This window comes from Jatropha curcas, chromosome 7, assembly GCF_041381405.1.
Source record: "Jatropha curcas cultivar XTBG-Jc1 chromosome 7, XTBG_Jcur_1.0, whole genome shotgun sequence".
NCBI lineage: Eukaryota > Viridiplantae > Streptophyta > Magnoliopsida > Malpighiales > Euphorbiaceae > Jatropha > Jatropha curcas.
The window spans coordinates 25,970,211-26,112,442 of record NC_143157.1 but is presented as its reverse complement, the minus strand read 5'-3'; the positions used below and the strand labels follow the sequence as shown (position 1 = coordinate 26,112,442).

Below are 142,232 nucleotides of genomic sequence, written 5' to 3'. Positions count from 1 at the left end.
GCCATACTCTGCAGGGCTTTAATGACTTCGGGAGATTGAGAAAGTTCCTCAATCCATTTTTTAAGATCTTTAGGAGGAGTGGTTTTAGTGTTTAAGGTTTTAAGGTCTTCAGAGTGCTCAGAAAGAGCTTTAGTTGGGGAGCCGGAATCGTGTTTAATTTCTTTCCCTTTATCCTTCTTTCTTCCCATGGTTCTGTAAGAATTCTCTAGTTAGAAAGTCTGGAATATTATTATCATTGCCTTTAATATATTCTATGTCAAATTCAAAAATACTTAAAAGTGCTTGCCATCTAGCAAAAATTTGTTTAGAGGCAAGGTTTTGGACATCTTTCTGTAGAACATCTTTTGCAGATTTACAATCAATACGAAGTAAAAATTTTTGATTTAAAAGATCAGATTGAAATTTATTTATACAAATAACAATACTTAAAATTTCTTTTTAATAGTAGAATAATTTAATTGAGTTGGAGTCCAATGACCTGAAGTATATTGGATTATCCTTTCTTTACCATTCACTTTTTGTTTTAAAATGCCTCCATAACCAATATTAGAAGCATCTGTTTCAACAATTTTAAAAGTATTAGGATCAGGAATATATAAGTAAGGAATTTCTTTTACCAAGGATTTGATCTTTTTTATTAATTGAGTATGCTGAGTTGTCCAAGGACCAGCATTTTTACAAAGTCTATTATGTAATGGTTTTATCATGCAATTTAAATTTGGATAAAAATCAATTACATAATTTAAACAACCAAGAAAACGTTGTAATTGGGGTTTATTAGTAATTTCATCAGGAAATTTTTCACCAAAAACAAGTGCTCTTTCTATAGGTTGAATTTTACCTTGTTCAATATAATGGCCTAAAAATCTAATTTTAGTTTTGAATAGATCCATCTTTGTTTTACTAAGTGCTAAACCATTTTGCCTAATTACCATACAAAAAGTTTTTAAGTGTTTAAAATGATCATCAATAGTTTGACTAAATATTAACACATCATCAATGTATACTATACAAAATTTACTATAGGGATTAAATATGTCATTCATGATCCTCTGAAATTCAGAAGGAGCATTTTTTAATCCAAAAGGCATTACATTCCATTCATATTGACCAAATGGAACTGTGAATGCTGTTTTATATCTGTCTTTAGGATCGATTTGAATCTGCCAATAACCAGATTTCATATCAAATTTACTAAAAATATTTGCATTGTATAATTTCTTTAATAGGTCTTTTTTATTAGGAATTGGATATCTGATCCATTTTAAAGCTGTATTTAATGGTTTATAATTTATTACTAGTCTTGGAACACCTCGTTCAATTTCAGCATTTTTATTGACATAAAAAGCTGCACATGACCAAGGACTTCTAGATTTACAAATTAATTTTTTATTGATTAAATCTTGAATTTCTATTTTACAATGCTCAATTAATTCAGGGTTCATCTGAATTGGTCGAGCTTTAGTTTTAATAGTTTTTTCATCAAAATCTTTTTCATATGGTAAATCTACCATGTGTTGTTTACGATCCCAAAATGCACTTGGATGGTCAGCACATAGTTCTTTTTCCATTAATGTTTGGAGATTTTGAATTTTATGTTTAACAAGATCTCTGCCTAATTGAGTTTGAATTCTATTTAAATGGATATTGTTATTTAAATCTTTTATATTTTCTTCTTTTGATTTTATTAAAGAATTGATTTCTAATATTTTAACTGAATGAGCTTTTAACAAATTTAATTGTTTTGTTTTAGGTTTTTCTGTAAATTCTAATCTAGCTCTACTATTTCTTATTTTGAATTTAATACAATCTTCTTTTACTGAATATGGTGTGATGAGATTTATAAATGGAGTACCTAATATTACCATATAATTTATTTGAGGAGATAGTAAAAATACTGTGTTTATTTCTAATTCTTGATTTATGATTATTGCATCTGTCTTTCCTATAATTTCAAGTTTAGATTTATTGGCTGTACTTAATTTTTCACTAGTTTTTAACCAATATCTTTTAGGAACTAGATCAGATTTTATACAGTTTAAATCTGCACCTGTGTCAAAGAGTGCAATTGCATTTATCACAAAATCATTTATTTGAATGTTTATTTTTACTAAATATTTTCGTGAAGTGATTTCTTGTAATAAATTGAGAAAATTACAATCTACATCTTCATCTAATTCATTTATTTTTAAATTAGTATCTGGTTCGTCTTCTTCTGAAGAAGAACTGGAAATAAGTTGAGATTCTAATATTTTTATTTTTTTAGAATTTTGTTGAAGTTGGGTTTTTAATTCTTTTACTTCATTTTTTAGCATCTTAATTTCTTTATATAATTCTTTAGTAGAGTTATCTATATCGACCTTTTTAGGTTGATTTTTATTTAAAATGGTAGTTAAATCATAAATATTAGACTGAATTTTAGGAGTAATATTTTTTACTTCATCTACGTCTTCAAAACTGTTTATTAGTTTTTTAAGAAGTTTAGCTTTAGTTTCTTGATCTTCAATATCATTAACTACTGTTAATAAATTGCTTTGATCTTTAGATAACATATTTAAAGAAAATTTTGATGAACTGGAAGAACTTGAAGTAGTTCCTAATTCATCAATTTGATTTTCACTTTCATTAGTCTCAGATTCCGAAGAATCCGAATCAATATAGAGTTCGTATATTTTACTTAAAACGTTTTCTTCCAAATTTAATTCATGTAATCTTTTATTAAATTTACAAAATTTAGATGTATGCCCTTTTTTACCACAATTGTAACAAGTTAAATTTTTATAAGAAGTTTTAGTGGTAGATCTAGAAGGTTGTTTATTTTTGTTTCTATAAGAAGATTTTGTCTTCTTTTTACTATAAAATTTATCTTGACTAGGTGTATATCTATATTGTTTTTTAGAGTATTTATTTCTATAATATTTTTTAGGTTTATTTGTTTTAGAACATTGACCATCACATCGTTGGTTTGATACGAAATTATAATCAAATTGCTTACAAAATGATCCTAATTCTTTTTTAGTTTTTTGCATTTCATATTTTATTTTTCTTTGAAGTTTTAGATCATGACATATTTGTAAACCTTCCTTTTGAATTATACTAATTAATTGTCCATAGGTTAACTTACTATAAGGTATAGGTTGACCATGTTGTTGTTTAATATGATTTCTAACTTTTTCTCCCAAGAAATAAGGTAACCCAGCTAAAAACTTTTCTTTCCAAAAGCTTTGATTAGAGTCTTCCCTTAACATTAATCTAGTGAGAAAAGTCGTTTTATAATTTTGAAAATCACCTAAATGTTTACATTTTAAATTACTAAGTAACTCGGCATTTTTATCTTTTAAGTGAGATGGATCTCCTATAAAATGAAGTGAAATGGTGAGAATTAAAGATGACACCGCATCTTGAATTACTTCACCATTTTCATCATATATAGGTTCACCTTCATCATTTATTTGAATTGAATTTAGAATTTCTAAATGTTGTTGGTCAGTGAGATGATAATCCCACCATCCTTTAAGTTGGCCGGTAAATCCAGCAATTAAGATTTCTGCTATAGCTTTGTCAGAAATGATTGACTGTGTTTTATAAGCATTTGCAGCCATTGTCATTTGTTGTAAAATACTTAAGATATTATATTCACTTAAACCATCTATGTTCCATTCATAGATTGTTGAAGCATTATATTTAAATTGAGATATAGTATTAGGTTTATCAACAATTCCTAAGTCTGGTGCTCTATTTACTATTTCTCTATGATGATTTATAGGATTGATTTCAAATTGTTGAATATTTTCTGAGTCAGGTTCACTAACATCAGAGTTGGTGTTTTCTTCAATTATATTTATGTTTCTTGATGCTGATGATTGAGGAGTATCCTGAGCTACATGTTGGGTAGTCGCAGATCGAACTTGAATTTTACTTAATTGACCTTTTAATTGATGTACAAATTCTTTTTGACTAGATTGAGAAATTTGATAAGGTTTAAACATATGAGTTTTTACCTTTTCTTTACCTTTCACATTCTCATTTACAATTGGTTTATCTTCTAATAAATTTTCTATTCGTTTTAATTGTGTATTTAAACAAATTAAACTGGCATTACTAAAATTATTTTGTTCAATTAATTTATTATTTGTATCATTTTCCCTTATATTTTTAAATGGAGCACAGACAATTTCATGATCTTGATGTTTTAATTTACTAATTGTTTTAGGTGGAAAATCACTTTTAATTGTTTGATCATTTACTATCCATTCTGGTCTTTTATCTCTTACAGTAATTGGATTTAAACTTTTATTAGAAAAATGTTCTTTAATAAATTTATACCAATCAAAGAATTTAATGTCAGTTTGAGTATTTAATTTATAATCTAAATATTCATATTTTAATTCGTCAAAAGTATATTGTTTTAATATCTGTTTCATTTTAAGTAAATTTTTAATTTTAGATATTTCTTTTATTAAACTTTTTTCTATATCTTCTTTATTAAGTACATTTAATTCCCTGTTGAGTTCACTAACATTTTCAGTTATGGCTGAAGCTGTTGGTGATACTGGAGATGTATTTACTAAATTTGATTGTTGATTAACATAATTATCTACAGGATTATAAACTGCCTGTGGTATAGAATTACTGTAATCAACACCTTTCATTTTTAAATTTGGAATATCAGAAGTAGAAAATCTTGGTTTTACTAATGTTTGAATTATTGGTTTAGGCTCAGTCTCTTTATACTTAGCATAAATAACAGAAGGTATGGATGAAGTAGGTTTATCATTTTCATCTGTAGTTACAGAGGAAGATGACTCTGCATACCTCATACTTTGACTTCTATTAAATTTTAAAGTTACTTTACCATCTTCAAATTGTTCAATTTTTTGCAAATTGATGTTTGGTTTTACTTTATCAATAACTGGAGGAGGTACAACCCCTTCTAAAATCCATTCATCTGGAAGTGTTATATCCTTCCATTGGATGGTTTTAGGAATTACTGTGTTGGTTTTAGTCAAATCTGTTTGAAGAAATCTTGTTTCACCGATTTTAGGTTGTAGTTTATATTTAGTACCAAAGGCTGAATTCATTGCCTTATAATGAATTTTATAAATTAACGCTATAGGAATTGATCCTTGTTTCATTTTATAATTATGAGTTTTAATTTCCAAAACTATACTTTCTAAAATATTTAAATCATTTAATGAGACAGTCATATCTGGATAGACCTCAAAGGAGATCGGTCCTTCACTTAAGCTAGTCTCAACTGATCCTAATAAAGAATCTTGAAAATTTAAAAATCTAGCGTCTCTTACTACTGCAAGAATACTAGTATTTAATCCTTCTCTGGTTAAAGGTTTTATTCCCACTTGAATTAATCCTATATGAATATATTTATACTTTTTACTTTTATGATGTTGCAAAGTTTTAGAAGATAAAAGAGTTATTCTTTCAAAAGGTTTACTTAATTGAAAATCTCTTTCTTCGGTTTTAATTACATAGTCAGTTTTAAATAAATTAAATTTATTTATTTTATAAATTTGTTCTTTATCAACTTTAGGTATTTCCCATTCATCAATTGCTTTACTAAAATCTTGTAAAATTAATTCATTTCTATTTATTACCCTTTTAATTTCTGAAGAATCTGAGTCATCAGATTTAATACTACTTACTGATCTACACAATAAAGGATCCATTTTAATATATCAAAGAAGTTTTGACGATCCGGTTATACCCTTCCAGGTTATACCCATTCGATGCCCCTTATGGGTCTTATACTACTTCTGGGTTCAGTAGGAATAGGGTTCAGTGGACAATGCCAACACAAAATTGATATACTTCAAATGAAAACTTTATTAATGTTAAACAATAAGAAGTTTTAAACCGTTTGGCTCTGATACCAACAAAAGATATAAGGATCGATTATCGATTTAATAATAACAAGTTCTTATTTAATTAGTCAACAACTTAACAAAACTTTAATTAGTCAACAAGTCAACAAATAATATAATGACTAATGACTACAACAAGTCTTTAAAGAAACAAAGAAGTATTTATTCAACACGTCTTTACAATTCATAAATATGAAGAGAAGAAAGACTATTACTAGGATTGATATAGATACATACACAAATATTTAAATATAGATTATAACTATTAACTAAAATGCTATGATTAATTGGATTTATATGAATACTTATATAATTCATTAAATATAAAATCAACATACAATTTAAACAATTTTTCTGATGTGGAAGATCAGACTAAGCTGCATCCACAGAGCATACTTATCACAAACAAAATCAATTTACCAAATAATTTTTTTTTTTTTTTTTTTTTTTTCAATCAACTCAACCAATTTTAATTAATTTATTTTAATTGAGGTTTAGGGTTCCTGCAACCTTAACCTGGGACTGGTTAAATTGCCAATAAATCTAATTAAATAAGAACTTGTTATTATTAAATCGATAATCGATCCTTATATCTTTTGTTGGTATCAGAGCCAAACGGTTTAAAACTTCTTATTGTTTAACATTAATAAAGTTTTCATTTGAAGTATATCAATTTTGTGTTGGCATTGTCCACTGAACCCTATTCCTACTGAACCCAGAAGTAGTATAAGACCCATAAGGGGCATCGAATGGGTATAACCTGGAAGGGTATAACCGGATCGTCAAAACTTCTTTGATATATTAAAATGGATCCTTTATTGTGTAGATCAGTAAGTAGTATTAAATCTGATGACTCAGATTCTTCAGAAATTAAAAGGGTAATAAATAGAAATGAATTAATTTTACAAGATTTTAGTAAAGCAATTGATGAATGGGAAATACCTAAAGTTGATAAAGAACAAATTTATAAAATAAATAAATTTAATTTATTTAAAACTGACTATGTAATTAAAACCGAAGAAAGAGATTTTCAATTAAGTAAACCTTTTGAAAGAATAACTCTTTTATCTTCTAAAACTTTGCAACATCATAAAAGTAAAAAGTATAAATATATTCATATAGGATTAATTCAAGTGGGAATAAAACCTTTAACCAGAGAAGGATTAAATACTAGTATTCTTGCAGTAGTAAGAGACGCTAGATTTTTAAATTTTCAAGATTCTTTATTAGGATCAGTTGAGACTAGCTTAAGTGAAGGACCGATCTCCTTTGAGGTCTATCCAGATATGACTGTCTCATTAAATGATTTAAATATTTTAGAAAGTATAATTTTGGAAATTAAAACTCATAATTATAAAATGAAACAAGGATCAATTCCTATAGCGTTAATTTATAAAATTCATTATAAGGCAATGAATTCAGCCTTTGGTACTAAATATAAACTACAACCTAAAATCGGTGAAACAAGATTTCTTCAAACAGATTTGACTAAAACCAACACAGTAATTCCTAAAACCATCCAATGGAAGGATATAACACTTCCAGATGAATGGATTTTAGAAGGGGTTGTACCTCCTCCAGTTATTGATAAAGTAAAACCAAACATCAATTTGCAAAAAATTGAACAATTTGAAGATGGTAAAGTAACTTTAAAATTTAATAGAAGTCAAAGTATGAGGTATGCAGAGTCATCTTCCTCTGTAACTACAGATGAAAATGATAAACCTACTTCATCCATACCTTCTGTTATTTATGCTAAGTATAAAGAGACTGAGCCTAAACCAATAATTCAAACATTAGTAAAACCAAGATTTTCTACTTCTGATATTCCAAATTTAAAAATGAAAGGTGTTGATTACAGTAATTCTATACCACAGGCAGTTTATAATCCTGTAGATAATTATGTTAATCAACAATCAAATTTAGTAAATACATCTCCAGTATCACCAACAGCTTCAGCCATAACTGAAAATGTTAGTGAACTCAACAGGGAATTAAATGTACTTAATAAAGAAGATATAGAAAAAAGTTTAATAAAAGAAATATCTAAAATTAAAAATTTACTTAAAATGAAACAGATATTAAAACAATATACTTTTGACGAATTAAAATATGAATATTTAGATTATAAATTAAATACTCAAACTGACATTAAATTCTTTGATTGGTATAAATTTATTAAAGAACATTTTTCTAATAAAAGTTTAAATCCAATTACTGTAAGAGATAAAAGACCAGAATGGATAGTAAATGATCAAACAATTAAAAGTGATTTTCCACCTAAAACAATTAGTAAATTAAAACATCAAGATCATGAAATTGTCTGTGCTCCATTTAAAAATATAAGGGAAAATGATACAAATAATAAATTAATTGAACAAAATAATTTTAGTAATGCCAGTTTAATTTGTTTAAATACACAATTAAAACGAATAGAAAATTTATTAGAAGATAAACCAATTGTAAATGAGAATGTGAAAGGTAAAGAAAAGGTAAAAACTCATATGTTTAAACCTTATCAAATTTCTCAATCTAGTCAAAAAGAATTTGTACATCAATTAAAAGATCAATTAAGTAAAATTCAAGTTCGATCTGCGACTACCCAACATGTAGCTCAGGATACTCCTCAATCATCAGCATCAAGAAACATAAATATAATTGAAGAAAACACCAACTCTGATGTTAGTGAACCTGACTCAGAAAATATTCAACAATTTGAAATCAATCCTATAAATCATCATAGAGAAATAGTAAATAGAGCACTAGACTTAGGAATTGTTGATAAACCTAATACTATATCTCAATTTAAATATAATGCTTCAACAATCTATGAATGGAACATAGATGGTTTAAGTGAATATAATATCTTAAGTATTTTACAACAAATGACAATGGCTGCAAATGCTTATAAAACACAGTCAATCATTTCTGACAAAGCTATAGCAGAAATCTTAATTGCTGGATTTACCGGCCAACTTAAAGGATGGTGGGATTATCATCTCACTGACCAACAACATTTAGAAATTCTAAATTCAATTCAAATAAATGATGAAGGTGAACCTATATATGATGAAAATGGTGAAGTAATTCAAGATGCGGTGTCATCTTTAATTCTCACCATTTCACTTCATTTTATAGGAGATCCATCTCACTTAAAAGATAAAAATGCCGAGTTACTTAGTAATTTAAAATGTAAACATTTAGGTGATTTTCAAAATTATAAAACGACTTTTCTCACTAGATTAATGTTAAGGGAAGACTCTAATCAAAGCTTTTGGAAAGAAAAGTTTTTAGCTGGGTTACCTTATTTCTTGGGAGAAAAAGTTAGAAATCATATTAAACAACAACATGGTCAACCTATACCTTATAGTAAGTTAACCTATGGACAATTAATTAGTATAATTCAAAAGGAAGGTTTACAAATATGTCATGATCTAAAACTTCAAAGAAAAATAAAATATGAAATGCAAAAAACTAAAAAAGAATTAGGATCATTTTGTAAGCAATTTGATTATAATTTCGTATCAAACCAACGATGTGATGGTCAATGTTCTAAAACAAATAAACCTAAAAAATATTATAGAAATAAATACTCTAAAAAACAATATAGATATACACCTAGTCAAGATAAATTTTATAGTAAAAAGAAGACAAAATCTTCTTATAGAAACAAAAATAAACAACCTTCTAGATCTACCACTAAAACTTCTTATAAAAATTTAACTTGTTACAATTGTGGTAAAAAAGGGCATACATCTAAATTTTGTAAATTTAATAAAAGATTACATGAATTAAATTTGGAAGAAAACGTTTTAAGTAAAATATACGAACTCTATATTGATTCGGATTCTTCGGAATCTGAGACTAATGAAAGTGAAAATCAAATTGATGAATTAGGAACTACTTCAAGTTCTTCCAGTTCATCAAAATTTTCTTTAAATATGTTATCTAAAGATCAAAGCAATTTATTAACAGTAGTTAATGATATTGAAGATCAAGAAACTAAAGCTAAACTTCTTAAAAAACTAATAAACAGTTTTGAAGACGTAGATGAAGTAAAAAATATTACTCCTAAAATTCAGTCTAATATTTATGATTTAACTACCATTTTAAATAAAAATCAACCTAAAAAGGTCGATATAGATAACTCTACTAAAGAATTATATAAAGAAATTAAGATGCTAAAAAATGAAGTAAAAGAATTAAAAACCCAACTTCAACAAAATTCTAAAAAAATAAAAATATTAGAATCTCAACTTATTTCCAGTTCTTCTTCAGAAGAAGACGAACCAGATACTAATTTAAAAATAAATGAATTAGATGAAGATGTAGATTGTAATTTTCTCAATTTATTACAAGAAATCACTTCACGAAAATATTTAGTAAAAATAAACATTCAAATAAATGATTTTGTGATAAATGCAATTGCACTCTTTGACACAGGTGCAGATTTAAACTGTATAAAATCTGATCTAGTTCCTAAAAGATATTGGTTAAAAACTAGTGAAAAATTAAGTACAGCCAATAAATCTAAACTTGAAATTATAGGAAAGACAGATGCAATAATCATAAATCAAGAATTAGAAATAAACACAGTATTTTTACTATCTCCTCAAATAAATTATATGGTAATATTAGGTACTCCATTTATAAATCTCATCACACCATATTCAGTAAAAGAAGATTGTATTAAATTCAAAATAAGAAATAGTAGAGCTAGATTAGAATTTACAGAAAAACCTAAAACAAAACAATTAAATTTGTTAAAAGCTCATTCAGTTAAAATATTAGAAATCAATTCTTTAATAAAATCAAAAGAAGAAAATATAAAAGATTTAAATAACAATATCCATTTAAATAGAATTCAAACTCAATTAGGCAGAGATCTTGTTAAACATAAAATTCAAAATCTCCAAACATTAATGGAAAAAGAACTATGTGCTGACCATCCAAGTGCATTTTGGGATCGTAAACAACACATGGTAGATTTACCATATGAAAAAGATTTTGATGAAAAAACTATTAAAACTAAAGCTCGACCAATTCAGATGAACCCTGAATTAATTGAGCATTGTAAAATAGAAATTCAAGATTTAATCAATAAAAAATTAATTTGTAAATCTAGAAGTCCTTGGTCATGTGCAGCTTTTTATGTCAATAAAAATGCTGAAATTGAACGAGGTGTTCCAAGACTAGTAATAAATTATAAACCATTAAATACAGCTTTAAAATGGATCAGATATCCAATTCCTAATAAAAAAGACCTATTAAAGAAATTATACAATGCAAATATTTTTAGTAAATTTGATATGAAATCTGGTTATTGGCAGATTCAAATCGATCCTAAAGACAGATATAAAACAGCATTCACAGTTCCATTTGGTCAATATGAATGGAATGTAATGCCTTTTGGATTAAAAAATGCTCCTTCTGAATTTCAGAGGATCATGAATGACATATTTAATCCCTATAGTAAATTTTGTATAGTATACATTGATGATGTGTTAATATTTAGTCAAACTATTGATGATCATTTTAAACACTTAAAAACTTTTTGTATGGTAATTAGGCAAAATGGTTTAGCACTTAGTAAAACAAAGATGGATCTATTCAAAACTAAAATTAGATTTTTAGGCCATTATATTGAACAAGGTAAAATTCAACCTATAGAAAGAGCACTTGTTTTTGGTGAAAAATTTCCTGATGAAATTACTAATAAACCCCAATTACAACGTTTTCTTGGTTGTTTAAATTATGTAATTGATTTTTATCCAAATTTAAATTGCATGATAAAACCATTACATAATAGACTTTGTAAAAATGCTGGTCCTTGGACAACTCAGCATACTCAATTAATAAAAAAGATCAAATCCTTGGTAAAAGAAATTCCTTACTTATATATTCCTGATCCTAATACTTTTAAAATTGTTGAAACAGATGCTTCTAATATTGGTTATGGAGGCATTTTAAAACAAAAAGTGAATGGTAAAGAAAGGATAATCCAATATACTTCAGGTCATTGGACTCCAACTCAATTAAATTATTCTACTATTAAAAAAGAAATTTTAAGTATTGTTATTTGTATAAATAAATTTCAATCTGATCTTTTAAATCAAAAATTTTTACTTCGTATTGATTGTAAATCTGCAAAAGATGTTCTACAGAAAGATGTCCAAAACCTTGCCTCTAAACAAATTTTTGCTAGATGGCAAGCACTTTTAAGTATTTTTGAATTTGACATAGAATATATTAAAGGCAATGATAATAATATTCCAGACTTTCTAACTAGAGAATTCTTACAGAACCATGGGAAGAAAGAAGGATAAAGGGAAAGAAATTAAACAAGATTCCGGCTCCCCAACTAAAGCTCTTTCTGAGCACTCTGAAGACCTTAAAACCTTAAACACTAAAACCACTCCTCCTAAAGATCTTAAAAAATGGATTGAGGAACTTTCTCAATCTCCCGAAGTCATTAAAGCCCTGCAGAGTATGGCATCCTCTTCCACAGAGGACCCAGGTATGTCTTCTAAATCTAAAGCGATCGTATCCGCTCATGATACGGCTACTCTGTCTCAAACGGTAGACAGTAAAGAGTTATCAAATCCGTTGATGGCTGTGGATTTGCCAAAAATCCAATATAAATCTACTGGTAGTATACATAAATGGTTTGATAAAAATTTATTTGATTTTGAAATCGAAGTTGAGGATGGATATAATCATACCAATCCTTGGCAAATTATAAAAAACTATTATCCTGAGAATTGGTTTTTTATGCCTACAGACTTATCAAAACCTCAGGCTTATTATAATAATATATTATTAGATACTGATTCAGTAAACATCAAACATACTTTTGATAAAAATGGAATAATTTCTTATTCTTCTATAAAAATAAAACGCGTCATCCATCCTAAGGATTGGCCCGTACCTTCTTTAGTAACACCAGTAAAATTTAAAGGATTACATAAATATAATATGAGTTATAATTATTTTGATTATAAAAAAGCATGGGATACGATATTTTGTCTTCAAAATCCCACCACTACTCATTCATGGTTAATATATTTTGATCAAAATATACGCACTGATTTAAAAATCCCAAATTGGTTTAAACGATGGTGGCAATTTAAGGGAATTTCAGAGGAAATCATTCCTCATGATATCCTTTATTTGTATCAGTTCTTTAAAACCCATTATAAACCCAAACCCGAAGAAGTCCATATTCCTTCCTTGATGTATTATTGTATGACCTTTTTCACTCCATGGGTATATCAATGGTATTTTGATTATCAGTATGTTCCAGGAAGTCAAATTCCTATGATAGTAAAAAGACATAAAATAAAATGGTGGGGATCATTCAAGAATTCCACCACTGAACATAAAATTAGTCAATGGATCCGCAATAAATTATCCAGCCCATCTAAACCAGCTTTAACCTATGCCCATACATTAGCTATTCAGGATAACCCCCAGTTTGGTATCCAAAAAGCCCAATGTCAGGCTCGGCTAGCTGCAGCTAAAACAGCAGAAGAATATAGATTGATCTGTCAAGAGATGTCTGAACAACTCTCAACCAGTTCAAATCAGCCCATAAAACCATCCACCAGTAAAGCCCACAGTGCATCCTCCAGTAAATCTTCAAACACTACACACCATAAAAGCAAGGGTAAAATCGTTTTACCATCATCCTCATCATCTAGTTCATCTAGTGATGAAAGTGATGATAGCGATATCATAAAAATCCGAAGCAAAGCAAGTCAAAAGCAAAAAGATAAAGACAAGAAAGGCAAAGCTAAAGGAAAAAGAAAAGAAAAAATAAAAAGAAAAGCAAAGAAAAAGGACATGTTAACTTCTTCCTCCTCATCATGTTCCGACACATTGTAAAAGAAGCATTTGCAACAGTAAAAGTTAAGTCACCAAGTCATTTTCAAATAGTAAAAGCCAAGGCATCTCCAACAGTAAAGGCCAAGGCATCTCCAACAGTAAAGGCCAAGGCATCTTCCTCAGCCAGTGGCAGACAAGGAACTATTCATTAATAGTAAAGATTCGCCAATTTTCCTATTAAAAGGGAGCCTCTCCCCTTGTGAAGGAATAAGTTTTAGTCTTTAGTTATTACCTAGAATCCCTCTCTCCTTCTATGCTCCTAGTTCGAGTTGTAAGAGTTCAAGTTGGAGAAAGTCTAAAGTAAAATTGTTGTAAGTTTTAAATCTTGTATTTGTATTTTGTAATTAAATAAAGTTTGTATTTTATCTTAAACTGCTACGAATATAAGTCCGTGTTTACGGCACCTTTCTCTTCTCCCTCCACACTCTGACTTAATTCTGAGGACAAATATCGGGTCCGTTCCATGGGGGGCTCTCACTTTGTGACCTTGTGACGAAGCAGAGGCTCTTACCCCCAGGTTACCCTATTCGACGTATGCAGCTCTGTGGCCAAGGACCCTCGTTTGGGTGGGGACGTCACTTAGCATTGCGCGTCAGCCCTTAAATGGGGTAGGTTGGGCGTGTCGTGAGGCACAAATCGATTCAGCCCGGAAAACAGAATTAAGTGGTACCGCAAGTTGTCACGATCCTGAGGTGCGGGTAACCAGTCCCCTCTCGCTTAGACCTTCGGACACCTAAGCAGCCGGATTTGCGGATTTGTTGGTATCAGAGCCAAACGGTTTAAAACTTCTTATTGTTTAACATTAATAAAGTTTTCATTTGAAGTATATCAATTTTGTGTTGGCATTGTCCACTGAACCCTATTCCTACTGAACCCAGAAGTAGTATAAGACCCATAAGGGGCATCGAATGGGTATAACCTGGAAGGGTATAACCGGATCGTCAAAACTTCTTTGATATATTAAAATGGATCCTTTATTGTGTAGATCAGTAAGTAGTATTAAATCTGATGACTCAGATTCTTCAGAAATTAAAAGGGTAATAAATAGAAATGAATTAATTTTACAAGATTTTAGTAAAGCAATTGATGAATGGGAAATACCTAAAGTTGATAAAGAACAAATTTATAAAATAAATAAATTTAATTTATTTAAAACTGACTATGTAATTAAAACCGAAGAAAGAGATTTTCAATTAAGTAAACCTTTTGAAAGAATAACTCTTTTATCTTCTAAAACTTTGCAACATCATAAAAGTAAAAAGTATAAATATATTCATATAGGATTAATTCAAGTGGGAATAAAACCTTTAACCAGAGAAGGATTAAATACTAGTATTCTTGCAGTAGTAAGAGACGCTAGATTTTTAAATTTTCAAGATTCTTTATTAGGATCAGTTGAGACTAGCTTAAGTGAAGGACCGATCTCCTTTGAGGTCTATCCAGATATGACTGTCTCATTAAATGATTTAAATATTTTAGAAAGTATAGTTTTGGAAATTAAAACTCATAATTATAAAATGAAACAAGGATCAATTCCTATAGCGTTAATTTATAAAATTCATTATAAGGCAATGAATTCAGCCTTTGGTACTAAATATAAACTACAACCTAAAATCGGTGAAACAAGATTTCTTCAAACAGATTTGACTAAAACCAACACAGTAATTCCTAAAACCATCCAATGGAAGGATATAACACTTCCAGATGAATGGATTTTAGAAGGGGTTGTACCTCCTCCAGTTATTGATAAAGTAAAACCAAACATCAATTTGCAAAAAATTGAACAATTTGAAGATGGTAAAGTAACTTTAAAATTTAATAGAAGTCAAAGTATGAGGTATGCAGAGTCATCTTCCTCTGTAACTACAGATGAAAATGATAAACCTACTTCATCCATACCTTCTGTTATTTATGCTAAGTATAAAGAGACTGAGCCTAAACCAATAATTCAAACATTAGTAAAACCAAGATTTTCTACTTCTGATATTCCAAATTTAAAAATGAAAGGTGTTGATTACAGTAATTCTATACCACAGGCAGTTTATAATCCTGTAGATAATTATGTTAATCAACAATCAAATTTAGTAAATACATCTCCAGTATCACCAACAGCTTCAGCCATAACTGAAAATGTTAGTGAACTCAACAGGGAATTAAATGTACTTAATAAAGAAGATATAGAAAAAAGTTTAATAAAAGAAATATCTAAAATTAAAAATTTACTTAAAATGAAACAGATATTAAAACAATATACTTTTGACGAATTAAAATATGAATATTTAGATTATAAATTAAATACTCAAACTGACATTAAATTCTTTGATTGGTATAAATTTATTAAAGAACATTTTTCTAATAAAAGTTTAAATCCAATTACTGTAAGAGATAAAAGACCAGAATGGATAGTAAATGATCAAACAATTAAAAGTGATTTTCCACCTAAAACAATTAGTAAATTAAAACATCAAGATCATGAAATTGTCTGTGCTCCATTTAAAAATATAAGGGAAAATGATACAAATAATAAATTAATTGAACAAAATAATTTTAGTAATGCCAGTTTAATTTGTTTAAATACACAATTAAAACGAATAGAAAATTTATTAGAAGATAAACCAATTGTAAATGAGAATGTGAAAGGTAAAGAAAAGGTAAAAACTCATATGTTTAAACCTTATCAAATTTCTCAATCTAGTCAAAAAGAATTTGTACATCAATTAAAAGATCAATTAAGTAAAATTCAAGTTCGATCTGCGACTACCCAACATGTAGCTCAGGATACTCCTCAATCATCAGCATCAAGAAACATAAATATAATTGAAGAAAACACCAACTCTGATGTTAGTGAACCTGACTCAGAAAATATTCAACAATTTGAAATCAATCCTATAAATCATCATAGAGAAATAGTAAATAGAGCACCAGACTTAGGAATTGTTGATAAACCTAATACTATATCTCAATTTAAATATAATGCTTCAACAATCTATGAATGGAACATAGATGGTTTAAGTGAATATAATATCTTAAGTATTTTACAACAAATGACAATGGCTGCAAATGCTTATAAAACACAGTCAATCATTTCTGACAAAGCTATAGCAGAAATCTTAATTGCTGGATTTACCGGCCAACTTAAAGGATGGTGGGATTATCATCTCACTGACCAACAACATTTAGAAATTCTAAATTCAATTCAAATAAATGATGAAGGTGAACCTATATATGATGAAAATGGTGAAGTAATTCAAGATGCGGTGTCATCTTTAATTCTCACCATTTCACTTCATTTTATAGGAGATCCATCTCACTTAAAAGATAAAAATGCCGAGTTACTTAGTAATTTAAAATGTAAACATTTAGGTGATTTTCAAAATTATAAAACGACTTTTCTCACTAGATTAATGTTAAGGGAAGACTCTAATCAAAGCTTTTGGAAAGAAAAGTTTTTAGCTGGGTTACCTTATTTCTTGGGAGAAAAAGTTAGAAATCATATTAAACAACAACATGGTCAACCTATACCTTATAGTAAGTTAACCTATGGACAATTAATTAGTATAATTCAAAAGGAAGGTTTACAAATATGTCATGATCTAAAACTTCAAAGAAAAATAAAATATGAAATGCAAAAAACTAAAAAGAATTAGGATCATTTTGTAAGCAATTTGATTATAATTTCGTATCAAACCAACGATGTGATGGTCAATGTTCTAAAACAAATAAACCTAAAAAATATTATAGAAATAAATACTCTAAAAAACAATATAGATATACACCTAGTCAAGATAAATTTTATAGTAAAAAGAAGACAAAATCTTCTTATAGAAACAAAAATAAACAACCTTCTAGATCTACCACTAAAACTTCTTATAAAAATTTAACTTGTTACAATTGTGGTAAAAAAGGGCATACATCTAAATTTTGTAAATTTAATAAAAGATTACATGAATTAAATTTGGAAGAAAACGTTTTAAGTAAAATATACGAACTCTATATTGATTCGGATTCTTCGGAATCTGAGACTAATGAAAGTGAAAATCAAATTGATGAATTAGGAACTACTTCAAGTTCTTCCAGTTCATCAAAATTTTCTTTAAATATGTTATCTAAAGATCAAAGCAATTTATTAACAGTAGTTAATGATATTGAAGATCAAGAAACTAAAGCTAAACTTCTTAAAAAACTAATAAACAGTTTTGAAGACGTAGATGAAGTAAAAAATATTACTCCTAAAATTCAGTCTAATATTTATGATTTAACTACCATTTTAAATAAAAATCAACCTAAAAAGGTCGATATAGATAACTCTACTAAAGAATTATATAAAGAAATTAAGATGCTAAAAAATGAAGTAAAAGAATTAAAAACCCAACTTCAACAAAATTCTAAAAAAATAAAAATATTAGAATCTCAACTTATTTCCAGTTCTTCTTCAGAAGAAGACGAACCAGATACTAATTTAAAAATAAATGAATTAGATGAAGATGTAGATTGTAATTTTCTCAATTTATTACAAGAAATCACTTCACGAAAATATTTAGTAAAAATAAACATTCAAATAAATGATTTTGTGATAAATGCAATTGCACTCTTTGACACAGGTGCAGATTTAAACTGTATAAAATCTGATCTAGTTCCTAAAAGATATTGGTTAAAAACTAGTGAAAAATTAAGTACAGCCAATAAATCTAAACTTGAAATTATAGGAAAGACAGATGCAATAATCATAAATCAAGAATTAGAAATAAACACAGTATTTTTACTATCTCCTCAAATAAATTATATGGTAATATTAGGTACTCCATTTATAAATCTCATCACACCATATTCAGTAAAAGAAGATTGTATTAAATTCAAAATAAGAAATAGTAGAGCTAGATTAGAATTTACAGAAAAACCTAAAACAAAACAATTAAATTTGTTAAAAGCTCATTCAGTTAAAATATTAGAAATCAATTCTTTAATAAAATCAAAAGAAGAAAATATAAAAGATTTAAATAACAATATCCATTTAAATAGAATTCAAACTCAATTAGGCAGAGATCTTGTTAAACATAAAATTCAAAATCTCCAAACATTAATGGAAAAAGAACTATGTGCTGACCATCCAAGTGCATTTTGGGATCGTAAACAACACATGGTAGATTTACCATATGAAAAAGATTTTGATGAAAAAACTATTAAAACTAAAGCTCGACCAATTCAGATGAACCCTGAATTAATTGAGCATTGTAAAATAGAAATTCAAGATTTAATCAATAAAAAATTAATTTGTAAATCTAGAAGTCCTTGGTCATGTGCAGCTTTTTATGTCAATAAAAATGCTGAAATTGAACGAGGTGTTCCAAGACTAGTAATAAATTATAAACCATTAAATACAGCTTTAAAATGGATCAGATATCCAATTCCTAATAAAAAAGACCTATTAAAGAAATTATACAATGCAAATATTTTTAGTAAATTTGATATGAAATCTGGTTATTGGCAGATTCAAATCGATCCTAAAGACAGATATAAAACAGCATTCACAGTTCCATTTGGTCAATATGAATGGAATGTAATGCCTTTTGGATTAAAAAATGCTCCTTCTGAATTTCAGAGGATCATGAATGACATATTTAATCCCTATAGTAAATTTTGTATAGTATACATTGATGATGTGTTAATATTTAGTCAAACTATTGATGATCATTTTAAACACTTAAAAACTTTTTGTATGGTAATTAGGCAAAATGGTTTAGCACTTAGTAAAACAAAGATGGATCTATTCAAAACTAAAATTAGATTTTTAGGCCATTATATTGAACAAGGTAAAATTCAACCTATAGAAAGAGCACTTGTTTTTGGTGAAAAATTTCCTGATGAAATTACTAATAAACCCCAATTACAACGTTTTCTTAGTTGTTTAAATTATGTAATTGATTTTTATCCAAATTTAAATTGCATGATAAAACCATTACATAATAGACTTTGTAAAAATGCTGGTCCTTGGACAACTCAGCATACTCAATTAATAAAAAAGATCAAATCCTTGGTAAAAGAAATTCCTTACTTATATATTCCTGATCCTAATACTTTTAAAATTGTTGAAACAGATGCTTCTAATATTGGTTATGGAGGCATTTTAAAACAAAAAGTGAATGGTAAAGAAAGGATAATCCAATATACTTCAGGTCATTGGACTCCAACTCAATTAAATTATTCTACTATTAAAAAAGAAATTTTAAGTATTGTTATTTGTATAAATAAATTTCAATCTGATCTTTTAAATCAAAAATTTTTACTTCGTATTGATTGTAAATCTGCAAAAGATGTTCTACAGAAAGATGTCCAAAACCTTGCCTCTAAACAAATTTTTGCTAGATGGCAAGCACTTTTAAGTATTTTTGAATTTGACATAGAATATATTAAAGGCAATGATAATAATATTCCAGACTTTCTAACTAGAGAATTCTTACAGAACCATGGGAAGAAAGAAGGATAAAGGGAAAGAAATTAAACAAGATTCCGGCTCCCCAACTAAAGCTCTTTCTGAGCACTCTGAAGACCTTAAAACCTTAAACACTAAAACCACTCCTCCTAAAGATCTTAAAAAATGGATTGAGGAACTTTCTCAATCTCCCGAAGTCATTAAAGCCCTGCAGAGTATGGCATCCTCTTCCACAGAGGACCCAGGTATGTCTTCTAAATCTAAAGCGATCGTATCCGCTCATGATACGGCTACTCTGTCTCAAACGGTAGACAGTAAAGAGTTATCAAATCCGTTGATGGCTGTGGATTTGCCAAAAATCCAATATAAATCTACTGGTAGTATACATAAATGGTTTGATAAAAATTTATTTGATTTTGAAATCGAAGTTGAGGATGGATATAATCATACCAATCCTTGGCAAATTATAAAAAACTATTATCCTGAGAATTGGTTTTTTATGCCTACAGACTTATCAAAACCTCAGGCTTATTATAATAATATATTATTAGATACTGATTCAGTAAACATCAAACATACTTTTGATAAAAATGGAATAATTTCTTATTCTTCTATAAAAATAAAACGCGTCATCCATCCTAAGGATTGGCCCGTACCTTCTTTAGTAACACCAGTAAAATTTAAAGGATTACATAAATATAATATGAGTTATAATTATTTTGATTATAAAAAAGCATGGGATACGATATTTTGTCTTCAAAATCCCACCACTACTCATTCATGGTTAATATATTTTGATCAAAATATACGCACTGATTTAAAAATCCCAAATTGGTTTAAACGATGGTGGCAATTTAAGGGAATTTCAGAGGAAATCATTCCTCATGATATCCTTTATTTGTATCAGTTCTTTAAAACCCATTATAAACCCAAACCCGAAGAAGTCCATATTCCTTCCTTGATGTATTATTGTATGACCTTTTTCACTCCATGGGTATATCAATGGTATTTTGATTATCAGTATGTTCCAGGAAGTCAAATTCCTATGATAGTAAAAAGACATAAAATAAAATGGTGGGGATCATTCAAGAATTCCACCACTGAACATAAAATTAGTCAATGGATCCGCAATAAATTATCCAGCCCATCTAAACCAGCTTTAACCTATGCCCATACATTAGCTATTCAGGATAACCCCCAGTTTGGTATCCAAAAAGCCCAATGTCAGGCTCGGCTAGCTGCAGCTAAAACAGCAGAAGAATATAGATTGATCTGTCAAGAGATGTCTGAACAACTCTCAACCAGTTCAAATCAGCCCATAAAACCATCCACCAGTAAAGCCCACAGTGCATCCTCCAGTAAATCTTCAAACACTACACACCATAAAAGCAAGGGTAAAATCGTTTTACCATCATCCTCATCATCTAGTTCATCTAGTGATGAAAGTGATGATAGCGATATCATAAAAATCCGAAGCAAAGCAAGTCAAAAGCAAAAAGATAAAGACAAGAAAGGCAAAGCTAAAGGAAAAAGAAAAGAAAAAATAAAAAGAAAAGCAAAGAAAAAGGACATGTTAACTTCTTCCTCCTCATCATGTTCCGACACATTGTAAAAGAAGCATTTGCAACAGTAAAAGTTAAGTCACCAAGTCATTTTCAAATAGTAAAAGCCAAGGCATCTCCAACAGTAAAGGCCAAGGCATCTCCAACAGTAAAGGCCAAGGCATCTTCCTCAGCCAGTGGCAGACAAGGAACTATTCATTAATAGTAAAGATTCGCCAATTTTCCTATTAAAAGGGAGCCTCTCCCCTTGTGAAGGCATAAGTTTTAGTCTTTAGTTATTACCTAGAATCCCTCTCTCCTTCTATGCTCCTAGTTCGAGTTGTAAGAGTTCAAGTTGGAGAAAGTCTAAAGTAAAATTGTTGTAAGTTTTAAATCTTGTATTTGTATTTTGTAATTAAATAAAGTTTGTATTTTATCTTAAACTGCTACGAATATAAGTCCGTGTTTACGGCACCTTTCTCTTCTCCCTCCACACTCTGACTTAATTCTGGGGATCCCAGGTTAAGGTTGCAGGAACCCTAAACCTCAATTAAAATAAATTAATTAAAATTGGTTGAGTTGATTGAAAAAAAAAAAAAAAAAAAAAAAAAATTATTTGGTAAATTGATTTTGTTTGTGATAAGTATGCTCTGTGGATGCAGCTTAGTCTGATCTTCCACATCAGAAAAATTGTTTAAATTGTATGTTGATTTTATATTTAATGAATTATATAAGTATTCATATAAATCCAATTAATCATAGCATTTTAGTTAATAGTTATAATCTATATTTAAATATTTGTGTATGTATCTATATCAATCCTAGTAATAGTCTTTCTTCTCTTCATATTTATGAATTGTAAAGACGTGTTGAATAAATACTTCTTTGTTTCTTTAAAGACTTGTTGTAGTCATTAGTCATTATATTATTTGTTGACTTGTTGACTAATTAAAGTTTTGTTAAGTTGTTGACTAATTAAATAAGAACTTGTCATTTAATGAATCAAATTAAAATATTTAATATATAAAAAATTATAAATTGAAATATTTAATAAGTCAAATTAAAAGTTGAACATATGATATCAGATTTTCATGAAAAATATAAAAGTGAATTATATACTAAATCGTATACTAATTAATAATTTAATTTTTTTAAAATACTGCGGTAAAAAGGTACTGTTACAATATTTACGAAAGATATTATGGTATATAGATATTTTTACAATGCCCTAATTTTTAAAATAATTATAAATTACTACAAAACCCTTGGTATAGAGATTATTACTTCCAATTTTGGAGAAATAATTTAGGGTTCTTAAATTATATCGAAATCGATACATAAGTGCTGCAACTTTTAAGATTAATTTCGAGATCCCTAATTTTTGTATCCGTTACAATTTTAGATCATTTTGATTACAAATTATGTTTTTTTGCCATTAATTGCCATAGAAAAATATAGACGAGTCTCTAAATTATATCAAAATTAATATGCAATCTTAATACTTTTAAAAAATAACTATTGCATTTCTAATTTTTTATGGTGAACAAAAATAAATTCCTAAATTCTTCAAGATATTCCAAAAAATGGTGAATAAAAATATGGTTATAAATGATGAAGAGCATCAATGGTTATAAACAGAAATCCCTACAATCTTTAAAAATACATCAAGAACATAATTTAATCTAAAGATTAGGGATGTAATAATGATCTTTTTTTTTTTTTTTTTTGGAAGTTGTACGATTTAAGGATAATAGAGATTCAATTCAATGTATTTTTCTTTTATATTTTGACCCAAAGCTTTTTTTTCACGGAATAAAAATTAAAAACTTCAAAGTTAATTCTTGAAATATCAGAACTTATGTGTTGATTTCAACATAGTTTATGGATTTAAAATTGGGATCTCTTAGTCTTAAAGCCTTTGAACCAATTTACAAAATTGATTACTTTAATAGCTGTTAGAGTAACGTATAAATAAAAAATATAACACTATATGAATGACAATATGTTGCGAAACATTGCATTTTATCTTAACTGTCTTAACTATTTACTACTTAGACTAATATTGCCAATAATCCTTCCTGATCTAATCTTTTTTTTTTTTTTTTTCTGAAAAAAAGGTATGAGAGTCTAATACTCTAATCCAAGTGTCCTTTTAATGGATAATCACGGCACTCATTAACTGCTTCTTAGTTCTTATTTTCATTTTTTTTATTTATGGGAAAGCGAATCACAAACGAACAGCTATAAAAATCGAAGCTCTCCACCTGGCATTTTCGATCCAATCAGTGAGATCACAAACAGTTGACAGATGAAAGGAGGAGCCAAAAGAGAATGACTAACACAGTTAGTCTTGTTTTTAAAAAGCAGCTTTCTTCGATGTATTAGTATTACTGCACTTTCCTTCTTTTATTTATGGCTCTGTCTAACGGCTTTATTGTCCTTTTCGTCGGTGGCTTTGTACCTCTTACGAGTCCAAATCGGTTGGCGCGCCGCGGGCGGTGAAAAAAAAAAATACAAAAAATTTAAAACCAGTAGTAATAAATTGTTTACTTTTTATTTGCTTGATGTTTTATTTTTATCTAAGTAATTATTCATTTTATAAATTCTTTACAGCTGTTGAAAGTATTATTGTTGATTCTATTATTAGGAAAATAAGAATACAATTGTTAAATTAATGGCAGTCGTCAAACTCAAATATTCCATGCTTAGCGATTTGGTTTTGGGAATCATCAATTTTTATTAGTTTAATATCCTTTTGCTTCTTCAAGGTCTTTGTGTTCTAGAATTTTTAATTTAATGTGTCAATAATTCTTTTACGGTACACATGATGTTCACATCCCTACCGGAAAATAATCTAACATCATCTAATTTTCATTTATAAATTGACGTATAAATAAAATTAATCCATATTGATGTTGTGAACAAAATTTATCTAGAATGCATGTAATTTGCAATGTTATTATAATCATATTATTTAAAAATAGTTAGTTTGTTTAATGTGTTATTTAAATAATCATTTATATGTAATTTAAAAAAAACTAAATTAAATAAATATTAAAATCCACTGATCTTTTATTTCATTTAAAAAAAAGAAACAGACCGTAAACTACAGCAGCCCGCAACTCATTAATTTTCTAGAACCGATTTATCTTTTTAAATCCTAAAGAAAAATCAAACTAAAAGTTAATAATTAATTAACAATTAAATTAACAAAATCCGGATCGCGTACAAACTGCAAACCAGCTAATCAACAATCCATTAGCATTAAGCACCCAACATCACATGTCTGTTTCTCTATTATCTCGTTAGAGAATAAAGAGAGAAAAGAAGTCACCGCTGCTATTTTGCTCTTCAGTTTTCTTTAAATAGTAATTCTACACCACCTGGCGATTGCAGAGACGGCGTTGCTTGCTGGCACTCAAGGGTCCAGGCGGCTGATCCTGTGCACGCCACGCCACAGCAACACCGCAACACCGCAATACCAGCAAATTTAAATTTTCAGATATTTTCTATTTTTAGGATTAACCAATCAAAATCGAGAAATCTAATATTTTTTGTTTCCCATTTTCTGATGATGCGGACTTCGAGAAATCCGATCCTTATTTACTGACTCGGCGTATTGCGGTCGATCTCTCATCCATGTAGAGCATTGAGAGGGAGTGGATCTTTGAAGGAAAGCAAGCTTTCAGTTTTGGGCTTTGTTGTTGTTGATAGTGAGGTTTACTTGAATTTTGGTACACACTGTAGTTTGTTGTTGTTTAGAGGCGAAGGGAGTTTGTGTTTGATTTTATCAGTTTTGAAGAAGAAGAAGATACTTGTAAGTATAATTTTGTAAGGGAAGTTATATAGAGTTGTAAAATTTGATTTTGTTTTAGAGATTAAGAGGAAGAGAAATCAGGAAGTATAGTTTTGTAAGGGAAGTTATATAGAGTTATAAAGTTTGAGTTTGTTTTAGAGATTAAGAGGAAGAGAAATCAGGAAGTAGTCAAGATGGTTACTACCAATTTGTTTCACTGTAGAAAGAATTCATGGCCGCCTGAGGAGTATGTCAGCAGAACTACTTTGCAACTAGTAAGCTCCCTCTTTCTCTCGGCCCTTTTCAGTTTTTGATTGCTCTGTTTGTTTGCTGAGAAAATTTACGAAGGGAAAAGAAAAAGAAAAAAATGTTGTACGGTTCGAAGATAAGATTATAAGTCGCATAACCAGATGCACGTTGAATTTTTTTTTTTTTTCAATATTCTGTCTTCTCTTATGTTCTTTCTTTTCTTTCTTTTTGTTTCCTTTATGAAGTCAAACCGACGATCCGTCTCTCCCCCGCTCATAAATTTATTTGACGTTGATCAACTTATCCTTGATTAATACTAACTTCTTGAATGGAAAATCATTATTTGGATAGGCTTATTAGATTAGATAGTTTCTTTATAGTTATGTAATTCTGAAATTTACTGAAGCGCATTGGTTATGTCTTGGCAAAATTCACCTGTTAATCTCGTAGATTGAGACATTTTTTTGTCCTGTGTGTGTTTCAAACGAAGTCTTTCAGATATAAAATATTTTCTGGTTGGTCAACTTCTTTCATGTCCTATTAGAGTATTTTTTTTCAAATGGATTGACATCATGAACTTCTCTTTGATTTTCCAAGTAAAAACTATCATAATTCTTAACTTGAAAGTCTAGAATTATAGTTAAAAAGCAATGGTACAGTATCTTGTTTGTGTTTGTTGGCTGGATCCCAATGCACTGCACAGTCTTAAACAGAATAGGGACGCTTGAAACAGATAAATTACTTGAGCACCCACTATGAAATATCGGATTGTTACTTGGTTAAGTTGGATAGCTGAATTGTTCTGTACCTCTTAAGTGGTATATTGCTTTTTTGCTTTGCAATATTGTACTGAACTTTGTTGCTGATACTGGAGAAAGTATTCACTCTTAACTGATTTTTCCTCTCATATTGCAGTTTGATTTTGATAGTGCTGCCCCACCACAACAGGCCTGGAGAAGGAGATTAAACAGCCATGCCAATATTCTCAAGGAATTCAGTGTTACATTCAAGGAAGCAATAAAAATGGTGGGATGGTCTTTTTAGTATGTTTGAAGTGGTTTTAGAGAAGTTCAGTTATTCCATGTTTTCAATGTACAGATTTCTCTTTCAATTGTTTCCTTCCTTGTTTCTCACTCTTTTTAGTTGGCTCTTGAAATCAAAATATTAGGTTCGACTGGGTATACGGCTGTGGTCCTATGTCAGGGAAGAGGCATCTTATGGAAGGGTAACTCTCAATTTTTTTTTTTTTTTACATGGAGATTGCCTCTCTCTCTCTCTCTCTCTCTCTCTCTCTCTATATATATATATATATATATATATATATATATATATATATATTTGGTATGCGTTGAAAATTAGCTGCATAATTAAAGTTGTACCTGCCTTGTTCTGTAGAAAGCACCGATAGATCCCTTCACGCCGGGAAGGTGCAAGCCATCAGCATCTCAAGGGGTCCCACTTGGAGGAATGGGGTATGTTAAGGGCAGATTTGATGCTTCAGTTCTTTTTACAATTTTCTTTAGTTTGTCTCTTAGATATTATTATTATTCTTCCCTTGAAATACAGAAGTGGAAGCATATCTAGAGGTTTCAGAGGTGAGTTCAGGCAGTGGCAAATTGTACCGGGTATATGTGATGCTTCACCTGTCATGGCCAATCAGTTCTCTGTAAAGCTCTGCACTTGAACGCCCATCTACTTGCTTTATGCTTTTCTGTTTATTGATGTGGTTATATCTGTTTGGGCAGTTATGTTATATATTATTTCTGAGTGTCGTTATTGAATGGACTGCGGGTTACTCATTGAAGTACTTACGTGGAATTTTGCATACAATAGGTCGCTGTACAGCACAGTAAATTTCTCCTCAGCAAAAATCAATTTTTCTTGCAGTCTATAATTTGTTCTGCAAATAGTATTTCTACGTATCTGTTTAGTGCCTTGTCATACCCCTTTTACTACATTGTGCTAATGAGTAACAGGGAGCACACCATTTCTTGCTACTTGGGAAGTAACTGGTCTTTACTTTACAAAGTCAAAATCTAATTTGTGACTTTCTATTACTCGTGACGATGCTTTAAAGAGTAGGAAGAACTTGGAACTATTATTGTTATGCTCTAGTCTAGTACATGTTGCAATTTCAGTAACCAGTACCCTGAAACACTTAGAATGGCTGGTTTTACAGCTGTCATGTATAATTAATGTCGAAAACTTCCAAGCTTGGAAAAGTGGTTGCCTTCCAGTAAAGATAATTGAACCAATATTTCTAGATTCTCTCACAAAATTGTTGTTCATGGGGCTGTTGGTGAGAATATATGGCAATCTATGCAATACATTGTAATAAATTATTTATTTTGCTCTTTGTCTCTGTAATGATGGTCCCCTTTATGAGAGTCTCCATCTCTCTTTCACCTGGTAGTGGATGATTTATGGCTTTGCATATTTGGAACTTGAATAGTTGAATTCACTCATGATAATCTGATTCTTCTTCTTCTTCTTCTTCTTCTTCTTGTTCTTCTTCTTACGGCAGATTTTTATATCTCGAGATGGAGGAAATAAGAAGTATGCTTCAGTTTTGGCTCCAGGGCAACATGAAGGTTTAGGGTAAGACGAAGATGTTGTGGATCTTCATGAAAAATTCATGTATTAATTGTGTTATATAATAGGGTGTTTACAGAACTATGTTTTTTGGAATTAAACTTCGAGAATTGGGTAGAGGAGATTCTTATCCTAAATTTGGTATAACTTTTCACAGCAAAGCTGGTGATCAGGGTATATCGTCATGGGGCTGGAATTTAAGTGGTCAGCATTCGACATATCATGCGCTATTTCCTAGGTCATGGACAATATATGATGGTATTCTTCTAGTTTATTATTTCTATTTTGCAATAAACTAATGCATTTCTTTAAGTATTCTTCTAATGCTGGTTTCTTGCCTTTCAGGTGAACCAGACCCTGAATTGAAAGTCTCTTGTAGACAAATATCGCCATTCATACCTCATAATTACAGAGACAGCAGTCTTCCTACTGCCGTTTTTGTCTATACAGTATGTTCTCTCAACTTCTAGCATCAGATTTGCATAAATGACATGAATCTTTGTAACATAAGGAAAGAGTTTCAAACTATTGATTTTTAAGCATCTAATCAGAAGTTATGCATAAGTTTAGGACTTGAACCCGATGCAAGGTATGCAGAAATGTTATTTTTACATCCCTATATTCTCTTGTTTTGATTTTTTTCTTTCCTTTGAAATGAAGATTTTTAATTTGAGTTATAGTACTGGTGGTTTGATAAAGTTTGGAGTAGGAGAAGCGGTTGTTTTGCTGTTGTTGTCACTTACTACTGCATTATATTCCCTGAGCAATTAATTTGATATATTTATTTATTTATTCACTCATCTGAGGTAGAATTACGAGTCCTGAAACTTTTTAAAAGATTTTTGTTGTTATTTTAGATAAGTTAAAGGCTAGGCTTAAACTTCCATGGGAACCTAAAAATCAGGAAGGATGAGATTTTGGTCTGGTACTAAAGTTTGGAAGTCTTTAGTTCTCAAGGTATAATAAATTAGGGAATTGATTGTTCTTATCTATGTCTACTGAACAAGTAAATGGTAAATTTGAGAATTGATTGTTCTAATTACTCTATACATTTATTGTAAATTTTATGTCATTACAACTCTTTGTTCATAGATTCATCCGGCTCTTATTCCAAATTTATGTTTTTTTTTTGCTAAATTCTTTTATAATGTAATCATGCAATTATATACATGCACATATATATTAAATTAAATTATATTGCATTGTATTATTTGTTTTAAGTTTCATTATTTAGGAAAATGCTGTAAATTAGTCATATCAAGTTGTCATATTATTATGATTTTTGTCATTCTAAATACTAATAGAAAAAATATATATGTGTGTGTGCGCGCATGCGCCTGTCTCTCTGTGTGTGTATCTGTATCTGTGTGTGCGCGCGCGCCGGTGTGTCGCGTGCGTGCAAAATTTTTTGGCAGGAAGCACTCAAAACATTTATTTTCTTCATTTTTTTTTTTTCATTCTTTTCTCGTCTTAGCTTTTGATTGTCAATTTCTGAACTAAATTGAACTATAAAATAAAAGGAACTCTTAACATTCTGATTTTCTCCTCAATTTGTAATAGAATTGAATTTAGTCCATTACATTTTTTATTAATTTAGTAATAATTGGCAAGGAGTTGAACCGTCTGATCATGCCTGCATCTTAGAATTGAGATGTTGTGATTGGGCTATCTGTTTCCTTAAACACGTGAATTTATGAAGTCATTCGGTTATCTATTTCCTTAAGCACATGAATTTATGAAGTCATTCTCACGAGACTGCAATATTTTTCTTTCTGCTGTAGTTGGTGAACACTGGGAAGGAAAGGGCGAAAGTTAGCCTTCTCTTTACATGGGCGGTGAGTTTTCTTTTCATTTAACCAATTTTATGCTCTGTCCATCTGTATATGTCACAGTTCATTGACTATTAAGTCAATGTATGATTTGTGCAGAATTCAATTGGAGGACTCTCACACTTGTCAGGAGATCATGTGAATGAGCCATTCGTGTTAGTATATATCATAACAGTCCTTTGTTTCTTTTATCAATGTATATTAATGTATATTGACATGTTCTATTTTCTTTAACAGAGGTGAAGACGGAGTCTCTGGAGTACTTCTACATCACAAGCAAGTCATCAAACCTTTATAGCTATATATGACGGTTGGTTTGCATATTTCTCTTGGTCGTTTCAGAGTTTTAGGGAGTGAAATTGAAGTGGTATACCTATCCTCCATTTACTTATTTTTTCTAGAAAATAAGAAAGGAAAAAAATCCGAAACAAAGTGAAATGGAGATGATGTATGCCAGGAGAATAAGATAAATGATCATATAAGGCGGTGCTTATGGAAAATGAAGCTTGGAGATGAAGATGAAAATAAGATAAATGGTCATATGTCTATGCACAAACTCACAAGTCACTGGAAATAGCAGGCGAGGAGAAGAAGAGGAAGGGGGGGGGGGGAGGTGAGGATGATTATGTGTTTGCATGATGTACTTTAAAAATAATAAAGTCAAAGCTTAAAATGGTACGATTTCAATAAAAAAACCTGTAGACAGTAGAAGCCATATCCCAGAGATGATTTGTTTGTCTTCTTGATTGAAACCAATGCAATTTTATGGTTTGTCTTCATTGAGTTCATAACAAGAAATAGATCAAACAAAAGTCTGGTGCATGCGTCCTGGAAATTGAGGGCATAACAGCATAATTAATGGAAAAAAGAGAGGAAATAATGGCACCTCTTGCCATGGAAGGTTACAAACAGCTTCTGTATCAGAAGATATATGGTCGAACTTCCTCAAAATACTTTGATACATTAGTCATAAGATGAAGGTTAAGGTGAAGGTGAAGGTTGTAACTTAGATAAAAAATTTATGATAAAGTTATTATGTGTCGGCTTGAAGAGGGGAAAACATGAAAAATTCAAATAATATGAGGCAATGAAGATGAGATATGCATGAAAATGTCATGGCTATGTCTAAAAATTAGATTTAGTACCGCTACGACCTGTGGAAGCTTTACTATCTACTGTATATAGGTGTCTTCTTTGAAAGAAAATGTTGGAATCACTGCATTAAGCACCTTATACTGAGGTGTGTTTCGGTTCTTCTATCACGGGATGATGTGAGTGTCCTGGATGACTGTAGGGTTGATTGAAAATGGATGATGGTCTGTAATGCTGTGCAAATTGGAGAAGTATAAATTTTAATCACTAGCTGTTCTTTGGATTTATGGACTAGGAGGACTTTTTTAAGCATGGGATATGAATATTTCTGTTTGTTTGGTGCCAAAAAATTAGATGGCTGCCTGTTCCTGCAGCCCCGCTTGCACTTCTGTTATACTATCATCATTGCCTTTGGCAAGCCATGTAAACATGGGTTAAAACTGGAAAAAAGAGCCCATATTATTGGATGTAGGTAGTTTGACAATGTGTCTGCGAACAATTCATTCTTTCCTTCAGACCTCTTGCTTAGAACATAGAGTTTGCTTCCACATTGCATGTCGTGGGAATTGATATTTTTTTTGGAAACTTGAACAGCCATGTGGAACTTATGGAATTCAGTCTGTCTTATTCTCTGTCATTTTAACTATTAATTATGAGGCTGTTGATGTTATAACTAGATTTGAAACATTTCTAATGGTAATGCGAATGTTGCAGGACTGCTAAGGGTAATCCTCCAGTTACCTTTGCAATAGCTGCATGTGAAACACAGAATGTAAATGTGACTGTTCTCCCATTCTTTGGGCTGTCTGACACAAGTTGTATCACAGCAAAGGATATGTGGGGTAAAATGGCGCAGGTTAGTTCTTTGTACTTTTGTTGGTCGATATTGCATGCAGGGACAAAGCTAGCAATTTATTTTTTTATTTCTTTATTTTATTGTCAATCTTTTTACACCGGCAAAGCTATAATATAGATCTGGCCCCGAGGATAGGAAGCAGTTGGACCAATCCTGCATTCCCTGCATGGGACTAGCGAAGGGGCTGTGGGGCTGTGTTATGAACTTGGGAGAATCACACCTCAAAAGCTAGCCATTGAGGTTTGAGAGCCCAAGTTCATATAGACCCACATTGAGATTCCATACTTCCAGTGGGGGATCTAAGACAAATCTCATATCTTGTCTTGCAACTGGGGTCTTAACAGGCTGGAGACAACTATATAAATTATGCAAATAATATGCTGTTATCATTATTTGCATAAATAGCTTCCTCATCCTTCTCTTTTGGGGCTCATTTTGCTTTTGAAACTAAGCTTAAGCTTGGTTATAACACAGCTGAGCCAAGCTTCAACAAGAGAGGCTAGATTTCTTTTGAGCTTTAACTAATTGAGACTAAGTCTTGCTTGCAAATGGATAAACTCAGCTTTCTCAGCTTATTTACACATCAAAAGCCGATTCTAGGCACTCCTGAAAATCATTTGCAAAATGACTGTTTCTGAGCTCCTTGTTGTGCAATACTGTCTTAAGTTCATTGTCAATCTTTTACATCAGCCAATGTGTAAAACAAGTGGCGTTATATCTGTTCCTGCATTTCTTGGATTAACTGTTTGATTTTGACTTGATTTCTGCATCTTAAGGAGGGACAATTTGATCGGGAGAACTTTAATTGTGGGCCAAGCATGGCTTCATCACCTGGGGAGACAGTTTGTGCTGCAGTTTCTGCATCCACATGGGTAGAACCTCATGGAAAGTGTACTGTTGCATTTGCTCTTGCATGGTCATCACCAAAGATAAAATTTTCCAAGGGAAGCTCATACCATAGGTAAATCCATGATAAACTGTTTTCTTTATCTTCAGTGCCTGCTTTTTGTTTTTTCCCCATGATCCTTGCTTTCAAACTTGTGGCGATGCAAAGGATTAGACCTTTGATTTATATCTATAAACTACAACTCATCTTCTCCAAATGAGGAACTTTCAATCTACAGTTGTTTTGAAATTTCTAATTTAGCAGAATGAATTTTGCACATGTAGTCTGAAAAGACCACGAACTTGACATGTAACAAACCCAAACCCAAATAATGATCAATTGATTGAATGCTTGTAGTTATACATTGTTGAGGTCTATGCGCTGTCAATATAAAGATATGATGATGATGATGATGATGATGATAAGATTGAAACTCTATTTGGCTTTGTTCATGCAGTATTTTACATTGTGATTTTCCAAATAATTTGCTGTGAGGTTTAATATGCCATAGAAATGCACTTTTTGTAATAGGGAAAAATTCCAAAACAATGCAGTTTTGATTGAAAAAGAAAATCCATAATATTTGTATATAGAAGTACATGAAACTCAAGTGCAACTATATAAAAGTACAGTGTCACATTTTATGAAACTCAAGTGCAACTATTTGATTTTTAGAAGGAAGTACCAAAATGTGCATCAAACCGATATTCACATTTTTTATTTTTATTTTTTTAAAAAATATCTTTACGTTATAGATTAGTGAATGTCATGGAAGATGTTTTCTAAATATTGCTTCTTTTGTTGCAGGCGATACACAAAATTTTATGGTACTTCTGAAAGAGCAGCTCAGAATTTGGTGCATGATGCATTGAAGAGTATGTTTTTATGTTTTTGATTGTTTCATATTTCATTGAGATTCACTGTTCTTTCTGCTTGGAGAGTTTAATCAGTTCAGCAAAGTCTCTTGAATCTCTTTTTTTTTATTTTTTTAAGATTGTTATCTTTTTCATTTCTTTCTGGTCTCTAGCTCTCCAGACTGTTTGCTTTCTAGAAATCTAAAGCTCTGAACTCTTGATCAGATTATAAGTGGTGGGAGGAAGAAATTGAGAAATGGCAAAATCCTATCCTCAAAGATGAAAGGCTACCAGAATGGTAACTCTTTTTGCTACTATAGCTTTTCTGCAAACCAGCATCTTGTCTGGAATCTTGAGTGGTTTTGAGACTGTCTTCATGAGAAGAATGAAAAGTTTTTCATGCCTACCTTTTGAAATATTGTCAGTCATTCTTGTGCTTCACACATGCAAACAAACAAACATATTGGCGAATATGTGTGCCGGCATGTGCTTCTGCATTACTTCTTTAATTAAGTTTGCTTTATGCCTGTAAGGCATGGAAAATGTTGCATATAATATCAGCATTAAGGAGTATTGATACGATATTAGATGGAACTTTACTGTGTTCTTTTCTAGTCCTTGCATAACAAAATGACAAAATGCTAAAAGTTTATGTGCTCATGTGCCTTTTTTTTTATGCTGTGCTTAATATTGGCAGGTACAAGTTCACATTGTTTAATGAGCTCTACTTTTTGGTTGCTGGTGGAACTGTCTGGATTGGTACTCATCTCTTTCATCGCAAGTATTTCTGAGAGATAAAAATGGGCTTATAACAATGTTTTCTACATAAGCACAAAATTTTTTTCTCATTATTTGCCCTTTCTTGGGGATTACTATCGGGGGTGAGTCATGTAACACAACTATAAATGGGATGAAGATTTGCTTGTTTTTCTTGAACAGACTCTCCCCTAATGATTGAAGATATGAGTGAGAGCCATCATACGTCAGAAGAAACAGAAACTGTGGATGTCAATGCAATTGAAGCCCAAGTGAGACCCGGCGAAGGTGCAGTCAAGCATGCTATAACTAATAGTTATCATGTCGGTAGTGTTGATTCTGAAGAAGAAAGTGAAACATCAAATATACAATATCCGAGCAAAGATGAATCACCAGGGTCTCAGGAGAATGGAAACTTCAGCCACTCGTTACAGCATTCCCCATTACTGGAAACCCAGAATAACAGTGATGATGATGATGTTGGTAGGTTTTTGTATTTGGAAGGAGTAGAATATATCATGTGGTGCACATATGATGTTCACTTCTATGCATCCTTTGCCCTCCTCGAATTGTTTCCCAAAATTGAACTCAGTATTCAGCGTGATTTTGCTAAAGCTGTGCTATCTGAGGATGGAAGAAAAGTGAAGTTTCTGGCAGAGGGTAATGTTGGAATCCGGAAGGTCAGAGGAGCTGTCCCTCATGATCTTGGAACACATGATCCCTGGAATGAAATGAATGCATACAATATACATGATACAAGCAAGTGGAAGGATCTGAACCCGAAGTTTGTGCTCCAGGTGTATAGAGACTTTGCTGCTACACAGGACATGTCCTTTGGGGTTGATGTGTGGCCTGCAGTTCGAACTGCCATGGAGTACATGGAACAATTTGATAGGGATGATGATGCTTTGATTGAAAATGATGGCTTCCCGGATCAAACATATGATACATGGACAGTTCATGGTATAAGTGCTTACTGTGGCTGTTTATGGCTCGCAGCACTTCAAGCTGCAGCTGCAATGGCCTTTCAAGTAGGTGACAAGTATTTTGGTGAATTATGCAAAAGCAAATTTGTGAAAGCAAAATCAGCATTTGAAGCTAAGTTATGGAATGGTTCATATTTCAATTATGACAGTGGATCAAGTAGTAACAGTAAATCCATACAGGCAGATCAATTGGCTGGGCAATGGTACACAGCATCTTCAGGCTTGCCACCGCTTTTTGATGATTCCAAAATTAGAAGTGCTCTTCAGAAAATTTATGATTTTAATGTAATGAAAGTTAAAGGAGGTAAGATGGGTGCTGTAAATGGAATGCATCCCAATGGAAAGGTGGATGATACTTGTATGCAGTCACGAGAAATATGGACTGGTGTCACCTATGCTGTGGCTGCTAACATGATTCTTGCTGGAATGGAGGATGAGGCATTCACTACTGCTGAGGGCATTTTCCTTGCAGGTTGGTCAGAGGAGGGATATGGGTAAGTTCCCTTACACAACAATCCTTGAAATTATTGCTAGATAGTTCTTTTTATTGTGCACCTACTTTTGTGTGAAATATAAATTTAAGAGTTTCTGACTATTATACAGAGAACAAAAATCATTGATTTTCTTACCTACTATATCTTTGTTTATTTTTCAATTAAACAAAGGGCAATAGTTACCTATTTCTGGTGTGTGGGTCTACACATACACTAAGCTAATCTTTGGCATCGGTGTCTTCTCATTGAAAAAAAAAAAAAAAAAAAAAAGAGAACAAAATAGTAAATAAGTGAGAATTTTTAAAATGGCAAACTATTGGTTTGGCATATGAGTGGGTTCATACCCAAGAAGGAAGCAAGCGAGTGATCATTTGTTTATTTTAATGGCTATGTTTTGTAGCTTTTGTTTAATATCAAAATTCCATTCCAGAACTGCTGTACCCAGATTGATTTCGTGTATGATAGTACATCTAACAGTACGACACATGGAACAGTAGTGCTCTGTTTTTCTTATAATGGTGAATCTCTATGCATCTAATGCATGTATCAACTGTGTTTCTAGGATATTGACTTGCTTTCAGTAATGGTTGATGATCACTGAATTGATTATCTTTCTGTCAATTACAGATACTGGTTCCAGACACCAGAGGGCTGGACGATTGATGGGCACTTCCGTTCCCTCATTTATATGAGACCACTAGCAATTTGGAGCATGCAATGGGCATTATCACTTCCTAAGGCAATTCTTGAGGCTCCAAAGATCAACATAATGGACAGACTTCTCCTGTCTCCTAGCACAAGATTCTCTCTTCATGAAATGGGGGTCAGAAAGATTGCAACTAAAGCCAAGTGCTTTGGAAAGTCTGTCTTCAATTGCGCATGCTAAGCATGCCATGTAAGTTCCTTCATCTTTGTAAAAAAAAAAAAAATGTTTCACTAAAATCTTTGATACCTTTTCCCAATTACCCTTCCAGAAGAAGAAACTGGGAGAGGTTTTGGGAGAGGTGTCTCTTTCTTAAGACGGGCAATAAAAGCTAATACCTTGGTAGGCATTTAGTTACATGGTATAGGATGAGTCTTTCTTTGTCATCGTGTAATATTCTTTTTTATGAAAATCTAATCTTTATTCCTTATTGTATTAGTACAGGCTGAATACTTCTAACTATATGTGAGATTTTAAGGTCCTAGTTGGAAAAAAGAGTCTACTTAAAATTTACTTGTCAGTTTAAGGTACATCATACTTACTAAAATTTAGGACATTCAAGTTCTACTGAGAACAAAAAGAACAATTTTGAATGCATTTTGGTACGTGTGGTGTTTGATGAGATTCTAATGAATCCTTGATTTGATATTATTGTAAAAACACGAGGAAGCATTGCAACTTCTCAGCTAAGAAGATAGAAGCATAGATGGAAAAAAAAAATCCTGTTTCTTCTAAATCACGATTTATTTGATGCCTTGAAACTTCAGTGATGGAGCTGTGGTTTCTGTTACCTTTACCCTTTTCATGTACTTTATTAGTGGTTTTTTAGTTGGCTTATGATTAACAAAGACAAGTCGACAACAGGAGCAGGATTTCAGGTTTGAAGATAATTATTGTAAATCACCGTCTCTCACACTGTTCGATCAATTGTCTGTCTGTCTTGTTTTTATTGTGAAAAAAAAAAAAATCCCGTTTTTATGCCCGTGTCCATAGTCGGAGTTTTGTTTTTCACTTTGGTTCACTGTCATCTCAAATCCTTGTTTTGGTATATTGCAATTGCTGGAAATACTAAACCCACTGAAAGCACGAAAATTGAGGATAGGAGGTTGGAGGATTAGGAGGTTTGAGAATTGTCGTAGGATGAGCGTCGATACTTTACGTAGATATGTTTGTCCATCAAATATCATTTCGAGGAGAGAGCTCCAGGCCAATTTGCCCACTTCTCACGGTTGATAGTGATCTGCATGATACTATTGATTGATTGGTAATTTGGTATCACTCAGCTTTTTATCTCCCATCACACATGACGGTGGTCCCGAGATGTTGGAATTTTGTTGCTTTTTTGCTTGATGTGTCGCTTATCTGAAAGAATTAAAGAGCCAAAACTAGGTGTTATCATTTCCCAATAATTTCTATGATAAATAGTTTTGGCATAATTTGTGCCAGCTATACATATTTAAAATGTCCATAATGTCCCGTGTAGGTAAAAGTTGAACTTTAATATATTTATGGTATGAAAAAATGTTCATGTTATTCTTCACATTATACTTCATAAAATTTAATATAATTAAATTAAAATTTAAAGAATTATAAACGGATTTCGTGTTTTAAATTTATTTACATTAAATAAAAGGTTAGAAAAGTTGGTCGTAGTAGTACTAACTAGATGATGACCGATGTATGAACAATACAGCAAATGACGTCTCCATTCATTAGCCAGTGTGGATGGGAACGAGAACTTCTACATAATCTCTTGCTGCCTTATTGGGTCAAAACGAGTTCATTAGGGAAAATTAACTAACGTATTCAAATTTTGCTTTTCCATTTTATCCCACTATTCGAAGCTTTGGCTCTGACTTAGAAATAGAGAACTTGTTGATTACTCTAATTTTTATTTATTATTTATTAAAAGGTAGTTATTTAAAAAGTACATATACAGTCTTATAATCTAATCATTTTATTTTTTTTTTCCCAATCCAACAATCAAGCTACTTGTGCAATTTGCCACTTACAGGTAGGATTTCCAATTTATTTATATTTTCTCCCATCTCGAGCATTATTATTAAAATTAAACTATTAATGTTGTTTGTAAGCAAATTCATTTTTGAATTAAGGGAAGGAATTGAACATGGAATCTTTATATTATGTATCGTGTCAGTAATCTCATTATCGTCACTCCCGCTGAACCAGAAGAATAGTTAGGGAAAAAATTTTGAAAGTTTGTGAGCAAAATTGAAAAAATTCACTATATAAAAATTTTATATTTATACAAGCAAAAAATTTTAAATTGTGAGTCATCCATTTGTCTCGAAGATTGATATTATTAAATTTTAAATAATAAAAATAAAAAATATATTATAAAAATATCTAGAAAATTTTAACAATCGAAATAATAAGTAAATATATAGTTTTCTGCAATAAGAATATAAAACTTGGAGACTTGTCCTACTCGTACCCTCACTTTGTTAAGTCTCACGTCATCCCTGATGCAGCGGAGAATAGCATTTTGCTGGTTCCTATCAAAATGACGATTTGACCTGACTTCCATTTATTAAAATGAAAAACCAACGAGGTTGACCGTTCATACACAACGGTGTAAAAAAAAAAAAAAAAAGCCAAAAAAAAAAAAAAAAAAAAAAACAAGTGGTTCAATAAGTCAAAGCCAAAATCAAGAAGTTACTTCTCTTTACCTTATTTTTGTTGTTTGAGGAAACCAATTCGGATAACAAATAAACAAATTAATAATTGAATAATTTATGAAAATTAAATATTAAAAATCATGTTTGAATATATAAAATCAAAGTTATATAATTATATCATGTTTAATATTTAAAGTGTAACTATAGAATGTGTATGATGTAATTGGAAAAATCATCATATAAACAAAAGATGAATAAATAAATATAAAGAATATATTAAATATATTGAAGTAAATTTCAGGAATAATAAAAAATATATTAAAGAACAAATCGAAAAATGAACTAAAAAGCTAAACTCTATATTTAAAAAAATTTATTATATCAAATTACAAAAATATCCCCTGTTATGATGCAGTCGCACGGTGGCGAGTGCGATACCCGGCAGCGCCCATAAATATTTTTCCACAGTCCCCTGTTATCCTCCTGGCTGGCGCCTAACTGATCTTCCAAACCCAAACAAAAGCTTGTACCTCGATATAAATCTTACTCTACTTCACTTTAACCCTAAGCTCATCTTTTCCGTTCAGCTAATAGCAAATCGATTTCCAAAGAAGAAGAAAGCTAGTTTAGGCAAAGGTATGATCCTTGTTATTTTGCTTTTCTTTCCCGAGAAAATGCTGGAAAATGGATCGGGAACTTCATTTCCGCCACTGCTTATTATTGTTTTTCTTATTATGAATCCCTTTTAACTCTATCTCCAGTAGTCGTAGACGGTGATTGTTTGTTTGGCTCGTTGCATTTGTTGTTAACCTCGTATTCTAATGGAGTTTGCTTATATTTGATTGAGAATTTTCTATGCGCGCTTATCTTTTTTGTTCGATTGCTCTTAACCTAAACATATCTTGCTGGGACACAGTTACTGACCAGTGACCAGAGCGATATAAGCATATGATTTTTTTTTTTTTTTTTTTTTTTTTTTTTTTTTTTTTTTGTGTGTGTGTGGTTTTATTAAATTGTTCGGTGATAAAGTGGTTTTTGCGTGAATTCAGTTCAACTCATTTTGAAATCATGGCAAGGAAAATGCTTATCGATGGAGAGCTGAATCACTCCAATGAAGAGGAGACCAACTATGATTTTGACTTGTTCGTCATTGGAGCTGGAAGCGGTGGTGTTCGTGCTTCTAGGTTTTCGGCTAATTATGGGGCCAAAAAGGTATATGCCTTCTGAAATTTTGATCATGTCCTTTTGTGTGATTTTTTATGCTTTTGTTACTGTTTAGCCTAATGTATTTATTCATTTTGTATTTGATGGTTGATTGAGCACTATTTGTTTTCATGTCATGTTTCAAGGTTGGGATTTGTGAGCTGCCTTATCACCCAATCAGCTCAGACACAGCTGGAGGAGTTGGTGGAACGTAAGTTTTTATTGAGATAAAGAATTTAAACATTTGCAATAGCAGTACACAAAAACATTACATTTTGAAAATGTCACAAATGTGCTAGATACAGGTTTCTTAGATTACAATTATGCAAATATTAGAAGAAAAAAAATATGTAGAGTGGTGTGGACGTTGATGAATTTTTAGCATATGAACCATTTGTTGGTTGTGCAACTTCAAGTGCATAGAATTTCAATTCTTTTTTTTGTTTGACAGAAAATTAGACACTGATTATACTGTAATTGATTTCAATTGCTTATGTTCTTTGATTTTTTACATTTTGCTTCTATAGGTGTGTCCTCCGCGGCTGTGTTCCCAAGAAGATTTTAGTGTATGGAGCCACTTTTGGAGGTGATATTGAGGTAAGAATGTGAAATTTATTAGAATCACATTGCTTGAGTTTGCTTTTGAATTCTCATCAATTAACGAATTTCTTCTCTCTCAGAGCCTTCATGGTTATCTAAGCTTGTTGACATTGGGATGTAGTTTAATTCTTTTTCTATGTTAAACATGCTGTGAGATTCACTATTTAGTTTAATTTTTCAAAAAGATTGAGTCCACCTTGCAGTTGGAGTTTGACACGTCGCATTTGAAATTACCTTTTCTTCCAATTTTGTTTTGGACTTTAGAACTTTTTATTTCAGGGGAATATATTGAGGATTGAAGTTTAACTAGCATACTTGTTTCAAGCTCTCTTACTGTGCTGCTGTTTAGCCAATAAAATTGTCCTTATGTGCCAGACTTTAGAGGAGAAGGAATTAGGATGTGATTCAGTTTTTGCTTATATGTAGATTTGTTGTGTGCTTTTATTTTATATTTGTGAGTTACATACGTGTTTTTTGTGTATGTTAGTTTGGCTGCTAATATGAGTAGTTTAATGGATGTATGCTTTTGATTATGTAGGATGCCAGGAATTTTGGATGGGAAATAAATGAAAACGTGAACTTCAACTGGAAAAAACTTTTGCACAAGAAGGTAGGTAGATGTTTTAATTATGGCTATTATATGTGATGGTTGTCAATGTCTTGTAGTATCCCTTTCTAATGCTATATTTTATTTTGAAAAAAAGAAAAAAAAAAAAATTCAAATGACGACTAGTGGCATGAGGCATAGTAAATTTCTCCATTTCCATTTTTGATTCTGCATATCATTTGGAGTGATTGCAAGTGTGTCCTACAAGATCTTCCCCCCTAAACTTCCCATCCACTTGCCTTCATTTCCCATTTGTTGTTAGAAGGCCAAAGGGGGAAGATCCACTTCCTTTCATTTAAGTCTCTTCTCTTGTTTGAAACCAAGTATTAATTGTGAGGTGTTGGACCAGTTACTGGTGCTTGGTCTGCTTGATACTGGGCTATTAAATATCTCATCTTAACTAGTTGTCCATTAAAAGTGCACATTGCAATGGTGACTCTTTGAGTCACATTAGAATGCCAAATTGAATCGGTGTGCTTGGCTGCAAGATTTTAGTTGGGGTAAGTCTTAGCTTCGATTTATCCATAAAGTTTGGAGTATGAGGCTCCATATGGACAAATCTCTGTTGAGGTGAGGCTACATAGCTTTTTGGGGACATTACATTTCTATAGGATTCTACTTTCTGTGACATTAGATTTATTTTCTACTCCCTATAGGATGGCTTGACTCTTTTGGCCCAAGTCTTGATGATAAATTTGAATGGGCTAGTAAATGCTTGTATGTTGTTCATCTTTTCTATTTGTCAAAATTGCAGACTGATGAAATAATGAGGTTAAATGGAATTTACAAGCGGTTACTATCTAATGCGGGAGTTAAACTATTTGAAGGAGGGGGAAAGGTTGTTGGTCCAAATGAAGTTGAGGTGACACAACTAGATGGTACTAAATTGAGCTACTCAGCAAAGCACATATTGATTGCAACTGGAAGTAGAGCTCAACGTCCTAATATTCCTGGCCAGGTAATTTTTCTTGGTTCTCTTCATTCATGATTGATACTCATTGCATGTTGGATTTTCTGAATAACTAGGTAACCAAATTGTATTTAACAGTCTTGGCTTTTGCACCTAATTGATTACTATAGTCTATGCATTTGATTTGACCGTGTTTCTTTCTTACTCGCTTGCTTTTGCCTTACTCATTTTCTTGATAATTAAGGAGCTGGCTATAACCTCTGATGAGGCATTGAGTCTAGAAGAGATGCCCAAGCGTGCTGTTGTTCTTGGTGGAGGGTAAAGCTCTACCTCTTAAGCTATGGTGTTATTTGTTTGCTTAGCATGCCATGCCACATGGATGTTTATTGCTTTCTTGTTTAGGTACATTGCTGTTGAGTTTGCTTCAATATGGCGCGGCATGGGTGCTACTGTGGACTTAGTTTTCAGAAAGGAACTTCCGTTAAGGTTAGGGCCTTGATTGTTCAAAATTAAGCTACTAATGTGGTAACTCTGACTTGTTTGTATTTTGTTTTAAGTAAATTTATCAAGCAAGTTTTATGTTGAATTTTAGAGGAAATGCTAAAGAGACTCGGGTTTCAAATCTCAATTGTTTATCGGAAGTTTATGGTGAATTGGAAATTTACGAATTTGGATGTGTGACTATTTGCATTTCTTGGAATATTTTCAAAGTAAAAGGCACTTGCCTTGGAAACTTGTGTACTTTCTGGATCACTCATTAATAATTACTATCCTGGCATGCCTAATTCTTTTGTTTTGCGCTGTTACTGAAGTGGATAAGAACTAGGCCCAAGCCTTTGACAAATTGGTAGTGAACCACGGTGTGGTTTAGTAATTGGAATCACATAAGTGTGAGATAGTACTTGAATTTCTGTTACGGATAGCAGCCTATATATCATGTTCTTGTAAGTAAACAATGGAAAGAATATGTTATTTGACTATGGATACATTGCTCTGCTTTCTGGTAATTTTATTCTTCCAAACCCGCTGATCATTTTGGTTTCAACTTCCCAAGAAGTCCCTTCTATTGGCATCCTATGATAGTTTGAAGATAGTTTTTCATATGATGTGTAGTTATTTGTGTTCAATTATGTTGCCTATCTGATTTGCTAGTTATTGCAAATAAGAAACTTTCTCAGGCTCTGTTTTTAGGTTTCACTCTGATCTGACTAGGCCAATTTATCCTTGCAGAGGTTTTGATGATGAGATGAGAGCAGTGGTTGCAAGAAATCTGGAAGGCAGGGGAATAAATTTGCACCCTAGGACGACTTTGACACAGGTACTTAAATTTCTTGGTGTTTCTCATCAATGCTATATTGCATTAATTTCACTTTCATCCTATTTGTTTCTACCTCTTGCTATATGTCTCTTTCTTTTCAATTTATACTGTTTGATTTATAGTTAACCTTATGCTAATCATAATCCCATTATACAGTTGACCAAAACTGAGAATGGCATAATAGCTTTAACTGATCATGGAGAAGAATTATTGGCAGATGTTGTACTCTTTGCTACTGGTAATGTTAAATTTTTCATTAATGTGTTCCAGAGATTTTGCAACAGTAATGTGATCAACACTTCTGTTTCTCTGCAAAATTTTTACTGGTGGCATTCTATCTAAACATTAGTGTTTTTTTTTTTTTTTTTAATCTTCAACCTATTGGAAGGTCCCTCCATTTTCTGTGTTTTTTTATATTGTTGTCAGCTTGTACTTATGGTGGCACTCCTCTTTAATTTATTACAGGTCGGGCACCCAACTCAAAGAGGTTAAATTTGGAAGCTGTTGGCGTGGAGCTTGATAGTGCGGGAGCTATTAAGGTCTATAGTTTTTACTTCTGTCATCTTTTGATTTCTCTCTTTCATATCTAAGGCCACAAACAAGAACTTAAGCTTTCAAGTTGTTGTTCTTGTTGTTCTGTTAATTGAATTTTCTTTTCATCTATTAGCAAGTTAACACACAGTACAGTACTGGGGCGTTGTAAAACTGCACATGCAATATCTACTGTAATTTTTTTTATATCCACACAAGTCATAACATCTCTCATCTTATTGTCTTTCTTCTTCAGGTTGATGAGTACTCATGCACCAATGTACCTAGCATATATGCTATTGGTGATGTCACAAACCGAATGAATCTTACCCCTGTGGCCTTAATGGAAGGAACATGCTTTGCAGTATGTGTTTCATGGAGTCTCCATTAAGTTTGTTTTGCTTCTTACTGTTTTCCCCCAATAATAAGTTCTAGGATTCTCAATGTTCATTTTCTTTTTTTGGCCTGCAGAAAACTGTTTTTGGTGGGCAACCTAGCAAACCAGACTATAAGGATATACCATGCGCCGTTTTTAGGTAATTGTTTCACTTCCGAACTCATGGGGTCTTCTTTCTTTTGATGAATTCTTTTGAACTATTGCTAATAATTGCATTGATTAAATGGAATTGTACTGAAAATGGATGAGGTGGCTCTAGTGACTACATCTTGAAAACACATGCAGTGTCCAGAATAATTGGCCCTACTTATAGATTTCTTCATATTTAGAACTTGAATCAGAGTGATACCTTATGCTGTGCCATATGACCATTTGTTCAAATGAGCTTCCATATATGGATCCTTTTTGACACCTCTTTAGCCTCTGTTGATATGGTGGCAATGATAACGATGGTTTCTAAAAGCAGATGTGCACTGCACCTACGATGGTGATTTGGTTTGTCATTTTATCTGCTGCAACCACCAAATCTAGAAATGGAAAGCTTCCAATATTGTTGGCAAGCTGTGCACATTGAAAAAGGAAGATATCGCCTCTTCTTAACTGGAAATCTAAGTTTTTGCAATTATACATTTGTAGTGGTTGGTGATATGATTCATATTGTAGCAAAGAATCTCAAAGTTCAATTTCTCAACAGTGTAAGAGCTGCTTCTAAGTGGAGGTTTGCAACCTTTTAACTACAAATTTCCAAGTTCAAATAGATAAATGACTGAACATTGGATGGTTTGATTAATAACCTTATACATGTACAAATCTTTGGAGTAAATGCTGCAAGCTGGCTAAAAAGGAGACTTGCATAATTTAAGAGTCATGATTTGAACTTATTTCTATTGTTTGGATGGTTTTGATTACTAGTATCTATGCAATTTATTTCATTACCTTAAGTTTTTGCTTTTGTGGTGCATTTGTTTAAGAATATACTCTTAAGTTAATTTAATCAATCAGTCAATTAATTTTGCATCTCACCATGATGAAGCATGAAGCCATCGCCTGCATTTAGATGACTGTTTTCTTTTATTTTCTGAAGATGAATAATGATATTGTAGCTGCAGTAAGATGAACAATGGGGATTCCTGTTTTTGTATTTTTTCTGTCACATCAGGTGCATAATTTCCATAGCTACTGCATTGTTCAAATGATCGAACCATGTTTTCCTTAGCCCCAGTTTAACAATGCTCTTTCCGGACTGGGATTTGAGTGTGTGGTTGATACGGTGTTATTTGGTAGTCATTTCTAATCTGTTTGTTAAAATTTTGAAGCCCGTAAGAAAAAGATGGTGGCCCTGTTTGTTGTCTATTTGAATTTATCCACGAACAAATAATTTATGATTTTCTGGTTTGCAGTATACCACCTCTTTCTGTGGTAGGCCTCAGTGAAGAGCAGGCAATAGAACAGGCAAAAGATGATATATTGGTGTTCACTTCAAGCTTCAATCCCATGAAGAATACTATCTCTGGGTATGTGCTACACTATAAATAGGAATCCTTTTTTCACTTAGCAAGTAATAATACTACTAATATCTTACCCATTATTCATTGAAATATCTCAAAACAATAGGTAGTTTGGAACCTCTTATTGACTCAGAATAGCATAGTTTCAACTAATTTTGAACTCCGATCTCTTATTTTGTTTTACTAGTCAATTATGTATATTTTAGCTCTTCATTCTCAAAGCCATTTCTCATTTCTTTTGTCTTTGCTTTCTAGACGGCAAGAGAAGACAGTGATGAAGCTTGTCGTTGATGCTGCGACTGATAAAGTACTTGGAGCCTCCATGTGTGGGCCAGATGCTCCTGAAGTTATACAGGTAATTTTTTCTTTTTTGTTTAGTTTTATTCATGGTTCTTCTGATAAATATATTGTGGATATGCCATATATAACTGCTTTCTTGGCCATAAAGTAATTGTTCATAGTGGAATGGACCTTGCATGCTTTAACTTCCTAATCGCCAAATTGTTAAATTATAATGCTCAGACCTGGTCTGCTGGTGGAGAAACTATGTGATTGAATTTTTCCACCTATGGCATCATCCGCCTCGTTTTATATTTTTCTTCTCTATGCATTCAGTTTTCAATTTTCATTTGTATGCTTCGCAGGGAATTGCAGTTGCAATAAAATCTGGAGCTACAAAGGCTCAGTTTGACAGCACGGTATGCACTTCTTTCTGGGATGAGTTGCGGACTTATAGTGATGTCCAAACACATTTTTATGGCCATCTATAGCTTCAAATTATAGGAAAGTTATTTCCCCAAAGCCCCATCGTGCATTACTAATATATATATATATATATATATATTTTTATTTTTTTTCACCTTTTTCACACAGGTCGGAATACACCCTTCTGCTGCCGAGGAATTTGTGACCATGCGGTCATTGTCGAGGCGTGTTACTGCCGGTAACAAGCCAAAGACGAATCTATAAAATGTAGGCAAGTAAAAAAAGTTCCAAGTATGATTACACTAAGTGATGCGACATTCCGGTGTTCATATTCCATATTTACTAAGGACCAGGCAGAATATGAGAATACTCCTTTCAGTGATTTTTGCTCTAATAAAAGCATGCTTGTTTTTTTAAATATTACATCAGCAGTAGTTTCAGGTTGAAACAATGTAAATTTATTTGTTAGGTGATATTCAGCTGTGTTATCTCCTGTGAGTATGAACAGAATACATTTCATTTGTGGTGGTGGAAGAGTAGTCCTAAAACGATTCGCTGGCTCACAAAATTATAAACTTTATTTAATTATATTTTGTATTGCATAATTTAATTAATATATTATTTAAATAATTTAAGTCTCTTCTTGATTTAACATCAGTTTATTATCTCACGCGGACAGGGCAATGATCAAGTACCCTCTTAAAAATGAACTAACCAAATGCAATTATAAATCAAATACCTGAACCCGTTTAGAAAAATTCATTTTTGTTACTCAAATCCGTTCCAAAATCTGATTATAGTTATTCATTCAAATATCGTAGCCCATTTAACTACATTAAAAATATTTTTATATTTTATTTTTAAAAATAAAAAGTAAATAAAAAATTATGAAATTAATATTTTGACTTGATGAAAAATATAATATAAATATTAAAATATAATTATAGCATTAATTATAATTAAAAAGTGTCTACATATAAATTCTTTTTAAAAATAATTTTTTTAAATATTTATTAAACGGGTAGTAAATACCCGAGTTCTTGAATCCATCCCAATATAGGTAATAAAAATATTACTCGTTGAGCCCGTCATAAGTCCATTTATTCACTATTTGAATCCGTTAAAATCGAATCAAACCCATCTTAGAACTGTTTATTCACTACTTGAACCCATTAAACTGGGGGATTGGATGGGACAGCAATACCAGCCTCCTCTGTGGTTGCAACAGTAAAGTATAGTTATATCAGAAGTAAAATCCAAACTTCTTATAACGTGCCATCCACCAATACGTCTATAGATAATCGCTTATCCGCGTAAAGGACCTGTGTCATTGACAATTGGGTCAAGTTCATGCCAATCATCACTTTGTTGATGGACCAAAAAAAATCATTTGTATCATGTAGTCTGGCTGTTTGACAAAATATGAACCAAAAGAGTGAATTAAGATATTTGCAATAACTACTTATATTTCAGAAATATAATATATTGCATGTTGATCGAAGTATGGATAAAAAGCATCATACCTATATCATTGTTTTTCCTTCACATACATCACAAATTGTGTATCCGAGGCCTTCACAGTATGGACACTTTGTTCCCTCATCTACCCACTCCAAGAACTGCGCAAAATACCCACTTGTGAGGCCTATGTTGAATAGGATGCTTGAAATTACGATAATTCTGAAAAAGAAAAAGCATATTGAGTATATGGAGATCCTCATACCTGAGGCTCAATGTTAGGTTCACCCGTCCCATCACATTCTGCAATAGAAAAAGGCTAATTTGTCAACATTACAATTCAAGAGGCAAAAAACTCCACTTTGTGAGTTGCCATGCATAGTTATATAAATCATATACCAATTTCCAGAACAAAAGAATGTAGTATCTTCTTAAACTGCAAAATTAGTCATCGGCATGTACCTGTGCACAATAGACGGCCCTCCCCACGGCAGGAAAGGCATTTTGACGTGGTCTCCTTGGTTTTGCTCACATGAACATGTTTGTCTCTGCCAATAAGCCTAGAGGGTTCCTCCCATCGATTCTCCCCTAGGAGAAATACTCGATGTTGAGATACCTCAACTTCTGTTGCACCTTCTTCTTTAACAACTTTGTGCTGTTTTTCTGATATTTCGGTTACAGAAGTAACAGCAGCTCCATTGGCACCTTCCTGAGAAACAGAGTGTTTCAGAAAAGTCAGCCGCGTGTTTCAAGAAAACATTGACACATTTTATATTCTTACTCTGTCTTTAAGTAACCAATAGTTTAGTGCCTGATAGGAAAAAAAAAAAAAAAGAAAAAAAAGCTACAAATAATCAATCATTTAACGTTAAGCACAATTTCAAAAGGAGAGAAAAAAAAAAAAGAAAAGAAAGATATCGCTCGGAATAAAATCTAATGTGTGATATTCTTCCTCCTACCAGTATTCAGAACAAGCAGCCATTGCCAAGATCATGTGAAATGAGAAAATTTTACCACAATATGCATGCATTTGAATGTATACATAAGATGGATCCTAAAAATCTATGTTACAAGCACCATAAGCACCATTTAATGATGCAAATGGATAAGCATACACATTATTGTAACCAATGGAGCAACTAAGTGGAACAAAAGACTGACAGCAACTTTGTGCTATAAATTTTGGCATGTGTTCTAGCATGGCATTACACATGGACTCAAGTATAACTGCTGCTTCAACAATGTCTCCAGCACACAAAGTCAGGCTGATCTGAAAATAAGACATAACTTCACATTTGTAGGAAATATAAAATATGAATGAAATTTTCCATCATAATGACTAGTCCGTCAAACAAGGAACTATATTTCTCAAATTTCGGTTCCAAAGTCAAATTGAAAGCCACATGCCCAATTATTTGGTTCCACTTGCACACCTTGACCTTCAGTAAGATGGCCAATTTTAGGTCCATAAATGACATAAATAGCAATGATTACTCAAAATGCTTCTTCAGAAAGGAAACAATAACATTGGATGCATCACTTGATTTCTTGAAGATTAACCGCCTAAAAGATCCAGCAAGACTGCAGCTGGGTCCTGTAAGTCTGCAGCATATACATCCAATATAGACACTTTCTTCTCAATCTCATTTTTTAAAATAATGACTCCAAGTCTGAAGGGAATCTAAAAAAACCATAATGTTTACACTATTTAAAAAGCAAAATCTCAAGTGCCAAGAGATAGGGTTATGCATTGAGCCATTGACATGCTACCCCTTCAAAACTGTCTAGATGAAGAAATAAGTTTCACACCCAACAGGCCCAAATGATTTGAAGTACCTTCCGTGAAACTGTTAAAGTGCTTTCTTTCTGATCTATGCTAACGTTTGATCTAGTACCCCCCTGAATTTGTTGCTCCATATATAGCCTGTCAAGGAGTTCTGCAGTCATTATCCCATCTTCAGTGGTACCAAGTGTTGCCTGTCAAGCAAGCTCATGTAAATAAATTGATTCGACTTTAAATCAAACGCATAAGCTAAATAGACAAAAGCCTGAGTGAATGTGTGTTTACACGGGCATCACAACATTACAAACTAACATTCTTAACAATTTTCTATCTACATGAAGTAACACAATGGCAATTTAACACTTACTTGCCAAGTCTTCACTGCACGCTCGGTCCCACTTGAGAAGCTGGAATATTCCATGTCTTCCTCACCTGAGTAAAACCCCAATTTTTGTAATGCTTCCTGGAATACCACGTGTTCACAGAAGGAGAGATCAAAACAAGATACAATCATTTTGCATGTATTCAACAGAGTTATTGCAGCACATAAGCTTTAAAAATCCTAAATGAGAAGAGTTTTATCGAAACAAAATTCACCAATCATAGTTGTGTATCTGTAGCTTTTACCACACCTAAAAAAACAACCTCCATGAATAAGACCATGAGATTATCAACAAAAAAGAAAATCTGAAAGCTTGTCATTCAGGACTATCAAGAAAATTCAGGAGCTAATTACAGTGTGCCCGAGGAGTCGAGCTTCAAATATAACAGAAACCCAGATTTCATTGACAAAAATCTTTTGATAATTGAACAAACTAATATTTATTTGATCCATATATTCTGCATAATTCACTCAGCCTGGCACACAAGTAGACAAAAGAAATGCAAATAATCACCATGTTCCAACATTCATTTGATGAGACAACATCTGCAAATGTGAATCATCATTGAATTTGTGTCATAGTGTTAATTACAAAAACGATTGAAGAAGCAATTCTGCTTGCTTAGCTGCCATTTGTTTTGGCTTAAGTGTATATATAACACAAATACCTCAAACAATTCTGTTCATTAAGGAGTCCAATATTGTAATTTAAAAAATTTTTTATCATCGTATGTTAACATATTCTAACATCTCATGCTTCAAAGTCCACGTTGTTATTTATTATTTTGATAGATAGTCCGAAATGTTGTTATTATAGAATGTATTTTGCATGTTATGGACCAAATTATCATATATATTTAACATGCTATCAAAAAACACTATTAATTTCATCAATACTTGTTGTATCAGTATCAGAAACCACCGAGTTTTGTGTATAAACATTCTATACCATTTTAAATACAGCTATACAGTTCATGCCCCTACTGTTAACCTTCATTTTCACACGATCTGACATATACATATTGAAGCAAAAGCAAAGAGAGTGTTCAAACATTTTCTTTTATTAGCTTTTAATTATTCCTATTTTATGGAATTTTGATTTTTTTTTTATGTCTTTTTAATTTTGGATGATTGTAAACAAGAAAACTTTCCTAAATTGTATTAATTAAATAATTAATGATAATTAGATATCATAGGAAAGTGAAGAGTTGGAAAATTGGAAAGTTTTTATTTCACACATTCTAAATTATCTTTATTTGACTCGTAAATTATTTGTAATTTTATCATATTTAAATTATTTATAAATTTGGAAAATTTATTAGCCATTGTATAAATTACTACCTGAACTTTATAAAAAAAATCTATGGCACCCACAATTTTTGTATTAGTCCACTAAATCTTCAACTTGTAAAATTGTACTTTTCAACTTTAAATTGAAAAATGTGTAAATTTATATCCAACAAGCACAATTTTGTAAAGAAGAATCTAATGAATCAACTTCAAAGTCAGATATCCCATTAGACTTGTAAATTTTAGGTGTTAATTTATATGTTAAGCCAAATTTAATTTTTTCCATAGTTTCACTTAAGACTCACCAATAACACACACATACTCATACTCCATTTCCTATGAAATTCCTTCTCAAATTCAAGGTCTAAATCGATGATTCTTTCCTTTTTCCTTTTCTTATTTTACTTTTTCTCTAATGCAAAATAAACTTTGCATCTGCATTAACTTCGACTTCTGTCATTGAACAGTTTTCTCCGACTCTTTTTTCTTTTATTATTATCGATCTCTTTTATTTTATATTTTAAAGCTTTTTAATACGACAATCGATCTAATAAAGGATTTTGTCGTTTGGAGATGTGTTCCAAGAGCTTTTATATTCTTAATATCTATTAAATTTATTGGAACTGTACCAAAGCGTTTCACATTTAGACAAAATTAGAATTGATTTGGCAAACATGTTTCTACCTAATAGAACATTTGTTTAGTTCGTTGCAATCTATTTTCCTGTAAAACAAACAGAATTTTCCAGTAATAAATTTTAAATCCACTCACGAAGAAATCAAAGCCAGTGAGAAAGAAATAAAAACTCGCCTTGTACATAATATTCATAGAAGAAATGTGTTTATTGCGAGCACACCTGCATCTCTCGCACATCCTCTCCCTCGCTTCCTTTCCTTAATGCTTTCCTCGTCTGGTCCTCTTCTCTCTCTGAAACCTTACTCACTTCCTTCACATCCTCTACCTTCTCCCCTAACACAATTGGACGCGAACTCGACCCGCTTTCCGCAATCCGATTCTTCTCCGTCAAAACCTGTAACAAAGCGCTAACATTCGCTATCGCCTCCGGCACCAAATCTACTTCTTGCGTCGAAATTTGTTTCTCTAGGGCTTGAATTTGGAGCTTCAGCGATTGAATTTCCGCAAGGAGAGACTCGCGCTCCCGAAGCCATCTCTGCTCTTCTCGGAGCCATCGCTGCTCCTCCCGAAGCCACCGCTGTTCTTCACGAAGCCAGAGAATGTCATCACGGTCCGGTATTGGAGAGTTTGGTAAAGAGGACGAGAAGCAAATATGCGATTTGGACAGAGAGAGAGAAAATGTATGCTTGAAAAATGGAAGTGGAGATAAAGCGTGTAGTTTGTGATGGTAAAGGGAAATAGGAGGATTTAGAGGAAGAGGTAAAGAAGAACAAGAAGACATGAGAAAGAGAGATTTGAGGGCAGAAGAAATGGAAGACAGTGCAGTGTGAGTGAGAGCGAAAAAGAAGAAGATATTTTGGATTGAATTAAGAAGTTAAGCCACAGGAGTGAAATTTAGCAACAGGTAGCGGGAAGATAATCTATTGGCTCGAGTCTTGAGATATTTATTACATTATGGGCTTCGACTTTCTACGGCTTGCATGTACTGTTAGCCCAACTCTAATTGGACTTAGCTAGGAGGTCCATTGGATCTGGCCAATCACCAATACAAGGCCTTAAGGTCCAATAATTTTTTTCTTAATTTGATTTCGGGTAAGGTTTAAATTTTAAATTCCAATTATTTTCAATGGGATAAATAAATATGACTCAAGTTTAAGTTTTTTTTTTTTTTCTTTTTACTTTTTCCTTGAATTTTGAAAAGAAAAAGTAATGTGTTAGCTGGCAAAAGGCTTTCATGGCTTTACTCAAAAACAAAACCATTAAAAAATTAGCTATCGTGACTTTCAAAATAGACACTATCTTACAACAAATTAAAATGTTATAATTATTCACTTATTTTCTTAATTATTAATATACATAAATGTTTTTTATATTTTATGGATGATGAATGACTTTAACATTATAACTTATAAGTTATGTTGAAATTAACATATAATATTTGGTGTTGTTGATGGAATGTTTGAAATTTTGGTTTATTATGAAAATAACATGGTTTGAGAAATAATTTCCCAAATGATGCAAAAATGCAATTATTTATAACTCTATATTTGTATTTTTAAAAAGTAAGAGGATTGCAGTAAAACCACTAAAAGTATTACTAGTTTTATAATTGTATGAAGAATCTATGTTTAATTAAATTTAGTAATTAATAAAAAAAAAGGAATAAAAAAAAAAGCTTTAGTTGTATGAAGAATCTATGTTTAATTAAATTTAGTAATTAATAACCAAAAAATAAAATTTTCTTATTTATGTCGTGAGACATAAATATTATTTACTTTAAAAAAATATAAAAATAATTTGAAATAGATAAAAAAGGGTATGAATAAAAATTATAAGATGAAAGAAATAATAAACAATCAAAAGCGATTTTATTTAAAGAATTGACAGGGTGACAAAGGCACACCAAAAATTAAAAAGGGAGAAGAAAATACGAGATGGTAAAGAGACGGTAAGATGTGGACATGGCATCCAAATCATTATTGAGTTTTCAATTTTTGTTAGGAGCATCTATAGATGTTCACCTAATATTTTATATATATATATATATATATATATATAAATATAGGTCACTGGTCAAACTTATTAACTATAACATATTAAAGTCATATTGTATAATTCATATTCAATTCGTTCACCTTCAAGCAAAAAGGAAAAATAAATAAATAAATAAATAAAAATTTGGATAAACACAATTTTTTTTCCCTTATCCTTAAAGGTTGAGTTTTATATTAATATTAAATGAATGCTATTTATTCAATTCAGCATCTTGTTCATGTTTTACAAAAGTATCGATGTTTTTTCTTACCAAATTGTTTTTTTTTTTTTCTTTTTTCTTTTTTGAAAGAAACAAAAGTATGCATAGTTGTTATAATCCAAATTCCATGTACTTTTCTTTATTTCTATGAAGACTATCTTCACGTTATTCAAATTGAAAATCCAAAATTGACATAAACAGACATAGACCATATATGTATTTAAATAATACCTTTGAATAATTAAAACACAACCTCGTCATTCTTTCTTTTTTTGAGAAAAGCAGAAGTTGAAATATTTATATAGTGACTTGTCAAACATGATTTCTTATTGTCACAAGTTACCAATTAAAAAATATATTTAAATAATATCCTTAAATTTTCAATAAATCTTGTGCTTTTTGTTTTTATTTTTTGAATAATTAAAATATAACTCGTTATTTTTTCAAGTTCCAAAAATTTATATGGGGCCATGTTTATATGGAGAAGTTGAATGTTTTTTTTTCCTCAATTAGGGTTCTATCGTTAAGGACAAATCATGAAATATATTATAGTACTATAAAGTTATATCTTTTATAAAAATCATTAACTATTTGGTAAGAAGAAAATAATATAAATTCATAAGCTTGTTAACATGAGAAGAAACATTCCCTTTCAAAGTCTTGCAAAAGAGAAGGAGAAAATTTGACTAATGAGAAGGAGAAACAGCAAAGGTTCAATCTTGTCATTGCAAATATTTGCAATGCATGCTTATCAGCTATAGGGATCAGCTGGAAATGTTAAATAAATACGTTCATTATATACAATTATATATATAAAAAAAAAGTAACCTAACTCGCGTAAATTATTGAGTAACATGCTATGACCCTTTACACGTAAAATAGAGAGAAAAGGAAAAAATAGACATTTTCAATAACTCGCTAAAAATATATACAAAATATTCATGTTTTGATAAGTGCTGGATCCGTCAATAAATTGATAAAAGTAGGGATTCATTGGATCGGAAGATTCAATATTATTCAATATGGTTCAATTGAATTTTTATATATAATGTTTTTATATATCTTTATTAAATGCAATTGAAAATACGAGTTAAGAAATAATTTTAATATTAAAAAAAGGTAAAAAAAAAAATGAAATAATGGAACGAAACCTAATTTCATCTATTTATATAAAAATTTTAATATATTTTATTGAAACTTCAGCTGTTTCAATTTTTATTGTCTAATATTTTTAAAATTTTTCTCAATTTGGTTTATTTCTTTTGTGAAATTTGGTTTAATTCGGTTTCTGTTTAAGAAAAATTGATTCGTTTATTAGTTTTATAAAAATTCTAACTAAATTGATGTGCATTTGATTGCCCTTAACCATATTTTTAAGTGTGAAGTTATGCCACCTTATAATTTATTTGTACAGCAAAATCTAACTTCATTACTTTATCATCGATGCTAATCATAAAATTAAGAAGAGAAGAGCAATTGATTATCTATTAATTACTTCAATTTCAATATATATATATATATATATAATATGCAAATTATGCAATTGAAAAATAAATTAAAAAATGTCTTGCAACCAAAGGATTAAGCTGACACATGGCTTATGGTTGTTCAGATAAGATAACCCCAAAAGTTATATAAATAAATGAAATAAAATAGAAGCCGCCTATTTCTGAGTTGGAGACTTCAAAGTTTTTTTCCTAAGTTATAAACATTAGGGCAAAACTATAGTACAGAATATTAATATTCTGTACTAATACAGAAGTTGCTTTCTACCGTCAGATTTTGTTTTGTTAATAATAATTGTTGGATTAACAAATGAGTTTGAAACTGGTTGCCGGAAACACATGTTAGAAAATATTTTTCAAAAAAAAAAAAAAAAAAAAAAAAAAAAGCGAAAAACTGCGAGGTATTATCTATATAAAGCCCAGAGAGCTAGGCAGATCCTAATAACATGCAATATACACATTCAACAAACCCAGCTTCAGCTTAGACGCTCTCATCTAAACATATTCTCTACACAACACAAGAAAGTTAAGCATTGATCATCAAGGATGAAGAAGAAAGTGAAAACTGCAGTCTTTGTTCTCCTTCTTTTGGTGTTATCTGTAGATAGATGTTCGTCTTTTTTGGATCGTAGCCAATTCCCTTCTTCCTTTTTATTTGGTACTGCAACTTCTTCTTATCAGGTATATACAGAAAGGGTTTTGCTGTTCTATGTTGTATTATTTTTTGAATCTACACTCTGCAGGTTTATTTGCTAGCTCTTTATTTTCTGATATCTATTGCTTTCATATTTATTTCAGCCATTTGTTTCAGAGAACAAGATTGCATATTTACAATTTCAAATGATTGATTCCATTTTAAATTGCCAACCTGCAGATTGAAGGAGCATTCCTAGAAGGCAATAAAGGCCTCAGCAATTGGGATGTGTTCTCACATATACAAGGTATATGATTGAAATGTCGCTAATGTACTAAATTTCTTGGGTGATTAATGGCTTAATTTCACATACTAAATTATTAGAGTGTATATATATATATATATATATATATATATATATATATATATATATATATATATAAGAAAATTAGAGAGCTATTTAAACATAATTGCATGTGTGTGTGTATATATACATTTACTTGTTTACAATTAGCTTAATTAAATTAAGTACATATATCATATATTTTAATAATTGTTGGTAATCATATCAGGGAAAATCAAAGACGGAAGCAATGGCGACATGGCTGATGATCATTATAATTTATATAAGGTAATTACAATATATTTCTCTACTTTTATAATTAAGCTAGTTTATAATCCTCATTAAAAACCAAAAAGAAAAAAAAAAAGAAAGAAAAAAGCACTTTCTGAAATTTTAAATATTTTAAAAATCACCAATAACTTATATCCAATATTTAAAATTATAAATTTTTATTTTTATTTCATTTTTTAAAGAAAATGATGGGAGGAAGGGAACACTAGAACTAGAAAAAAGTCATATTTTCAAGCGTTGACTTGCAGTTGTGACATATCAACTTCGTTTAATCAACATTACAAAGTCATTCTCCCTGAAGCTGAAACAGCAAAACACGCCATTTTCTTCAGGATCCATCGCTTGACTTTCATTTTTTAAAAAAGGGTCCTTTTCATACCTTGCGGTTTGTGATTAAAATATGAAAAAAATGTCTTTTTTTTTTTATTTAATGGAAATGTTTTATAGATTTATGCTTATTTAGTAATTTTTGATAACAAAATAAAAATATTCTAATAAAGTCTTTTGTGTGTATCAGGAAGACATAGAGCTAATGCACTCCCTTGGGGTCAACTCATACCGATTCTCCATCTCCTGGTCCAGAGTACTCCCAAGTATATATGTCTCACACTAATTAATTAATGACCATTAAACCATTAATCTTTTTTTTTTTTCCTGAGATTATCTCTATATATTTAATTATTGATAGAGGGTAGATTTGGAAAAGTCAATTTAGAAGGGATTAAATTCTACAACAAACTTATCAATGCTCTTTTGCTCAAAGGTAATTTAAATTTTATTTTTTTAAAAATTCCATTTATATTATATTTAGGATTATGTACTTAATTGAGTCTAATTTGTTTGAGTAGGGATCCAACCATTTGTTACATTGAACCATTTCGATATTCCTCAAGAATTACAAGATAGATACGGCTCATGGTTAAATTCTCAAATACAGTAAGTTTATTTTTACCATTTTTTTTTTTTTTGAGAAATTGTTTTCCTAATTTCTAATAAGGAAAACATTAATAATTTTCATGTTTATGCAGGGAAGATTTTGGCTACTTTGCTGAGTTGTGTTTCAAGGCATTTGGGGATAGAGTTAAATATTGGGCAACGCTAAATGAGCCCAACGTTGTGGCCCAATTTGGCTACTACAGTGGAAAACATCCGCCAAGCCGTTGCTCTTACCCAGTAGGCAAATGTGAAGCTGGAGACTCCCAATTAGAACCTTATATTGCCGCTCATAATATGATTTTGTCGCATGCCACAGCAACTCAAATTTACAGAGACAGATATCAGGTACATTTGAATACCAAAATTTTATTCGGTGGTGGAGTCAGAAATCAAAGTTAGGGAGCCAAAAATATTTTTAAAAAAATTTAAGGAGGCCAAATAAAAAAAAAATTTTTTTGAAGGCAAGAATTAAAAAAAAAAAAAAAGGATTTATCCACCTCCGGCCATCTCTCCCTCCGCCTCTGATTTCGGCAGTACTATTTCATATGTCACAGCATTTTTCTTATATTCAAAAATTAAATATTTAAATCTTATTTTTTTATGGTTAATTTTGCCGAACATGACTATAATGCATTAACGTGTTTATACACAGTTAGATTATTCAATTTAATTAATGCAGTACTTACACGGTTTTGATTTGAATAGGAAAAACAAGGAGGGAAGATAGGCATTGTGTTAAGTGCCTACTGGTATGAACCATTAAGAGATATTCCAGCTGATCATTTTGCTGCTCAACGAGCTCTATCTTTTTTTACTGCTTGGTAATTGTCTTACCTTAATTAAGCGTTTTGCTCTGATTATTACTTGAATTGGAATTGGAATTGACGTTTTCTTTTCTTCTTTTTTTCCAAATTTGTATCTGTAGGTTTATGGATCCAATTATATATGGAGAGTACCCACCTGAAATGCGACAGATAGTAGGTGAAAGGCTACCAACATTTTCAGTAGAGGAGAAAAGGAAATTGAAGAATAAATTGGATTTTATTGGAATAAATCATTATAGCACTCTTTATGCAAAGGATTGCATGTTTTCACCATGCAATTCTAGTACTGACTTACTTGCAGACTCATTTGTATACAATACTGGGGACAGAGATGGAAATCTTATTGGAAAACCGGTAATTAATTAGTTATATTAAGCTGAATTAGAGTCTAATTAGAAATTAGTTAACAAAGATAAGATGACAGTTAATATATATTAATTTAGCATTATATGTATGTTTTTGCTCTTGCAGACTGCAATGCCTACATTTTACGTGGTTCCAAATAGTATGGAGAAGATAGTCATGTATTTCAAAGACAGATACAACAACACACCCATGTTTATCACTGAGAATGGTAAATAATCTCCTGCATGCACCAAAGTGAATAACTATAAATAAATTTTTCACGAGAAAAAAATGTTCGTTTTCTTTCTATGACACAATTGAAAGCTATTCTAATAACCTGAGGAGAAAAAATAAATATATCACGAGTTTAGTTACAGGTACGACAATTTTCAATTACTGGTGTAACTTTAAGGACTTAAAGATTGAACTATTTTGCAGGATATGCACAACCTAACAGTGGTGACATTAAAGAAATGCTCAGTGACGCTGGAAGAATAGAGTACATGGAGGGTTACCTGACTTCCCTAGCCGCAGCAATAAGGTGCCGATGACGGAACTAAGGATGGCCAGTAGTGGCCTCGGCTCCCCCTAATTTTAAAATTTTATAAAATTTATATTATAAAATATTAAATAATTTCCAGTTACTGCTAAATTTTTAAAACTTTTTCGCCCCTTAAATATTTTTTCTGGTTCACTACATTACATTTTGAAAATCGTGGCTTTTTTTTTTTTTTTTTTTGTGGTGAGTTGTGATTTTGTGATTAATATTATCATTATTATATTTTATAATTGCAGGAAAGGAGCAGATGTGAGAGGTTATTTTGGTTGGTCACTAATAGACAACTTTGAATGGTCATATGGGTATTCAATATGCTTTGGATTATACCATGTGGATCGCACAACGCTGAAAAGAACACCGAAACAATCAGCCTTATGGTTTCAGCAATTCCTTAGAAATAATAATAACCTTCGCATGCCCATAAATAGCAGCAGAAAATTATGGTATTTGTAAATATAAATAAATATTTCTTGTAAATTAGCTATTGAAATTTGATTGGGTATGCATATTTTAGTATATTTTTTATATAAGTTATTCATTTTTTATTAAGTTTTGTTACATTCATCCTATGGTAATTGATGAATATAATTAGAAAATTTGTGTAATTTATAAGAAATTTTTTTATTGTAAAAACAAAATATATAAGAAATTCATTAACCTTAAGTTATGAGTAAATTACTAAGATTTGTATTAATTTTTAAAATTAACTTTCATAATACATAAATATTGAATAATTTAGAAGTATAGACTGTAGTTTGATAATCTCTGTCGGCTTCGCTGAAGGAGAGCCCAATAATGTGGAGGAAAGCATTGCATAAAACCCGTGAATTTCTCATGGTGTCTAAGTTCTAAGCTCTAGAATTTTTTATCTGTATTTCATTTAACATATTTGCTTCAGATATGTTATGTTTTTTCATGGCATTTTCATAATAAAATAATTTTATTTGCTGATAAAAAAAAAAATCATCCTAGGGTCCACATTTACCACCCTTGCTAGAGGAAAGCCATTGTTGATTAATCTGGGACATCTTAAATTAATTATCCATTTTTTTATTTTTAATTAAGTTAAAAAATTTTATTATTTTATCAATAAGTCACATTCATTTATATGTCATTTCATTGAAAGATAAAATTGGTAAACTATAACAAAAAAAAAAAAAAAAAATCTATTGATAAGACTTCTTAATCTTCATGCCAAAATTAAATTGAATTCTTAATCTTCATGCCAAAATTAAATTGGACTATTGGTGAGAATGAGGTGGATTGAATACGCTAATATTTGTCAATTGCTTCAATGGAAAGAAAAACAAAGGCGTGAATTGAAAGAAATCAAGATTGACTAATTCACTTGTAGATATGGAATATTACAAAATAAAATATTATAACTGAAAAGGAAAAGGTTTGTCAATTATCCACTTGCTATTAAATTGGAAATTAATTAAGAATTTTTTTATTTATTTATTGGGAGGTGTAACAAGCAGAAATAACATAATAAGCTATACAATAAGAATTTTTTTTTCTATAAAGAAATTTATGCATTTTGAAGAATTTATGCATTTTAATTGTGAAAATTTATTTTTAAATATGATTAGAGTAAATAGATTAAAAGTTAAAAATACTATAAGCAGGTTAAGTGGGTCGTATATAGATCTAATACATTCAGTTAACTTATTTATGATATTAAAAGGTTACACGAGTTGCATACGTGTCAACACCACCCACTTAACATGTTTATGATATTAAGCGGATTAAACGTATCGTGTTCGTGTCAGCTGTCTAATTTAAATATTGTATTTGTGTCGAAATTATAAAAAATTATTTCATCATTTAATATTACTCGCTCATCACGTACGTTTTAACAATATACGTATTTTGTCATCTCTTGTGAAATTCAAGCCTGAAATTGTTTAACATAAATCATGAGTCTTAATATACCTTTTAACATTCCTTGAATATTGCCATGTAATGTCTAATGTCAGGTTAAGGTTAATTTTCAAAGGAAAATTTTTCTTGTGATTAAAGTGATTTATATTTTTTTTCCGTGATAAAATTATTTTTCACTATTTATTTTAATCGTATTAATTAGCATATGCAATAGGAATTCAAAATTTAAATTCATCTCCTTGCATGAATTTTTTTTTTCTGATTATATATTATTGGGGTTAATGCTTAATGGGTTCTCTAGAAATTCAAACCAAACGAAAGATGGAAATTGAAAATGTGATGCATAAGAAATTTCAATCCCTGGAATTTTGAAGATCAAAGATCCTAAACTTTTCTACTGACACGACTTTAATAGAGCAGGAAAAAGAAAAGAAAAAGGAAAAGAAAAGGGACAAGTTAATTGATTTTTCATTTAAAACTTATCCATTTCTCATGTCAGTCCCAGCTTCTCAAGTCAGCTATGGACTAAGATCGTATCACAACTTAATTAATCCTCCGTTTATTTTTAGAAAATAATTTATTTTTAAAAAATATTTTTTATAAAAAATATTTTTTTAATAATATTTTTCAAATAATTGGTTGCAATATTGAAAATTAATTAAAAAATTCAATTCATAATACCATAAAAATATCAAATAAATTTTGTATTTTAAAAATTTTATTGTTAAATATGAGAAAAATGTAAAAAACAATAGTAAATTAAGAAAGTTAGGGTATTATTGTAATTAAAGGTCAAGTTCAGAATATTAGAAAAAAAAAATTAAATTTATGGTACAATTAAAACTACGCGCAAAGTTTTTTTAATGATTTAACATTTAAATCATAATTAAAACTCAAATATATAAATTATAAATTATAATAAACATGAAGCATTTTATTGAACAAACTTTATGCTAAAATCAAAGATAAAACAAACTCTATTATCAAATTACATATATCTAACGGTCCACATGTATAGTATTAAATCTACCAGTCTTCTAATTAATACGTATTGACCATAAATGTCTTATTAATTAATGGCATTGCGATATTCAACAACTACTACAGTACGCAAAAGAAGTGTCACCAATTCTTTATATAAAGGGCATGCAAATATATCCCAAGGAGTGAGCTCCGCTCTTGCCTAGTTATAACAAGAGTGAGGGAGAAGATTAAGCTGAAAGATGAAGAAACTGGTCTGTTTTGTGTTTGTATCACTTTTAACGATGAAGGTGTGTTCATCTTTGGACCGTAGTCACTTCCCTCCTTCATTTTTGTTTGGGACAGCAACTTCTTCCTACCAGGTACGTATAATCTGTGTTTAGCGTGTAGTTAGATTTTAGAATTTAGAAGAGTTAAAATAAATTTTTTAAAAGTTACGGAAATAAAGTGAGGAAAAATTTTTTTGCACTAAATTATAAAGTAAATTTTAAAAAAATTTATGGAGTTTGAAGACCCGGTCTTCCCCCAATCTCCCCTCCCTCAGCTCCTATTCGTGTTTACAATGTCAATGCATGCAGTCCAGAAACTAAGTTTAATTACCATATATATGCAGATGTGTTATGTACACCGTGCAGGCTACAAATCTATAGAGTGAAAATATTTTTTCTTGGCATACATATGATAAAGAAATTCTATAAATATTAGACATTACGTTTATTGCATTTGAGTGCAGGATGCATATTTTATTTTTCTTTTTCTTTTTCTTTTTTTCCCTCTACTAATTCATTCCTTCCCTATAAAAAAATCACTTCTTTTCAAATCTTGCTTTTATTTATCTTGTCCATAAAAAAAAATAAAAAAAAAAAAACAAAAGAGACAAGATGTGTTTCCGTTCGCTTATGCTGATGGAACCTGACTTTAGATGCAAAATTCATATAGAAATATAGTTTATTTCTGGTAATTCAGACTCTGATTCCGGTAATCCAATGTCTTGTTAGTTAGTGGTATTAATATTATATAATATCTAAAGTAATAAACCTAGCTATTTAGGCTGTCTTATCAAAAATAAAAAATATTTGAAAAAAAGAAAGAGAAAATAAACTGTAATTTGTTTTGAACAAACAAATTTCTGTCATTATCTAATTTATCTTCATTCCGACGTAAGCAGAAGTGGTTATTTAAGTCAATAAGTAGCTCCCTTAGAAATAAAGGAATTTTTCCTAAAAAAAAAAAAAAAAAAAAAGAAATAGAGAAATTATTTTCCTATTCTCTACCTAGAAATAGATATGTAATAAGAAATCGATTTAGGTTACTAGCTAAGTAGATTAGCAATTCAAATTTCCACCTAGGTTTTTTTAACATTCCTGTCTTTTTCTTCCAGTCTTCCATTACTAAACTCTTGTTTGTGTTGAATTGTTATTATTATTATTATTATTATTATTTGAACTGCAAATGATGATTGGACTACATTAACAAAAAGATAACATAAGATAAGTCAAGTGGCCAATAATATTAAATTAAATATATCTTCATTTTTGTGTTTGGTAAATAATTGTTTGGTAAATAACTATTAATATATTAATAATGCAAAAAGCACCTTTAGACACATTAAATCAAACCAAATCAAATCAAATCAAATCCATTCAATCCTAAATTTTTTTACCAAAGATGTTTCAACTATCTTTCAAATGTCTCTGTCTTGATTGTGTATCAAATCAATTTTTGTAGGCAGATTGCAAGAAGTGAAAGATTTAAATCCTATCAGTGTTTTATGAATTGATCTTTTGATTATTTTAATATGTCAGAAAGATCAATTTTATTGATTTAATCAAATTTGATTTGCTTATTATTAAAATTTGTTTATAGATATGACAGTAGAATAAATATGATTTAATTATGTTCATACATAAATTTTAGTAAATTAATTAAAATTTATTTATATCAAATTGAAAATATATTATTTTGAGACTACAGGTGGAAGGAGCATACCTGGAAGCCAATAAAGGCCTCAGCAATTGGGATGTATTTTCTCACTTACCAGGTATAATATAATATAATTAACTTAAAAATAATTTTTTAATTTTTTTCGAAGTTCTTTGGCTTATATATAACTTATCCAGAGTGTTGCATTAAAATTTGCAAAGTCAACGGATTAACAGTTAATTTAATTATTATCTTTTTCAATTAAATCGAGTCTTGCATTTTTTTTTTATTATTATTATTTGCCACGGGATAGGTCAGGTATCATTATAATAATATCAGTCTTTGCTTTTCAAAATAATAATAATAATAATAATATCGCATATAGTTAGAGATTAAAAATTCATTTTCTATTTTCCTTTTCGTCTTAAAATCTATATATAGCAGTGACAATTGTTCTTATGATTAGGAAAAATCAAGGATGGAAGCAATGGAGATGTCGCGGATGATCATTATCATTTATATTTGGTATTTAAGTTGGAATTTTATACTAGCTTGCATTAAATTGGAATAAATTAAATATAATAAAATAACAGTATTATTATAATACAATTTTAAAGTATCAGTTGGTAAAATATTATTATTTATACCAAGAAAATAAAATATATTTGGAGGAGTTGTATTGTGTGACAGGAAGACATAGAGTTGATGCATTCCCTTGGAGTAAATTCATACAGATTCTCTATTTCGTGGTCTAGAGTCCTTCCAAGTATGTTCCAAAACAACTTTTTTTTTTTCCCTTAAATTATATGATTTTCACTTGTTTATGTTGTAATAATTCTGAGAAAATTACAGAGGGCAGATTTGGGAATGTTAATGCAGCTGGGATTGAATATTATAATAACCTTACCGATGCTCTTTTACTCAAAGGTAAAAAACAGACATGCAGATTTGTATGTGTTCTTATTTATACACGTCAGGTTTACCGATGCTCTGTTGTATTCTTTTATCAATTTTTTATACTTTTCTGTTAAATATAGGAGTAAATTTGTTAATTTTGATAAGATATAGAGATAAAATAATAATTTAATGACAAAAAAATATAAAATATTTACGGTAAAATATATCAGTTTAATGGAAATAAAAAATAAAAGTATGTATTTCTAAAAGTACGGAAACAATGTTGTATACTATGATAAAATACAAAGAGAAAATAATAATTTTTCCATTTCTATTTAATAAAAGTTTAAGTTTTTTTTTCCCTTAAAAAATGTTTCTTATGTCTATTTTTTTCAGGTATACAACCATTTGTTACTTTGAACCATTACGATGTCCCTCAAGAATTAGAAGACCGATATGGTTCTTGGCTGAGTCCTCAAATACAGTAATTCGTCAAAAACCTACCTCTAATACAGTATAAAATCCCTTTCAAAGAAAGTAAATTTGACTGATTTAGATTGTTTTCAATATATTACAGGGAAGATTTTGGGCACTTTGCAGAAGTGTGCTTCCAGGCATTTGGGGACAGGGTGAAGTATTGGATTACATTAAATGAGCCCAACGTTATGGCCCAAGCTAGCTACTACAGTGGTCAATATCCACCTTCCCGATGCTCTTACCCTATCGGAAAATGCAAAGCTGGGGACTCTGAATTAGAGCCTTACGTTGCTGCTCATAATATGATACTCTCACATGCCACTGCAACTCAAATTTATAAAAACAAGTATCAGGTACAGTAAACGTTTAAAAAACTTGCATGGACCCTCTTTATCGGGCTAATGTATAGATGAAACCAATAAAAATAAAGATTTTTTTTAAAAATCTTCGTTTAAAAAAAAATTAATTTTCACTAATTTTGGGCTTACTTGAAATAGGAAAAACAAGGAGGGCAGATTGGCATTGTATTGCATGTCTATTGGTTTGAACCACTAAGAGATATTCCAGTTGATTTTTTTGCTACTCAGCGAGCTCTAGCTTTCTATGCTGCTTGGTAATTAGCTAATTAATTACCGTTCAAGGATTAAACTTACAGAAGTTGTTACTGATTTAATGAATATCTATATTAATTAATTAATACATAAAATTACAGGTTTATGGATCCAATTATGTATGGAGAGTATCCACCCGAGATGCAACAGATAGTAGGGCTAAGGCTACCAAAATTTTCAGTGGAGGACAGGAAGAAATTGGAGAGCAAATTGGATTTTATTGGAATAAACCATTATAGCACTCTCTATGCAAAGGATTGTTTGGTGTCATCTTGCAATATTACTACTGATATCATTGCTGATTCGTTTGCTTATATAACTGGAGAGAGAGATGGGGTTCTTATAGGACAACCAGTAAGATATTATTACATTAATCTAATCTAGTAACAACCAATATATTTTATGTATGATAGTAACTAACATTGCTTCTGTCTCTCTCTTTCTCTTCAGACTGCAATGCCCACTTTCTATGTTGTTCCAAATAGTATGGAAAAGACAATTATGTACTTCAAAAACAGATACAACAACACACCTATGTTCATTACTGAAAATGGTATGTCATTGAACACCAATATTAATTACAATTTTCTAATCTCTTCATTTTATTATTATTAAGAGGACAACCCGGTACACGAAGCTCAATTTTCAGACTAAGGACTTAAAAATATTAATAATGGAGTTGCTCGCAGGATACGCACAGCCTAGCAGCAAGGCCATTGAAGATATGCTAAACGACACAAGTAGGATAGAGTATATGCAAAGTTACCTCACTTCTTTGGCAGCAGCACTGAGGTACATATATATCTATATGTACAGACTGACTTTTAACCAAATCTTTTGTTGGATAATTAATTTATATGTTGATAATTGCAGGAAGGGAGCGGATGTGAGAGGGTACTTCCATTGGTCTCTGATAGACAACTTTGAGTGGAGATATGGTTACACCATTTGTTTTGGGTTATATTACGTGGATCGAACCACATTGCAGAGGACGCCCAAACAATCAGCTAAATGGTTCCATCAATTCCTTAAAAATGAAGCTCCTAAATACCTTTTTGCCCAACAATGAAAACGGACACTACTACTTGTATAGATTGTTGCAAATTCTGTGTTTTACATTCCATATAGCACATTGCTATCCTCAAATCAGCCAGCCATATCTCCGTGTGCTATATATATATAAAAAACATATGCATATCTATTATTCTTAAGGACTAGTGTTGCAACTTATTCTAGGGGAGCAGAATTTTGAAAATAGGTGTTTAAAATAAAATTTCGTATATTTTAACCATAAAAATCTTAAATTAGTTTTCTTCCCTAATTAAATAAACTGTATCACCACCAATGCAAGCCAGTGCATAGCCTAACTAGACTATAATTTATACATACAATGAGATTTTCTTTATTCCATGTCAGAGTATTATTCAACAAATACACAATATAACAATTTACTTAAACCGCCAACTATAAATTGTTGCACAATCATCATTTCACTTCCCCATGCCCCCAAAGCACATCTGAAACTACCCGGCATCAACCGGTGACTCCCTTATATTGTGTAAACCAGCTATCAATTCCCGATTTGCCAGAATGACCTACTCAAGGAGCAGGTGTTGAGCAGGTTCCATAACAATTTAAATAGCCATTGGTAATTTGAAAAAAAAAAAAAAAAAAAAAAAAAATCTAAGAATAACTCATTCACAAAAACCGGAATGCCATCCTGAACTTCTAGCAGCAGAAAGATACATCAACTTCCTCTCAGTTTAGTCAAGCTTGACATTAGAGTAGAGAAGGGTGTCCCTCGTGAGGGGCATATTGAGCAGCAGGTATATCTGCAGAAAAGAATAGAGAAACTGAGAAAAGGTGTGCATTTTGCCACAGCAACTCTATGAATGAGCCTAAAAACCTTTTAGATCCATGGATAAGGGGTGGGGTGGGTGTGCATGTGCACACGCACAAGTACTCACAATGAAGATAACAGCCAAAGTCATAAGAAATTACAAATTTCTAAAATTTAGTATAATTTGAAAACTAAAGATACCATGTCAAGTTTAAATTAGATAATCTTACCCCTAATAGAGTAGAAATGATGAGAATAATCCCCGTCAACCAAGCTAGGGTCTTCCTTACCAAGGCCACTTCCACAAGGGTTGCATTAGTTGCATTTGATCCTTTTACCTCAGCCAACCAACGTGCAGATGGCCGAGAATTCAAAATGACATTCAACATCATTTCTGATTCTGAAGAGGATGCATCATTACAGATGATAATTCCAACAATTTGACCTGTCAATCACCATTATTGCCATAGTCAAGCAATAGCAATATTACTAACAGCAGTATATTTTAATCACAAAAATCGGCTGTAAATATGAAGAAAGAGTTGTAACTTGAAATTTAAATTATTTGCAGAATGCATCACAAGCCACAAGATCAGTTTCAAATTGCATATATTTCTCTAATTAAAAAAACCTCAAACTTGTCATACATAGGAAGAGAACTTATGGTGTGTTCAATGGATGCAAATGCTATTCAGGTAAACAAGGTTTCTCTTCTCACATATTCAGGATGGACAATGACAATGTTTTAGCATAAGAAAAAGCTCATACTGAAAAGAATGACAACCTACCTTTGTATGCTACTTGGAAGGAATCAAGCATTTTAGACAATGTAGCAAGCAATAGCTCCATCCTTTGCTGAACAACAACTCCTTGTCCATATTGCCCTTCCAAAGCCTGTAGTAATATAAATAAATAAGTGATGGACTTAATAGATAATATATGAAACTATATCTTGAAAGTTTAGATAAAGAAACAGCGCAATTTTTAGTTTTTCAAGTTTGGGAAAAAGACAAAACAAAACCAACACAACTCGATATATTCTTGACATTCCAAATTATATAAATTAAAAATTAATGCAAGAAGAAATAGTTCGCATAAAATTTCACCATTATGAAAACCAACATAATTCAGTAATCAAAGGCATGCCAATCGTGAAACCTGAAAAGTTCTGATAAACCCAGAAAGGCTGAAGAGTCCCATTATCCATTACATCGTTCCAGCCATTTTAAACATGTACTCAAAGACCCTCTGAAAACCAGAGTAGGAAAACACAAATATGAAAATAAGCATTTACTCATTCTTGACCTCATTAATGAACTTGCACCATTCACAGCAGTCTTTGTTCCTTCAAATTTAGGAATAGAAAGGTAATCTCTACTAACACAATACTTGCTTAAAGCAACCTATTATTAACAGATAAAATTGCAATTTCACACATTTGAAACATCATATGTCAAAGTTAATGCCATCACCTTAATGCCATCAAAACTACCCATTATTAACTCTGCAGGTCCTTGAGCAACTTGTGACAGGTCTTCATGCAATTCTATTGCTCTTCTACTATTGTGGAACAAAGCCAAGAGACTTGCTATAAATTCCTTATCTAATTTCTGTAAAGAATAAAAATGTAAGTTTCCAATACAAATTTTGAGAATTATAAAACTAAAAGTTTTAATCTCGAATTCAATGAAGCCATAAGAAATGATAAATAAACTACCTTTGACATGTCAAGATTCACATTAGCACCACCAGCCAAGGGGATGATCAACTCTCCATTCAATGGTCCGAAGGCATCAGTAATATATGATCCACCCAACCAAGATGCCTAAATAATAAACAGTGCCGAAGTCAAGAGATGATCTATGAATGAGAAGAGACTAGGACAAATGTCACTAGCTATACAAGATAAATACAAGTCAATACTAACCAAATCACTTAGTTCCTTGTCTGTGCAATCTGATAATTTTTCAACTAATGAAACCACAGAGACTTCCTCATCTGCAACAGATTTCATAAGACAAAAATACATTCACGAGAAGTTACTCATTCATGCAACAATAGTCATATTCATGTACAGATAACTGTAAGCTGTGGCTCGCAGTCTAATAAAGGGCACGTACCTGGCAGTTCAATTTGTGCTTTACCCGAACCAAGAATGACCTTGCTTTCAAAGGCATTAGTAAACAAGGCATTTTCTGGATTAACCATATCTGCATATTAAATAAATCCGTAAATGCTAAATAGATAAAACAATTAAGAGTTCAGATTATGGTTCATTTCAAAATTGAAGTGCAGTCACCATTTACTCCTGTGACTTCCAGCACAAAAACAGCACGAGGTCTATCAAATGGATTGGGCATGAGAACCTCATTCAACTACAGAAAAAGCAGTAAAATTGTCACAATCCCAGAATTAAATATAAAAAGGATCTAAAACAAATTAATTTTGCAGAACTCATCATTGCAAGGACCTTGGATGAACCAGCAGCTGAAAGTGTGGTAGGAGGTTGAAAACCAAGCAAGACAGACACAGCAGCACCGACTTCCAGAGGCGACATGGAATGAGACTGAAAGTGAAAAAATAGCTATAAGGGAGAGCAAAAAACAAACTAAATACGTGAAAGGCAGCCCAGGAGAAAACTGCTTTGTGTATCAACAAAATCAAGATGTAAATAGTCCAGTCCAACAAAATAGGTAACTTTCTTCATACATTAAGACCAAATGACATATCATGGCAAAACAACCCCAACCCATCAGCCCCCGGACCACAGTAGCAGCAAAGGTGGCAAGAGATAATGCAAATTTGAATCTCATCTTTTACTATTCAACTTCATCTTACTTCCAGCAGAGAAATTCCAATAAGTCATGTCTAATGCGAATGAAAAAACCACCATTTCTCAGTACAAATAATTTAAACACACTCAAATAACCTCCTAAAATCATGGTGATCGATGAAAAGAAATAAAAACTTCCATAAACTTAGGAAAAAATCAATTAAAATTTTTCATCCAAGGAGTCGAATTAGAAAATTGTATGATTTGTATAAGTTAAACAAATGAACCTGGACGACATCGTTTGTAGATAATGGCTTCCTAAGATACTGGTGATTCTGGCCATCGATGAAGAAAACTGAACCGGTAGTTTCGGCCTGGAATCCACAATCAACCAAATCAAGCCACAAAATCACCCGATCAAGCGAGATATAAATTAAGCTACACAAACATGTATCCATCCATACGATTCATAAAGAGAGCAAGAGCGCAGAAGTATGTACCCTAGCTAGTGTGCAGAGAAGAGACGAGACTATAAGAAGATGGAAAACGCTGCGTAAACGAAATTCCATTGTCCACCGATGTAGAGAGGGGAGAGATCTGTGGTTTCAGGACATAGATAACTATAATGGAGAGGACGAGTCGAAGTTTCGTTAGTCCGTAAAAGCAAAACCGACGCCGTTTATCCGCAGTGCCCCAAACGACGTGATTTTTAGGACTTCAGACCGTGGACATGGGCCAAGTTGTTTTGGACTTTTCAAGTCGATAAACTGCGTAAGAAGAGTCGAAATGTCTGCCAATGGATAAAACGTCTATAAGCCCAATGGAAACAATGAGATCAAAATGTCTGCCAATAGATCCAACGGACAAAAATGATAGGCCTGCATGAACACCAGTGGTTTTGCATGTTAAGTTTTAATTGTGTATATACATTGGTCCGAAATAGGATTATTGAAGCCACTTGAATTTGGCTGAGGTTGTACTCGATAAAATCTTGAAACGGCTGAGGTTAAGTTAGCAACGCAAACTGAACATGTGGGAAGAGTTTTGAGTTCGATCCTTACTTAACGCATCTGCAGAGAGGCGATGAGTTTTAACTGTGACTAAAATTCTGAGTTGGATAAGCGGTCCCTAGTAATAAAATCCGAATATTGGTAGTTTACATAAAAAAAATCTCGAAACACATTTGTTAATGAAAATAAATTAAATTTAAAATATAAATTAAAATTTCATTATTTTTCATGAATAAGTTAGATTATATATAAACTTGACTCAAAAGCTTATAAATAGCTTAATTTAAAAGTGATTAATAGAGTAATATTATAAAAATAATTGTGTTTATATTTTGTAAAATTTTTTATGAAATAAAAATTAAATTAAATATAAATAAAATTTTAGTACATAGAGTCGATATGAATATGCAATTTTAAGGTAAAATAATATTATTAAATAGAAAAAGCAATAAAATATATCAAAATTATAATTTTAATAAGTTGAATAAGTTCCTATATAAGTTCTATCTCGCTTAAAAACTAAAGAAATTAAGTTTAAAAAAAATTATAAATTTGAAATTAAGTTCCAACTCAGTTCAATTCGAACATCATTCTATCAAACCAATGTCAAAAAGTATGATACTTTGTTGCACTCGATTTATTTGTAAAGAATGAAATGATAAGTGAATAAATATTTTTTTATATTTTCACGAGGTATTTAAGTTCGTGTCCGTTTTTACAATCCACGGTAAATCTGATTAATTCTCACTCGTTCGCAGTGCGAAGGGACTGATCCAAGAGAATTTGCATTACGGATGATTGAACCTCATCTAAGTTAGACTGATCAATCCCGCAAGTACTTTTTACCACTGAGCTACTTCATTTGGGTTATACATCAATAAGTATTTACAATAGATATAAAAATGACAAACATTTTTTTATGTTTGATATGTTTGATGGTTTTTTTTTAATTAAATTATTTAACCACTGTGCTCAATTTAGTAGGCTTATTTTGAAATTAACACAAAAGCCAAAAGATGACATCACATGAGCATCAGAATTATTTTGATGAAAAAAAAAAAAAAAGCACAAACATGAAATAACATAAATTGACAAGCATTAACCAAAAAAGTTGACAATACTCCTAAAATGATAAAAAAAAAATTATGAAGATCTCTTAGTATGTATTCTTTTTGTTTGCCCTACCATTCTGGCATGCTTTTATGTCCTTTCCCAAGAAACCTTTTTATCATGCAGTAATTTATATTAAAAAAAAAAAAAAAAAAAAAGATTTCCACTTAAAGATTTATACCAAAACATTGCTAGTTGCCTTAACATTAAATGGACAAAGAATTCCCTTTTTCTATTTATGTTGTAGTCTTTTCATTTGGTTTATATCAATCATTCAATTCTACGATTTGATCATTTGTGTAAAAATTTTAAAATTTTTCTGAGGATGATTACTTTAATGCACATGCTAAATATTTGAATGCCTGATCCATCAACATGTTATTGCATATAATATCTTGGATAAATTCGTATATAAAGCTATTCCAAGATTAGATAATTTAAAGAACTTAGGTCCTGTAATAAATTATTGAAAACCTAAAACCAGAAAAAACGATTATTTCCTTAAAAAGATAAATTAACGTTTGTGGAAAATTAGGTAAATGCATCAAAAGATGTTCTAAACTTGCAATTTGCTTTTTTTTTTTTTTTTTCTGTTTAGTAGCTTTCAAGCTTATGAACATTTTGACCAACCATAATATAATAAAAGATCAGCATTTTGATTAATCCTCAGACTAAATTAAAAAAGAAACTGAATTAGAAAAAAATTAATAATTTTAACTATATAACTGATTACACGATTCAATTAGTACATAGAGTTGTTTTCTTATCAACAACCAGAGTTCGATGACATTAAAAACTGCCTCAAGAATAATATTTTTAAATTAAATGCACCAAATCAATATATATATATATATATATATATATATATATTAAATATAGGAAAATAACTTTGTCTTGGTATGTTCAAGTTAACTCTATGGTACTCCTAACTATATATTTAAAAAAAAAACTATATATTTAAAAAAAAAACTATAATAAATCTTTTATAGTATAAATAAATAATTTTGTGAACATATCTTTGTAAATACATATTAATTGCATAATTAATACGTAATTGTTCAAAAATTGAAACTGAGATGGCAAAGAAGACGACAAGGAAGTTATTGTTGCAGAGGTGACTTGCCACCTTCAAAATGGGAAATGGTAGAAAAATGAAAGCCATATGGGTAACGACTACCATTGAATTAGAAATTAGAAAGCAATCATCGACATATATATACATATATATACATACGTGTGTGAAAGCCTTACGTGAAAAACATATTGCTTTTTGCCATGCATGGATACGTTTCCGTTTTCTTTTCTTTAATTATAATATTTTATTTTATTTTTAACGGCAAATCAGTAGTCAGTTGTCACTGTAGCCCACAGACAATAAAGTATTCTCTGGTCACCATCGATCAATCGTCAATCGACCACCATTGCATCGAGAAGATTTTATTTCATTTTCTAAAGGAAATTGAAAAGAATTAATTGCAAAAACTACTTTAATATATGGATAAAATCTTCGACACTCATCACCAAGTTAATCAATTTTTTTTTTTAAAAAAAAAAAATAAGATTACTATTTTATTCATATTTTTCTCCCGATGATCACAAATATCATCTTTTAAGCAAAAAAAAAAAATTTTAATAATGGTACTTTTAAATTTTAAATCTTTAATTTTATAAATAAAATTAGTGAAGAGATGCAATTTATTTATGATGATCCAATCCCAATAATTTAAGGTCATATTGAAGGAGTATGTATAAAGAAAGTAGGGACCCATCTGCATCTGATCATGGAGACAATCCCGGATTTTCACAAAGCACAGGAAAGCAGTATATATATATATATATGTGTGTGTGTGATGCTTTTCTTTAACTAAAATTTTGATAAAAAGGCTAAATGGATTGAACAATGCCTTGTAATTTTCAAATGGTTTTACAAGTCAATGAAAAAAGATTTCTTGATCACAACCAGCCCGGCTGCAAGAAGTCATCCACCTCGTTCTCATTCCACCAACTCTTCTTTTTCTCTTTCCGGATTCTTTTTTTCTTTAAAGAAAGACAATGATTTATAATTTTTTTACAAAAAATTTAAATTTTAATTGAAATTACCGTAAAGTTTATCAAAATTTTTCATTTTAATTTTTTTAAATTTCAATATAGATGAATTATGTTTAATCATAAATTTAGTATTGTTAATGATAATTAGCACATAATACCATACAGATATGCACCACAGTCTGGAAGCAAACTTTTTCATTGGTCAATTTTCTTGTATCACATAATTGCACAATAATGTATTGGCTTATCTGTAACCATATATAGTTAAAATTGAAATTTAAAAAGAAGAACAAGGGTAATAATGGCATCACGTATAAAAACATTTATACCAACCTTGGCATATATAACTTCCTAAAAGCATCTGCCTTGAAATTTTACAAGTTCCTTTCCATCTGCAACTGCAACCTTATTTTCTTTCTTTCTTTCTTTCTCTACTCTTTCTTTTCCCCAATATTTCTTCTAATTAATTATTATTGGAGTTTCAACTGGTTCATGGATATTAATCCCTTGTGGATTACTGGGGGGGAGGTTTATAATTACTAATTTCATGGCATGTGAAATTTCAACAGTAAGTTTCAGACTTCAAGCTCTGTTCTTGTTTCTTGGCTTTCTTTTCCTGGTTGTTCCTCTTCTTGGTCGTCCTATTAGCGACTTCCCCAAGAAATCCATGGCTTCTGCTTCACCAAATAGCACAGAGTTACACACACCAGACGCTTCTACCACTAGAATTTCTGGTTCTGGTGGTGCGAGCAGTTCAGGCGAAGAGTTTAAAGCAGCTGCCCATGAAGTACCTAGCGGTCCAAATCCAGAATCAAACTAGTAAGAAAGAGGGTTCGTTTTCAGTACTATCAAAGTTATTAATTGATTGTGGTCCAATGGTTCTTGCTATCATTTTTCTATCCATCACTCTTTTTAGATGTTTTCTTTTTTGCTTCACTAGAAGTAGTATATGTGAATAGCAAGTAAATTAATATTTCATTTCTTAACTTCTTTTCTTTCTTTGTATGCATGTTTGTGTGATTTTATATATATTGTTAATTATAATTTTTATGCCATTGATGTATAATATATTCTCAAAAAAAAGAAAAAATTATATATTTTTATGTGCATATATATACATAGCCAATTTCTTCCATTTTATTTTATCTTTGTTAGAGTAAAATTGGCCGAGTTACACATTAAGTTGATCTTTTCCCTTTATGTTACAAAATAATTCGACCGAGAACTCTTATTTTTACAATACAAACAAGGGATTAATGATGACTTCAGTTAGTACATCGTAATAGAATGTAATGTAACGGAACTTTACAGTTTAAATTCTAAATTATACATGAAGTACTAAATAGTGCACGATCATGCTTAGGGTTTGTTTGTCAAAATTAACGGTTTTGATAGTTGTTAGCTATTTTAGTAGTGTTTAATTAGCTGTTAGAATAACTTTTTATAAAACGTTAAAAGCTAAGCGTTATAATTATTAACAAAATTTTATCTTAACTTTTAAAAATTATTACTAAACATTATAAAAATAGTTTTATATAATATAATTAATTGATTAATTATGAATTTAGTTTGTGGAAATTAATTAGTGAGTGAAACCCAGAAACTGAAAGGAAATGAGATGAATAATGTCAGAGATGTCATACGTAAAGAACTCTTAGGAGCGAGTACTCTTTGGTTTTATGCTTATGACATTATTTAGAAGCCATTCATTCTTGCATTTGTCCCGTTAAAAGCACAAAACACGAGGGAGCTGACACACAAAAAAAGTCGTAAGATACGATTCGATAATCATAATAGTAGAAACGACAGTGATTGGGCTCACCCATCGTTCAATCGCCCTCACTTTTTCCTAATCAGGAAAAAAAATTCCGAAAAGCTCAATTATTTCATAATAATTATAAATTTTATTATTAAATATAAATTAACAACTGATTTGCATTTTTTATTTTTTTTAATATGATTTGTTTAACATTTTATTTATAAAATTATATTTATTAAAAATGTATGCAGGTATGAGTTACATAAGTTAGTATGTTATGTCAGAATTTGTTTCCATGAAAAATGTGTGATATATTGTGTTATGTTTGTGTTCTCTCAAAAATAAAAAAATAAAAAATAAAAAATAAAATTGTGTAGAATATGTACAATTTACAAATTAAAATGTAAATTGATACGACAGTATTTTCAATTTAGAAAATCCTGAATTTCAAATGATAGTATTTCAACGAGAGTATTTCCATACACTTGAAAAAAAAAAAAAAAAAGTCAAAACACTTGTTAGAAAATTTGAATTTTATTTACTTGGTCCATGATCTAGGCAAGTCTTTTTCCTTTCTTTTTAATCCAATATTACATGTATTGAAATTTCTCACATTACTTGAAATCGAAGGAATAATGTTCTCTGCTAAGCAGCTGTAAAAGCCCTTCTGGCATCCAATTTTCCAGATTAAGCTAGTCATTATCATAAGCTAGTCACATTCTCCTTCAAGAAATTTATTATGTATCCTAAGAAAAATTCAATAACAAACTATATATAGAACAAAAAATTATCATGTTCATAAACTAATTTAAAAAAAAAAAAAAAAAAAATCCTCTTTCGTCCATTGGAGCAAGGGAAAAGTCTTAATGGGCTATGACTGGGCCTTTCAAATGAAAAATACTTGAGCCCCTTGGAATCCTCTGTCGTTCATTTGTTTTGCTAAATTTGCTTACAATTTCTATAAGAAAATCCTTAATCAAATTTAGCTGAATAATAATTGATTTTCAATCTCAAATTCCATATTGGCAAACTTGTTCATGTACGTCAAACATACAATTCCGTTTCTAAATTGAGGAATTCATTAATGAAGCATATCATCTTTTGGCCTCTGATATAATCAATGCTTCCCTTTAATCCATTTAGTTAAGTTGGATAATTAACAAATTATTAAGTTTTGAACATCTGGGCCCAACGACAATACCTGCAAACTAAGAAATGGTTGAAATTGGATGATCAGACATCGTTTAAATGCACCGGTTTTTCCACTGTCCGAAATCTTCAATACATGCATTATTATTTGTGGGTTGGTGAGAGTTTTTAATACTCAACTATGTGGTTCAAACCTAAAATTTAATGAGTGTCAGTTCATTAGGGAGTAGAATGATTTCATTTTGGTACACCAAAATGAACATATATGGAGTTCTCAAGGAGGAGACGTACACTAATTGGATATGTTTACAAGTTTTTGCATGCATGGGCGAAATAACAATTAAAAAAACCAAAATAAAACACCATTAGTTTAAGCTTTGATTTGTTAATCAGCCTCATCAGCGGTGATTATAATTTTTTAATTGTTGATTAATTAATTTTATATTTGGATAAAAGAAAAAAACAAATGATACAAGAAAGCATATCCAATTAGTGACACTGACACACATTACTGATATGGGGTAGAGTACGCAACATATGTATATTTCATTCTTCTACTTCTCGGCTTGCTAATCTCAGCATCAGCTTAATTTAGTGTCCACCACCAAATCCACCTCCAGCACCAAACCCTGCGCCACCACCAGCACCAAAGCCTCCCCCAAACCCACCACCTCCACCGCCACCTCCACCTGCTCCACCACCAATAGCACCACCTTTGCCAAAACCTCCACCAGCTCCAAATCCTCCTCCGGCACCCCCACCTCCACCAAATCCTCCTCCGCCGCCAGCACCACCTCCTAGCCCTCCACCGCCACCTGCACCGCCACCAAAGCCACCTCCTGCACCTCCACCAACACCACCACCCCCTCCAAGTCCACCTCCTCCACCAAGACCTCCACCATGTCCACCACCTAAACCTCCTCCAGCTCCTCCTCCAAGACCACCACCATGTCCGCCACCTAGTCCGCCACCACCTCCAAGACCACCACCATGTCCACCACCCAAGCCTCCGCCCGCTCCCCCTCCTAGTCCACCACCACCTCCAAGACCTCCACCATGTCCACCACCTAAGCCTCCTCCAGCTCCTCCTCCAAGACCACCACCATGTCCACCACCCAAGCCTCCACCAGCTCCCCCTCCTATTCCACCACCACCTCCAAGACCTCCACCATGTCCACCACCTAAACCTCCTCCAGCTCCTCCTCCTAGACCACCACCATGTCCACCACCTAGTCCGCCACCACCTCCAAGTCCACCACCATGTCCGCCACCTAGTCCTCCGCCACCTCCAAGACCCCCACCATGTCCGCCACCTAGCCCACCACCACCTCCAAGACCTCCACCATGTCCGCCACCTAGTCCACCGCCACCTCCAAGACCCCCGCCATGTCCGCCACCCAAACCTCCTCCAGCTCCCCCTCCTAGTCCACCACCACCGCCTAGACCACCTCCATGCCCAATGCCACCCCCTAAACCACCTCCGTGACCAATGCCACCACCTAAACCACCTCCGTGACCAATGCCACCACCCAAACCTCCACCAGCGCCGCCACCAAGCCCACCACCACCACCTAAACCTCCACCTGCACCACCACCAAGACCCCCACCTCCACCTAGCCCGCCACCAGCTCCACCACCAAAACCACCCCCAGCTCCACCACCAAAACCACCTCCTGCACCACCTCCAAACCCACCACCTGCTCCACCTCCTATACCACCACCGAGACCACCATGTTTAAAACCCTTCTTATAAATGCCATGACCTAAACCTCCTCCCAACAAAGGGCGATGAAACAGCAAATGCTTATCATCCTTATCATCAACATTAACACGATCAGCCAATACAAAAACAGCACTCACAAGGAAATGACACAACAAGATAGCTCCCAAAACACAAATATGATTAATGGCAGTACCCATTGCTTGCTTAAACAATCTATAGCTAGCAAGCAAAGCTAACTGAGCAGTGGTGTAATAAGAGTGTAGGACACATATTTATAAGCTGAGAAATAGCTTAGAACATATTTCTCCTATAAGTCACTGAAAATCGACTCAACTGTCATATCTGCATGAGTAAATGAGGCTCATCTGCCAATGGACAAGAAATTTATTGGTCCAACCTGTCAACAGGCTCACAGGTTCTTGCATTGAAGGCATTGTTATGAACTTATATGATGATGATGCTTTCGGAAGATTAGGGTTTTTGACTTTTGGGGTTTCTTCAATAAATTTCTTTTTCAAAAGATGGAGTCAACTCGTAAAAGTTGATCATTGAGTTTGCCAATTTGCAGTTGCAGATGAGGTTGAAAGTTTTAAAAAGGCTTAGCTTTCCATTCAATGATGGATGCTTGTGTATATCTCTGTTGCATGCCCATCCATGTAGCCCCAAATTAGCTATCCAAAAATAAAGATTTCGATATAATTTCTTTTTCTAAATGAAAGGTTGAGAATTTACTAAAAATTAATTTTGAATGTATAATTTTGAACTCGATGTGTTACTCTCCACCAACCAGACCAATTGGCATTCATTTTTTAATTTAAAGGTTGATATTAGTATAAAAATATATTAATTGGTTGAGTAATTATTTTGTTCCAAGAGTGGACAATTTAATGCTAAAAAAGATTATTCAATTGTCAGAATATTTATTTATTATACAAATAATAATTTTAATTATAAGAAAAACACTATAGCTGTGTTAGGTGTATATTAATTTTTATAAAATCAGTCAATTATAATTATAGTTAAAAAATTATCTATTGTTGTTATTGTTTTTATTATTATTTTTTTTAGACAATTATATCCTCCTCATTCATTATTTTCAAATTTACTAAACAAATTCTTTTGTAAGATCAATATATTCTAATATTATATAAATCATAAATATTTTTAAGAAGTCACTAATATCAAAATTAATTAGTTAATCTCCATCTTCAATGCAATGGGCACACTAGCTGTTTCGTTATCATCTCAACGTATAATTTACGCGAACCCTCGTGAATGCAAAATGTACCATAAACACTATTTTGTGGCAGTTAAAAAAAAAAAAAGAGGAGGGTAATTAATTAGGGCATTTAAGATGGAGAAAATGACCCATCCATGTCATTTTCAATAATTATAATCGACCTTTTGGATTTTATTATTTCTACATTTCCAATTCTATGTATTACTCATTTTACATTACCTTGTCAGGATATATATAAAAGGAATTAAAAACACCAGCATATATATTTATTGTGGCGGTAAATAAATTTTTACTCTTGTAAAAAATGAAAACATAATTTTGATATAAGGAAGATGATAAAAAAAAAAAAAAAAATTTAAGCTCTACAGTTCAAAAAGAAATTGGTTTACATCAAATATATGGGGAAAAAAAAAACAATTTACGAAACCGAGGTTAACAAACTGTCGCCATTTATTTGTGGTCTTCTCTCTTGAAATTTGCAGCAGTGGCAGGCCCGTTCTGTAGTGCAACGCATGAGCAAGAACCAAGTAGTACCAATTAAGCAACTGCAATGGCAGACTCTATGATAAGATTCATGCACGTGAACACATGACCCATGTACGTAACAATCAGTTTATTCAATTAAAAAAATTTTCAGTAAAATAATTTGCTTAAAAATATTTTTAAATAAATTATTTTTTATTGTTTGATTGTAATATTAAAAATTAATTAAAAATATTAAAATCTTATCTCGTAAAATAATAAAAAATATTAATATTAATAGAAATTTTATAATTTAAAATTTTTATTGTTAATATGAAAATAATGAAAAAAAAATATATATATATATATATATATATTATGAAATCCATCGTTGACTGGTGGTGGTAGCTAGTGGTAGTAGTTAGTGATAAATGATGACCGGTGGTAGTGATTATAATGATTAATAAATTAAAAATATAGATCTATAAAGTTTGTCAATTTTCGAAAAATATTTTTCTCTCTCGAAAATGAGAAATTATTTTCCTTAAAAAATGACTTAATTTTTCTTTGATCAAAAAAATATTTTCCATTAACTTATTTTCCTAAACACCCTAAATAACGGAAATTGTGGAAAATATTTTCCTATGAGTCATTTTAGGAAAACAAACGGAGATTGAGATATAGAAAAATGAACCTATCAACACTTGCTGTGACAAGTTCTAAACTTAAATTACTCATATATAATTACAATTAACAAAAAAAATTAACTATTTAGTTTCTAAATTTTAATTGAATTACTATTTGTTTAATTAGGTTCTCAGTATAAGAAAAATGTATAATAAATTATGGGAAAAGTTAGTCATCAAAATAACATAGAGTATTTTGTATTAGTGATAATTAATTTTGATTAAATTAAATTTTTAAAAATATATAATTTGGGTAGAAAGAGAAAAAAATAAAAAAAAAATGATGGGGACAATTCGAGGTTTTTAAAATAAACATGACAAACTAAAATTCTTAGTTTCTAATTTAGTGGGTTGAAAAATACAGTGTTTTTAGAGATTTAAAATTCAGTAGATATAATTAAAATTGAAACAAAATAGCAATATAAAAAGAATAATAAGTTTAAATATTCAATATTAAATTTTAAAAGAAATATACAAAATAAAAATTTTGAAATGTACTATAATATAGATAATAAATAAATATAAATATTAAATTTTGGATATTACTAAATTTATAATATTAATATTAAAAATTTAGTAAATTTTTTTAGCTAATAAAAGCTTGCCAAATGAAAATTTAATATTTAATATTTGTAAATTACATATTGTAACAAGTGCATTTTTCCTATCCTAAAAAAGTAAATTTTATGAATTTTCAAAAAAAAAATCAAATTTATAAAAAATATTTTTGATGTTAGGAAATAGTTTAATTTTGTATTTTTTTTTTTTTTAAGGGAATTGATTTTGTTGTTCGTAGCGAAAGTGCGAAACAATAAAAGCCCAAATGGCCGAGTCCAAGGTCTCGTAGTGAGTGAGTTCAACTCGCCTATACGTAGGTTTAATTTAAGCCCACATGACGTGCCACATTCTTTATTCGGGTTCGTCCACGTCATAATCCATGCACACCCGACGATTCTTTACTACGGGAAATACCAAGCCTGTCCTTCCTTTCATCTTTGCGGATTGCCTACTATTCGCAACGAAAGAAGAAACCCTTCAGCTTCCAATTCCGAACCTCAGCTTCGGGTCCAGTTCAAACTCCCTTCTTTCTTTTCCTCTGTTTTTTTAAAAAACAATTCCTTGTAGTTCACTAATCGCGAAGTCTGCGTTTTACCAGGTATATATTGTCAAAGTTTGAGCTACAGATTCTAGTGTTTATGGATCGTAATCAGGGATTATTGCGTTAATTTTCAGATTATTAATTTGGATACTTGTTGGATTATTTATTATTTATTATTATTAATTTCCTGGTAAATTCAGATACAATGCTGTGATTAATAGAGATCGCTATTGCACAGAGTCCACGATTGGTAATGCAGACATTTTGATCCAGCTCAATTATCAAAATAAAAGGTTTGTGTTACTTTAATTAGTAATTATCCTTTCTAATGAATGTAGCTTGCTCTAACAGTGTAATTGAATTTGAATTTAGTGCATTTGAATTTGAATTTGAGCTTGATTCTGATTGAGTTGAATTTATGATTTTCGAAATCGATTTATAATTCCCTTTTATTTTTTGGGGGTTTTGAGCAGCTGTGTTTTGTGTTCTTGAGCCGCACCCATGGCACAGAGTAATTGGGAAGCAGATAAAATGTATGTTATGCTTCTTTTTGTTTTTTATGTTGTGCTTGTTCTAATCTTATTTATTTGTAATGGGGAAGTGTTCAATTTTGTTGTTTTTGATTCGTGTGCAGGCTTGATGTGTACATATATGATTATTTGGTGAAGAAGAAATTGCATGCCACTGCAAAGTCTTTTATGACTGAAGGGAAAGTAGCCCCAGATCCAGTAGGTAAATTTTCTTTTGATCAGATTTTTTTCTTTTTTGAACAGAATCCGGTTGGTAAATTAAACATTTGGAGAATGTTAGTTTTACTCACTTTCTGAGACATCTTACAGGAAAGTAGTTTATGACATATTTGATATCCAAACAATAACATGATTTTAAAATTATTGACTTGATTAATTGACAACAGTAACTTTGCTTCTGAATGAAATTTGAAAATTGGATTCTCTTTTTTAATATGGTTTGGCTTTAGTTGGCTAAATTTGATGAGTATTGTATGGCTAAATTTAATAGTGTGTAAATGTATTTGAGAATTTTGAGAGAGAGCCTTTAGATGAGTATTGTATACAAATTTGCTATTGAATGTAGCAATTGATGCTCCTGGAGGATTCCTATTCGAATGGTGGTCTGTCTTCTGGGATATTTTTATTGCGAGGACAAACGAGAAGCATTCAGAAGCTGCTGCAGCATATATAGAGGTGTCATCTGATTTTTCTGTTGCATTTTTTCTGATCATTTATATTATGTTAACTCTGTTTTTTTTATTTATTTAGCTCTGTTCTGATCTTGACATATAGGCACAACAAATCAAAGTAAAGGAGCAACATCAGCTGCAATTGCATCATTTGCAGCTGATGCGTCAAGCTCAGTTGCAACGTGGAGGTCCTAATAATCCAACTCTGGGCAGTCCAGTAAATGCTATTGGTTCTGAAGGAATGCTTGGGCAACCAAATGCTAGTGCAATGGCAGCAAAAATGTATGAGGACCGCCTGAAACATTCTAATCCAATGGATTCTGAAACATCACAGCCACTGCTTGATGCTAGGATGTGTCTACTAAAACCAGCAACCAATCATCCTGGGTTAGTTTGATCATGAACTTTATCAACAATTCTGTCCCTTGCTTTCGTGCGGGCTAACTTTTTTCGTACTGACACAGCCAGTTGGTCCAAGGAAATTCTGGGAGCATTTCTGCAGCACTGCAGCAAATCCAGGCACAAACTCAACAGACTACCGTAACTACTTGGACAAGATATTCATTCATTTACTGCTACTTTTCACATCCTGCTTACTTTTGCTTCTTTATATGATTGGTAATTGATTTGTATCTGCAGGACATCAAAAGTGAAGTGAACTTGGGTACAGCTCAGAGATCTTTGCCTACAGACGCATCTTCAATTTATGGGCACGGAATCATGCAGTCCAAACCTGGAACAGGAAATACTGGTAAATACATGGTCCTTAACTGAAGAATAAAAATTTAAAATGAGGATATGCACAAAGGCTGTTATAAAGAAACATTGAGTAAAGTGACTTGCACTCCTATTCCTACTCTCTGCTTGCTTGGTTTTCAACCATTAATCCATTAACTCATCATAATTGTTCAACCATGTTTAGAGGCTACATCTCACTTGACTAAGATCTTGGTGTTCTTCATTTTTACTTCGCTAAACTAATCAATACTGTAATGTGGAATATGGATTCTATCTGTTCTACACTTATTTCAGACTTATAAATAAACAAGGGATATTGTCCCAACACCTACTGCTCTAGGATTACAATACAAGGACATGGCAGTTTGCTCCTTCGTACTTGTGTTGAATTGAGAAAACACAATATATGCAATATATGAAAACTAGGTCTCTCAATGATGGGATTTCCAATATCGCTTCCACTCCTAGTAAAAGTAGAAAATGGTAAGAAGCTTTATGTTTGATGGAGATTATAGATTTGCTGAGTCACTTTAAAAGAGAGGGTTTGTGGGATTTGGGGGAGAACACTGAAGAGAGATGAAGTTCGTACCTCTCATACTTGCACATAACTTTGTCTGCCTAATTTTTTATTAGTCACGTCAAAGTGCTGATCCTGATTCCCAAAATAATACTTGTTATATTTCCTTATTTTATAGGCAAAGCTTGGAAGTGTGGTTATTAAACTTAGAACTGGCCAGGTTGGTCAGATACTTGGCCTCCCTGCCAACTAGACTGAATTGCCTAATAGGCCTGTTTGCAGTCAATCCTGATGAACCATCTGGATCACTAAATACTGGTTTTACCTAATGGTTTTATTGAATCCAGGTGGGTTCTCCCACTCCACTTTGCTTGTGTGATGGATACACTTGCTTTTGTTGGTTTTGGAAGAGAGTTGGAATGACAAGGTTCGAGACAGTAGGGCAGAATTAGGAAGAGATCTGATAAGGATAGCAAAATCAAAATATGGATCTGATTTTGGGAATAATAATGATAAATGTGATTGAAATGGTGAGAGAGTAGAGACATACAGAAGGGGAAAGAGAGTAAAAGGAGAATTTGTTGGGTTGATTGCAGTGTAACAGAAACGTTGGTTTGAGATTTTATTGTTTTATAATTTATACAGAAGAAAGAAGTTGTGTGTGCTTGCAGATCTGAGAAGAAAACAAGAAGTTGCTCAAATATGCCTTAGAGAATGGTTTAGAGGCTGGCTCCTAATTTTGTTTTCTACTTACTTAATGAGTAAGGTTGCTTCACGAACATCATACGCAGATTGGAGCAGTTGTCGTTTCTTGATTTGCAATACCTGGAATTTTTTCTCCATTACCTTTTCCAATTCAATTTTTGTTCCTTAATTTTTCAGGAATGAGCCCTGGAGTTGGCAGTCTTCCATTAAAAGGGTGGCCCTTAACTGTAAGTTTTAAGTTCAAACTCATTTATCTCTGAATATTCTTTTTTTTTTTTTTTTCATAACCAAGGGTGTTATGTTATTGTACAGGGGATTGATCAAATTAGACCAAGTTTGGGAGCCCAAGTTCAGAGGCCTCTTTTAGGTGGAAGTCAATTTCAGCTTTTGCCGCAGCAACAGCAACAGTACTTGGCTCAGGTTCAAGCACAAGGCAACCTTGCTAATTCACCAATCTATGGGGATATGGATCCACGAAAGTTTAGGGGATTGCCAAGAGGTGCATTGCAAGCCAAAGATGGCCAACCAAATGGAAATGATGGATCTATTGGTTCTCCAATGCAATCAACTTCATCCAAGGTAAGACTTTCTTCTTGAAACCATTGGAAATGTCATAGTCTTTATGATTCCTCTATCAGATTATAAATTGAGTTATTTGAGTTAAGTGCTCAATTGCTCATGGTACTTTTTTTTTTTTAAAAAAAAAAAAAAGCAGATGAATGTGCCACAGATGCAACAATCATCCTCTCAACAACCAGATCCTTTGCAATCGCAGCAAGTGCAGGTTCTGTCCACTTAAATTTACACAAAGACATGGACCCCTTTTTTTTTTCATAAGAACTTTCCAAGTTACTTGAAGTTTTCATGCTTTTGCTTTCTTGCTGCACATATCTAAGAACTTCTGCATTAACTATTGGTGACAAGATCTCTTTTTTGAGTCTATTAGAAAATTAGTTATTGATGCTTGCTTGTTTATGATCTAACAGAATAATCGGAAAAGGAAAGGTCCTTCATCTTCTGGACCTGCTAATAGTACTGGTACAGGAAACACTGTGGGCCCTTCTCCTAATTCTCAGCCATCAACTCCGTCAACTCATACTCCTGGTGATGGAATTTCCACAGCTGGCAATTTACAGCATGTCAATAGCATGTCGAAAGGCATGATGATGTACGGTGCTGATGGAACAGGAGCTCTTGCATCATCAACAAATCAGCTGGTATATACTCCTGACCTAAAGATTTGAAGTGGGTATTTGCAATCTGCACAGCTTAGAACCCCAAAAGATCCCAATGTCTGCTTATGCCAGCTTATATAATTGAAGCTTTAGTACTCACAGAATTATGTTCCTTTGTAGATAGCTTGAACTAAAGGTAGTCAATAGGACTTGAAAGTTTATTGACTAATGAAGCTGGACAATCATCTAAAAATTGAAATTTCTAAGTACAATTCTTCAAGCTTTCTCTTTCAAAGTTATTTTCGAAAATTTTTTTTCTTATGATTTATCAAGAGACCAATATATGGTTAGCCTTCTATTGAAAATGGTATTGTGTTATCAATAAGGTGCTTGTATCCCCATTGCTTCGAACCATTGGCTTGCTAATAACAGTGATTGTCTGATGGACCTGAAACTGGGTGTAGCCTGGATTGATATATTAATGCATCAAGTCCCAGTGTGCTTTTACCATCGTACTTACATTAAATACCCCTCAGAATTACCACCCAAGTTTCCTCTTCATAAGTCAGTTTTAATGTCAGCTTCTAATTTTGTATCTGAATGCAGGAAGACATTGAACATTTTGGAGATGTTGGCTCCTTGGATGATAATGTTGAATCTTTTCTCTCACATGATGATGGAGATGGAAGGGATTTGTTTAGCACATTGAAAAGGAATACTTCTGAACATGCTGCAGAAGCTTCCAAGGGTTAGCTGTATTTCAGTCTTCTTCCAATGTACTTCTTGTTCAAATATGACCATAATAATGTCCATGTTCCCTCCATCTCAGGTTTCTCCTTCAATGAAGTTGGTTCTATACGTAAAAGCAATGGAAAAGTTGTTTGCTGTCATTTCTCTACAGATGGAAAGTTGTTGGCCAGTGCTGGACATGACAAGAAGGTATTATGGATTGACAAGGAATTAATTTTATGTTGAAAATTATACTGAATTTGGTAAAATTGCTTCCATCAATTTGAAATGTATGTTGTAGATTGAATAAGAAGCTCTGCTATGTGGAGAGACGTAGGAGTTCATAGCGGCCTTCCAATAATTAATGTAAACATTCGGAGTAGTATCTTTTGATGCTATTATCGTTATCCATTTATTTTGTTAGATCGACTGCTTTTTGTTTGCTCTAGTCACACTCAGCTGCTTAAATAGATAATCCAAGTTGCTTGTAAAACCAATTTCCACATACTACAGCATAATTGAGTAGAATATGAAGTGCAGACAATGTAATTTATGTCATTACTTATCAATTATTTACCAACTTAAGAGCTTTAGGTACTTTAACTGCTCCAATTAACTGATCAACTTTTGAATTTGCTGTTGTGGTACTTTAAAAGTTAGAGTGAATTGAAGATACTTGACTTGTAAAACTGAAAAACGTGACATGTATTTGAATATGAGATGATGTGGATGCATATGTTTTAATGTCAGTAGGTTGTTATTTGGAACATGGAAACTCTGCAAACTGAATGCACTCCTGAAGAACACAACCACATAATTACAGATGTTCGTTTCAGACCAAATACAACTCAGCTGGCAACATCTTCATTTGATACAAGCATTCGACTCTGGAATGCTGCAGAAGTAAATTTTCCATCTCTATTGCCTGCCTATGGAATAGTCATTCATCTTTCTATCTTTACAAGCTGCAGATGCAAGACATATTATGTGGGAGCCTTCAATTTATTATTTGCATTTTCTTTCCTAACTTCTGTGTTTTTGCTTAGTCCTGAGCAGTTTTCTCCCACGCAAAAATTATGTTATCGCATCTAGTTATCTAAAATGTCTTACAGAATGTTGTTTTGACGACATTTGTCTCGCCTTTTTTTTAAATGTAAGTTATATTTAGTGTACTTGTAGAGCATTAAATTGTTTCATGGAGTCAACCGAGATATTTTAAGTATGATGCTAAGTATTTTTCTGAAATTATATCTCTATTTATCCTGTAGATTATTTGGATTTATGATGGTTTGACAAATATAAGTGGCAGAATATGATTATTCACGTTATGTCTTACTGCCTAGATATAACTCAATTTAGATTCTAGAGGTTGTCTTTTATCATGTAGAATTTCTATTTCACTTCCTGTTGGTTATGTATCATGCACAAGCTTTTTTTTTTTTTTTCTTATTAAGTTTTTCTTTATGTTTAAACCCTTTAAATGCTGTATATCCTATAATATGCTGAATTTATAAAACAATACAAGATCTTTTGTTGCATTTGAAAGATCTGAAAGCAGTTATTGTCAATTATGTTGTGTTTAAACACCAGAATTAGTTGCATTTTTTGTCCACATAAAACAGGCTCTAAATGCAACTTACTATTATTCTTGCAGCCAAGATATTCCTTGCAGACATATGCCGGGCATGCCTCACATGTGATGTCTCTAGACTTCCACCCAAAGAAGAATGATCTTTTCTGTTCTTGCGATGGTAACAATGAGATACGCTTCTGGAATATCAATCAGTATTCTTCCACCCGTATATCCAAGGCTAGCCTTGATACTCTTCTTTGACCTTTATGTTGTCATATTCTTTAGTTCCTAATGAATTTGAATTCTCCTTTCATTCTAAATCCCAATCGTTTGGTGGAGCAGGGGGGTACCGCACAGGTTAGATTTCAGCCAAGGATTGGACATCTACTGGCTGCAGCAGCAGAGAATACTGTGTCCATCTTTGATGTTGAGGCAGATAGACAGACACACTCGTTACAGGTATCGGTCTTAAATTTGAAAATCAAAAGGAAGCAGGAAGTTAAGATTCTCTTTCTTACGTTCTTAACGAAGTAACCTGTTAATGTATTCTCAGGGTCACCCCACTGAGGTACACTCTGTTTGTTGGGATGTAAATGGAGATTACTTGGCATCCGTCAGTCAAGAGTCTGTCCGAGTGTGGTCATTGGCCTCAGGAGAGTGCATTCACGAACTGAGTTCCAGTGGGAACAAGTTCCATTCTTGTGTTTTCCATCCAAGTTACTCCACTCTCTTGGTCATTGGGGGCTATCAGGTAATATTTTTCTTTTCAATCTTTTAAATGGATCAACATTATTGCACTTGTAAGGCCATCCCAGGATAAAGCGATTTCATTTCATTTTAACTATGACAATTTTTGTAGTGACTTTTGATTTATAGGAAAGTTTGTGCTTGCATTTGGGAAACAAAGAACAACTTTTTTGCTTTGACCATACGCAGAATACCATTGATGGAAATTTTTAGAATGGTAGTTTGAATCTTTTACAAATTATATAGAGTGCTAATATTGGTTTTATATTTCTTTTCCTGCCTTATCCCTTTGCCTGTTATTCTCATCAAGTCACTGGAACTCTGGAACATGGCTGAAAACAAATGTATGACAATTCCTGCTCACGAGTGTGTGATATCAGCTTTGGCACAATCACCGCTTACCGGGATGGTAGCCTCTGCAAGTCATGATAAATGCGTGAAGATATGGAAATAAGTGCTGATATAACATGCTTCAAAATTCCCCAGTATCGACTCTAATCTCGGACGCAGAATTTCTCAGAAAAAAAAAATTGAAAAAGGGGTGATAAATGAAAACCCCTCCCATATATATTAATTTTGAATTTCTTCTGACTTCCATTATTTTCTTCTTCTTCTTCATATGTAATAAGGTGGGTTTTGAGTTTCCCTTAGTTTCAAGGTGCAGTTTCAGTGTGTTGCATTTATGGGATTAAACACTCAAAAGGTACAGAATATTTTTACTTTGGAAATATGCTTTTGTTTTTAGATACTAAATTTATTATAAGGTATTTGCATACATATGTAAAAGCACTTGGATACAAAAATTTTGATGGAACATTTTGTATTTATTATATTATATGCACCTCAACTGGTAAGTCTTTTGAATCATAAAAGTTCTGTATTGAAATTTATATATGTGTGTGTGTGTGTGTGTGTGTGTTTGTGTCTCAGAGTGCTAATGTTAGGCGCTCATTGATGGTGAATGGCAAACAAATCTACAGCTTTTCTTTTATTTTATTTTTTTTATTTCTTTTAAAATTGAAAGTCTGTAAAATTTGAAGTTGGCAGCAACTGAAGTCTGGAGACTGATTTCTATTTCCTATTGAGTGTGTTTTGGACCCTTGCTCAACTGAAATTTGGGCCTGTATACTAAAATCTGAATGAAATGTCATCAATCCTTTTTTTTTTTTTTGGTTTTTTTCTCCTTCAATTAGAATATTGAATATAAGCTTTTTAGAAAATCTCCCATTGTTTTATTTTATTTTTTTATTATTGTCCATCAATATAGTTTAATCTGAATTGTTTAATCAATTTCGTATATATATATATATATATTATTTTTATTTCCTTTTATTCATATTCCTAGGCAAATCCGTGCTAATATCATAAAATCATAAATAATACCAGGCAAGTTTTTTTGAAAAAAACGATAATTTTGATTCAATTTAAGAGAGTTTGAGAGATATTAATTGTAATTTTTATTTGATTGAGATGATTGGATAAGCAAATGGCGGTGATATGCATTGAAATTGAACCATTCTGTTTTCTTTAGAAAACAACCCATTGGCCACTGTAAATAAATATACTACTAATATGTGAAAATAGGGATTAGTGAAAAAAACAGAAACCACGTGCAGTTGCTCACGTGTGGATGTGCCGTATGTTGAATTTCACTCGACGGAAAACCGAAAACGTTGCCGAGTGCATGAACGACATGTTGTTTGTTAAGCAGCCACCTGTTTCTTTCTTTTCACGCCATTGTCAGAAAATATTATTCCTTTCTTTTACCATTTGGCAAAGGCAAACTATCCGTTGGTTAGGCGGCCAAGGGTTCATGTGATTCGTTTTTTGTATCATGCGTAATTTGAAAGGGAATACCCATATTCCGTATTTATACTTTAAATAATTATTTAATTTTTAACCTACTCTCCAAAAAAAAAAAAAATTATTTACTTGTTTATTGTATAAGCATAAAAATACTATAACATTCTTTTAGTAATTAAATAGAAAAGTATGAATAATTAATTATATGATATATGAGACTTTTAAACTCTTAATTTAGACAGTATTTTAGTATCTAAAATTAAAATTTTCAACATTTATGAGTTTTATATTAATATTCAATTAAAATAAATATAGTTTGCATCGAACAAGACAAGTATTTTGTAGTTTTGTAATTTAAGTTCAACAGAGTTTTAGTTTTTATCAAATACTAATTTTTTTTTAAAGTAAAAATAAGAAAAAAAAAACTAATTTGTTATTGTTAATCTCATGCCCATTTGATGGAAATGGGCACTATGTTGTCTAAATGGGGATTAGCGAAGAAATTTAGGATCCGTTTATTTCCGTAAAATAATTTATAGGAAAATATTTTTCATAATTTTTCGTTATTTGGGGCGCTCAGAAAAATAAGTCAACGGAAAATATTTTTTGGTCAAAGGAAAATTAAGTCAATTTTTAAGAAAAAAAACTTCTCATTTTTAGCAAATCTTATAAATCTATATTTTTTAATTTATTAATCATTATAGTCACTACCACCGGCACCATCTACCACCAACCACCACCACCGGCCACTAGCGGCTTTTATAATTTAAATTTTTTTTACATTCTTTTCATATTTAATAATAAAATTTTTAAATTATAAATCTTCTATTATTTTTAATATTTTTATGGTTCTATGAGATAAAAACTTTAATAATTTTAAATAATCTTCAATATTACAACCAAATAATGAAAAATAAATCATTTAAAAAATATTTTTCAACAAGTTATTTTACGGAAATAAATGGAGGCTCGTAGACAAATTAACCAAAGCCATTTGCTCACGTGCGTGGGTTTTACTTTTTAAAATTATGTACATAGATAAATACACGAAATAAGTTGCTTTACTAATACTCCTATGTTATCTCTGCCACAATATTATTGTAAAATAAATAGATTCCTCCAATCTACGTAGAAAATAAAATTATATTATTTAAATTTATTCAAAATAATTAATTATTTTAGCAGCCGTTAACAACTGTTAAACGGAATAACATTTCATAATTTATTTTCTCAAACTCTAAACACTAACATATAACCAAATACTATAAATTATCCTGTCTATCTCAAAAAATAAATCATTTAAATTTCTTGTACAATGGTTAAAAAAACAATTGATTCTCCTATGTTATAAAAAAATTAAAGGTAATTTGACTAAATTATTCTTTATTTCAAAATCAATAGTTATTTGTAAAAGTATTTATTGTATCTAATATAAATAAGGATAACATTGAAAAAACACCATACATTATTTCTTAAAATACTCAAAACGACTTATATTTTGAGACAGAGGAAATATTATTGCTTAATTATTTAGATTTAAAATTTTATTTTAAATGCATGTTTTTACATTGAAAATGAGAATGATACTGAAATAAAACTCTTTAAATATAATTTCATCCACATATTAAATGAATTAAATAAAAATAAAATCTGAATTTCTCAATTCATATAAAAGAAAGAAAATCAATCAAAGGAAATACAGTTCTTCTCCGTATAGTCTTTACTAAATTAATTTTGACCTGTTTATATTTAAAATTATAAGATTATAAATATTCAAAATGCCAGGCAATTAGAGGAGCATACACGCTCATAGAGGGCGCGTTCAACAGTAATTATTCCCTAGGGTTGTGATGCAGCGTCGGGCGCTAGTTTTTCCCTTGTGTTTTTAATAATAAAAAAAAAAGGGAAAAAAGAAAAAAGTGGGCCAGGGAGAAGGAATCCGTGAAAATGGAGGGAAAGCCCATCATTGGCTTATTTGCATTAACACGTTTGGCTTTCTCTTTCGTACGGACATATAAAAAGCCTGTGCTCTTTGAATTCGAGGTGTTCTTTTACTTTTAATTAATTTTAAAAGTAATTATTCTTTTTAATAAAATTTTAATAATTACTTTTGCATGACCAAATTTACAATTTTACAGAACTAGTTTTAATTTTTCAATCGGTTAAATAAAAAAAAATAATCACACTACTTTTTTAAAAATAATTTTAATTTTTTATTAATTAAATTACAAATATACAAGTAAGGTCACAAAATAGAATTTTATGTGTTTTTAAATTAATATAACCAAATAGGATTGGAAATAAATTGACTAATTTTAACATTATCTTTATCTATGAAAAGACAAACTTTTTATTTTTTTCTTTTTTGTCCGAACAAGACAAAGTTAGTTTCAGAGTTGTGTTTTTCTCACTTCATGCTTCATACATGGTTTCATTCCCTTTTATTTTTTATTTTTTAATTTTAAACTTCAAAAATCAAATCCAAGAAATCATGCACTCTTTTAGTATTCGAAGAATATTCAATAGACTTAAATTCTTGGGTGTTTGGACTTTTTCAGTACACTTTACTTGTGTTTGGATTAAAGAGAAAATGAAAAAAAAAAAAAAAGGAATACAAATAAAGAGAAAATAGTAAAATAAAAGTTTATTTTTGTTTTTTTTTTCCTTTTTGAAGGATAAAACCTATACTTGACCCTGTTTAAAATTTGCAAATTTATAATTTACTTACACGTAAATTTATAATTGTAAAATTTTTTATTTTTTTCCTTTTTTTAAAAGCATGCATGATTATTATATGTATATAAAACTTTTCATATGTAAAAATACTTAAAGAAAAGGCTAGACACTTAAACATAGTCGATTAGTTGTGGTTGATTGATATTTTATTTATACGAAAAATTAAAGATATCATGTTCGAGACATTTCGACCATTTATATCTCATAATATTTTTTTAGTCTATTGACCTCTTAATGAGTAAAAAAGTAATTATAAATTGAATGAAGAATATAAAAATTTTTTTATTTATTGCTTAAATTTTTTACATTTTAAAAAATTGAGATTTTAGATTGATTTTAATGAAAATTTTCAATTAAGAGACTAATTTAATTAATTTTTAGATTGATTCAGAAATAAATAATAAGAAAAGTCAGTAATCTAATTAATGCACTTATTTTAATAAAAATAAGTCAAATTAATTAGTCTCTGGATTCAAAATACTTATTAAAATTAATTTTGAAGTAAATAATATATCACAATTAAATTTTGAAGATAAATTAAACATTTTTATGTTATTTTTTTATTTTCAATTCAATAATTACGGCAGGCGCGTGCGTTTGGGTCCCCTAAGGATAGGATGAGAGCCAGCCCAGCCCTATTAGATTCTCCGTGTCGCCAAAGAAAGGATTAGATTAGTGGGCTTGAGCGTGTATTAGTTTAAATCAGTGGCGCGTGCCCTACCTGCTCCTAACTGTGGCAGATGACGTGGCATTTTCCTATCTCCAAGACCAAGAGGAAGAGGATATGCTTGTCAGAAACGTTTCGAAGAAAGATTCCTTTCATTTTAGGCGTATTCTCATTTGTTCTTCCCGTTTCGTCAATCATTATGTTCCTATTCTTTTTTCCAATCTATTTTCTTCCGATTCAGCATTCCATGTATCCGTTACATTCAAATATTTACTACCGATTAGCAAAGAAAAATTAGTTTAAATTTTCACTAATATTTGATTTTTTTTTATTTACACCATGTGTCTCAAATCTATTTAGCTAAGTCAAATTTTATTCATGTCTCATCAAGCTCGTAAGAAAGAAATGCTCGTATTTAAGATTTTTACCATCCAATCGAACATTCCATTGATCTCTTATTTAATAGCCATAAATCATTTACATATCAAACTAAATTGATAATTTTTACTTTAATATTAATAATGATAAATTCAAATTTTAATATGGTATTTTATTACCTAATTACCATTTTAATGTCTCAAGTAATTAATTGTATATGACGCGGTATCATAATAGTTTGTATATATATATATTTTTAATGAGATAAAACCATAATCATTTACATGACAAATTTGGATATTTGAATAACAAATGTATATAATTAAAATTAATTATGAATATCCCTAATTTAGCTAATATAATTTTGTAAGTTATTAATTACCTTTCCACTTATTTCAATATCTCAATATATGACGCGATATTATAATTGTTTATATTTTTTTAATGAGATAAAATCGCAATTATTTACATGATAAATTTAGAGATTTGAGTGACAAATTTGGAGATTTGAATAACAAATATATGTAATTAAAATTAATTATGAATATTCCTAATTTAGATGATATAATTTTGTAAGTTATTAATTATCTTTCCACATATTTCAATATCTCCAGTAATTAATTATATATATGACGCGGTATTATAATTGTTTAGATTTTTTTTTAAATGGAATAAAAGTCATAATTATTTACATGACAAATTTGGATATTTGAGTAACAAATATACATAATTAAAAAATAATTATGAATGTCCCTAAATTAGATAATATAGTTTCGTAAGTTGTTAATGACCTTTCCATTTTAATGTGCATATATAGATACTGAGTTGTCTACTTTCCTCTTTTTTTCTAAAAAAAAAACAAAATTTAGTTAATACATATCATTTTAAAATTATAAAACATATAAAGCAATTAGTTCGAGAAAAATCCAAAAAATCACCGTAAGAATTTACTGTGAACAGAAAGGTAAAACAAACTTTAATCACCCATTGGTGGGTTCAAAAAGTAAAGAATCCATGCATGAATATTCTCTGTATTTGCACCGAAATTGATAATGTTAATTTGTCCATTTTTAACAAATACATAGAACGTATAAAAAGAGATTCAAAGAAAGCAACAAAAAACAACCAAGTTTATCATCTTATTTTGTTTTATTTTATTTTTTTTGCATTTGCCTTGTTTGGTGGTTCGACTCGCCTATACGAATAGAATACTGATTTTATAAATAAAATTTATTTAAAAATGGAGTCCATTTTTATTTATTCAATAATTTATCGTTAAAAATAAACTGTATTTTTAGTTAATTTTACTCGTAAAATCTGAGTTTGAAAGCGAAATCAGCGTTGTTGAAAATATTTAATCTAAATATTATTTGTTTAATTTAGAGATATGTGAAAAAAAGTAATTTATGTAAAATGAAAAAAAAGTTTGAAATTGGTAAATGTTGCATTTAATTACATAATTACAAAAAGAATCTTTCATATAATTTTAAATTTATAATTTTAATTTATTATCAATTAAAATATAAAGGAACTCAAAGGGCCATAGGAATTTAGCTTTTTAAAGTAACGTTGTTTGTTGTACGACTGAATATTCACATTTAAACCATCTAATATGTAAATTTTCTCCTTTTCAAAGAAAAATGTGAAATTTTCTTTTCTTCTTGTTTAATTGTTAATTATATTTGATAAATAAATATAATGACGTCATATTGACTGGATATTTGGGGATCTAAACCTAGAAAGCAGAAAGGGCCTTTTCAGGTAGCAAAAATTCTGTATTCAGCAGGATGAAAAAGAAAAGTTTTATTAATTTTTTTACCTTTTTTTAATTTAAAACCAATTATGAGGTCTGCTTTTGCATTAACCCACAAAAGATTTTAACCATTTGAAGAAGAGCCTTGAGTGTTCTCTTTCTTGGAAGCTAAGTTTATGGCTTTCTGAAGAATTTTTCACTTTTGCCCCAAATAAAAATTTAATAACATCTCAGTCACACACAAAAAAAAAAAAAAAAAAAAAAAAAAAGAGATTATGTGCAGAACAGACTGCACAGAGAGAGTGGGAGACACTTACCAAACAGAGACACAACCCTCTTTGAACATTGCCTAGTCTCTATTCATGCCTCATTTTTACCGTGCAATTTTTTTATTTATGTCATTTAAATCAAATCAAAAATTGAAACGTAATTAAATTACTTAAATTATAATAAAAAATAATTTATTAAATTACTGTTTACCTCGTTTAATTACTTCAATCACAGCAATTCTACTAGAATTTAAGTTTTAAAAAAAAGGTGATAACATGTGTTTTAGGAAATTTTTAGAAAATAATTATTTTGCTTAATAAAAACAAGGGTGTATTCAAAAAATTAATTAACAATTCTTACTATTTTGAAAAACATACATAATTTTGGATGAAAAAACGACGGATAAAAGTCGTTAGAACGAGCAAATTACTTTAACGTTTAATACAATATATAGAAATTAGATATTCAATATTTTTAGCTTGATTATATAAATCATGTTTACATATATTTTTCTGAAAAAATAAAATTGAAGGTCCAAAAAAATTAATGAGTTCCCGATTTGATATACTGTGACAAAGATAAAATTGAAATTGAAGTGACAAAAAAACATAATGCAGAGAGAAAGTGGGGGACACTAGCCAAATACTGAGACAGAAGGCCCTTTTAATACTGCTCAGTCCCTATTCATGCCTGAATTTAACCCAGCAATCTGCCATGCAACTAAAAGAGATAGATATTATTCCCTTTCTTAGTATAAAATTATTCTAAAATTGATTTTTTTAAAAAAAATTAATTCTTCATTTCCAATTTAAATAGTAGTTTAATTATTAATTTTTTGTATGTTTAGAGCTATAAACCATTAGAGTTTGAATTTAATTAAACTAATCTTATTAATTAGTCAAATTCAAGTTCAAAGTTTAATAAATAAACTCTAGTTAAACTTTTTTAATTTCATTAATCAGTTTGAAGTCCAACATGGAGCAGCTTATGATTAATTAGTGGTCTTAATTATTTCAAAATTTAAAAATTAAAATGGAAATAATATTCAAAAATTTAAAAGCACGAAGAATTGAAAAAGATTAGAAATTCAAATAAATAAATAGAAAAATCATTAAAAATGAATATATGTTTTAAAAAATTTTAATGAGGGACTACGTGTAGCTCACAAATTTTTTTTTCTTAGAATTCATTTAAAATGATTTTTTAAAATAAAGTTATTGAAACTTAAAATTACTATTAAGTTAAATTATTCAATCAAAAGGAATTAATTTTTTAGTAATTAAAATTTTTAAAAATTTTTTGTCATAATAAAAAAATAATGTAAATAATAATAAATTCACCACGAATTAGAACAATATAGTATTAACGACCGTCTGAGGATTACGGAAGCGAGTCGCTGTCAGCGAAAAAAACAGTGAAAAAGCGCGTGTCGTACAATTTCTCAGCAGAAGGGTAGGGGTGGCGACCTGAACAAAGAAAAATATAAAAGTGAAACGTAAAATAATCAAAAAGCACTTTCCACCTGGCCACTTGGAAAGGGTATCCAATGACTTGGCCGTCTTATTCGGTTTTTTATATCTCGGCTTCTTCTGCTCATATCGCGATAAAATTAGCTTGTTTGTGTGGATTGTAAATAAATTACACTATATAAAGTTATTTTTTATTTATTATTTTAAGAAAAATAACTCCGTAAAATTACAAAAATAAGTTTTAATTATTTTGGCCTTCACTTAATAGAGTATAACCAATAAACAAATTATAACATTCTTTAATTACCATTATTGGGAAGTTCTAATTAATTAATTCTATTCAATAGAATCATATAAATTATTTATTTTTAAAATGTAATGCTAATATATGAGAATGATTAATTGTAAAATAAATATCAATCATGCAAGATAGAAGTAATTAAAATAAATAGAGAAACCTAAATTCAGTCCAAATATAAATATCTTGTAGATCTAAGTACAACATCGGTTACAAAAATAAAATCAATGGAGCTTCGAATAGATTATCATTCATAAAATAAATTTGTCGTATTCTCAAATTTTATCGGTTATTAACTATATTTGTTCGAAATACAATCCACAATTGCGGCATCAAATCGTATTAAAAGAGCTTGATAAGAAGGCAAATTTAATGATACTTTTAATAAAAAAAAATGAAGAAAGCAAACATGAAAAAAAAAAAAAAACAATTGAAAATAAAGAGAGAAATAGATGTGAAATCGATGAATAAAACGTTGATATTTTGTTTTATTTGTTGTTGTCCATCATGAAATGGTATTAATGCCAGTCAAGAGGTATTTTTAGGTTTTAGTTCGAAACTTGTTTTACTTGCATGAATCTGAAAAAATTGAGTTAAGAGTAATCGGATGAAATGGGTATATCAAGTTAGTTCACTTTTTTGTTAGCTGTTTACATTGAAGATTTTTAGTTAATTGATTTTATTCAGTACAATTATGTATATTAGTAATACTTAAAATGCAATGATGCAAGATAGAAGTTCAAAGAAATATAAAATAAAAGTTGGAGCAAGAAATAATACCTTTGTAGATCTAAGTGTAAGGTCCGTTGTAGAGAAAAAGACACAAGAATTAGTACTTCCAAATCTTATTTCTTAAATGAATGGAGCTTTTAGCAGATTCTCATTCGGCATAAAAGAGAAGTGACTTATTCAATTCTCAGATCTTTTCCACTGTCTTTGTTTCAAATGTGATTCATATAGATTGTAGTTTTATAATTTATTAAAATAACTTGATAAGAGGGAAGAGATTAATGACTTGTTTGATAAAAAGCGTAAGAAAACGGCTATAAATGAAAACAAAACAATTGAAAATAGAGAGAAGAATAGATGTGAAAAGTGGCAACAATGCCACCCAAGAGCCTTCTTTAAGCTTTAGGGCTAAACCTATTTCATTTATATGAATTCGATAAATTCGGGTCAAACCAGTGTATCGGATAATCCAAATTTTTATTGATTGAAAATAGAGAGAAGAATAAATGTGAAAAGTGACAACAATGTCATCCAAGAGCCTTCTTTAACTTCTAGGGCAAAACCTATTTTATTTATATGAATCCAATAAATTCGGGTCAAAAGAAATATCATAAAATGGGTGTATCAGATAGTCCAAATTTTTATTAATTGACCCAAATTGAAAATTTTAACTAATTAATTATATTTAATTGAATCATATAGATTAACAATATATGATGATAATAGATAAAAATCATTAAATTAGATGTTAAATAAGTTAAATTTTGATGTACAATTAATTATATTAAATTATATATATAAAAATTCAAAGGATTAAATAAATGATATTATATAGCTAATTAACAATTAAACAAGCAAAACTATAAGAAAATTGTAGAAAAAAATGATTATAATCTACAAGCAAATATTATATAGCTAATTAACAATTAAACAAGCAAAACTTCAATTTTTATAAGAAAATTGCAAGTTTGAATTTTGAAAAGATTGGTAAAATTTATAAAGAAATTGAAAGAATATTCCTCTTATGTAATTTATCTTCGAGGTCATTGGGCATTGATGATATATATTCCATGAATTTGCTAAATTTCTTTGTTGAAGGAAATAGAAAAGACTATAACCCATCGAATCGAATTGAGAGATTTCACCATAATTCAATTCTATTGTTTTAAAAGAGAGAAAATCTCACCTTAAAATGAGATTTTTCAACTCCATCATTTTTATTGATAACATAATTTAAATTATTTAATTTTATTTCAAAAATATCATATAAATCCACGAATTATGTTTTTTCAACTAAAACGATAAAAAAAGACATTCTATTACATTTACACACATAGATTCTTCATTCTATAGATTTTGTAAAATGTATGAATTTCATATTCCATCGACATCAAACGACATTTTAATTTTAATATGATAAAAAATCGAGAATTATAAAAAAATAAGCTAACAATAATTACTAAAGATGCTTTTGATAGAATTTTCTCAAGAAAATCAATCCATCTAAAGCAATATAATTACAAAAAAAATCTAGCATAGGGCAAATACAATGTTGTCCCATAAAAAAAATATTACCAACATAAAGTTGCATATCTTAAATTTATTATTATAGCTCACGAAATTATCCATACATAAATAAAAATTATTACTATTAAAAAAATGGCGAGAGATGAGATGAAAGAAATATAAAATTCTCACGATAAATTGAAGAACTGTCGATTTAGTATAACACCCTGAGGGCCCACAGCGTAAACTTTCTCCTCTTCACTCACAAGTACAAGAATAAATACAGCGTCTCGTCTCATTTCTTCCTTCTTTCAAATCCTCTCTCCTTCCCAACTGCAAAAACAACCTCCCGATTTTCTCTCTCTAAGACTGTCCATGAGAGATAAATGGGCAAATACATGAGGAAGGCAAAAACGACAGGCGAGGTTGCCGTTATGGACCTCTCTCTTGGCGTCCGTACCCGCGCCAAAACCCTAGCTCTTCAACGCCAAGCCAGATTGCCCGCTTCTCCTCCTCAACCACAACCTGCTTCTTCCGCTCCGTCGTCTCCGGGCTCCGCTGGGTACCTCCAGCTACGTAGTCGCCGCCTCGTTAAGCCGCCGACTCTTGTAAATGATTCCAAGCGGCAAAAGCAAAGCCAAAATAAAGAGGCGCAAAACCCTAACCCCAATTCCGGAGTGCGGGTTGGCTCAACGGTTTCTGGAACTGACGGGTCGGGTCAGAAGAATGAAGTGAGTGGAGAAAATAAGGAAGAGGTTCAAGAGAAGAAAAGCGATTGCGAAGAAAACAACAACAATAATGATATTAATGAGAGTAAGGATTTGGGCATTGAGGCTTCGTTTGGGGAAAATGTTTTGGACATTGAAGGTAGAGAGAGGTGGGTGTTCTTTTAGTAATCCTTTTACTTAGTCTGGGTCTTCTTCTGGGACTTTATTTTAGGGTTTTGATTTTCTCTCTGTTTCTGTTTCCCTGGTGGGAAAAGGAAGATTGAGGTTTTCTTTTATTCTCTCCTTTTGGGTCTTGTTAGCCTTTTGTTGTCGGTAAATTGAGGGTGTAATTATAGTTTCGGTATTTTTGGGTTTTGGCTTGCAATATTTTTTAGTGTTTTCTTAAGGGGTTTCGTGATTAGCTTGTTTGTTTGCTTAGAAACAGGAGAGAAAGAGAAGGAAAAGGGAGGCAGATTTTGATTTTATCAACTTGATTATCGTAGGGTGGGGGTTTTAGGGTTTCTCGCAATAGTTTTAAGGATTGCTTTTTGAAGTTTTTTTTAACTTTTTATTCTTGTAAAAATCTCATCAATTCTGAATTGTTCCATTCATCTTCTTAATTTTTTTTTCTCTTCTTATACATAAATTCACGCAACCTTTTGTGATTTTCTTTGTGTGGATTATCCTTTTCTTTTCCTGGAAAAATATATTGAATTGAAAATTTCTGAACCATTAGTGTTGGTGTATCCTATTTCTGTTTTACCCAAAATTCCCCCTGCTTGTGGATTTGATTTTATTCGTTTAGATTTTTAGACCTTAAGGGTCTGTAGCCGACATCCCTCATCCTACGTTTCTTTTTTTATTTTTCCATTTTTTTAAGAGTGCTTAGAAACATCTCCCTGCTGTGTGCTATTTGATTAAGGGAATTTATGGCCTAATCAATCCTTTGTGATATTTTGGGTTTATTTTGCTTTCCAAAAACTGGTTTTCTTTGGTCTTTTGGTGAGAAAGGGGGGAAATGATTCCCCTTGGTTGTATACTGGTTTTGTAATTTCTGTTTTTTTTTTCCCTCTCTTTGCCTTTTCTCCTCTTGTTTTTGCTGTTGTTTTTTTCGAAGTTCTGATGTTTTAAATTGTTTTGCAGGGCAAGTGAATTGTAGTATTGTTTCCTTCTGTAACGCTTTTGTGTTTGGAAATGTTGGAATTAATTTTTTGTTTTGCTTCTGTGGCTTATTTTTTGATCTAGTTGTTGCTTTTCCCCTGTTTGGAAAATATTGAAGTATCATTGCAATCTCTTTTTGGAAATATGGCTGCTTACGTTTCTGATTAAATTGCTTATTCCATTAATTTGGTTGACATTTATAGTATAATTCCAGTTTTCAGGTGCTAAAATGATACTATAACCTTTAGGTTCTCTGTCATGAATACAACTTCATTGTTTAATGATAAGAAATCAAGGTTTTCTTTTGGTGGATGCCTTTGCAAGTTTTTTAATGCTAATGGCATTGCACTTGGTGGTGTCTATTTGAATATAATATACTTAAAGCATAATTGACTTTACTTTTATCTCTATTTGGACATTGCATGATTTGAGGAAAGCTCTTTGCAATGAGTTATACAGCTCATTTTACCTGCTGAGCTATGGAAACTGATTTCCTAAAGTAATTTTATTTGTAATAGTTGTCTGTGTGTATTATTTAAAAAAATTTGAAAAGAATGGAAAAAGTTTTGCTTGGTTCATATCAAAGTGAAAGGAAATTTTTTATTTGATATTGAAAATAAAGGCTTTACCCCTGCTGTTACTGTAGTTGAAGCAAACAAAAAAAAAATCTTGCTGCTTTTTGTAACAAATAGAATTGTAACCCCCTTTTTTAAAAAAAAAAAAAAAGTTGGGGCAATTTTAATTGTGATTATTAGATTTCTTTTGCTGAAATACATATGGATCCTGCATGATGGATGCTGTTGAAGGAATAATAAAAAATGGTTGTAGATGTTCTTAATGAGCTTTTAAAATTAAGTTTTGACTTTTAGATACTGTTCACTAGTTATTATCTTTTTTTCGCTTGGTTATTTTGCCTGAGCTTGGTATTTATTGTCCTTACTGCAAAATTCAGTTGTGTGCTGTGAGATTTGTATCATTGATATATATGATATTGTTTGTCAGATTATTTGATGTGGGTTACCTTGTGTGTGGTCATGCATCATGATTATCGTCTTTGTGGCAGGAGCACTAGGGAATCCACTCCTTGCAGTTTGATAAGGGACCCAGAAACCATAAGAACCCCTGGTTCGACTACTAGACCAACCAGCTCAACTGAAACTCACAGGAGAATACAGAACTCTGCACATAGACATATCCCGACATCGCTGGAAATGGATGAGTTCTTTGCCAGAGCTGAAGAAGAGCAGCAGAGACAATTTATTGAGAAGTAAATCTATTCCTTCAACTTCAGTTCATTATGATTGCCATATTTTGCTTTTAATTTTTGAATTATCTTAGCTGATATTCTCCATCTGCAAACTTGCCGATCATCAGCTAATAGCATTGTGTTTTTTTCTTTTTCGGACAGGTATAACTTTGACCCTGTTAATGACAAGCCACTCCCTGGGCGTTATGAATGGGAGAAACTGGATCCTTAGAAGACGTTAATGTTCCATCAGAACTTCTTTTCCTGCAAATTCTCGGTTGATCTTGAGCTTAGGATTATTTTTGAAATAGCAGGAATTAGTTTTAGTTCTAATGGTGATGGTTTTATTTCCATTTTCCATCACCCCAGCACCCTTTCTTTTTTACCTGTAAAGAAAGAAGTAGGATTATGAAAAATTGTGTAGACTAATGGTCTGTAACATAACAGGGGTTAGAGTTACACAACAAATACAAATCAAAAGTCCTTTGTCTAACAGATCATCTGAGAGGGGAAGGGAAAGATGGTCTTAGGGTTAGGCTTCAGTCAGTTAGGTCAGTCTATCTGGTACAGAAATTTTCTAGATTTCCTTTTTGTACTGTATTTTCCTCCCCTTCTTTGTCTATACTTGTACTGATGGAACTCTTTTGAAAGCCTCTTTGGAATAAATAAGATGACCCATTTCCCCCTCTTCATATTTTGTCTTTTCTACTATCATCTGCCAACTTTTTTGTACTGTTAATTTTTGGTATCTTTTTATTTCTCTCAGCGTGAGACTTTTTTTTTTTTAATCTTTTTTAATACTTAGATGATTCTGCCCATAACCGGTCTTTATCAAAAATTGGTCATAACAGACTAGCTATTTTAACCTTTAATGTAAGAATGGTTGGTGGACGGTGGTAGTTGTGGTAGGGTAGCTTGCATTTCCTTTTGTTTGTTTTGTTGTTCCAAATAATTATTTCCATCCCTAATATTATTGCTCACATTGCAATTTCTTCTCTGCAACTTGCTTTTATGCTCCGTAATTACAAATTTATGCAGGTTGAAGAAGGCTTATATGGAGTTCTTAAATAACTGAAATTCCAGGTTGTGCTGTTAATAGGAGGGACAGGAAAGAACAAGAAATTAAAGGATTTGTTTTGTATAGTCAGATTGGGAAGCTATGGGTCCTCAAATGGGAAATTTTGAAGAAGGGTTTTTATTCATTTCAGAATTGGCTGGCAAAACAAAGTTCAACTGTGAATTTTCTTGTCTTTTAGGGCTTTTTAGGTAGAGACAGAATTGAACGTTACCAGATCTTTGAATTTTGCATAAACAGAGTCGGAAATAGTACATGAAGAAACAAAATTTAGAAAATTATTTTTCCATTCAAGGGTAGAAAAAGATTGATCTATTAGTTGAAATTGGTGAATCTTTTAATGGTTATAGTCATGGCTTTTTTCATTTAAGCTTAGACAAATCTTGTCAAGCGAGTAATGATAGTGATTAAGATATTATAATGGTTTAGTGGAGGTGGGTGTTGTCTAATGTGCATTGGTTGAAACTTTTATAGAGAATCTTCAATTTCCAATGAAGTTATGAAGCTTTTCTTCTTTTTTCTTTTTTGTCAAATCTTGGAATTAGTACTTGCTATCAATATTCAATGCTCATTAATTAATTCCTTGTTTGCCAATTATAGACCTCAACAAGGTACGACCTTGCACACTTGGGTATTGCTTTGATTATTGAGAAAAAAAAAAAAAAATTTTACATTTCACTACATTGCATTAGTTAAAAATCAAACATTTGATTATTATGGTACGGTAAATTTGTCTTCATACGCATAAAGGATGAGTCCCCCATTTTATTTATGAACTTGGGATATTTCTGTTTCTATGAGCTTTGGCTATTTGTTTATTAACTGTTAAACTGTAACAAATAAAAGCACCTGCAGTCATTTCCTTACAAGCATTCAATGTAGTATTAGTCTAATATTGTCTTTTCCTTCATCTACTACAACACCCTTTTGTCAAACTAATGCAATGAAAATAATAATTTATGCTCGTCAATCTCTTTTGTTTCCATTTTGAAGATAATGAATGATTTTATAACTAAAGTGGATTATAAAAATGCTAATTAACTTTAGAGAGAATGGCAGAATTCAATTGCTGAGATGCGTACAAACATGTATTTTTGAAATTTGGTACAAGTGGTCCTACAAAAACTTTTTTGTGCATTGATTATATCTGAGGCCTTTCATTTGTCCAAAAATTATAAATGCAACTTCTAAAATGATGGCATCCCTTAATATATAATTGATAAAGGAGTTCGGGATGATATTTTTACTATCCATTATATGCTGATTACCCATTTACTTACTTTTTTTTAAATAATTATTATTTTCTATTCTAATTATAAGTAATACTATTTAATATTAAGTCAAAATAAAATTTTACAATTTTTTATTTTTTATTTTAAAATAAAAAATGAAAAAAAAAAAATAGTGTTAAATTGATTTTGGCTATTAAACAGGCAATTGGAATCGGGTTGCTAATGGATTTGGATAACAAAAGTGGATTTGCAAATGGATTCGGGCTTCTATAGTGGATCTTATTAGATAGCCCACCCATTATGGCAGAGGTAACTGTCGATGTAAATCGATGCGCATAAAAAGTTCTCAACGCTTGCTGATATTGAAGGAGGATTGCTGATATTGAAGGATGGTAGGAGCTGGCTATGGCAGAGACAGAGGCAGAAATACGGGGAGCTACCGGAAAAACGAGGGAAGATGCCCGGAACCTGACTCTATCTCCAGGTAACGTGAACTAGGCTCTGTTTTTCTTAATTACATTTTTTTTTTTTAATTCACTTGTGAATCCATTTATTTGCCATTTTTGCTGATTAATGAGCTTTGGCTTTCTAATTGAAGGGTGCAAAGCGGAGTTGGTGGCAGCAGCTTCAACTTACCTATAAATCGAATATAGATCCTCCGAAGACTAATTTTATTACTGTTCACTATGATTTATGAGCCAAGCTTTATTCTTCATTCATGTGTGCATTTGTTTTAGCAATCTCTTTTACTTTTAGGGTTAGGGTTTTGATTAATGGTTAAACAACTGGTTTCACTGTCCATGTGTTTGACTTCAGGGTTTTGATTGATTAATTTCATAACAGCATTTGCTCTCGTGTATTTCGGGTTTCTGTTATCATTTTCCTTGTGTGAATGAATGTGTGCTATGTGGGTTCTCACAACTGAAATTGAAATTGAAGGTTTAACGAAGTTGCAAATGGTGCTAGCAGCTAGTATGGCGAATGTCCTTCAAGACCTGAATTCATGTAATTTCAATAGCTGTTTTGTTAATTGATTTCAAGTTTAGCTCACTCGTCACTTCATTTGTTTCACAGATCATTTTGATTAAATTTAGTTGATCTTTGTTCGTTGGCCTTTCTAATTAAAGGTAACAAGAAGGATTCGGTAGCACTACCTACGAGGGGCAGGGAAATGTGGATGCAAACGTGAACATAAAGGTCTTGATGTTTTCAATCAGTAAGTCTAATTTACTGTTGGCTCAAACTTGTTTCTGTGTCCATCTTTTTGGCCTCAGAGTTTTGAATGTGTCTAATAATTTTCGTAACAGCGGATTCTTTTTGTATATTTCGTGTTTCTACAATCACATCCCTTGTGCGAATGCATGTGTGATATGTGGGTGCTCACAACTGAAGCTGACATTGGAGGAATCAACGAGCATCACCTTAAGTTAACAGGCAAGGCGGATTTCTCTCCAGAGATGAATACTTGTAATTTCGATGAGGGCCTTGTTTTTGTTCATCTCAATTTAACTCCATCTGTTTGATATTTTAGGCTTGATCACTTTTAGTTGATACACGTGCCTTGCGTTTTGTATCCGAAGGTTTCGAATGGGATTTGGTATTGTGCCACACAGACGTTGGTAAGGCTGCTTAACTGTTGATCATGACATGGGCTTCACTGCCCATGTATGTGTTTATGCTAGCAATCTGTACAATTTTATATTCCTATTCAGTTTAGAGCACTGCCCATCGCCTTGCGTTAGTTTAGATCACAACTATGGAGCTAGCCATTGTTGTATCCTTGAAGCAGGTACTGATCTTTTGCACTTTTATGATCTGATTCACTGTTTATCTAAATGTTTTTAGTTTGGGTTTTGAGGCATATGATGCTTAGAGTTGTCATTGGACATCCAAATCTTAACTTTCAATTCTCTAATTATGTTCCATGTATTGGACTTGGTTTGTATTAGTTTGTTCTGTAGGTTCCATTATTTGCTATGGATGGGGATTGTGTCCTGTCCTCCTGTAATTCTTCAATCCTACTAATGGGTTTCTTGCGGGCCATTATGGACGTCCCGCTCTTTTGATGCCCTGAAATATCCATATTGAAAGTGGTGAGTTGGTTAAAGAGCGTGCAAGAACCGAGAACTGGAAACTCATGTACTGATGTTCATGTTGCCATGTAATTTAACTTAACAGTTTTATTGTTTTAATAACTTGAAAGCACGTTGTATTTTTTTTTTATTCTAATCTTGTCTCTTTTGTATTTCTTTCTAATAATAATAATAATAAAAAATTCGCAGTTATAGTTTGACAATAAACATATATAAAACTTAAACATCCATCTCAATGTAAAAAAAAAATATATATATATATATAATTCGAGTCATATCCATTTCAATGCATGGATTAGATCATCTAAATGAAATTAGAAGGCCAAAGTTCTAGTTTTTAACAAACAAACAAATATCCATTAAAGGGGCAAAAATATTCTTAAAAACGAAAAGATACATTGAATGTGAATATTTTGTCTTTAAACTCTTTTAAATAAATAATTAAGCCCCATCTCTTAAAAAAAAAAAAAAGAAAGAAAAAGATGATTCTTAATTGCAAATCACCGTCAGTTTGGTCATGCCCTAGTTAGAAATTTAAAATTTTTCAACAAAATATAAAGTGTAAATTATTAGATAATCAATATGATTTTAATAAAAAATGATTTTGCTTTAATAAATTAAGGCAAACAAACAAACTAAATATATACTATGAGTAAAACTTGGCCATAATACAAAATGTAATTGCTTAAATCAGGACATTCAATACATAATTTAGTATTTAATTATTTGAAAATAACAAAATATAAAATTTAAAGGCAAAGTATCAATGTTTAGCATTTTTTTTTTTTACTTATATCTGTAAATAACATTTGAATGATTCTCTACAAAATATATATATATATATATATATATATATATATATATATATATATATATATTTTAATTCATTAGAGGCTTATTCTCTATGATACTTATTCACAGTGCCATGATATATCGATATCAATTAAGGTTTTACAATTTAAAATAATAATTAATCAAGAAAATTCAAAATAATAAGATCAAAATATTGTTATTGTTGATATAATCAAATTAAATAAACTATTAATAAATTATTCTTATTGTTATTCTTTAATATTTTTTTTTTAAATATTAATTTAAGTCCCCTTAAAATATAGATAATAAAAGAAATAATTTGACCACCTATTCATATTTATGTGAGGGAAAAATTAAAAAATTATAAGAAGTTAAAGCAAAAATTGTATAAATTAATTGTATTAGCAATTTATTTTTGAAATAAAAAGAATTTTATTTTCTGATTGACCTACAAGGAATAGGAATTTTTTTTGACTTGTACAATAAGTTTAGTAAATTTAAAAAACGCCTACTGCATAAAACGAAAAAAAAATCTAAAATACCCTTTTCTGTCTGTGTCTCTCTTTCCCTTCTCTTCCTCCATAAACACTCCTCTCTCCTTCATTTTCTGCTTAGATTTCTTTCAAAGCAAATATAACCTGTGTTGGTTTCTGCCAAATCAATGGCGGCAACTATAGTGAGTAACGCTCCGGCGAGTATGGTGAGCATCGCCCCTGCCTTGCTGGCGATGCTTCACGAGGCGCAGCCGCAACTGAAGCAACATGCTTTATTTTTGCTCAACAAATATGTGGATCAGTGCTGGCCTGAGATCTCCACCAGTGTGCCTTTGATGTAACTCTCTTTATCCTCTCTATATTTTAATTGATTTTAGCTAATTTTTAGGTCTAGGGTTTTGATATGATTCTTTACTTAGAAAGTGGGTAAATAGGGTAGAAGGCGAGAAAATTGATTGTTTCCCAGTAAAATTGGTCTAATTGAATTGTTATGCAGTATACGTAATGGGTTTTTAGGTTGGTTTCAAGTTTGAAAATTTGATTCGTTTGAATTCCACTGTCTGATTGAATTTTCTTTCCCTTTAGGTCCCGAGATTAAAATGTTTGCTTCTTTTGCCTTGGTACATTGTGTCCAGATAGTTTTTTGAGTTTTAAAGGCCTTATTTTTATACAGTTTTGGGGATGGGACTCTTCCATTGGGCATAGAAATCTGGGTTTTGGTGTTTTTATAGCAACCTACAATAAATGTATTACTGGGCGCTTTGGTATGCAATGGAGAGTGCGGAAAATTTATTTATCAAAGTTATGTCAATCTATAACTTGTGTTTTGCGTTGATACTTGATATATCAGCTAGCTAGTATGAAGACCTTATGCTGACTGATAACCTTATAGAACTCAATTCAGTATTATTGCATCCAGGACGAGAGTGTGAATACATAAATTGCTTAGAGGGATGGACATATTCTGTTTAAACTTTAATTGGAACAGGTAAATTGATATAATATTACAGAATTAAATGATAACGTCCTGAAGAAATCTGTAGTTATAGTTCAAGTGATTGTGTTGTGCACAATTAAATAGATTTTTTCTCTTTTCCACTTGAATTGTTGTTTTTTCAATAGGGCTGTAATAGATTATTTGTTTTCTTTGCCTTTATCAGTGTACTTGAATCTATATTCTAGTGAGTGTAGATGGCATTATTTCCAGGACTTCCTTCAGTTTTGATTTTGAGAACATTATGGTTGTTTGGAGTGTATTATTTAATATGCCTTTTGATATGAATTCTCATTGCTCTCTTGTGCAGAGAGAGTTTATATGAAGATGAGGAGTTTGATCAGAGACAGCTTGCTGCGCTGGTTGTTTCCAAGGTAATTTACTTAAGTTATTACTCCTCTCCTTCCTTTCTCCCCACTCCATCCTCTCATGGACAGAAGATGCAGATAAAATAAATGGACTACTTAAACTGTCCAGAAGTATAGCGACTATGGCTTTTCAAAATTCATGCCTTTCTATTCGTTTCCTAGTATTCAATCAGACAATTAGAAGAACGTTTAAAAGTCCCCTTGCTTTTATCCAAATAATCTTCTTGTTTTCTTGCATAGGTAAACAAGCCATTACTTGCACAGGCCTTTGTGTATTAGAATGAGATATCAATATGTGCAATGAGGTTGGTTAACCTAGTATTTGGAAGTTGTGTCCCTAAAGATGTTCCTTTTTGGGGGCTATGCCTTTCACCTTTTAATTATTTTACAACCTTTTTGTTTTTGTTTTTTTTTTTTTTTTTCTCTTTTGGTGTATCATTAAGAATTAGATGTAGCTGGGACTCGTCTATGGGGGCTGTCTTTTGGAACATTTTCCTTAGATTTAAATGTTTTCACAAGCCTCATTCACTTAATATCTTTTAATGATTTTTTTTCTTAATTTTTTGAACTTAAATGCAAGAAAAGAAGTATAGGAAGTAAGACACCTTGGCTTGTCACGTCTTAAATATTTGATTTTTGAGACTTTTACTTTGTTTAAGTGAATTTTGCTGTTTCTTCCCTCAGGTTTTCTGTTTTTTGGGTGATCTAAATGATTCGTTATCATATGCCCTTGGAGCTGGTTCTCTTTTTGACGTTTCTGAGGATTCTGATTATGTTCATACTCTTCTTGGTACGTATGCTCATCTATCTGCATGTATGATCATGGAAACTTGTGACGTCACCCAAGACATTAAAATTTGTTGGGACACAATTATCTGTTGGGGGATGGGAATCTATTAGTTTAATGGATAACTATGATCATTTGGTTTTGTTTTAAAATTTAGATTTAGATTGCATTAACTTTGGTGATTTAAGAATTATTGTTGATACATGCAAGTTTGATGATGTTTTTGTGGTTTGCTTACTTGACATTGTCTCTTTTCATGTCCTCAGCTAAGGCTATAGATGAGTATGCCAGTCTAAAGTCAAAGTTAACGGAGTCAAATGCTGAAGCAGCAAATGTGGACCCTAGGCTAGAGGCAATTGTGGAGAGAATGTTGGATAAGTATGCAAACACCATCTTCTGTAATATGATATATCTTTATAGTTCTTAGTTTCTTACAATTCCTTCATTTAGGTGTATCATGGATGGAAAATACCAACAAGCCATGGGAATTGCAATTGAATGTAGAAGATTGGACAAACTTGAGGAAGCAATAACAAGGAGTGATAATGTTCATGGAACTTTGTCATATTGCATCAATGTGTCTCATGCTTTTGTTAATCGTAGAGAATATCGGCGCGAGGTAAGGGAGCTAAAAGATCTATGATTGATATTTAAGTTATGGCGAGTGCACTGCGGCAATTGTACTTGGGTTCATTTTAGTGACAATTTCTTCATTCCATGTTCCATGGACCAAATCACGGGATGCTTTAATGTCCATTAAAAGATATCAGTGACACAGGCTGATCATCTTTTTTTTTTTTTTTTTAAAAAAATATCTACAGGTGCTTCGTCTTCTTGTTAACGTGTATCAAAATCTGCCTTCTCCTGATTATTTGAGCATTTGTCAATGTCTCATGTTCTTGGATGAACCTGAAGGTGTTGCAAGCATACTGGAAAAGCTTCTGCGTTCTTCAAACACTGATGATGTTTTGCTTGCATTTCAAATAGCCTTTGATCTTGTGGAAAATGAGCACCAGGCTTTTCTATTAAATGTCAGAGACCGCCTTTCAGTTCCAAAGGCTCAATCTTCAGGGACAGTGCAGGCAGAGCCTGCACAAAATGAAAATTCTACTGCTCCAGAGGATATTCAAATGACAGAAGGGACCTCAGCTTCAACTGCAATTGCACATGAAACAGATCCAAATGAAGCAATATATGCTGAGAGGCTGACAAAAATTAGGGGAATTTTGTCCGGAGAGACATCGATTCAGTTGACTCTACAATTTCTATACAGTCATAACAAGTGAGACAGATGTTTCTTTACCATTTTTAAGTTGTTTAAATTCAGAAGTGATCTTTTATTTCTATAAAATGTTTTCTCTTTTGCTGGAGGAACTGTGAAAGAGGAATTGTAACTAATGCTTGATATTTGCAAATAGATCGGATCTCCTTATTCTGAAGTCAATCAAGCAGTCTGTTGAGATGAGGAATAGTGTTTGTCACAGCGCAACTATTTATGCTAATGCAATTATGCATGCCGGAACTACTGTTGATACTTTCCTCAGGGAGAATCTAGTGAGTGAAGGATCTGAATTTTATAATGATTTCTTTTTCTCATTTTTAAGTTAAGTGTGGATTTCTTTCTTATATTTGTATTATATATTTTTTAATTATTTACTTATTGTTTTGTCTTATATCAACTATCAGGATTGGTTGAGCAGAGCCACAAATTGGGCCAAATTTAGTGCGACAGCAGGGCTTGGTGTTATTCACAGAGGTCACCTGCAGCAAGGAAGGTCACTAATGAGACCTTATTTACCCCAGGGCGGATCAGGTGGAGGAGGGAGTCCATATTCAGAAGGTGGTGCTCTTTATGCTTTGGGCCTCATTCATGCAAACCATGGTGAGGGAATCAAACAATTCCTTCGCGATAGCCTACGTAGCACTAATGTAGAGGTGTGTTTACTTTCTAAGTTTGCTATAGATCTCTTTTGAACAAAGAGGCCTCTGATGTTTCTGGAATTAATATTGGGATACCTGACGCAGGTCATTCAACATGGTGCATGCCTAGGTCTGGGTTTGGCAGCTTTAGGAACTGCTGATGAAGAAATTTATGATGACATCAAGAGTACTCTGTACACTGATAGTGCTGTTGCCGGTGAAGCTGCTGGCATCAGTATGGGATTGCTTATGGTGGGAACTGCAAGTGAAAAAGCAAGTGAGATGCTTGCTTATGCTCATGAGACACAGCATGAGAAGATCATCAGGTAAATTTTGTTTCACATTCTCTACATGGGGCTGAGCCTTGAGTTATGCTCTTTGATTTGTTTATAATGTTTTCCTTTGCAGAGGATTGGCATTGGGTATAGCACTTACAGTTTATGGAAGAGAAGAAGAAGCAGATACACTAATTGAGCAGATGATTAGGGATCAGGATCCAATACTTCGTTATGGTGGCATGTATGCATTGGCATTGGCTTATAGGGGAACAGCAAACAACAAGGCCATCCGCCAGTTGCTGCACTTTGCTGTGTCAGATGTGAGCGACGATGTCAGGAGGACTGCTGTTCTTGCACTTGGATTTGTCTTGTACTCTGAGCCAGAGCAGGTTTTGTTCTTGACTTCTCCATTTCCTCTTTTTGGTCAATGTCCTGATAAAGCTATTGTCGTTGTTGTTCTCTTATATTTGTTTTTTCTTTCTCTGATTTTTGTCAAATATTACCTCCCTCTGTTTTACTTTTGGCCTTTTCTGTTGTATGTGCTCCAATGAACACTATGGTGCTATGAAATGTGGTAAATCTCACTATACCATGTGACTGCAGACTCCTCGAATTGTCTCCTTGCTGTCAGAATCCTACAACCCACATGTACGATATGGTGCAGCTCTTGCAGTAGGCATTTCCTGTGCAGGCACTGGCTTGAGTGAAGCTATATCATTGCTTGAACCTTTGACATCAGATGTTGTTGACTTTGTTCGCCAAGGTGCCCTTATTGCAATGGCAATGGTCATGGTGCAGATGAATGAGGCCAGTGATTCTCGTGTTGGAACATTTAGGTACCCCATCATTATTGCAATCACCTTCACTGTTTTATTTAAACGCCTATTAACATCTAATGCACATTTTATATCCTGTTCATTTTGAGAAAAGCTAATGTTGTTCTTTTTGCTATTTCATCTTAGGCGACAATTGGAGAAGATAATTCTTGATAAGCATGAAGACACCATGAGCAAGATGGGTGCAATCCTTGCTTCTGGGATACTTGATGCTGGTGGAAGGAATGTAACTATAAGATTACTTTCTAAGACAAAACATGATAAAGTCACTGCAGTAGTTGGCCTAGCTGTTTTTAGCCAGTTTTGGTATTGGTATCCTCTGATTTATTTCATAAGCTTATCATTCTCGCCCACAGCTTTCATTGGGCTGAACTATGACTTGAAAGTTCCAAAATTCGAATTCATATCAAATGCAAAACCTTCTCTGTTTGAGTATCCAAAGCCAACCACTGTGCCAACTACCACATCTGCTGTGAAACTTCCGACTGCTGTTCTGTCAACATCAGCAAAAGCCAAAGCTAGGGCCAAGAAAGAAGCAGAGCAAAAGGCCCATGCTGAAAAGGCAGCTGGTGGGGCAGAGTCTTCATCTGCAGCATCAAATGCTGGAAAAGAGAAATCATCTAGCGAGAAGGATGGCGATTCTATGCAGGTTAATATCTTTCTTAGTTCTGGTGCAATTTTATTTTTTTCCTACTTGACTTTTGCATTGCTGTTTCACGGTGATCTTTAGAAAGAATGCTAAATTATGTTTTTTCATGCACATTCTGGGTGCTCAAGCTTTAGAACACATGTTCGGAGAATGATTTAAGTTATCAGATATGGTCACTTACTCTTGATTACATTTTTTTAATAGGTTGATAACCAGCCAGAGAAGAAAGCAGAGCCTGAGCCTTCTTTTGAAATTTTGACCAACCCAGCCAGAGTGGTTCCTGCTCAGGAGAAATTTATCAAGTTTATGGAAGATAGCAGGTATGCACCAGTGAAATTAGCACCTTCAGGATTTGTCCTCCTGAGAGACTTGCAGCCATCCGAACCAGAGGTGCTTTCTCTTACAGATGCACCTTCATCCAATGTGTCACCTGCTGCCGGTTCAGCTACAGGACAGCAAGGTTCAGCATCAGCCATGGCTGTTGATGAGGAACCTCAGCCTCCTCAGCCTTTTGAATACACCTCGTAATTCTGATCATAGCGATTGTTACATGGTCTTCACTCAAGATGTACTGTGCTTTCATCCCGAGGAGAGAATCAAAATGTGCTTGAACGATCATTTGTTTGATCTTTGCATGGCAACGGCCCAAACCAAGGCGAAAGTGTGCCTGCATGTCGGGGATTTTCTTATTTGCAGCTCTTCTGATATCAAGTAGAACAATTTTTTTTACATACTTAAATGAATTGTGACATGTGTATGATCAACACATAGTAGGACATTCTGTAGATGTCATGAGAATGAAACTTTGAAGTTCATTTTGTAGTCATTTTACGTTTTAATTTACTATCATTAGTGTGATTTTCTGAATATGCACTTGATGCTGGGACTTTTTCATTTGTTGAGTTTCCACTGTTTTATGATCCTTGTTGTAGCGTCAATATTTGGGTGTTGGATTCTTACATTTGGTTGGTTGATCATGTTTGTTTCGTTTTGACTAACAAAATTGTAGGCAATAAAAACTCATGGATGCATTTATGTTTCTTTTGAATGAACGTCTCTATTATACTGACTCTTTATCTTGATTTACAAATTCAAATTTGCTTGCCTTGCTACGTCTTGTAGTGGAATTTTCTTTCTAATTAGCATGTGATGCAAAATTAATATATGGTGACAATTCTATTTATATCCTTGTTTCTTTTAAGTAACTAATAAAAGGCAGATTGACTAATACCATTATTCTACCTGGGAAATTAGTATGCAGGAAAAACTACCACCTAATTATAAATTAATGCTGAATGAAGGTATTTACTATTTAATGCAACTGGGGTCTCGAATTTTAAGACATTAACCTGGGGTATATATATATAACATTTGATCTAAATTTTAAATATGAATCCAATCGAATTAATTTTGGTAATTTGGTTTTGTTTCACCTCCTAAATAATTTGTATTATTTCTGATATTTAGGACATTAAATCATCTAATCATTATTTCTATTTTATATGTATTGAATATTTTTTAGAAAAATTTGGAAGCTTAATTGTTCAAAGACAATTATTTGATTTGATGCAACTCCAAATTGTAATAAAACAACTAAGCATAGTATTATGGTTATTTTTATTTGTAAATAATTTGGTTGTATTTGAAAAAATATATATATATATATCAAGCTGTAATTTATAGTTTAAGTTTTTTTTTTTAAAAAAAAACTTAAAACTATAATCAAACCGTACACACCTTCAACTATAATAAGCACTCCATATTTAACTCCTCTGTGTATACATATGCATATGCATGCATACACTGTGAGTGGAATGACATTAATTATTATATATATATATATATATATACACACACACATATCCTTTACCTTATCGTATAAATTAGAGGCATCACACGAGACAGTCACATGCAAATCCCATATATATTATGCTGTCTAATTTTCAAAGTTGAAATCAGCAGCCTTCATCTCTTTAATTAGGGTCATGAAAAGAGGTGGTAAAAAGCAAGGTGAAGAGCGTTATTTGCCTGTGACACCCATTAATAATGGGAGGTGACTAAGTGATACATATTGGTAAATATTTGAGGTCTACATTAATCCTTGAGGCTCCTCTCCCTCTCTTTCTCTATCTCCAAAGTCAAAGCCAGCTCTTTCCAGGCAAGCTTGGCCCATCATAATCATATATATATAAGACACATCTCTCCACCTCCTGCAAAAAATTCAGTTCTTGTAAAATCAACTTCCATGGTGGTACCCCATGCTAGTTTTTTCTCTTCTAATATCCTAACCCCACTTCATTTCTATCCTTTGTCTTATTATACTCTCTCTCTCCAATCAGGTTTATGATCTCCCCTAACTTCCATGCAACTTCTTTGTCTTAAATCTTGCACTTATCGACCAAAACTATGGGTAGATTAACTTTTTTTTTTTTTTAGCCATTTTTATTACCCAGGATTGAGTTCGGTTACTCGCTGTAAAATTAGAACTAACTAGGTTGTCATTTTTTTTTTCAGGAGGAGGACCCGTCTTGAAATTTAACTAGGGTTTTGTCCCTTGCATGAATTGAGCTATAACTTTAGGGTTTTCGATTAAAGTCATCTATATATATAGCAATGGATAAAGAAGATAGCTACACAGTATCTTTACCTTTAAACTTATCCTCATTTCTGCTTGTATGTTTTTATTGATACATCATTTCGCTACCATGTTGTATTGCTCTGAACTTGTTGGCTTCTTGCAGGCAACTTTTACTGGTCTTGACTATTCTCTAGACCACCATCACCATCAAGAACAAGAACATGAACTCATTAAATCGCGAATCGGAGAATCTTCCGGTGATAACACCAATGGAATGATTGATTATATGCTTAGGAATCCTCATAATCATCATCATCAGCAACAAATATCAGCTGGGTTTTGCAGTTCAACTTCTTTAGATAAATTGAGTTTTGCAGATGTTATGCAATTTGCAGATTTCGGGCCTAAGTTGGCTTTAAATCAAACAAAAATATCTGAAGAAGAAGAAACTGGTATTGATCCAGTTTATTTCTTGAAGTTTCCAGTACTGAATGATAAGAGAGAGGACCAGTCTCTAATGGTTCCTCAGCTAAATGGAGAAAATGAAGAGAGATTCAAAGGGGTAGTGAATGGTGCAGAAAATAGGATAGGAGAAGAAAGGATTATTAGAGAAGAAGAAGAAGCTAGGGTTTCGGATAATACCTCGGTGCAACTTCAGTTTGTTGGAGATCAAGATCTTCAAAACAAGAATGCTATAACAGAAGTAAAGAATAAGAGAAAAAGACCAAGAACTATCAAGACTAGCGAGGAAGTGGAAAGTCAAAGAATGACTCATATTGCAGTAGAAAGAAATAGAAGGAAGCAAATGAATGAGCATCTTAGAGTCTTGAGGTCTCTTATGCCAGGGTCTTATGTTCAAAGGGTATGTATCAAATTTATATTTTGCTTCCGTTAAATTAAAGATGTTGTTGTGAAGCAAAGATATCCATTAGTTAATTCATTCTATTCAGATATTCATGATCAAGAAGTACTGGATCTGAAACTGAAATTTTTTTTATCAAGATTTTTAATGGATCTAAAACCGTTTGGTCAATCTTCTAGTTCTTTCTTGAAATATACCATAAAAGCTTGCTTGAAATAATCTAATAAAGATTGAAAATATACTAAAAAAGATTGGACTGTGTCAATTTTTCAATTTGCAGGGAGACCAAGCATCTATTATTGGTGGAGCTATTGAGTTTGTTAGGGAATTAGAGCAACTCCTTCAATGTCTAGAATCTCAAAAAAGGCGAAGACTTTATGGAGAAGCTTCAAGACAGATGGGAGATAATTCATCTTCAGCAATTCAACAACCTCAATCGCCATTCTTTCCTCCTAATTTGCCTATTTCAAACGATCAAATGAAACTTATGGAATTCGAAACCGGGCTCCATGAGGAAACTGCAGAGAACAAGTCTTGCCTGGCTGACGTTGAAGTAAAGCTTTTAGGATTTGATGCTATGATCAAGATCCTCTCTAGAAGAAGGCCAGGTCAACTCATTAAAACTATTGCAGCTCTAGAAGATCTACAGCTTAATATCTTGCATACCAACATTACCACCATTGAACAAACTGTTCTTTATTCATTCAATGTCAAGGTACATATAACGGACTTTCTCAATTTTAGTCAGCAAGAAATTACCTAAAGATGTCAAAATATAACTAATTGTAGTATATACATTATGTGCAGATAGCAAGTGAATCTGGGTTCACAGCAGAAGATATAGCAAGCTCAGTTCAACAAATATTCAGTTTCATTCATGCAAATAGCAGCATGTGACTGATGTAATCTAATATGGACATGTATCTTTCATACATAGATCCCTTTTAGTAATTTTTGTTTATTGTTTTCCTATTCAACTCCTAATTGTTGTTGTAGGAACAAAATACTTGCTTAGTAGAAATAAGTTCTTGAATCCTGGCAAGTTCACATGCCTATGCCTATACAATATATCTCTTATTCTGCATTAAATTTTAGTGAATATATTTTTCTTTGCAAGTTTTTATTAACTATTGTTGGGTTAAGATATAGTTGGTTATAATTAGGTTAGAACCAATGATCAGTTAATTAACAAACTTTAAAATTGACAAGTTATTTTGAAACAAAATTTTAAATTTTTTGGTTTTAACCAATGGTATCCAAAGCTCGCGGCCCGACTAATCCAGATTTGTGCCGGGTAAACCCACGAAAGAAGGGCAAAGTACTCCCTCCCATTAGGCGTGCTTGCAAAAATTTAAATTTTTACCATTAGGTATGTTGACAAATTTAATTCAATGGCATGTTATAGTCACATAAATTTCTATGTCTTATTTGGGGTTGACTATTTTCCTTGTAAGAACAAATTAATATAGCTAGACGACCATGGTAAGAGCAAAATAGTACTCTTTGACTTTTTCTGTGTGGGTAGGGAATTGAAAGAAGAAGAAGATGCTCTCACTCTATTCTATGGCTGCAATGCAAACAGAAAACGAGATATGGAGACAATTTCTGCAATGGTTTTTTGTTTGAACTTAAAATGATTAGGAGAAAGTCAACTAGGGAGTCCCCTACCTTCTTGCCGTGGGTTGAATTGTCAGGACTCAAGATTTGGTCGTATTAGGCTGCACCCACAATCAGATTTTGCCTGCCCTTGTCTTGTAGGGTCACCCTAGCTTTTCAAGTCATTTTTGGATGTGGGAAAGGTTCATTCACCTCCACTATCCCTACCCTCATTTTCATGGTTTAATTCTTCATTTCTTCATTTTAATCTTGCCCTAGGTAATTAATTGCCACAACGATTAATGTAATTTTTTTGTTGGAAGTATTTTTAAGTGTTAGACTATGATGAAGCATACTATTTTAATTACCCGGTGATTATGGTCTTTCTTTAATCGTATATAATTAGAGTGAACCAGAAAAGTTTCGGTAAAACTGGATCTAGATGTTGACTAAATAAGTGTCTTACAGTAAAAGAAGTAGTTATGAACCGTGTAAACCATCCCTATGGGTTGGTGAAGGGATGGCCCTCATTTCGAGAAAAAAAATCCGCAATTCTTATGTAAATGTTTGTACAAGATATCACGTTATTAGTAAATTAAAAAAATATATATATTTATCATAAATTAATGAGTGCATATTAAGTGGGGCTTCTGTAGTATGCCTTTGGGTCAAGAGTCAAGAGACTAAGATGGTACCCTTGCAATTAAGGGTGTGGGGGATTACATATATTACTGAAGAAGATGACTGCCCCATCAAAAGGGTCAATTTTTGAGAAACTGCTGTGTTCCGCACAAAAAAAACGTTTCTCTTCAAGGGACTAATATACGTATCTAAACAGTAGTATAAAATTAAAAATTCAATCCATGAAGAAATACTGTGCCATTTTAATTTTGAGAAAGAAGTTATTATGCTCTTAAAATTACAAATATAGTAACTTCGCGCACCTCTTAATATTAATAACAATAATATCTAAGATTTTTTTTTTTATTTTAATATGCAAAATATTGATTAAATATATCATTAATATAAAATTTTTTGAAACAATAATTTTAAAATAAGTGTTTAATCTGATTTTATAAGTTAGAATATTTAATAGAATGATTTCGCTAATTCAAATACTTGATAAATGAATTTTATGCATTGAAATGTCAAATTGATCAAAGTAAAAATTGAGGATTATGATTTATTTTTCCATGAAAAATACATGATGGATTTATAAAGTTGACCAATATTACTAAGTTGACTAGAGGAATAGCAATTTAACACTGGTGGGTAAATTATTAATACTTGTACATCTATAAATATTGAATGATTGCCTTCTTGCACCATTGAAATATTAAGGTGATTCAATTATGTTTATTGGATTTTTCAAGCCCAAAATGCCATTGGATGGATCCATGCTCAATGAAGGGCCCAATATTTTGCTACCAAAATGAGAAAGACTTTCAAGCCCATTACTTGTACAAACACATATAAATAGTAGGGATTGATTTAAAAGAAAATTAGAGATTTTGACATGTAGTTTAGCTTTTAAAATTATTAATTTAAATCATTTTCATATTTTAATACCCATATAATTGTTATTTTGAAATTAAAATTAGATATAAATATTTATAGTGCAGAATATAAAATATCATTAAAAGATCAATACTTATATATGTTTTTCCATGATAATGGAAAATAACAAAAAGCTAGATCCATGAAGTTCAAAAAGAACAAAAAGCTATATCCATAGTTATGTTTGACGGGCCTCAGTAATGAAGCCCAGGCCCACAATCTGACTACAAAGTCTTAGACTAATGGAGCCCAAAATTGAACCATTAACAAACCCATATAAACCCTTATGAATCCACTTCCCCAAAAACCCTAATCCCTACTCGTCCTCTTCTCATTCTCCCATTTCTTAAACAGCAGAAGCAGCCGCTTGGCTAAGAGCGAGAGATAGAGAGACAAGAGAAGCAATGGTGTCTGGTTCAGGGATCTGCGCTAAGAGGGTTGTGGTGGATGCAAGGCACCACATGCTGGGTAGGCTTGCGTCTACCATAGCTAAGGAGCTATTGAACGGGCAAAAAGTTGTGGTTGTTAGGTGTGAGGAGATATGCATCTCTGGTGGATTGGTTAGGCAGAAAATGAAGTACATGCGATTCTTGCGTAAGCGCATGAACACTAAGCCTTCTCACGGTCCTATCCACTTCCGTGCTCCATCTAAGATCCTCTGGCGTACAATCCGTGGGTATGATCTTTATTTCTCTTAGTTCCTTTCTTTTTGTTGAGTTGATATAATATATTCTTAATGAAATTTTGACTATTGGAGAAGAACCCATCATTGATTTGTGAAATTTAGGTTAGACAACGTCGTAAGATGCAAATTTTTAGGTTCTTGTACTTTTCTGTTTAAGTTTCTAAAGACTTTTATCATGCAATTTGTTTGCTGATAGTAACGAGGAGTGTAGGTTGCTTTTTTTGCGTCTCAAAGGTTTGTTTTTGTTGTTTTGAAGGATGATTCCCCACAAGACTAAGCGTGGAGAGGCTGCACTGGCTCGTTTGAAGGTTTATGAGGGTATTCCACCCCCATATGATAAGATGAAGAGGATGGTCATTCCTGATGCTCTCAAGTGAGTTATATGTTAGCTAGAATTTTATTTTTTTGTTGGCTTTCAACTGCTTATTGATAATGTGTTTGTGGTTTTTGCAAAAATTAGGGTGTTGAGGCTTCAGGCTGGACATAAGTATTGTTTGTTGGGCAGGCTTTCGTCCGAGGTAGGATGGAACCACTATGAGACCATCAAGGTATGTACTTTTTACTTATCAGCTTTTGGAAACTTGTCACATTGTTCACTTTTGTGCATAACTTTGTCAATTCTATTAATGCCTTTGCCAGTGCTGTTGTATCCATTCGTCGCACTAGATTATCACTATGCTGTTATCTGATATGTTCCAGTCACTAGAAATTATGTATATTACTTGCTATATCATTTTCTGATTGGAAAAGAATTGCAGAATATAATATTTGTATCTAGTTGTGTATTGTTGCGGCGATACATTTCCCCCATTTCTAAATTATAGATCAAATCAACGTGCATGCAATCGTGCCCTTGATATGTATCGGAAATTAATAGTTTTGAACACTATTTATAGTGTCTTGCTTTCGGTACTACTCGTATTTAGGATTCTTTGTTCCTGTGTAAATGTCTGCATTGTAGTTCTATTATATGTTTTATGGTTCATTGTCCAATGTTTAATTAGTAGTTGTCATGGTTTGATCTTTGCTCTGTATTTTCACCTGACTAATCAAGATGTGAAGAGATATGTTAAACTTTTCCTTCTTTATTATTCTTTGCAGGAGCTTGAGAGGAAGAGAAAGGAGAGGGCTCAATTGACCTACGAGAGAAAGAAGCAGTTGACAAAGCTGAGGGTTAAAGCTGAGAAGATTGCAGAGGAGAAGCTTGGTTCCCAGCTAGATGTTATTACTCCAATCAAATACTGATTTGGAGAGAAATTTGTTTTTCTAGCAGAAAATTTGAGATTATTGTTGTTGAAGCTAAAATCTGTTTTCTGTTTCGACAATTTCTTTTTTGAGTGGATTAATTTTGTGGTAGTTATTTTTATTTAATTTCTTGCAATATAGATTTGCCATATGGTTTCTCATATTAGCAATAATTTTTGAATTTTTGAATTATCTTATTCAAAGTTCCTTGTCTTAAAGTTCTATAATTTTTGAGCAACCATAACTTGCAATCAGGAAGAAGTATGTTGTATTTGCTGGTGTGTATGTGCATATAGATTGCCAACTGATTTTAAGTTTGAATTTAGTCGCATATATGAATTTAAATAATTCAAAATTTGAAGTTTATTTATGTTTTATCCATTGGAGTCCATTGATTACTTGGTTATAAATGTTTATTAAAATATTTAGGAAAATTTTTAAGTATTAGAATTAAATTGTAGAAACTCATCGAATTTTTAATGCCAATTAATTTTTAAAAAAGAATATTCAAATATTTCAGTTAAAAACTCTATAAAAGATCGATCTTGATAGACTTGAAAAACCTATAATTTGAGTTACAAGTTAACCAAAACCTGTAACTATGAATAATTTAAGTTAATTTAATTTGTTTTCCTATATCAAATATAAATGTTAAGTTGTTTTCATATTTAGTATACTTTGCTTTTTAATTGTTGTTTTCTTCCTTTATTTGTTTTCGTATTATTATTATTATTAAGAAATTTAATTTTAATGTTGTTATTAGAATATATCTATGATTTGTGAATATTATTGTGTAATTATATCTCTAAATATATTTAATTTTTTTGTAATTTTTTTCAAATAATTGTATTTTATTTAAAAATATTTTTATTATTTATTAATGATTTAACATGTAGGTTTATATTGAATCTGTACTCAATCAAATTCGTTTATAATTTATTGATTTATGCATTTAATAGATTGAGTTGTATAAAATAAATCATTGATCCGCACATATATTGAATTCTTTAAATCGATAAATCCGATCCAAGCTGATCTCCTAGTAAGGTCCTTTAAATAGATAAATACAATACAAGCCAATATCCAGGTAAGGTGTTGTGTTGTGTGCAAACATTTGTTTGAGGGCTTCCTAAAAATAAGAGTATAAACTACGAAAAGAGTACTTCATTGCTCTTTTTTCACGTGTCTCAAAGACTCCAACTCACAATGGATGGGTTTAGTCTCGCTCGTGTCTCCCAATTGAAATTTTTATCAATTTGTAATAAGTCAAGAGTTAAAGATAAAAAAAAAAAAAAAAGAGTCCGTTAAAGCCAAAGACTTTGCTAAATGTTTGTCCAAAACCCAGCAGTGGGGAATTTGACTGAACATTTTGAACATGAGAGTATATTAACTTAAATTTTTAATTTGGAGTTTCAATGTTCTGTCCTGTCCCTGAGTCCTTGATGATATATATATCTATACTTGGTCTCAAATTTCTAAAAGAGCCTAAATATCAAACAGGAAGATAAAAGCTACTTAGCCACCGGTACAGTACAGGTACAGCCATTAACATAAGCATCACTACATCAGTATCAATAATTCTTGCACGCTCTTTAACCAACATACTACTACTTCATTGCCCGCAAGAAACCCATTTCAGGAGGACAACATCCACAGCAAATAATAATGGAACCTACAAAACAATTTAGTTAATGGTGATGAAGAGGAAAAGATTAATGAACCAGACAGACCAGCTGAGCTTCCCAATCTGAATGACAATCAATTCAAGACCAGTGACCATGACTTTAAACAGAAAATGAATTATAGAGTGGTTGGTATTGCTAAAGAAATGATTGGGATCGTGGTTGGATTGCTGGTTACAGTATGAGGACAAATAGATTTGATCATTCAAAATCACTTTGCATTATCCCAACAGAACTATTCTTGTGGTTAGTTGCTTTGGATATGATTCCCAGCCCGAAGACTTACAGGCAGTTTTAAATATTTTTGCATGTGGAGAATTATTGGATGGTCAAAACATACTGCGAAGTTTTTTCACTCAAGAATTGACACCGGAAAGTTTTGTGACTGTCTAAGAGATTGCCTTGTTTAATTCCTGATGTGATGTTTACATTAGGAGAAATTTGTTTTGGATATCGAGCGAAAAGCAAATAGCAACGTTTTCTCAATTTGATCCGAGCAACAATACATTTGATACTTTCAACCCCCATATATATTTCCATCGAGAACGATTTGCTTCCAACAAAGTATATACGCTCCTAGAATGTCCAATTCCTTGAATCCAATGATAGTTTGGCGGTTTTTTCTATGTAGACTCAGGCTAAGGAATTTGTTTTAAAAAAATGGAAAAATGAGATGGGATTGGAATGGATTTTGAGAGAACTAATCAGAAAATGTTAAAAGGAAGAGAAAATGATGGAGATGAAGGTTGCTAGAAACTGAAAAAAACAAAAGTTTTCATGAACGCTTGAGTTGCCATAAATGGAGATGAAGGTCGCAATGGTGGGGGTTGAGCAACGATTTTGATAACGAAGATGATAGATATTTGGGTACAAGAGGAATTTAAGGGTACTTCCATCATTTTACAAGGCACTTAAAAGTTTAAATTTTTTAAAAAAATAAAAACTTGAAAGAATATAATTTTGATTCACACTATCCTCAAGACTTGAAAAAATTAACTGGCTTAAACTTTTTTTGTTTTAAAAAAAAAAAAAAAAAAAAATTCCCTTTTGCTGTTTCATATTTTGGCCTTAAAGAACTTTAAGATAAATAATAATCTAACAGTGCAAAAGCTGCTAGTGTAATTGAGACAAGACAGAAAAAAAAAAAAAAATCAAAGGTTAGAAGATATTATTGGTGATCTGCTATACATCTTCCTTCCTCAACTCATGTCACCATGTTCTCGGAGAAGTGTGAAATCTAAGCACAATCAATCATGCTGCTTCTTTGCCTTTAAATAATCTTGTAAAAGACTATGTAATGAAGAAAAATTTCTTCAAGAGACGATAGGAGTTCATATATGCCAGCTCATCTATTGTTTTATGTAGCTCCTTTTCTATATCTCCAGGCACTCTTAACCTGGTCCGTCCCTGGACATCAGTTCTGGAATTCAAGTTGCAGACCGTCTACTTTGTGTTATGTGTTGGAACGCTCAGATAAAATTTTGTATTCTTGAAGTCGTCCAGAAGCGGGTTGTAACCGTCCTTGGTCCTCGTCTTGGATGGCAAACCAAATTCTTCCATGAATGATGACGTGTCAAGCTGCATAAGATGTGTAAGTTTACGGAAAAGTAACAGGTTAGTAGAAGTAGGTTTTTGGAAAGAAAATAAAAAGGAAAAAAGGAGAGAACAGGCAAAACATTTGAAAAAAAGGAACGGGGACATTTATTCTGCCCCATCAGGCTCTTTTTTTTTTAGTGGAAACATCTCAGTTTTTTTTTTTGGCTCACATATTTTTCAGTCCACATCAAGCACAACAGGATTTGTTGAAGAGGGATGACTTGTTATTCATAAACCCAATCTTACAGACTTATTAATGGTAGTTTTGCCATGTAGCAGAAGGTGTATTTAATCATCTTTTAGATAAGAATCATAAGATAGTTGAGTCCGGACAGAAAAGACAAATACACCGTAATAAAGAACTTACTACAAGGGTTCGCCTCTTTTTCCCCTGCTTGGATGATTTATCTCCATGTTGTTTCAGCCACCCAGAACAGTGATGGTCCATACGTTCCAAAAGCCAAAAGTCCGTTGGGAAAAAGATATCAGCATCACCCTACAATCACTAGGAGTTTATTTAAAGAACCTAAATATTCAATACCTAGCAGAACACATTGCATGATACAAGAATGACCTCGAGAAAGGAATTAAGAAACACAAACAATAAGTTCTGAGGTCATTTCAGAAACTTCACATAATGACACAAGGAAAAGAGTGTGTGTGTGTGTGTGTGAGAGAGAGAGAAAGAGAGAGAGAGAGAGACAACACCTTTGCGTCGAGATAGTTTTTGTAATCAGAGCTGCGGCCATCTTTCTGCAGATCAAAAGGTGAATAAGGTAAATTATCTTTGACTCCCAGCATCTGAAAGAAACTGAAGATGAAATCATCTTCAAAGGGGGGGTGGGGGAAGGAGAACATCTCCTGTATCCTTTTTTGTTTTAGGGGAAGGTCTTAAGATACTACAGATAAAGCCAAGGATCATGAGTTTTTAAGGCAACAAGAATTGATATTAACTGGATAATGTTAACTATTTAGCAATCTATATATCAGATAAAAATTTTGCACATGAATATCTTCTATCATTTCTGTTCTAAGAATCTGATGTTCTTGAAACGTGAAATTAAATTCAACATCAAATTTAGATGTTTATCAATTTAAAAAATTATTCTTTTATGTCCTTCTGCTCAGTGACACAAGTTTCATTTAGTCTGCAATAAACCATCACTAACCTTTAAATCTTTAGTTGATAAAATCATAAAATCCTATATGCCTAACTTGAGCAGCAGTACAAATGAGAGAGAATGGACAAAGAATCAAAACATTTCCAGCAACTCTCTCTTGTAATGACAAACAACCATGGATCCTAAGTTTTGACACCAACTTCATGAAGTCACTATCAAATAAGATCTTAATAATATCCAAATAAAATTACCAGGAAGAAGAAAAGAAAAAATAAAATCTTGTTCCAGGAAGGAGTCGTTCAAAATATTTTGGCAATCAGTTTACCATGTTTACAGGCTAACAAGCAAATTACTCCTTTTTGCAAGAGAATGAATGGTGCCATCAGTTTCTTTTTATCTTCTTTATTAAATTATAAGGCCCCCATGGCGTTTACATTTTAGGTTGCTCTTCTCTTGTCTATCAGTAAAAACCTTGCATTCTCAAGATTGTTTAAATTCAAGAGAAAACATCTTCGCAAAACTGTAACAAGTTACATTGATATATAGAAGGCCCCTCCAAGTCCAGGACCAGCTATGGCCTTTTAGTCTTCCACATTATCCAGTGTGATGTTTTAGAATATCAGTTGTAATAGAACAATAAAGTGATAATGGAAAGCAGAACATACAACTTGAATGAGTTCAAATAAAGCATAATAATCTGTACATGAAATGTAAAAGGATATGACAAAGATTGATTACCTTGGTTGAAACCAAAGGAGCCCTTTCACCAGGTATGGTTACATCGGGTAGGTAGCTAAAGTCTGAAGCAATCAAAGACATCTTTGGTAATGCCTCATGCAACACCTCTAGTAGTTTCTGTAAACCCAAACTATTAGTGCAAGAAGTTTACATTTGGAAAAATAATAAAATAAAGTAAAAGAAGAGGAAGAAGAATTATTGAGACTATACCAAGCAGCCAGTTGGTAACCAACATCTTCGAGGTCTTGGGAAGAGCTTAGACCAAATACTTCTTGCTTTTGATACAGATTGGTTACCATCCACTTCCATGATCTCAACACAACGCTTTATTAATGGGTCTTGTAGTGGCTTGTAAAGCTCAGAGAGCCTTTCCCTGCAAATGCAAAAGACCTGAGCTATGAAGGATGACATGAAATGGTCCAACTGCAGACATAATGGAAACCTCATTAACTGTAATTAACAAGGGCTGTTATAATTTTATGTTAAACGTCAAGATTCTAAAATCTTTTAGGCTTTAAAATTACATTCTGTACCATCCCCAGTAGGTCATGAGGCTTATACTTATTCCTATTAAAAATTATAACATACATAACAAAAGGTTGTAGTATACGCATTTCAATATGAAAGTATTGGAAGTTGGATTATGAAGTAATAGAAGGATAGTGATATAACATCGCTTCTTACTTGTCATGTTGCTTAATCCATACTTCCTTCCATGGAAAAACTTGATTTTCAGAATATATAAGATCATGCGGAAGATTATCAAGAACCTGCAAGAAATAAATGTATCAAATGTATAAATGCAAAAATTCTGGGGCTGAACGTTCATAAGGATGCTAGCGAGGAAGCCACTCGACAGGTACAAGGAAGTAACTTATTATTGCTATTCCATCACAATGGGTCTATTTTTAAAATATAGGGGAGGGGAGAGAACACAAATAGACCAATAAATCTTTAGGACAAGTAATAAGCATTCTACATATACATCACAAAATAAGATTAAATTTCTTATGTCTTTACATGAATTAATATCGGTATTATTTAGACTAAGAAAAAAAGAGGAGCAAATAACTTTGTACACAAAACTGTAGCAACTCAAGATAGAACATACCTCAAGCATGATTACCCAACATGGTTGTTGCTCCACATCCCCTATTAGAAAAGCTAACAAGTTTCAATCTCTAATTTTAGTATTTAAACTATCTTAGATGCTTAAAATACAAAGTAGATGCACACTCTATGACCTTATAAATATAATCAAAAGGAAAATGAGGAATTAAACATGTAGTTGAGGAGTAATGTGATCCACAGACTCTTCACTCTACTTGCACATTAGTCCATATAATAAAGCTGTCCACTTTATAGGATCTCTAGTATGCCATGTAGTATGGGGTCTCTAGAAGAAGCTTTTCTACCATAAATCCTTCCAGAATTCATGACACTGTTTGCCACTTATCCAGGCTGCAGCTGAGATTACCAGGGCCAGAGAGATAAGAGGAGCGGGAGCAATAGGTGTTAATCACCTCCAATTAGTTAAACCATATTAATGAGAAGTTCATGGAACTTAAGCTCTATCATGGTTCTTGAGTATTATTATGTCTTATTACTTTTGAATAACAAATAGAAACAGGAACAAAAATCAATCAGCAATAATAATAAAAAGAAAATTTACAGAATTTAAAGAACCATACCCCATCCACTCCGATCAGCAGCATCACGACATTCTACTCTAAACTTTGACAAGTGACTACGAATTTCTCCAACAGTTTCTTTTTGTATTTCAGCAAGTGATGGACTGATTTCCACTGAACTGTGCCAAATGAAACACAAGTTAAGAACAGGATATGCGCATGTCAACCAGCAAGTCCAAATATAACATATGGCATGCTGGGACCACATATATATATATATATATATATATATATATATATATATATATATATATATATATATATATCCTATCGCATTTAGATAATCACTGAAAATTTAACACTGTCTCAGCAAATCCAACACTTTCCTTTTCCCAGTGAGAAAAAATGGACATGTTAAGTAGACTATTGGTACTGCAGCCATAATTTTCTTGTTTTTGATGCCATTTATCCAATATTTGCAGAGAAATATTTAACTCTTAAACATGTGAAAGAAAAGCATCTATGATAGAGGTTGGTTCAGGAAAGTGAGAAATAAAATTCATTCCTTAACTTTCTACAGTGAAATATATTTCCAGACAAACAAAAATGAAGGAGGGACAATCCTAAGGGGATGGATCATTGACCTACCGAGTTGCAAGAACAACATTTTACAAATTTTAGAGATTTTTAATTTTCATTCACATTAGATGAATGAGGGGTCCAAACAGGTGCAGAAAATAAAGTCCTAACAGGTGCAGGAAGGTAGCCACATTGCCATCTCTAGGGGAATGCATAAACTGTCCTAGGATGCTTTTATCAGAAAGCATCAAAATTAGATGAATATCACTCATTTATAACATTTATCATCTAAAGGTTTCATTTCATTTTTGTTAGATAATGGGATGGAAAATACACTTACGTATAAGTCATACTGTTGTACACTCTTGCAGGTGCATTTAACATTATGTAATCCATTATGCCCTTTGCACAAGTTCCAGACCCACCGCCAATTTCATATATCTGAGTGGAAATTGTACAGCAGCAAAATCAATTTTCCCCTTCAAGTTATTGACCAAATAACCCACAATATGAAACACCAAAAGCAAGAAATAATTGACATGCATAATGCCTAAATTTTACAAATTTTAGAATCCGGCGTGAAAGCAACATTACTCTTATAAACACATGTACACACAAAAAAAAATAATAATAATTAAAAAAAAAACATTAGAAATGCTGAATAATTAATTATTGTAACCTGAAACTACAGAACAAAGGGGGGGGATAACATAAGGCTAATGAAAACTGAGCATATGACATAGCCGATGTGTCAGTTAAACTTGCGCTCAAGATATTCTTTCAAATCCAATGATTTCTCAGAAAGAACAAAACTGGGCATCCCATCCACAAATTTAGCACTCCAGCATCAATGCATTGGTCGAACACTTACTAATGAAATTTCCATTACACCAAATCGACCATGCTTTTAATGTCAACACTCTGAAGTATACTAAAATATGACGATACAAAGAAAAAATAAAAAAAAAAAAAAGCAAAACAAAAAACAATGCATGCAAAATATCAAATGCTTGATATGTTTACTGGTTAATCGAGAAACATAGGACTCACTTTTAGTGGAACTGAAAGGTTAGCTGTACGCATTATGGCTTCTGCGATCCCATGCGCATACCAAGGCTACAAAAAAAAAAAGAGAGTAAATACCAAAGGGCTAGAAAGCAAAACAAAAAAAGACAATAAGAAGAAAAACTTCCATTTCATTTACTTTGTCAATAAATGTTTTGGAGTCACCATTTTGACTGCTAATACCACAAAAGTAAAATTGATATTACATTCTTAATAGTGAAAAACATTGCATTCTAGATACATCCAGTTCTCCTTCAAATCCCTGCAACTACATTAAACCCAAAACCCGAAAAACATAATTCAGAACCATGTCTTACTTTCACTGGATAACTTAATGAAATCACCAGCATGTGTTACAGACAGTTGACGAATAAAAAGATGACAGCATGTTAGATTACAAAAATGCGTACAATAACTACAAACTAGTGCGACCAAGATTGTCAAACACCACAGCAAGCAAAAAGTGGAACAATTAAATGGTACACCGGCTACTCCTTAGAATAAATAGTGGCAATTCATGGAACATCCAGAATGAGATCATAAAACCAAGGAGAAGGCCAATCACAATGAAAGGAAAAGCTTTCAAATGACTAAATCCTTGGAAGCAACAGAAATTCCAAATGAGAAAGTGATTCCCGTTTTTGTCAACCAAACAACATAGCTTATTCATTATATAAATGCAGATTCTTAGATCTGAAAAACATTCAGAGATAGACAGAGATTACCTTAAAAAGCTCCACTGGAGTAAACCATGAAGTGTCACTCTGCTTGTAGACCTTATCCAAGTGATTCATGTAAGCTTTTCTTCCTATAATGTGCAAATGAAGCAATATGTATGAATCCCAAAACTGGTTTAACATTTTTAGTAGCATATATATTTAGAATAAAAAAGCATGATACTTTCAGATTCAAGTAGTTCGCAAATTTTAGCAAATTAAAAGCTCAAGAACATAGAGTAGTTGTAATTTGGCCTCTACATGATTAACATCAAGTCGTGAAAAGTTGATGCCATAAACTGATATCATTTAAATAACCACTTTGGTGCATTGTGCTTTCATATTTTTGCAATTCTTCTCATTTCACTGAGCCGTTGCATCAAATCCAACCACCTCTATACTCTCTATCTCTGATCAATTTTTGATACTCAATGCACACATGAATTAAAAATGCAATTTCCAGTACACACCCCAGATTACAGCTTCTTTCCTAGCATTTCATTTTCTGGAAATAGTTTACCAAGTAAAGCAAAGGAACAAGAAAAAAATGGATAATTTGTTCAAAAGTTTGGATAACAAATATTTCAATTCTTGAAATTTCACATTAATTCCACAAAACCCAAATCAGAAAATCAGAATCCAAAGAAATACCAAATAAATACGAGTAGAAAAGCAAGAAATTATATTTTAAAAAAATAATCACCTTCAAGTTGATTGAACCTAATGCTTTTCTCAAGAACTCCAACAGACCTCGATCTCTGAGAGAAGTAGCCATGTTTTGGATGGTACAACGCAGAATGAATGAAATCTCTAACCTGCCAAATTGAGGGAGGAAAAATCTCACTCGCACATACACATGGCAATAAACACACGAAAGATTTGAATTGCAAAAGCTGGAAGCAAATGACTCACTAGAATTGGTTTATCACCAACAATGTGAGTGGAGTAAAAGGCTTGAAATAAAGGAGGTGTAAACTCATATGAAATCACTGCGAAAGGAAATGAGAGTTAGAGGGAGAAAATGGTATATATATTCATGAAGAGAGAAAGAAAGCTACCTCTTTGTCTATGGAAGAGAAAATTGAGCCTTAGAGAATTTGGAGACCGAAAGAACATGTTAATCAATGATTTGATGGAAAGTAGAGATTGTTTTTTGTATTTTTGAGGTTGAAGAAGAAGAAATGGGAAGAGGAGGGTTTAAGGAAATTCTAAAACCCCTTTTCTCAGTGATATGCAATTGTTGAATAACGACAGGCCGTTGCGTCTTCTTATACCCCATAATAAGTAAATGGCCTTCAGTTGTGCGACAGATTTGTACGCTCTTGCACTGTCGTTGAACTAGACCCCCTAATCTATATGGGCCTACCCATAAGTGAACTTCAGGACCCAATAAAACAATTAAAACGCATCATCTTCTCTCCTTCTGGGCTTTTGAAATGTGTTTATTAATTATGGTCAATGTTTTATCTTATCATCTTTCTATTTTTTTATTTAACAAAAAAAATTAAATAGAATATCTGATAAATCGTTGAAAAACCTAATTAATTAATTAATTCTTTTTTTTTTTGTTTCATATCACCATTACTTTAATAAGTGATTGATGTTAATTTTTATAGACATAATTTGAGATTTAAGAAAGAAAAAAAGACAAGTATAGTAATTCGACGAGTACATGGGTCGTTTTTAATAAAAAAAAAACCTGATTGTAAAATTATTTTCAAAACGGGATTCGGATGGAATTATTAAATTTACTATCAAATTTTGTTTCAAGACAAAAAATTTTATGACGGTTTTCGAAAATGGATCGAGATTTCTATAGTTCTACGTACACTCACCTTTAAAAATTTTAACATTTTTTCACATCAAAGTTATATTTACTTTTAATTAAATTAAATAAATATAATTAACATAATATATGAGAGTTTTTATTTTTTTTTAGAGAAAATGTAAAATTAAAAACAAATATTATCTTATCCCCTAATTAAAAAAAAAAAAAGAAATCAAACAGTGAAATAGTGAATTTTATTAAAAAAAAATCTCATGGTTTGGGAAAAGTTCAATCAATGAGTTTGGTGCAATAATTTAAAACCAAACAAACAAATCTAATTTAGTTACTTGAAACACTTTACTACTTTAATGACTGAAAAAGATATTGATCAGTGACAATGATGATGCTAACGCAAGAAAAATGTGTCCACAAATAAATTTTCAATTGATCTTTCAACTAGCACAAAAAAAATATAGATTTCAAAAGCAACTATGTCTCCCTCAACACTATTATTGTAGCAATAACAATATGGGATCAAGCATGACCTTCTGGACCTCAATGATGATTAGAATTTGATGATTGCTAATACTTTATAATAATAATAATAACAATAAAAAATAAATAAATAAATATTTCTTTGTCTCTTCTTTATTTATTATAAGATCTAACGAACTAAAATAACAAGATAGGTTACACAGGAGCATGAATATCAATTTTACTCAATTCAATAGATACCAACTACGATCCGATCTGATTCTAGCGGCTTTGGATAGTAAATAAATGGGTTCGGATAATAATTTTATTACCCATATTGTGTGCATGTCAAATTAAAATTCAATTACACAAGTATCCGGTGCTCATTACCTATTTAATTATTATTTTAAAATATTTAAAATAATTTTTTTTCTCAAAAGAAAATTATATAACCTTTCTAATTATACTAATGTTATAATTACATAGTGGTTGTAATATCTACCAATAGAGGGTAGTCTATCTCTTTACTCACTGAAATAGTGAAAATTTTTATAATCTGAGAGATTCAAATTCAGAACATTTCACTCTTTAAGCTAGTAAAATGATTAATTTGACCATATCTAATTGGTAATATTTCTATTTCTCTTTGAAATTATAAATGTACCCTCGAAAATGTTTTTTCTTATAATTTGATAGTAATCGGCCACGGACCTAAGATATAAATTTGAGACATAATTATATTTAAAATTTTATTCATTATAAAATTTTGGAGAGCTGAATATAAAAGTAAATTAAAAAATTTTTTCTAGGGCGGTAGCTGCTTTCAATTCTTTGTATGTTGATTATCACTAAACTAAATTAAATTAACACGATTAATCTAATACATATTAGTGATTAAAAAAACAATTATCATTGCTACTAGAAGAATGTACGTTTCCCAAAATATTTGTTTATTGTTAAAAGTAGTTGATGTATTAGTTGATGATGATTCAACATGCAAGTGTGCCATGTGGTACACCTGGATTTTACCATTTTAAAAGCATATGAAACACAAAGTATATATATTGCTTATGAGTATAATGGTAATTAATGGATTGACGTGCCCTTATCAATTTTCTTGCTGGCAAGGAACTCCGTAAAAGACTGACTCCGTTTTTTTTTTTTAATACTGGAACCGTTAGACCATGGCTTGACCTTGACGTGCAACCTCATGAGTTCATTTAGGAACTAATGGCAGGATAAATATATTAGTTTATAATTGCCTTTTTCTATAAGTGAGGATGAACATGTTTCAGGTTAAACCGAATCAATTCGGTTTAATTAAATCATTTTTCATATCTAAAATTCAGTCTTTGATTAAGTGGATAACCTTTTTTTCTTCCTGTTGGTTTAGGTCTTATGAACGTAAAAAGAGGATTCAAAACCGAACCAACCAGAAAAATAAATGCTAAAAACCAAGTAAATTGACCAAACCAAATTGGTATACATAGGTTTTAAATATTGTCTTTATTTGAGTTGGGTATTATTTTATAAATTCGATTTGATTTCATTAAATTTTAAATCGAATCAACTATATACATCCCCTAAGTGTTTTCTTCTCATAAATCGAAGCTATAACCTTGTAAAGATTTGTGCTGGTGAACTCAAATGTGCCTTATGTACCCATTATTTATCTTCTATCTTCAATTTTTAATATTTTAAAATTTTGATAATATATATAAATAAAAGTCAACTGCAAAGACCTTGGCCTCATTGAATTCCTATAATTGGAGGATGATGAATGGTTGAATTTAGCCAAATATATATTTGTCATAAGTACATAAAAATGTTAAATTAAATGATAAGAGCCTACCAAATAGTGTGGTGGTGAGGTGTTCATAACTATTTTAATATTATTATTATTATTTTTATACAATGTGGTCCTCCTCATGCATGCTCTTCCTTTAAATTGAGCTGTTGACCATATCTTAAAAGCTACCACCTCTCAATTTTAATTTTAAAGGTAAAAAGCCTCATTTTCACACCCATCTAAAAAATGAAATTGCCTTTTATAAAGAACAAGAGATCATTTTCCTTCACAAATGTCCTATTCTAGAGAGTGATGTGTCCTAAAAAATTCAATATTAATTTAACAATATTATGCCACTTACTTAGGATTATATAAATTAGAGCTAGTCTATTATTTTAATTCAAAAATCTTTATTTTATAAATTAAAGAAACCTACTTGATTACAAAATAAATAAAACTTTAATTAAATATTTATCTCCTTCTATTAATGATGATCACAAATTAATAAATAGACATATCAACCCACATTCATAGTATTTGTCTAATGTTTAGTCTCCATTCCTTTGGAAGCAATAGATGGTCTAACTAATTTGTAAATAAACAAATAAAGTGGAATCAATCAATTGCATTTTAGGAATAATGAATCCATTTCTTAACCTTTTATCATTATTTTGGTTGTTCATTTTCTCTCTTTTCCATTAGAAAATGCCCCAATATCAAGTTGGTAATTGAATTTATATAGATGTATTCTCTGAAAATTTCAATTTTTAATTCTAAATTTTTCATAAAAGTTCGACATTGTTTCTATTGAGATTAAAATTGGATTGAAATCTGAATAAAAAAGTTCATATTAAAGTCAATTTGAACTAAAATTGTCGATTCAAGTCATCGATTTTTTCATCAGGCTTAAAAGTAAATCCAATTGAATTGAACAAGAACAAAAATCTTAGGGATTAATTTTGATTCCATTTATTAGAATCTTCAAAGTCTTGAACTATCCATTGGATAAACCAACCCATGTCTATATCCATGATTCTCACCTGCAAATATTCCATTTTATGTTTTCCAAACAATATTTTAGCAACTGAGCTACTCAATACCTTAAATACACAATCTGGGAAACCAAACAAGTCTTTTTACCACAGAAAAAAAAAAAAACAAAAAAACAAAACTATGGGTATGACTTAAAAGGCTCATGAAAGAGTTGAAACAAGAGAAGACAAGGAATCTCTTACCTTTTTGTAGGGTTCAACTTATTACAGCACTTGATTTAACCCATGACTGCCATTTTGTCAGTGCCTAAAGTTTCTAACTTTACAAAGATATTTATGTAATAAATGCACCAACCCACCCAAAAAGGTTTAGTTAAAACAAAAATTTTGTCATTTTTGACTCAGTTTTGATTGCCTCACTCACCCCTCCAAATGGTTTAAAGGGTAATGTTCCTTTCCTCCTAGCTAGGATGAAAATTATGGCTGTGAATAAATGGTTAAGGCTGAAATTTTGAGATTCAAGTCATAAAATGGATTCTATAATTAAATTTATATTCATAATTTCTGTTCATTTAAAATTAATTTGTCTAAAATATGAATAAATATACTAAAAAATAATTGGATCAGTGGAAACGGATTGCATCATCTTACAAACTTTATGTTCAAATTAGAAATTTAAAATCTGGAAGAACCATTGTTCGAAAGATTTTATTGAATACCACATTGATCTGAACAAGAAAATATGTATACAAATTAATATTGTAAATTAATGATCAATTTACTATATTTGAAAAATGAACTTATATTTTATAATACTAATTAAAATTAAAATTTATATTTAGATAACAATTTATAAATATAAATGATGTATATAAGAATCCAATTTTTGATTAGTGTGAGCAAATGAATATATATTAATTAAAATAAATAAGTATCTTATAATAAAATCAAACCAAAAGAAAAAATAAAGTTGATATTGTCAGCAAGAAGAAGCAACTCCACTCCAATCACCATAATTGGGAATTTACAAGACATAGGTTCATTGTCATATTGTCCTTTTATACACTTGCATATAAGTTTTATTTCAATTATTAAATTTTTTTTTTATCTTGAAATAGAATTGAATAATGGCAGCCATACACTACTACTGCTACTACTTGTACAATTGTGGGGTCCAAAACTGGCCGCCCTTGTTTTGCTGGCCTCCAATGCCCTTGGACTGGCCTTGTCCCCCCCTCCACTCCTTATCCACCCACCTCCTTCTATTACTATGAGGTCATTTTTTGTGTGGCCCAAAATTTTGGATTCAACTTCAATTAAATAGACCAATCACATAATTATACTCGAGGGATTTTGTTGGTTTCTTTTTTCTTTTATTGGATTTTTGGTCCCTAATGGAAAAAGGGCAACTTAACAAATGTTGAAAGAAGGCTTGTTAATTAAAAAATAAAAATAAAAATTAAGAGAATATCAATATTGATAAAAAAATAAATCAGTAATCCTAATTATCTTTATACAGTTTATGTGATTCAATCACGACGATTAGCAACCATCGATGATAGTAACAATGAAGACAATAAAGGCGATGACAACAACAACGACGATAATGATAACATCAGCAACGATAATGAAAACGACAACAAACAACAACGGGCAATGGTTAACGAATGCGACAATAAAAGAGTAAAATAGTAAATAAATAATGAAAATGATATTATTTTAATATTTAAAATCAAATTGATATTTTTTT

The 142,232-nt window shown here is 31.5% G+C and overlaps 13 protein-coding genes, 1 long non-coding RNA gene and 1 pseudogene across 21 annotated transcripts; 11 read left to right on the top strand and 4 right to left on the bottom strand.

Annotated features, from left to right (window-relative positions):
• Window positions 1–24,995: 24,995 nt before the first annotated feature.
• LOC105633196 (Beta-glucosidase, GBA2 type family protein) lies at window positions 24,996–37,350 on the top strand. Its single transcript, XM_089723866.1, has 18 exons — window positions 24,996–25,808; window positions 26,698–26,808; window positions 26,951–27,007; window positions 27,178–27,254; window positions 27,349–27,448; window positions 28,307–28,380; window positions 28,532–28,632; window positions 28,720–28,823; window positions 30,156–30,209; window positions 30,303–30,358; window positions 30,441–30,479; window positions 32,010–32,151; window positions 32,928–33,112; window positions 33,845–33,912; window positions 34,117–34,189; window positions 34,589–34,650; window positions 34,831–36,127; window positions 36,755–37,350. The coding sequence occupies exons 1-18, from the start codon at window positions 25,728–25,730 to the stop codon at window positions 37,011–37,013; spliced, it is 2,940 nt and encodes a 979-aa protein (XP_089579992.1). The 5' UTR covers window positions 24,996–25,727; the 3' UTR covers window positions 37,014–37,350.
• Window positions 37,351–39,932: 2,582 nt separating this feature from the next.
• On the top strand, window positions 39,933–47,878 carry LOC105633195 (glutathione-disulfide reductase). Its single transcript, XM_012215776.4, has 17 exons — window positions 39,933–40,105; window positions 40,519–40,681; window positions 40,819–40,883; window positions 41,200–41,269; window positions 41,811–41,882; window positions 42,634–42,837; window positions 43,034–43,107; window positions 43,192–43,275; window positions 44,020–44,107; window positions 44,264–44,345; window positions 44,573–44,646; window positions 44,895–45,002; window positions 45,110–45,174; window positions 46,436–46,549; window positions 46,799–46,898; window positions 47,188–47,241; window positions 47,417–47,878. Exons 2-17 carry the CDS (start codon window positions 40,538–40,540, stop codon window positions 47,510–47,512), a joined length of 1,494 nt encoding a protein of 497 aa, XP_012071166.1. The 5' UTR covers window positions 39,933–40,105; window positions 40,519–40,537; the 3' UTR covers window positions 47,513–47,878.
• A 294-nt stretch (window positions 47,879–48,172) lies between these two features.
• PTAC5 (plastid transcriptionally active 5) lies at window positions 48,173–53,694 on the bottom strand. 2 transcript variants are annotated; one of them, XM_012215774.4, is made up of 7 exons: window positions 53,018–53,694; window positions 50,857–50,952; window positions 50,543–50,683; window positions 49,169–49,415; window positions 48,972–49,009; window positions 48,772–48,867; window positions 48,173–48,656 (listed from the first exon to the last, which is right to left on the bottom strand). In XM_012215774.4, exons 1-6 carry the CDS (start codon window positions 53,576–53,578, stop codon window positions 48,772–48,774), a joined length of 1,179 nt encoding a protein of 392 aa, XP_012071164.1. In that variant the 5' UTR covers window positions 53,579–53,694; the 3' UTR covers window positions 48,173–48,656. The 2 variants fall into 2 exon arrangements, with proteins under 2 accessions (XP_012071164.1, XP_012071165.1); XM_012215775.4 differs by having other exon boundaries at window positions 48,173–48,570.
• A 3,292-nt stretch (window positions 53,695–56,986) lies between these two features.
• LOC105633315 (beta-glucosidase 18) lies at window positions 56,987–61,009 on the top strand. The gene is made up of 12 exons (XM_012215884.4): window positions 56,987–57,237; window positions 57,431–57,497; window positions 57,763–57,821; window positions 58,342–58,417; window positions 58,513–58,587; window positions 58,673–58,760; window positions 58,853–59,105; window positions 59,466–59,581; window positions 59,686–59,938; window positions 60,056–60,158; window positions 60,368–60,470; window positions 60,725–61,009. Exons 1-12 carry the CDS (start codon window positions 57,103–57,105, stop codon window positions 60,939–60,941), a joined length of 1,545 nt encoding a protein of 514 aa, XP_012071274.3. The 5' UTR covers window positions 56,987–57,102; the 3' UTR covers window positions 60,942–61,009.
• A 2,518-nt stretch (window positions 61,010–63,527) lies between these two features.
• LOC105633314 (beta-glucosidase 18) lies at window positions 63,528–68,472 on the top strand. Its single transcript, XM_012215882.4, has 12 exons — window positions 63,528–63,715; window positions 65,328–65,394; window positions 65,743–65,801; window positions 65,967–66,042; window positions 66,129–66,203; window positions 66,570–66,657; window positions 66,751–67,003; window positions 67,148–67,263; window positions 67,363–67,615; window positions 67,712–67,814; window positions 67,951–68,053; window positions 68,135–68,472. Exons 1-12 carry the CDS (start codon window positions 63,596–63,598, stop codon window positions 68,328–68,330), a joined length of 1,509 nt encoding a protein of 502 aa, XP_012071272.1. The 5' UTR covers window positions 63,528–63,595; the 3' UTR covers window positions 68,331–68,472.
• Window positions 68,473–68,639: 167 nt separating this feature from the next.
• On the bottom strand, window positions 68,640–72,552 carry PMP (putative type 1 membrane protein). The gene is made up of 11 exons (XM_020678892.3): window positions 72,375–72,552; window positions 72,162–72,248; window positions 71,572–71,667; window positions 71,401–71,476; window positions 71,222–71,311; window positions 71,029–71,099; window positions 70,819–70,926; window positions 70,574–70,711; window positions 69,890–69,995; window positions 69,332–69,546; window positions 68,640–69,093 (listed from the first exon to the last, which is right to left on the bottom strand). Exons 1-11 carry the CDS (start codon window positions 72,441–72,443, stop codon window positions 69,025–69,027), a joined length of 1,125 nt encoding a protein of 374 aa, XP_020534551.1. The 5' UTR covers window positions 72,444–72,552; the 3' UTR covers window positions 68,640–69,024.
• Window positions 72,553–76,412: 3,860 nt separating this feature from the next.
• LOC149495069 (uncharacterized) lies at window positions 76,413–77,029 on the top strand (annotated as a pseudogene).
• A 2,327-nt stretch (window positions 77,030–79,356) lies between these two features.
• Window positions 79,357–81,308, bottom strand: LOC105633313 (uncharacterized). The gene has a single exon (XM_012215881.4). It carries the CDS (start codon window positions 80,869–80,871, stop codon window positions 79,543–79,545), a length of 1,329 nt encoding a protein of 442 aa, XP_012071271.1. The 5' UTR covers window positions 80,872–81,308; the 3' UTR covers window positions 79,357–79,542.
• Window positions 81,309–84,050: 2,742 nt separating this feature from the next.
• Window positions 84,051–92,418, top strand: LUH (LEUNIG-like protein). Of its 2 annotated transcripts, none has more exons than XM_012215771.4 (19): window positions 84,051–84,218; window positions 84,400–84,454; window positions 84,635–84,694; window positions 84,796–84,893; window positions 85,257–85,366; window positions 85,466–85,749; window positions 85,827–85,902; window positions 86,002–86,113; window positions 87,500–87,549; window positions 87,635–87,901; window positions 88,038–88,106; window positions 88,309–88,539; window positions 89,104–89,245; window positions 89,327–89,436; window positions 89,980–90,129; window positions 90,881–91,036; window positions 91,142–91,258; window positions 91,353–91,550; window positions 91,857–92,418. In XM_012215771.4, the coding sequence occupies exons 3-19, from the start codon at window positions 84,663–84,665 to the stop codon at window positions 91,998–92,000; spliced, it is 2,346 nt and encodes a 781-aa protein (XP_012071161.1). In that variant the 5' UTR covers window positions 84,051–84,218; window positions 84,400–84,454; window positions 84,635–84,662; the 3' UTR covers window positions 92,001–92,418. The 2 variants fall into 2 exon arrangements, with proteins under 2 accessions (XP_012071161.1, XP_012071160.1); XM_012215770.4 differs by having other exon boundaries at window positions 84,362–84,454.
• An 11,038-nt stretch (window positions 92,419–103,456) lies between these two features.
• Window positions 103,457–106,961, top strand: LOC105633189 (cyclin-dependent kinase inhibitor 5). Its single transcript, XM_012215768.4, has 3 exons — window positions 103,457–104,032; window positions 106,087–106,290; window positions 106,432–106,961. The coding sequence occupies exons 1-3, from the start codon at window positions 103,542–103,544 to the stop codon at window positions 106,499–106,501; spliced, it is 765 nt and encodes a 254-aa protein (XP_012071158.1). The 5' UTR covers window positions 103,457–103,541; the 3' UTR covers window positions 106,502–106,961.
• Window positions 106,962–108,866: 1,905 nt separating this feature from the next.
• LOC105633188 (uncharacterized) lies at window positions 108,867–110,821 on the top strand. 2 transcript variants are annotated; one of them, XR_016321604.1, is made up of 6 exons: window positions 108,867–109,060; window positions 109,175–109,581; window positions 109,704–109,792; window positions 109,884–110,010; window positions 110,108–110,365; window positions 110,526–110,821. It is a non-coding gene; the product is annotated as an uncharacterized LOC105633188 (long non-coding RNA). The 2 variants fall into 2 exon arrangements; XR_016321603.1 differs by having other exon boundaries at window positions 108,870–109,060; window positions 110,108–110,821.
• A 1,190-nt stretch (window positions 110,822–112,011) lies between these two features.
• On the top strand, window positions 112,012–118,675 carry LOC105633187 (26S proteasome non-ATPase regulatory subunit 1 homolog A). The gene is made up of 13 exons (XM_012215767.4): window positions 112,012–112,313; window positions 113,281–113,344; window positions 114,023–114,128; window positions 114,392–114,503; window positions 114,576–114,744; window positions 114,947–115,407; window positions 115,544–115,679; window positions 115,812–116,060; window positions 116,151–116,371; window positions 116,454–116,712; window positions 116,927–117,159; window positions 117,286–117,808; window positions 118,013–118,675. The coding sequence occupies exons 1-13, from the start codon at window positions 112,144–112,146 to the stop codon at window positions 118,334–118,336; spliced, it is 3,027 nt and encodes a 1,008-aa protein (XP_012071157.1). The 5' UTR covers window positions 112,012–112,143; the 3' UTR covers window positions 118,337–118,675.
• Window positions 118,676–120,014: 1,339 nt separating this feature from the next.
• On the top strand, window positions 120,015–122,295 carry FMA (basic helix-loop-helix (bHLH) DNA-binding superfamily protein). Of its 5 annotated transcripts, none has more exons than XM_020678964.3 (5): window positions 120,015–120,218; window positions 120,323–120,481; window positions 120,550–121,248; window positions 121,529–121,963; window positions 122,056–122,295. In XM_020678964.3, exons 2-5 carry the CDS (start codon window positions 120,422–120,424, stop codon window positions 122,143–122,145), a joined length of 1,284 nt encoding a protein of 427 aa, XP_020534623.1. In that variant the 5' UTR covers window positions 120,015–120,218; window positions 120,323–120,421; the 3' UTR covers window positions 122,146–122,295. The 5 variants fall into 5 exon arrangements, with proteins under 5 accessions (XP_020534623.1, XP_020534625.1, XP_089579887.1 ...); XM_020678966.3 differs by having other exon boundaries at window positions 120,016–120,218; window positions 120,323–120,445; XM_089723762.1 differs by having other exon boundaries at window positions 120,027–120,147; window positions 120,323–120,445.
• Window positions 122,296–124,701: 2,406 nt separating this feature from the next.
• On the top strand, window positions 124,702–126,457 carry LOC105633185 (large ribosomal subunit protein uL13w). Its single transcript, XM_012215764.4, has 4 exons — window positions 124,702–125,077; window positions 125,343–125,459; window positions 125,547–125,634; window positions 126,188–126,457. Exons 1-4 carry the CDS (start codon window positions 124,806–124,808, stop codon window positions 126,329–126,331), a joined length of 621 nt encoding a protein of 206 aa, XP_012071154.1. The 5' UTR covers window positions 124,702–124,805; the 3' UTR covers window positions 126,332–126,457.
• A 2,616-nt stretch (window positions 126,458–129,073) lies between these two features.
• Window positions 129,074–136,685, bottom strand: LOC105633184 (NADH dehydrogenase ubiquinone complex I, assembly factor-like protein (DUF185)). Its single transcript, XM_089723610.1, has 14 exons — window positions 136,518–136,685; window positions 136,372–136,448; window positions 136,163–136,274; window positions 135,469–135,551; window positions 134,729–134,794; window positions 134,019–134,119; window positions 133,160–133,278; window positions 132,580–132,620; window positions 132,153–132,238; window positions 131,679–131,841; window positions 131,469–131,585; window positions 130,318–130,362; window positions 129,977–130,105; window positions 129,074–129,591 (listed from the first exon to the last, which is right to left on the bottom strand). The coding sequence occupies exons 1-14, from the start codon at window positions 136,573–136,575 to the stop codon at window positions 129,457–129,459; spliced, it is 1,332 nt and encodes a 443-aa protein (XP_089579736.1). The 5' UTR covers window positions 136,576–136,685; the 3' UTR covers window positions 129,074–129,456.
• Between the last annotated feature and the right edge of the window lie 5,547 nt (window positions 136,686–142,232).

Coding starts and splice junctions, on each gene's coding strand:
- LOC105633313 (XM_012215881.4), bottom strand. CDS start 80,871: ATGGGTACTGCCATTAATCATATTTGTGTTTTGGGAGCTATCTTGTTG.
- LOC105633187 (XM_012215767.4), top strand. CDS start 112,144: ATGGCGGCAACTATAGTGAGTAACGCTCCGGCGAGTATGGTGAGCATC. Junction 113,345..114,022: donor CTGCGCTGGTTGTTTCCAAG/GTAATTTACTTA, acceptor TTCTTCCCTCAG/GTTTTCTGTTTTTTGGGTGA. Junction 117,160..117,285: donor TCTCGTGTTGGAACATTTAG/GTACCCCATCAT, acceptor ATTTCATCTTAG/GCGACAATTGGAGAAGATAA.
- LOC105633315 (XM_012215884.4), top strand. CDS start 57,103: ATGAAGAAGAAAGTGAAAACTGCAGTCTTTGTTCTCCTTCTTTTGGTG. Junction 57,498..57,762: donor TGTGTTCTCACATATACAAG/GTATATGATTGA, acceptor TAATCATATCAG/GGAAAATCAAAGACGGAAGC. Junction 60,159..60,367: donor CATGTTTATCACTGAGAATG/GTAAATAATCTC, acceptor ACTATTTTGCAG/GATATGCACAACCTAACAGT.
- LOC105633184 (XM_089723610.1), bottom strand. CDS start 136,575: ATGTTCTTTCGGTCTCCAAATTCTCTAAGGCTCAATTTTCTCTTCCAT. Junction 136,449..136,517: donor TCTCTTCCATAGACAAAGAG/GTAGCTTTCTTT, acceptor TTCCTTTCGCAG/TGATTTCATATGAGTTTACA. Junction 131,842..132,152: donor TGGATTAAGCAACATGACAA/GTAAGAAGCGAT, acceptor TTGCATTTGCAG/GGAAAGGCTCTCTGAGCTTT.
- FMA (XM_089723761.1), top strand. CDS start 120,484: ATGTTTTTATTGATACATCATTTCGCTACCATGTTGTATTGCTCTGAA. Junction 121,249..121,528: donor CAGGGTCTTATGTTCAAAGG/GTATGTATCAAA, acceptor TTCAATTTGCAG/GGAGACCAAGCATCTATTAT. Junction 121,964..122,055: donor TTTATTCATTCAATGTCAAG/GTACATATAACG, acceptor CATTATGTGCAG/ATAGCAAGTGAATCTGGGTT.
- LUH (XM_012215771.4), top strand. CDS start 84,663: ATGGCACAGAGTAATTGGGAAGCAGATAAAAT. Junction 85,903..86,001: donor CACAAACTCAACAGACTACC/GTAACTACTTGG, acceptor TTGTATCTGCAG/GACATCAAAAGTGAAGTGAA. Junction 91,259..91,352: donor GACAGACACACTCGTTACAG/GTATCGGTCTTA, acceptor ATGTATTCTCAG/GGTCACCCCACTGAGGTACA.
- LOC105633195 (XM_012215776.4), top strand. CDS start 40,538: ATGGCAAGGAAAATGCTTATCGATGGAGAGCTGAATCACTCCAATGAA. Junction 44,647..44,894: donor ATAGTGCGGGAGCTATTAAG/GTCTATAGTTTT, acceptor TTTCTTCTTCAG/GTTGATGAGTACTCATGCAC. Junction 46,550..46,798: donor ATGAAGAATACTATCTCTGG/GTATGTGCTACA, acceptor TTTGCTTTCTAG/ACGGCAAGAGAAGACAGTGA.
- LOC105633314 (XM_012215882.4), top strand. CDS start 63,596: ATGAAGAAACTGGTCTGTTTTGTGTTTGTATCACTTTTAACGATGAAG. Junction 66,658..66,750: donor TGGCTGAGTCCTCAAATACA/GTAATTCGTCAA, acceptor AATATATTACAG/GGAAGATTTTGGGCACTTTG. Junction 67,264..67,362: donor CTAGCTTTCTATGCTGCTTG/GTAATTAGCTAA, acceptor ATAAAATTACAG/GTTTATGGATCCAATTATGT.
- LOC105633189 (XM_012215768.4), top strand. CDS start 103,542: ATGGGCAAATACATGAGGAAGGCAAAAACGACAGGCGAGGTTGCCGTT. Junction 104,033..106,086: donor GACATTGAAGGTAGAGAGAG/GTGGGTGTTCTT, acceptor TCTTTGTGGCAG/GAGCACTAGGGAATCCACTC. Junction 106,291..106,431: donor CAGAGACAATTTATTGAGAA/GTAAATCTATTC, acceptor TTTTTCGGACAG/GTATAACTTTGACCCTGTTA.
- LOC105633185 (XM_012215764.4), top strand. CDS start 124,806: ATGGTGTCTGGTTCAGGGATCTGCGCTAAGAGGGTTGTGGTGGATGCA. Junction 125,078..125,342: donor CTCTGGCGTACAATCCGTGG/GTATGATCTTTA, acceptor GTTGTTTTGAAG/GATGATTCCCCACAAGACTA. Junction 125,460..125,546: donor GTCATTCCTGATGCTCTCAA/GTGAGTTATATG, acceptor TGCAAAAATTAG/GGTGTTGAGGCTTCAGGCTG.
- PTAC5 (XM_012215774.4), bottom strand. CDS start 53,578: ATGTCTTCTTGTTCTTCTTTACCTCTTCCTCTAAATCCTCCTATTTCC. Junction 49,416..50,542: donor CTTTAACAGTTTCACGGAAG/GTACTTCAAATC, acceptor TCTGTTTCTCAG/GAAGGTGCCAATGGAGCTGC. Junction 48,868..48,971: donor AACCTAACATTGAGCCTCAG/GTATGAGGATCT, acceptor TATTTTGCGCAG/TTCTTGGAGTGGGTAGATGA.
- PMP (XM_020678892.3), bottom strand. CDS start 72,443: ATGGAATTTCGTTTACGCAGCGTTTTCCATCTTCTTATAGTCTCGTCT. Junction 70,927..71,028: donor ACAAGGAACTAAGTGATTTG/GTTAGTATTGAC, acceptor TTTATTATTTAG/GCATCTTGGTTGGGTGGATC. Junction 69,094..69,331: donor TCATTTCTACTCTATTAGGG/GTAAGATTATCT, acceptor TCTTTTCTGCAG/ATATACCTGCTGCTCAATAT.
- LOC105633196 (XM_089723866.1), top strand. CDS start 25,728: ATGGTTACTACCAATTTGTTTCACTGTAGAAAGAATTCATGGCCGCCT. Junction 27,255..27,348: donor GTCCCACTTGGAGGAATGGG/GTATGTTAAGGG, acceptor CTTGAAATACAG/AAGTGGAAGCATATCTAGAG. Junction 34,651..34,830: donor TGGTGGAACTGTCTGGATTG/GTACTCATCTCT, acceptor TTTCTTGAACAG/ACTCTCCCCTAATGATTGAA.